Source organism: Haemaphysalis longicornis, unplaced genomic scaffold (assembly GCF_048455015.1).
Source record: "Haemaphysalis longicornis isolate Haplotype H1 unplaced genomic scaffold, Haemaphysalis longicornis Haplotype H1 scaffold_10, whole genome shotgun sequence".
In the NCBI taxonomy this organism is placed as follows: Eukaryota; Metazoa; Arthropoda; class Arachnida; order Ixodida; family Ixodidae; genus Haemaphysalis; species Haemaphysalis longicornis.
The window spans coordinates 57217275-57338818 of NW_027526204.1; the positions used below are offsets into that span (position 1 = coordinate 57217275).

The 121544-nt window shown below is 46.2% G+C and overlaps 2 protein-coding genes and 2 long non-coding RNA genes across 10 annotated transcripts; 2 read left to right on the forward strand and 2 right to left on the reverse strand.

Annotated features, from left to right (window-relative positions):
* Nucleotides 1-10654: 10654 nt before the first annotated feature.
* Nucleotides 10655-29152, forward strand: LOC144158593 (uncharacterized). Its single transcript, XM_077689596.1, has 3 exons — nt 10655-10730; nt 19827-19959; nt 26711-29152. Exon 3 carries the CDS (start codon nt 26772-26774, stop codon nt 28221-28223), a length of 1452 nt encoding a protein of 483 aa, XP_077545722.1. The 5' UTR covers nt 10655-10730; nt 19827-19959; nt 26711-26771; the 3' UTR covers nt 28224-29152.
* Nucleotides 29153-47365: 18213 nt separating this feature from the next.
* On the reverse strand, nt 47366-48357 carry LOC144158599 (uncharacterized). The gene is made up of 2 exons (XR_013320144.1): nt 48218-48357; nt 47366-48153 (listed from the first exon to the last, which is right to left on the reverse strand). It is a non-coding gene; the product is annotated as an uncharacterized LOC144158599 (long non-coding RNA).
* Nucleotides 48358-48759: 402 nt separating this feature from the next.
* Nucleotides 48760-72601, reverse strand: LOC144158597 (uncharacterized). Of its 2 annotated transcripts, XR_013320139.1 has the most exons (7): nt 72335-72601; nt 64565-64719; nt 64471-64504; nt 62584-62724; nt 62456-62518; nt 57850-57988; nt 48760-49241 (listed from the first exon to the last, which is right to left on the reverse strand). It is a non-coding gene; the product is annotated as an uncharacterized LOC144158597 (long non-coding RNA). The 2 variants fall into 2 exon arrangements; XR_013320138.1 differs by lacking the exon at nt 64471-64504.
* An 81-nt stretch (nt 72602-72682) lies between these two features.
* LOC144158588 (uncharacterized) lies at nt 72683-115889 on the forward strand. Of its 6 annotated transcripts, none has more exons than XM_077689586.1 (14): nt 72683-72740; nt 79001-79141; nt 79199-79261; nt 85146-85231; nt 88533-88785; nt 89318-89401; nt 92423-92518; nt 92848-92946; nt 107586-107672; nt 110378-110428; nt 111208-111266; nt 114883-115105; nt 115371-115487; nt 115783-115889. In XM_077689586.1, exons 2-13 carry the CDS (start codon nt 79012-79014, stop codon nt 115481-115483), a joined length of 1344 nt encoding a protein of 447 aa, XP_077545712.1. In that variant the 5' UTR covers nt 72683-72740; nt 79001-79011; the 3' UTR covers nt 115484-115487; nt 115783-115889. The 6 variants fall into 6 exon arrangements, with proteins under 6 accessions (XP_077545712.1, XP_077545710.1, XP_077545711.1 ...); XM_077689584.1 differs by lacking the exon at nt 72683-72740 and adding an exon at nt 72747-73012; XM_077689585.1 differs by lacking the exons at nt 72683-72740; nt 110378-110428 and adding an exon at nt 72747-73012.
* Nucleotides 115890-121544: the final 5655 nt, after the last annotated feature.

Sequence of the window (121544 nt, forward strand, 5' to 3'; positions counted from 1 at the left end):
CGGACTAACTCTAGCTCAATCCGAACGAATCTCCAAGCCGCCACCCGCCGCCCACTTCACAATATTTCAATGAGAGCAGTCTTTTTTGATCTTTACCCAACCGGCCAAACCGCTTACCCAACCGGCCAAACCGCTTCCGCTCACTGACTAGCCTGACTCACTGGTAATCTGTGGTAATAATTACAGGAGATTGGGCGGAACTAGCGATGGCTACGTCGGCCTTGGCTCTGTTGAGTACAAAATTTAGACCGACCGCTCTCACCGCGTCAATTGTAAAGTGGCCGCGAAGTTAACGCTGGCACAACCACGCAAAAAAAAAAAATAGCACCAATCCACCCCATGAATGTGGTTGGAAAGCAAAGCTGCAAACGGCACCCATAACGATTACCCATGCGATGCGACTTAAATTCACTCACATCGCTCTAGAAATAGTAAAACCTGAGAGAAGTAAAATGCACTTACCCACACCATAAATACTTCGAAGAGATATTCTTGGTAAGGTTAAATCAATGCATGATGCATGAACGGTGTTTGGTTGAGTTGTATTGGTGTAGCACAAGAGTGAAAACTTTTTTTATAAAATTAAAGTAAGCTCCAATCCGGTGTTAGACGATCTGACTTCTCCGTCTCTGCGCCGCGGACGGAGGCGACGAGATTTGCGGCAGAGAAGGAGGAGGAGGAGGAAGAAATACTTCTGTTCAGATTTCTGAACGGCCCAGAGTGCAGCACTGGGGAGTGATTCCTTCTTCTGTGGGGCCCATATGCAGTCCACGCGGCCTGTATTCTGTCCACCCGCTAAAGCTGGGTAGGTAGAGAGGGCCTGAACAGCAGCACCTCCTATTGCCCTTGTTGGGTACTTGACGGAAAGAGAGGAGGGTGATAAGGGCTAAAGTCGCACACCCCGATTACGGGGCGGAGTGTTCCTACTTCTGAGCAAAATTTACATTCAGCGTCGTAGTGATTCGGATGCATTAAGTGAAGACGCGTAGGCTGTGGGAAGGAGCCCGGATTTTATGAGCCGTGGTGTAGTTTGTTGTTCTCTGGAAAGGTCAGGGTAAGGCGAAGGTACGGTCTGTTTCAGAAGGCGATAATGCTGGGTTATCTCCCTGAACGTGACAAGCGGGTGACTGTCCTCGTGCAGCTCCATAGCCCGGGAGGTAAAAGCGCAGGCTTGTTGGGTGGGCGTATTTGTTGCCCTCCATTGAAGCGTGAGGGGGTGTCCAGATGAGCTGAATGAACCCGTTTGGGGAGTGGTTTTTAGCACGCGCAATGCAGGTCAGGACACCCAACCCGACTGGTAATTTCAGTAGGCTTGCTGGGAATCGGTGACTACCCTCTGAACCCCTGGCTGAGTGAGAGCCATGCTGATGGCTGTCTCTTCTGCTGCCGTCATTTCTTGGGTCCTAAGCGAGGTACACGCAAGGAGGTTGGTTCTGGAGGTAGCCACGATGATGGCGTATTGCTGCCCTCGATGTTTGGAGGCCTCTGTGTAGATAACTGCATGATCCCCACCGAGGGTGGTGTTTTAGCGGCCGAGACCGTGCTTTTCGGTCACCCTCCTCGTCTGAGGGGCTCATATTTCTAAACAAAGGGAGCATCTTTAATTTTAGTCGCCAAGAGTCTGGGAGTATGTCAAGTGGAGTGACATTCTGGGTTGCCCAGCCAATCTGGTGAAGCATGCGGTTACCCACCGCAGTTCCGAGTCGGACCTTCTGGTTAGAAAGATCGCCTTCTATCAGCTCTTCCACGGTGTTGTGGAGCCCCGTGCTAAGCAGCATCTGTCTGGACGCACTCATGAGAAGACCAATTGCCTGCTCGACCACCTTTCTAATCATTATATAAAGCATCTCTATGTCTTCCTTGTCGAGAAGAAGACAGGGGGTTGACGTAAGAGACTTTCGAGAGGTCAAAAGCTTCAATTAATCGAAAGGTACCGGATTCCTTTAGGCCTCGCTTCTTGGTGGCAACTCGCCTGATCGAGGCGCTGCAAGGAGACGTCACTCGTCGTGTTAGCCTCGAGATGTAGACCCAGGATTTTGATGCTGGGGCTTGGAGTGATGGCCTGGCCATCAAGGAGTATCTGAATGTATTCCCTATTTGACTAGAGTGCGGACGACAAGGAGCTGTGATTTTTTAAAAAACGTGAACACTGGAGGCCACAGGCTTTATTTAGCTCATTGGCGTACTAGAAGTGAGATGCGATGCATTGGTGCAAGCAAGCTTCGATGCAAGCTTCCTTTAATTATTGTAACTCTTAGCACATGAGCAAGGTTCGCACAGGGCTGCTAGGCGGGCGTGAGTGGTCGCGTGACGCTTTCACGTGGCATTCAGCGAGAACGCAGGGGGTAAACCCGTAGATGTGCTTGGTGAGTACACCACCTGTGTTCCCAGTCTTCGCGTGGGCTCGTAGCTAAATCGGTAAGACAACGGGTTGTCGCTTTGTTGGTCTATTAGTTCCAGGTTCGATTCCCGGCGGTGCCAGTAAATTCTTTTATTTGTTCGCTGGAGTTTTCTGGTGACACCAACGGTCGCGAAAGAACCCTTGGGGGGTAGAGGTAAAAAGCTTTGCTTTAAAAAGCATGCCTGGAGGGAATCGAACCCGGTACGATAGTGCCATTATCCAAGGCACAACCCCTACACCAAATATGAATACTCAAGATGGCGTCTAATCAGCCGGTTTTACTTTCGTCTGGACAGTACTGTACAAATTTCACGCCGGCTCCGTCTGGACGGAACGCTAAGCTCTCAGTTGTATTCCGTCTGGACGGAAGGATAACCCGCAGCGCTCCGTTCCGTCTGGACGGAACTTTAGCATTTGTATATCGTTCCGCCTGGACGGAACGCTAGCCACAGCCTTTCCCGAAACCATTCGTCAAATAAATCAGATCGCTGCCTGACGTTCCCTCAAGGCAGCTTCCACATTTTTAGCGATTTTAGTCTGGTCATTGAAATAGCTTAAGTGAAATAATCTGATGACGGTCAGCTGTAAAATCTAAAGTTAGACCAGTTGGACTGCGCACGGTTACCAGCAAATTGCACACAATGGATGGAGAACAACCTCCCTACTTGAGGCATTTCTTACCTTTTTCACCGAACGGAATGGGAACGATGCATGCGTGAGAATAATAAAAGCCGAACACTGAGCCCGAGTTTTTTATTACATAAAAAAAACTGACGAGGGCGACTCACCTCCGAGTGCACCACTTCGAGTATTCGATAGCCCTGTTTTCAATCTCACCAGAGTCGCGTTTATCGGCAGCGGCCTTGTTCTTGACGGTAGAGTGGACTGCCTGCTTAGACAGGCCAGTACCTCTGCCGATGTCGGCCTGTTTTTCCCCATGTCCAGCAGCATTAATTACACTTAATTTATCCGACAGTGAAATCAGCTACTCTGCCGCTCATGCCACTGGTCGCTAGAGGTGTGCGCCGTGTCGATTCTGACCGGCGGTGGCTTGGTGGTCATTTTTAGTCGGCGGCGGTGGCGTGGTCGGCGCAGCGCCGAGTAATCATCGGTGGCGGCGCGCGGCCGATTTTTTGTTGGCAGCGGCGGCACCGGCGGTGTAGAAACTGGAACCGCAAATTAAAAAAAGGCCAGCCAATAAAAAACTGTTTCGCTACATCCTTCTTTGCTAAAGAGGACACAATACAGAGGTGCTGAAAGTGAGAGAAGTAAAAAAAATGTTTTTGTAAATACCTTGTTTTGCAGCCGACCTATTTGAAAAAAAATATTGGGCACATATCTGAAGGCGCTTATGTTAATTGTGGTTGTGTGTTTCTTCGCACACGAATATGCATAGCTTTACTTATTTCTTGCGTCACATAGTCTCAATTGTTTTCTTTGTGCTATGTCTCGGTTTACACGAGATATTTTTGCATTGAGCCAACCCAACACCGACGCATGTGACACTCTAGATATGTTAACCTTGCTTCAACTTGTTCCGAATGCTTTACGTAAACAAAAAACAAAACATTGCTCGTATATGAGTATATATTTTGCTTCGTTCAGCTGTTAAGCTGTCAACCAATCACCAGATGTTACAGGTAACGCAAATTCCAGACTGGACAATAAGTGAAATCAATTTGTGTATTATAGACTGTAATTCTATATATTAGTCATCCTTTTCTCATGACGGCGTTTTTCCAGGAAGAAAAGTACTCAAAATACTTGTTTTGTCTTTGCAGCAGGTGAACATTTTATTCAACTGAAACATGATATGATGCGGTAGAAAACAGACTTGCTCAATTAACCCACCATCACCAAAATGAATGAGCCAAGAGTGGATTAGTATTAACGGAGGCATTGCGCGGATGCACAATTATTGCAGGAAAAGAAGTTATTTTTAACCTGCACTGTCTTATATACTTCAGTGTCATTGCATTCGGTTCTTCAAATGAATGTGTTCCAAAGCAGCAGCACGTGCATTTAGGAAACAAACAAACTGGGAACAACACAACGATTGGATGGAACAATACCATTCAGAGGCAAGATTTGCAAAGTCTATAGTTGTCACGAATGAACAAGAGTTTATTTACCCTGAGCGGGTGCAAATACGCTCTTCGAGATCGAAGGACAAGACCAGCCACTGAGAACACTCGCTCGCTCGGGGTGCTCGTGGCCGGGATACATAGAATTTTTTTAGCCAGTCATGAGGGCCACGGTAGATCTTTCTGAGCGCCTTCCAAAATTTTATTGCGTTGTTCACTTGCTTGTTGCGTGCAAGGTTTACTTAAAAGTGCGTGACACTCCGCATTGATTTCGTTAGTCCAGTGCTGTGGCGCACTAGAATGGCGTCGTGCTAAGGACGTCAAAGCGTCGTTAGGGCGTGTGTCACTTTCAATCGGATTTGTAACGTCGCAGTTGAAATTCAAGTTTAGATGTACCGCTTTGTGTCACATTGTCTTCAATAGCTTTGAGATTCTGAAATCTGAACCTGGATGATTTGGAACAAAGCTGGATTAAGTTTGAAAAGTCATCTTTAATCTATATACTTAAATGGCGCACCGATCACGCCGGGAAAATACGGCGGTGGTGGCGGTGGCAGCGCGCCGATGTCTCGGTGCACACCTCTACTGGTCACACAAAAAAAAGCCACTGGCCCGGGCTTGGCTTGGCTGCGCCAACGACCCGGCTGCCAGCAATGTTGCCAGACATAACAGTTTTCTTGCAAAAATAAAGAAAAAGCACATCGGGTGCCGGCATTGCAGAAGTCCACTATAAACATTCAGTCGATACAATTTTTGCCTAAAATTTAGTCTGTTGTAGCCGAAAGTCTGCTCTAGCCGGGTCCGTTATGAGCGGAGTGAACTGCATTTGAAATGCATGGGGACCAGATAAACCAACTGAAATGGTCTGTTGTAACCGAAAGTTCGTTGTTGCCGGATCCGCTGTAACAAGCGTAGACTGTAGTATCTCGAACGTGATTACCCAGCAGCCGCAACATTTGTGTTGATGCAAGTGCATTGGAGTGTTTCCCAGAAACCAGTGCAGGCCCGGCGATGCTGAAGCTTGGTTCAGGCTTTGAAGCAGCGATGGCACAAAAGACATCTTTCCTGCTTTTCCAAATGTCAGCAGCATGGTCATTGTTTGAAGCATAACTGCATTCCTAGCTATGTAACATGTGCCCATGTAGCAGTGCTCCGTGATTCCACAGAAACACGCTCTCAGTGCATCGTATTCTGATGTGGTGTGCACAAGCTGTCAGCATTGTGGCGGCGAGTGTTAGCTCTTGTTTCTTTAATTGGAATGAGCGCTTGCATTTTAAATTCCCACAGGATACAAAATCTGGTACGGGAATATTTGCATCACATAGCTAAATGTCATCACAAGAGACACTCAGGGACCCGTAAACGTGTTTCGTGTAACTGAGTTCCCTTGTACGTGATGTTGCTCACATGGCAAACAAACTAGCCATCAGTCTTCATTCAAATGTCTCTTATAACCAAGTCTCTTGTAACAGTGTGTCTTGTAATGAAGTTTTAGTGTGTTTTCTTTGCAGTAACCTAATTGAGTGTACCGGTCCACATTTTTAAACACGTCATATAGCCTGTTATCCAATCTCATTTTGTGATTACATACCTGTGCAACTGCAGTAGCCAACAATCGTATGTAACTGTCAAAAACAGGATTAGTTCCACTGACCGGCTCCGCTATATTTTTTGATGTTGTAATAGCTGATGCCAACTCTTACATTGTTCTTAGTGTTCTACAAGATCACCTTTTTGGGATGAGTGCACGAAGGCTCTCATACAGGCCATGAGGTTCAGTTAGTAAATAACTTTGACAGAGACAGAACCCAACAGGTGCATTTTCATGCTGTCCTTTGCTGCACATTTCCAATACACTTGTCTACAGTTAATTATGCGGATTCCAGCATTAGTAGATTTTATTTGCAATTAGCACAGTCTTTAAACCTGGTTCAGAGACTGTAAAAACAGGTGCCTGTACATAATGTCTGCATGTTGCCCGTATACCTGAGCACATAAGGGATTCATACAGCGGGTTGGAAGTTTACTTTTAATCACTCACATATGCAGGTCAGACCCACCTTCTGGCCAAAAAAATTTCAAGAAATTAATTCACAAACTGCTTCTCACCCTCTCGCATTCTTTTTGTAGCCTAGGTTTCTGCTTATTTGGTTTTAATGGTTAAATGTTTTAATGGTTATATGGCTTTAATAAAAATACTGTGCAGGTGTGGAGTTCAAAATTAGGCCACAAAAGACTTTAGTCATGTATACCTAGCAAATTGAAGCACAATTTGGGGCAGTTAAATTTTCATTGCAATTGGATTTAAAATTTTTCGCCAGAAAGTTGCCCTAGATACAAGTCCAAGGCATACCTCAAGATACTATTCATCATGAACATTTCCATTTTTTTAACCTCTTCTACCAACCTGTTTAATTTTTTTTGCCCATGCTATTATCAACTGGAACAAAACACCTATCTTTCCTCTATTGAATGAATAGAAGCAAACGTTTAGTTGATTTTTACCAATCCTGTTTTAATTGCTGCCACATGTGTCCTGAACTGTCTGTATCTTTGATGTTCACAGCTTTATGCCCCTCCATCTTGGGCCTCCAGTTTGCAGTATGTACTTCAATAAAATTACAAATTGAGTACAAGCACAGCTCAACGTGGTGAAGAAAAATTGGCCTCACACTTATTGCAGAAGACTCACTGCAGAACACCACGTGTATACCTCAGATGAAGTGTAACACAGCTCGCCTTTTGTCTCCAAACAAGACAGCTATGTAGAAACAAGACAGCCATGTACCTATCTATAGGTACATGAATGCCATCACTGCTTTCATTTCTGATCCACTGCCACATCAGCAACAGCGAGTGCCACAGGTGACGTGGTGGAGTGGAAGAAAACTATCACTCTCACAGGCAGATATGACTATTTGGCAAGCCGCACCAAGGGGTATAGATCTAAGAGCCATCAGTATGGCATCATTCATTCATTCATTTTAAGTATACATCAGAAAATGCAAACCTTTCTTGCGGTAGTGCTAAAATCGACTTTTGCAGATCACACATCCCTCTTGCACGATTTACCGCTTGGCAGAAGACGGTTACTGATTGCAGCAAGAAACCGAAGCCTAAACGTGATAGTTATCTCAAGACAAAAGCATCACGAATATTTGAAGGGAATTGGATCGCATGGACGCACGAAATGCATGGTTGTTTTCTAAACAACTCCGGAAGCTTAAACTTCATAGCTGCGCAGGTTCCCTGGGAGGGAGGCTCGCGACATCTTCTTCCTTTACCGACACACCCGCTCGAAGGTCATAATAAACCGGTGCTCCTTTAACCGCGTCTGCTTCCTAGTCTTCAACAAAGTATTCATTCACAGCTTTTCGATCCTTGGAGGCAGCGGCTGTTTTGAGTGCCACAAATGCCAGTGTTCAACCACCATAGCTAGCCAATGATTTTGAAATAATACATTATGCCTTTGTGGCCATAGCGACTTCTGCAGTCATTTAAAATTATGCAGATGATTTGATTGCAATAGCGTTGTTAGGCTCAGTTTTCAATTTTTCTGCATGTTTTAACCGCCCACTACCAGCCGTGGTCATCAAATGTCTTTCCAAATATGTCACTGCCGCATTTAGAATTTACGGTTACTGCAGGCAGATGCAAGGGCCCGTGTGAATCTGGTACATGGGGTGGCAGCTACTGGAGTGCAGAAAGGAGAAGTTACATGGCTTGATACAATTACAGGATATGTGATTCCAGACGGAGCTGTGCCTGCGCGTTGAAGTTTGTTTTGCTTCCTATTGCCGGTCACATGAACAGCAGACAGTTGCCAGCCATGCCCGCAACTCGTGTCGGTACTAATGCTGGCACCATGTCACCTGACTAAATACGAGACAAGGAATAATGCCAGGCCCTCAAAAACTGAAGGAGACCCTTTAGGATACATTTATTTTGTTTCTCATCACGTAGATGAGAAACAAAAATGTATCCTAAAGGGACAGAAAAGCGAGTGGGTCATTTCTAATTACACCAATGATTTGTTTACTTTTTAAATTTCCCGCGGCCCTGCCACTGGCAGAAGCTCTGTCTGGCACACGATAGATGGCGCCACACAGCCAAGTTACATGCCGTTTTCGCAACCTGGAAGTTCCTTGTCAAACTCTCACTTGCAATCCAAATTTGCCAAACCTTTCTTTCAACGCTATTTTTCTTGTTCTGTCAACCACTTCAGCTGTTTTTCATTTACTGTGGTGCCTGGGCGAGAAATACTGGATTTTCAACCTATAAAGCTATTTAGTGCTCTCGCATAGCCAGTATGAGTATAGTTATTCGGATATAAAGTACTGGTTGGCCACTATGTAAAACCTGTATGAGTGTGTTATTTTTCCTCTCAATAAAAAGGGGAGGGCATTCTTTGCCAATCATTGCTCCCTAGACATGCCATGTACGAAGTACTCTACACTCAAATGACTTAAGTTGTGTCATTTAATATGAGTAATCAAGTGTGTAAACAAATCCATTGTAAGGAACTATATTCCTTATTCGATGAAGAACTCTAAGCAGCTAAGTAGCATTCCTGGCACATCTTCCACATTACCTTTTAAACAGTAGGGCTGATGGATAGGAACAATACATGGGTAGTCTGCAAGTTTTTTGCATTGCAATAAAGCTTGTCTTTTTTGCTGTTTATCTGGCTTAAAAGGCATATCTTGTGTGGATAAATTTTGTGCGTGATGTTTTATTTAGTGATGGGAAACTAGCGATTGAACTGTGGCAGTTTCTCTTGCTGTGTAGTTGGATTATACAGTAACTTTTTTGTGTGGTTGTGTTTTTCATTTCCAGGAGACCCTCCCAGAACATAATCAAGCATGCCACGTACAACATTATTCATGCCCAGAAGTTGTGTTGTGGCAATGTCTCCGGATGCAGCCTGGAACCAGGGAGTCTCCTGCAGCCAATACGCACAAACGGCCATTACTGCTAATTCAATAGGTGCTGAGCCTATTCTTCGTAACTGATAGGTGTTATGCGTTACTGACTGAATTATTTTTTTTTTCAGGTACACAGTGTGCGCTAGCAGAAGTCATCAGTACTGGCTCCCAAACAAAAGCGGAATTGTCAGGTTTGATTTCTGCATTGTTCATTTTATTACAAGTATCTCGCAGAGCAGGCAAAACAGTTCAACAAAAATTTTTATTCTGAAAACTGTTATGAATAACTTTTTCACAATTTCTTTATGCTTTGTGGAATATGGCAAATTTAAGCCTTGGGAATGCTTGCTTTGCAATTTGAAGTGCATGAAGAGCGCCACCTCTAGTTTGTGGCATGGGAAAGGAGGTCTGTCAGTTACACGTGTTCTGTAGTAGCTAGGTGATTTGCTGGTAGTGCAAAGCCTGAATTTCAAAGAATACCCTGCCACATGTCAGTTGCTCATGGGCTTATAGCAAATTCAGAATGTGTGAAAAACAGAACCGAAACTGGAAACAAAAAACATGAATATTACTTGTGTCTTCATGTTTTTATTTTTTGTCAAATAATTGCATTACTTGAGTTGAAAATCGACCATGTTTTTTTAGCAGACTGTGTTAGAATAGTTGTGTTGCAAATTTTGTTGTGGACATATCCAGTACTGTCTAATAGCACGTGGTGGTAGCCTTAGAGTGTTTAACTTGAGTTTTAATTCTTTTCCCTGGTTGGAAAAGATATAAGCTTGCTACTGCCAGTGTAGGAATTATCGAATACCTGCTGGACATTACCTTCAGCAGGAATGAGAGAGCTGTGCATGTTGTGCTGTCTTTATGAAAATCTGTTTTACTGTTCCAAGCTGCTCTAAAAGCATGAAAATTCCAAAAATTGCGCCAAACTTGCCCAAAGCAGCCTTTCAAGCAAGGATTTTGACACTCATATTAGTTTCAATTGACAAAACTGCCAACGTGACAACACAAATTTTCATGCAGCCTCATGATTATGCGGTTTTTAGCTGTTTTATTCATTGATCAGTCAATCACAAAACATGGGAAACAGAGCAAAAACCCCGCACGGGGCACCTTGAGCAATCTTAATGACGGTATTGGCGCCACCGCGGACCCCAAGTCCCCCAACATAAACTCTGACCTACCGTGGTGATGTGTTTTTAAGGTGGAGGGTAGAAACCTAAAACGTTGGCCGTCGTAACCCAGGTCAAGCTCCGGCGGATGGGCTCCCTGTCTGTTTACCAGGCAGGGAGCTCCGGGACCTCTTCGGCTATCAGGGTAAGGCTGGAGAAGTTCCACATCTCCCTGCTTTTATACTATGCCATATGGTACTTTCAAACCCCCTCCCCCAAAACGTGATCGGTCCCTGAAAAAGGGCCGCACCGAAATATCATTTCTGTTCTTACCAACAATCTCAATCACAAAGCCTGCCAACTATCCCCGCTTCCTCATCATTAATCTGTTGAAAAAGAAAAGGCTGTTGCCTCTCTGTCCGTCTTTTTTGTCGCAAAGTTCATAGAAGGTGTAATAGGAAAATCCTACAAAGCAAAGAAACAGAGACCCGGAGAACTGTTGGTCGAAGTCATTACCCAGCAGCAGGCAACATATCTCCTGAGCCAGACGCATTGCAGATCTTGGCATCACGGTCACGCCCCACCGAAGCCTTAACAGCTCACAGGACGTCATCTAAGATCCTGACCTCATGAATGAAACCGAAACTGATCTGCTGGAGGGCCTGAAAAGTCAGGGCGTAACAGCAGTGAGGCGCATAAAGATACGCAGAGAAGACAAAAAAATTCCTACCAAACACCTGATCTTAACCTTTGATCGGTCAACACTTCCAGAATTCATTAACGCAGGATACATTCGATGCTCAGTTCGGCCATACATCCCTAACCCGCGGCACTGTTTTAAGTGTCAAAGGTTTGGGATGGAACCAACTCCTGCCATGACCGTCTGACCTGTGCAAAGTGCGCCCAGCATGACCACCCATCTGACAATTGTCATCAACCCTCACCTGCGCCAACTGCCAGGGACCCCACGCCGCCTACTCTCGAAAATGTGAGAAGTTCAAACAGGAGGAGATTATCAACGTTAAAGTCACTGAGAACCTTACCTTCCCAAGAAGTTCGCCACTTTCCCCCTGGGGAGGTACGCCGACGCAGCTTGCCGGGGGGCGGAGTGGCGTCTAGTTTCCACGGGGACCCAGGTCAGCAAGTCTGACCTGGTCCCGCCCCCGCCCCCCACTGGGTTGCATCAGGCAGCCCAAGCCATCACCACGCCACTTGCTGAGGCAGCAGCAGTTGTGGTGGCAACCACGTCAGTTGGGGACGCTGTTACATCCACTGCTTCCTCTCCACCGGCCCAAAGCACACGCAAGGGAACGGAGGAGATGGAGACGGAGGCAGCCGCAGCGGCCCCCTCTCCAGCCTCACTGCCTGTGCCATCTGTGGTGCTCCCCACAGCCTCAGCACTGGCAGCGCAGGCAAACACCCGAAAGGGTACCAAGTCAAGAAGGCCCGGTCCGCTGGGCACCCCCTTGCCTTCAGATGACAACATGGACGTTGAGCCCTTCGGCTTTCATCGCAGTGAAAGGAACAGGCTGCATCAACCAGGTCAGTGGAGAAGGTCAAAAAACCCCTTCCAAGAGTCCAAGCCACGAAAGACCTTACATAAACAGTCACACTCCAGTAGCTCTGAACACTTAATAATGGGAAGAGAAAACATAGTCCAACGGAACTGCAGAAGCCTTCTGAATAATCTTGATGACGTGTACGAGATTCTGCAGGCTAATCAGCCAAGTGTAATTTGTGTACAAGAAACACATCTAAATTCCAAACATACAAATTTCTTAAATAGTTACATGGTCTTCAGAAAGGACAGGGATGGCTGCACGCACTCTTGGGGTGTGGCCATAATCGCCCGGAAATCCTTAGCATGCCAGCCTGCCACTTTGAACACTGCCCTTGAGGCTGTAGCCTTTTGTACAATGATATTCAGTAGATTGATAACGGTATGCTCCATATACATTCCTCCTGATCATGCACTTTCGAGCGCTGACTTCGAGGTGCTGGTCGACCAGCTGCCCGAACCATACATCCTAACAGGCGACCTTATTGCTCACAACTCTCTTTGGGGCTCCTTCAGAACAGATGCCCGAGGTCGCCTAATAGAGAAATTTTTTACATCTTGAGGAGCATGCCTTTTCAACAAGAAACAGCCTACATACCATAACATAGGACACAACACATACTCATATCTTGATTTGGCTATTGGCTCCGCAGTTCTCTTTCCTTGTCTTGAGTGGGGCGTGGGCATGGACCCATATGGTAGTGACCACTTCCCCACCTCACTAACATATATAGGTAAAGGCCCATGCAGTCCATCTTCCCAAAACACGTTCAATGAAGCAAGAGCTAACTGGAATACATTTACAGAGACATCCAAACTACACCACAGATCTAGGACACTTACACGTTGAAGAAGCTACCGAACTCCTCACGGCACACATCCTCGATGCTGCCGATAAGTCTATTCCCCACGCCTGTGGTGCCCTGCGCAACCAGCGGAGGCCGTGGTGGAATGAGGACTGTAGGCAGGCGCGGGAGGCCACGAACAAGGCATGGGGTATCCTTCGTCAGTGCCCCACATCGGGAAACCTCCTGTTGTTCAAAAGGGCAAAGGTGATGGGAAAACGTGTGCGCCGTGAGGCAAAATGAGAGATTTGGCGTACATTCATAACATCAACTAACTCCTACACAGATACACGAAAAGTATGGACACAAATACGCAAACTCAAGGGACAAAAACACACAGCCTGCCTCTGGTCAGCACAACAGGGGACACACTTGAAGACCAGGCTGACACACTCACACAACACTTCCAACGGGTGTCTAGTTCAGCACGCTACACTTACTCTTTCATAAAACACAAACAATCGGCCGAAAAGAAGTCTTTACTTGATAACGACAAGTCCGCATCCTCTTATAACTCCGAGTTTTCACTTCATGAGCCGAGGGCCGCTCTGAGCACTTGTAAACCCTCAGCTCCAGGCCCAGACAACATCACATGTACAATGATACAGCACCTACACTCAGACACTCTTCTAACACTCCTCCACCTATATAACAAGATATGGCTTTCGGGGCACATTCCGAACTCTTGCAAGGAGGCTATAGTTGTAGCTTTCCTGAAAGAGGGGAAGGACCCGTCGTCCCCCTCAAGTTCTCGTCCTATAGCCCTGACGAGCTGCCTGTACAAGCTTCTCGGGAAGATTATAAATCGCAGGCTCGTGTACTTCCTTGCGTACAACGGTCTTCTCGAGAGCTGCCAGGCAGGCTTCAGGGCGGGGCGATCCACAAATGATCAACTCGTTGCTCTTGAAACATATATAAAGGATGCCTTCATGCATAAACAGTATTGTTTAACTGTGTTTTTCGGCCTCGAGAAGGCCTACGACACCGCTTGGCGTTATGGGATCCTTAGTGACCTCAAGTCATTCGGTGTTTCTGGTAACATGTTAAACACCCTTGTTAGTTACTTGTCGGAGAGAACGTTTCGAGTGAGAGTTGGTTGTGCACTCTCAAAGGTCCACGTGCAAGAAAATGGCGTGCCGCAAGGTGGAGTGTTGAGCTGTACTCTCTTCATAGTAAAGATGACCTCTCTTGGAAAGGCATTGCCACCTACAATCTCTTATTCCATGTATGTAGACGATGGGCAGATATTCTTTAAATCGTGTAACATGTCCATCTGCGAACGTCAAGTCCAGCTTAGTGTCAACAAACTTTCCAGGTGGGCTGACAATGATGGTTTTGAAATTAATTTCGGAAAGAGCTCTTGTGTTGTGTTCTCCAGGAAGCGTGGGGTCCACCCGGACCCAGACATCACTCTTGAGAACGTGCCGATTCCTGTGAACAAGGAGCAGAAGTTTTTAGGTATTTTATTCGATGGAAAGCTTACATTCATTCCTTATATCAAACAGCTCAAATGCAAATGCTTAAAAACAATGAACATTCTTAAGGTCCTCTCACATCACTCTTATGGGGCCAACAAACAACTCCTGCTGCGCCTTTACACAGCCTTGGTGGGGTCTCGGCTCGACTATGGCAGTGTCGTGTATGGGTCAGCAACAAAGACAGCACTGAAAATGCTCGACCCAGTGTTGCATCTTGGCCTTCGCCTCTCGTGCAGCGCTTTCCGCAGTAGCCCTGTCGAAAGTCTTTACGTCGAGTGCGACAAATGGTGCCTAGGGCATCAGCGGGAGTATGTTGACCTGCTGTATGCATCTAAGATCGTGTCTCTCACCAACCATCCTTTTAATCTCATCATGAACAATACATCAAACTTGCAACTCTTTTTAAACAGGCCATCTATTTTCTTACCTTTTTCTCTCGGAGTGAGCGAGGAGGCTTCTGCACTCAATGTTCCCTTTCAGACGCGCACAAGACGCCCATCCATAATTTCATTCCACCGTGGTATCTTCGTCTTATATCGTGTGACCTGTCATTCACGCAACTAGGAAAAAATAGGGTACCCAGGAGTGCAATTCTGCAGCACTTCCTGCTCCTGCAGGATAAATACAGGTGCGCAGAATTCTTCAGCGACACGTCGAAAACTTCTGCTGTCTCTTGTGTAGCACACGGTCCAAACTTTAGCGTTACTAAAACAATGAATTTTCATAGCAGTATTTACTCGGCAGAAGCGTATTGCATCTTACTCGTTTCAAATCACATAATGGAACATAAAATTCCAAAGTCCATCGTGTACACAGATTCTCTAGGCGTTGTCATCTAAGGGTTGTCAGCACTGTCATCAGGAAGGTCGTCTAAAAACTATGTAACCAATGTTCTTTTAAAGGTACTAATGACTGCATAAGCCTCAAATCTTCAAATAACTATATGCTGGGTACCAGGGCACTGTGGGATCCCTGGAAATGAGACCGCTGATCAAATAGCTGGTGCTGCGGCTCTCATGACCACAGTTGACATAACAACAGTACCTTACACTGACCTAAAGACACATCAGACAACACCTTCGTAACGCATGTCAACTATACTGGAGTCAACAAACAGACAACAAACTACATGTAATAAAACCACAATTGGGACGCTACACAACTGATTCACACAACAGATACACTGAAGTCGCCCTGGCTAGGCTGCGGATAGGCCACACACATGTAACGCACTCCCACTCGCTCACTGGAACTTCGGGACCCATGTGTAGCAGGTGTGGAAAGGACCTATCCGTAGTCTACATACTAATCACATGCAAGGCACTTGACACAACACGACACAGACATTTCCTTGAATTATACAGACGACACATTCCACTGCACCCATCATACCTTGTAGCTGACGAACCAATGTTTTCTAGTCAACGTGTTTTTAAGTTTTTAGTTGAGTTAAAATTCCTTCAGCTCTTGTCATATCACGTGTAATCATCCTGGCCCTATACAGTAGCCATCTCCAATGTCTTTTGTTTTGCGTCACTTTTACTTTTACTCACATGTTTTAGTATTTAAGGTCTTGTCAAAAATTGAGTAACTTTTCTGGTGCTCTCTGCCCTTGTTGGCCTTGTGCCATTAAGCACCAACCATCGTCATCATCAGATAGCAAATAATGCACCAAAGGTCATTTTGTTTTTTTAAATCATGTTTTCAAATTGCACACTTTATATTCTGTGTGTTTCCAAAATTTATATTATAGGCTCTGAATATTACTAATGTCTCTGCGCTTTCATTTTGAGTGAAATCAACATATACCTTACCATGTAAACTCCATTATGTCGTTTTTTTTAGTTTATCATGCTCTAAAGACAGCAGTCGGCAGCATTTTTCAGCCAATCCTAATTTTAAACAATGTATGTTTTATTGAGATAATTTAGTAGAAGCACTCTCAGAAAACTTGGAAAACTCAAGGAACTTGAATATGTGAATTTGGTAGACACTCTGGACCTGCCATCATGAAGTCCGGCTTGAGGAAACTGTGCTGTGCATTCAAGTATATTGTCATCTAGCCAAGGACAATGCAGGTTTCTTCATTGAACAAAACTTGATTCGAACAAACTTGTGCTACACTAAGAACTTAAAAGATTACACAGCGGCGACAAAGAACAATCACCTTGTGCTTTCACCTTGTACGCCATCATCTTGTACTCATACAGTTCATCTGGCATTATGAACGTTGTCTTCTTACAGTCCCTCTCGTCCACTTTGATTTGCCAGTACCCAGTTTTCAGGCCCATCGAAGAGGAGTAATTCGCATGGCAGAGGTCATGGTGGCAGTGGTGTCATTGATTCATGGGAGGGGGTATGTGTCTTTTTTCAAGATTTTGTTCAATTGGAAGCAGTCAACGCAGAACCTCAGAGTACCATTTTTTTTTCTTCACGAGCACAACTGCGCCTGCCCAGGGGCTTATCGAGGGTTGTGTGATGTCATTGTCAAGCTTGTCTTCAACTTGGGTCCAGACAGCTTTGAAGACACCTGGCACTGTGTGACTGTCGCGTATGTCGTGCTTTACCTTCGGCGACAATTCGGTGCTCTTTGGTGATAATTCGGTCTTTTGCCAGGGGCGTAGGTCGCAGCTTCGAGGTCAGCGAAAAACAGGCACTGTAGCGGCATAACAAAGCCCTCAACTTTTCCTTTTTTCCTTGTGGTAGCGCCGGAATCATGTTCGGAAAAGAAAAGGTAAAAGTCAGTGGCGTTGGGCTGGCGTTCAAATTCGGCGACGACGATGAAGCCACTTGCATCATGCATTTTGTTCAAGATACGCAATTGCACCACCTTTGTTGAAATGCTGATACTCCTCTGTGAAATTGGAGGCCGGAACATATATGTTCTTTGCTGCAAGCGCACAATGCCTCTTTTGATGGAGACACCACGCTCAAAAGCAAGCTCTGGTCGCTTTTCACAATTGCATCGATGTGAGGATCGGCATCTTGGCAGTAGACGCTGATCATCAAATTTGCACAAGAAGGCAAGGTGATATGTTTATAGGCAAACCTTGAAAAAAAAACATTGTTGAGGGCTTGGGTCTGGCAGCTTGGTATGATCAGCGGAGAAACTTACTGACTTGGCCTGATCAATAACAGCCCTGTTTTTTGTCAGAAAGGTAATTCCGGAAATTATTTTGTCGGCACAGATTGGGATATGACGAAAACAGCAGGGTACATAGTGCCATTTATGGTAAAGCACGATGTGCACGTTCCACTTGGCATTTGAAGGTGACCTGCTATGTGGATATGCAAGCCAATCCAGCTAGTTTCAACTTTTTTCAGCTTGGTCGCGAGTTATCCACTCGTCACTGAGTGGTCGGCTCCTGTGTCTATCAGCCACCACGTCAAGGCCGTCGATGGATAGCCGTACGTCTGACATCGTTGTCTTTGAGTTGCAGATGCGTCAGTGTTGTGTATCGGCTTGCGCGTGTTGACGGACGGTCACTGCACGTCATCGCCATCTTGATATCGGCAGGCTGTGTCATGTGGGGTGTCACGCCAGAGTGATGTCGGGCTGAGGGCATGTCATGCATCTTGGTCTTGGGTGTGTCGTTGCATCATTGGAGTGTTTCGTTTTTCTGCTGTAGTGCAAATTCACCTCCAGACGTTGCTGCTTTTAGTTTCCCCTTCCTGGGCTGGGGGATCTTCTATGTGCGATGTCAACATTGCTGCAGCAGCTTGGCGATACGTACGGGTAGGGCGACGGTGAACGGTTGTAGCGTGCTGGACCAAGGCTGCTGCAGTTGAGATAATCGTCGATCTCATTGGGGTGCTGTCCGGGCAACGTATGAGGTGCGCCCATGGAGAAACCTCGCAGTTTGAGTCACTTGAACGAGCAGTGTCTGCAGATGTCTCTCTTCGCTGCAGTGGTAGTACAGTGGACAATGGTCTTCCTCAGCTGGGAGGTTGCACATTAGGTGGGCGGGCAGGCGACGATGGATGGCAGTGCGAAGCTTCCGTGCAACTAAGTGCAGTGGGGGGGAAAAGAACAACGTACAACAACTGTGTAGACCATGGCTTGCGGCTCGTGGGGTGGTTCCGGTATTCTAGAACTACCTTGTGCTTGCTGCACTTTCCGGATCATTTCGCTCAGGGAGGCGACTCGGGGTTGTGGCATTTCTGGGGAAAGTTTCCGCAGCTCCTCTCTAACAACTGCGCCAATGGTCTCGCACATTGTTTGGAAGCTGATAGCCGCAGCACTGATGGTCTCTGAAACCAGTGGGTTGATTGGGTGGTCGCGCTGCCTCGTGCGAATTTTCAGCGTCTTCTCCATCGGGGCGGCCTCAGACATGAATTCGGACATCTTAGCGAGGTTAGGAACAAAGCAAGCGAAGAGCTCCTGCTTATCCCTTGGATTACAAACGTTAGTTTTTTTTCCTCCATTATTTCTGGGTCCGCACAGTGAAAAAGTCGCACCATCTTCTTGAGAAAGATAACGACTTTCGTTTTGGTGTTGCATACGAGTTTGGAGCAAAAGTGCAGCTTATTGTTTTCTCGCCACAGTAAATTTGTAAAGGAACTCGCTTTTTAATTGTGTAGAGTTGCTCAAACAGCTGCCGTCGTTCTTGAACCAAGTTCGAGCTGCATTTTCTAAGTAAAAGAAAACATGCCTGAAATCATCATCGTCTCACCTGTTGAATATCTGGACAGGTTCCTGCATCTTCAACCATTCTTTGGGGTCTTCGGCGGGGGCTCTGTGAAACGATGGGTTCTTGGGGCTGCTGCAGGACGATTGGCAAAGTCGCTTATTGCACCATGATGGTGGTTTCAGCGGTCGTTCTCTTGGGTCCTTCTGGCAGGAGACCAAACTCGGGCAGCAAACCTTGCAGTCGGCGGCTGGATCTAGTTGTACTGGCTTGGCGGCGTCCAGAGATCGTTGGGAGCATAAAGAGTGAATTCCGAACATCTCTACCAGATGTCACATAGCCAAGGACGATGCTTGTTTCTTCAGGGAATAACTTTATTGGAGTGAATTTGTGCTCCTATTAGAAGAAAAGATTACACAGCGGCGACAAAGCAGTCAACAACATGACGTGCACAGGCGAGGTGATTTAAATGCTGCGGCATTTGCTCAATGGGCATTTATTTTTCGATGTGATTGCTTCTGGAATTATCGAATTACATCAAGAACGCTGGAGATCCAAGAAGATTATTCTACTCTAGGAACTACAGGGCAAAACACTCTTTATAAAATGAAATAAGTAGTGCAGCATTAAAAAAGAAAGAATGGAACAGGTGTTTCCCTTGGCACACATAAGACAACCGGACACGTCCAGGCCGTAGAAACAACCTAATGCATGGTTCGCGGCAAAAGAGACTGCTTGAGGATTGTTACAACACTCATTGCCTTCAGCCACCGAGACCTTTGACTTTTGCAGTTCTGGAGGGGAACAACACCCAAGTTGGTGATTCGGGAGCATCAAAGAAATTCGCTACACAAGATGGTGCAGGCAATTTGGCAGAACCCAGACCTCACACCTGCACGTGCGACCAACACTCTGGGAAGACAAGGTGGGTGCTGATTGCTGGGCTATTTGCCTGAAGGACATGTATAGTGTGGTAAGTGCTAGCCTAAAGCAGTGGTTTATTTTGCTCAGTATCTGGTGCAGCAAATATAATGGAGGTTGCACTGTTGTGAATAGCAATGAAAACTGCACCAGTAGCTCACGGACCACTACTTGATGTAATGTACAAACCTATATGTAGTATGAACACGATTGTAATCTGAACTGAGTCTTCTAAAGGGTAAAATTTTTAGGAACTCATTAAGGTTGTGAGAATCTCAAGAAGTTTTGTTTCTTTAGTTATGCTATACTTTGTTTCATACATATCGTGCAACCCAGTAGAAGGTACAAGAGTGCTCAGCAGCTAGAAACAAATTGTATTGCTCCACCTCAGATTGTGCTCAGAGCTATACAATTTGTGCTCTGGCGAATAGAATACGCTTGGAAGTCCCAGGTACGAAAACAGCTTGGGGGCATTTTGCGCAATAACTTTTTAAAGAAACAACAATAAAAAAATGTACATGAAGACAAATTATTCGTGCCTACATGGTTTACGGGAATAGTAAAAGTGCCTAAACTGCATGTGGGAGCTTCTCAAAGTTTTGGTCTGTTTGCCTCTGCACTCCATTTAGACACATGGGGCACTTTGTGTACTCAGTGTCAGTTTTGGCGGCACCACATAGTGGCAGTCGTAGCCTTGGTCAAGCTCCAGCCAATGGGCTCCCTGTCAGTTTACCCGGCAGGGAGCCCTGAAACCTCCCTCATCCTCAAGGTAAACCGAGCGAAGAAAGTACGCCCGTTCCCTGCTTCTTTTACATGCCCAATTGTGCATCATCAAACCCCGCCAAACATAATTAGTCCATAAATGGGGGCTGCACTGAAGGTTCATTTCTGCCACTCCCAGCCCTCAGTTTTCTAAAGCCAGATGACTACCCCCGTTTATTCGTAATGGAATCCACTGAAAAAGAGAAACCTCTTTCCTCAAAGTCTTTGTTCCTGATATCGAAATTTTCTGGGGGGAATTATTGGGGAGTCGTATCAGGCCAAAAAACAAAGAACCAGAGAAATCCTTCTTGTAGTGCACAACCAACAGCAATCCACAGCCCTCCTTGCTAAGACTCGCATAGCCAATCTGGAGACAGCGTCACACCCCACCAGAGCCTGAACAGCTCTCAAGGTGTCATCTCTGAACCAGAGCTTATGAATGAGACATGCTGACTTGCTGGAAGTCCTGAGCAATCAGCATGACAGCTGCCAGGTGCATCACTATGCGGAGATACGACAAAGAAGTTTCGACCAAGCCCATTATCCTTACTCTCGACGAGTCCACACTCCCAGAGTATGTAAATGCAGGTTTTATTCATTGCAATGTCCAGCCCTGCCTTCCAAATTTGCTGCGTTGCTTTAATTGCAAGCAGTTCAAGCACTGAGCCAACTCCTGCCGTGGCTAACTTACCTGCACAAAGTGTTCCCAGCACAACCAGCCATCTGAAAACCATAACTCGCAAAACTTCATCTGCATCACTTGCCAGGGCCCTCACACAGCATACTCCAGGGTCTGTGAAAGGTTTGAGTTAGAAAAAAAAACAAGGTAACTGAAAACACCTTTTTCCCAGAGGTGTGGCATAGGTTCGCCTCTTTCCCCCCCTGGGAAAATACGCTGACTCAACTTGCCGGGGAACGGAGCGATGCCTGGTTTAGGTGGCGACCAGGCCAGTAAGACTGGTGTTGTCCCGTACCCCTCAGGGTTGCCTACGGCAGCCCATCCTATTGTGAGCTGCTGTGGCGGTTGTGGTGGGTACTGTCTCTGCCGGGAGTGAGGCTGCTCCAGCCGCTTCCACTCCACCGGCCCCCAATACCCGTGGGGGCGCAAAGGAGATGGACACGGGGAAGCCCGCAGCAGCTCCCAACCTCGGTGTGCTTCCTGTGCCACGCATGGTACTCCTGATAACCTTGGCGGTGGCGGTTGCAGCAACAAATACCCACAAGGTTGTGCGTTACAAGGAGCCCAATCCATTGAGTACTCTGAGGACACCCGACAAGGACATGGGCGTCGGACCTTTCCTGTCTGCATATCAGCGGAAGGAATGGGTTCCATTGTCTAAACCTTAAGATAAGCCAGGAAAGACAAGAGTCACTGCCTTGAAAGACCATGCATAAACACACACACATTTCCAGTCGCTCCTAACTAAATAATGGCAAGAGAAAACATAGTACCAGAAAATTTAGAAGGCATATAAAAATTCATGACAATATATGAGATACTGCATGCCAATCAACTGAGTGTAATGTGTGTGCAAGAAATGCATCTACGCAGCACGCACTCACAGTTCCTGAATAATTATATGGTATTTAGAAAGGACAGAGACTGCTGTACACCCTCTTCGGGCGGTGTGGGCACCGTTGCGTGGAAATCCATAGCATGTAATACTCTCAATTTAAACACTGTCCTCGGGGGTGTTGCAGCTTGAACAAAAAACAAGTTAATGATTTGCTCGCTCTACATTAATCCAGATATCCAGCTCTGATTTTGAGGGGCCGATAGATCAGTTGCCTGAACCATACATGCTTACAGGTAACCTAAATGCGCTTAATCTTCTTTGGGGCTATTTCTGCACGGATGCCCAAGGTCGCCTCATTGAAAAATTCTTAACATCCTCTGGAGCATGTCTTTGACATACCACAATATAGGACAAAATATTTATTCACACCTCGATATAGCGATTGGCTCTGCAGTTCTCTTCCCATATCTTCGAGTAAGATGTGGGCACCAACCCGTATGGTAGTGACCACTTTCCTTTCTCACTAACATATATAGTTCTACATTCCCAAAGAGGTTCAATGAAGCATGAGTGACCTTTCTTGGAGGTAGGAAAAATTTCCAGAACGTGCTCAATCATTTTTTATTCGATGTCGTGCTGGAGAGCCAGTGCATTCCTTCTGACCAGTGAAGTAACAGTGGCAGTCTATGAAGGATCTGTAGCTTGCGAGTGTGGCTTTTCCCCGTTTCCTGTAAGGCCAAGATGTCGGGGGGCGTCTGTTGTGTACTTAGGTATAGCTGCATGGTGCTTCATTTTTTTTCGGAAAGCTCTGCAGTTCCACTGCCAGACAGTACCGGGAATCCCTATTTGTAGTCTGCATCATTGTAGTCATTGGGATCAGTGCTTCTATTTTTGTCGATGCAGGTGTACCTGTCATAGGGCTGGCAGTATTTTTTTGCTATAGCTCCCTCAATGTGGCTCATTCTGCTGTTCATCGTTTCTATTCGGCTCATTCTGTCAGGTCTCCTACTGCACATTGTATTATGTCTTGCATCGCTCTTATAGCTTCTCCTATGGCCGCATTCATTTCCACTCTGAATTCGGTCTTCAGGCTGTTGTCAGATTTGTCGAGCTTATTCTCCTGCATCTCGGGTTCAGAAGTTTCTTTTGCGGTGGATTGAGGTTTTCGGTGTGGCAGTGGTTTTTGTCAAGTTCAGGTGTTTCGTTTCCGGGTACTTGCTCTCCGTTTGCCTTGAGAGCTTGCGCTATTGCAGAAGGGTTTGCACCCGTGGTGTTCATGGGTTGGGGTTCTTTTTGGCCCTCAAATGTGGCAATTTACTGTTTCAGCTCTACGTTTTCTTGTATGATTAACTCAAGAAGTTATCGGATGCGCGCAAGTTCGGTTTGCTCGCCCTGCTATGTATTAGGCATGTGTTTCCTCACTTCTATAGCTTTACTACTATTATTGTTATTGGTGACCATGCTTACCCAGCTCACCTGTTCTGATGTTTTGCTTGAGGCGGGGATTTCACTGCCTCCCTGGTTGTCCTTATGGGGTGGGGTGGCCCTGTTTTGTACACCCTGTTCACTCGCTTCATTTAGGCACCCTTGGGTCTGGTGTCTTGGTGTTCCTTTCCCTTGGCTGTTAGGTCATGGCCTGTGGTTCTCACTGCTGTCTCTTGCTCCAGGTAAGGGGCAGAAAGAAACATATCTCTCCCTCCTCGTTGTTGATGGACTTCTTCCTTTCCTTCTGAAGGAGTTGCGTGATGGGCGCTCGTTGGACGTGCTTTCTTGCTGGCGGAGTTTCTTCTCCTGTTGGCGTCTCTTCAGAAGGTAGTGGGTTTGGAATCGTTTGTGGCATTTCTTGTAGCCGGTGAGGTGCCCTTTTCCACAAAGGGCGCTGGTGAGGTTACAAGGATGATTTTTGGGTGGTTGTTCTAGCCCACATCCCTTGCAGCATACATCCTGAGGATTTGGGCATACGTCCATATGATGGCCCACTTTGCCACAAACGTTGCATACCTAGTACTTTTTTTATGCAGAAAACAGCGGTATTCAGCCCCGCGGTAGTAGATGTAGTGTGGGACCTTTCCTCCTTCGAAGACTATGGTGAGCGAGTTTGCCCGACCCGTCCTTCGTGCTTGAAGATAGTAGGAGGGATAAAAATGTTGAGACAGCAAATGCTGTGGCCAGAGCCAGTTGGTGGAGGGAATTTTCAAAATGACCCGCCGCGGTGGCTCAATGGCTAAGGCATTGCGCTGCTGAGCACGAGAACGTGGGTTCGATTCCCGGCCGTTGCCGCCGCTTTTCTGATGGAGGCAAAAAGCAAAAACAGCTGTGTACAATATTTTGGCACACGTTAAAGCTCCCCTGGTGTTCAGAATTAATCCGGAGCCCTCCACTACGGCGCACGTCATCGTCTGCGTTGCATCAGCCTGGAAAACCCAGTAATCAATCAATCAGTTTTCAAAATGGCTCAGCGGCAGCAGTGCTCAAGTGCTCTGCATGGCAGCAATTGTGTAAACTACAAGACCATGCTGCAGTTTTATCATTACTTATTAAAGTGAAGCTTTTTACCTGTACCCCCCCGAGGGTTTTGTCGCAACCGTTGGTGTCAACAGAAAACTCCCGCGAACAAATAAAAGAAGGTACTGGCACTGCCAGGAATCGAACCTGCAATGAATAGAGAAATGGATCGAGAGCTCGTTGTCTGACTGGTTGAGCTGCGAGTCCACACTGAGACGGGCGAGACATACGCCACACCCACCGAGCACATCTGCGGGTTTATCCCTTGCATTCTCGCTGAATGCCACGTGATGGCTTCACGCGACCTTTCACGCCGCTTTGTGTTCCGTCCATGGCACGTGTAGCGGCCGTGTGCCTGCCTTGCGCATGCGCTGGAGTTATAAAAATTACAGGAAACTCACCCCAACGCGTGGCATCGCACTTCTTTATCTCTTCCACTGATCTCATCACCTCTCTTGGTGGCAACAGAGACGGAGGAGGAGTGACATTGTCTAACACCTTGTTTGAGCTACCTTTAATTTTATAAAAAAGAGTTTCACTTATGTGCTTCACCTTTGCAACTCAACTAACCACCACTTATGTGTCATGCATTGATTTAACTGTAGCAAAGAATATCTTTGAAGTAATAAACGGTGTGGTTAAGTGCATTTCACTTGCCTCTGGTTTCACTCTAGAGCCACGTGTGTGAATTCAAGTGACGTCGCATGGGCAATCATTGTGGCTGTTGTTTGCAACTTTGCTTTCCAACCACCTTCAGGGGGTGGATTGGCGCGCATTTTTTGATGTATGGTTGCTGTGTGGGGCTGAAAACTTGATTTTTACAAAGGTTGAGATGTGTATGTAGCTGTGCCACTTTTGTTATTCAAAATGAATGCTTTACTGCCCACATTTGTGCCTTTATAGTCGCGGTTTCAATTTTCCCTAGCTAGAGTGCACATGACCCGATTTTTTAATTCCCGCTTAGCAGTGTCAACTGGATTTTTTTCATTTGGGGTTGTGTTCTCAAATTCGCGTTTGGGGTGAGGTTTATTTTGCCAAATTTTAATAATGGTGTAATTATGGTCGTTTATCTAAATTTCATGATTGGGCAGCCCAGTGCAGTTGTAAATCTTCTGCTCTGCTTAGCACTGGTGTGTACCTTATAAATCGAGAGTGTATATCTGTAAACATTGGAGCCTTATTCTCAGCACTGACTCAGCAGTACTATGCTAGGCACCATTTTTTTGTTTGAGCTCTAGGCTGGCCTTTTTTGCATAATATAATGGCAGGAAATGTGCTGCAGTATATTTTTCCAGCTTACCAAAGTTGTCTGGTGCGGAGACCTGCATACATCCGCTCCTTTGGCAAAGACTGGCAAAGAGGGGCAGGTGCTAGTGTTACTGCAGTCATCATTTTATTCTGGAGACCAGGTTGCTTCTGCTCACTTTTCTGCATAAATAAACCATTCAGTTTTGTTCAGTTTTGTTGGCTTAAATAACCTTTGTATTGCACCAGAAAATGACCTTATGAATGTTTGAATTCACCGTATATCAAGCCTTTATTGGTTATGTATTTGGGTACATACAATGAATGAATTAGTAATAATCCTTTAATGACGCACCTAAATGCTGCTACCAGACGTGGATTAGTATGGCCCAATAAAGTTTACTTTTGCGTGGAAAAATTTAATCACTAGCCTTGCGACGGGATCTATGGGTATGTAACCTGCTGCAACACTATTCTGTCGAAGAATGTTTGACTGAAGGGCTAGGAAACTGCAAAAAATATTTTCAGACACCTTGAATTTTCTCTGGTGCGCGCATTGTAAAGAGTTTGTGTAAACACACTTGTTGGGTCGAGACCTAGTTTGGTAGGTCACAAATATTGCGTTTTGCTTGCTCTTTGTAATATTGTCATTCCATATTTCCTATCCTTGTGTCTTATTTTGCCAATCTAAAAGTTTTTCATTGACTGTGAAAAACTTTATTTCAGACGAAAGCTTCATTCCTGCCTGTCCTGCCAGCAATGCAACCATCCCCCTCATCGGGTGAAAATGCATGCCAGTAAAATGTGCTACACCTGCACTGTTTGCAAAAAAAGATTTCGTGAAAAATGCAGCCTGGACAGCCACATGTCAGTGCACTCTGGCAAGAAACCCTTTGTGTGCAGCACCTGTCATAAGAACTTTACTCGAAAAATCCACCTGGTTGATCATGAGAGGTTGCACTCTGGCGAGAAGCCATATGTGTGCAGCAGCTGTCAGAAAAGCTTTACTCAAAGAAGCCAGCTTGTTGATCATGAAAGATCACACTCTGGTCAGAGGCCGTATCTGTGCAGCACTTGCCCGAAGAGCTTTAGTCGAAGAGCTAGACTGGTTGTTCATGAAAGATTGCACTCTGGTGAGAGGCCATATGTGTGCCGCACCTGTCAGAAGAGCTTTACTCAAAGAACCCACCTGGTTTATCATGAGAGACTACACTCTGGCGAGAAACCGTATGTGTGCAGCAGCTGTCAGAAAAGCTTTGCTCAAAGAAGCCAGCTTGTTGATCATGAGAGATCACACTCTGTTCAGAGGCCGTATCTGTGCAGCACTTGTCCGAAGAGTTTTAGTCAAAGAGCTAGACTTGTTGTTCATGAAAGATTGCACTCTGGTGAAAGGCCATATGTGTGCAGCACCTGTCAGAAGAGCTTTACAGAAAGAGCTACCCTGGTTGTTCATGAAAGAATGCACTCCGGCAAGAAGCCCTATGTGTGTAGCACTTGCCAGAAAAGCTTTGCGCACAGATCCAGCTTGATTTATCATAATAGATTGCACTCTGGCAAGAAGCCCTATAGTTGTAGCAACTGTGAGAAGAGCTTTGCACAGAGATCCAGGTTGATTTACCATGAAAGATTGCATACTGGAGAGAGGCCCTATAGGTGTAGCAACTGTGAGAAGAGCTTTGCACACAGATCCATGTTGCTTTATCATGAAAGATTGCATTCTGGAGAGAGGCCTTATATTTGTAGCACCTGTCAGAAGAGCTTTGCAGACAGATCCGCGTTGGTTAATCATGAAAGACTGCACTCTGGAGAGAGGCCCTATGTGTGTAGAACCTGTCAGAAGAGCTTCGCATACAGATCCTCATTAAATACTCATGAAAGGCTGCACTCTGGAGAGAGGCCTTTTGTGTGTAGCACCTGTCAGAAGAGCTTCGTATACAGATCCTCATTGATTACTCATGAAAGGCTGCACTCTGGAGAGAGGCCTTTTGTGTGTGGCACATGTCACAAGAGCTTTGCTCGAAAACACGACTTGGGTAAACATGAAAAATTGCACTCTGGAGAGAGTAGTTATGTGTGCAGCACCTGCCAGAAGAGCTTTACTAAAAAAGCTAGCCTGGTTGATCACGAAAGATTGCACTCTGGCAAGGGTCCCTATGTGTGTAATACCTGTCAGAAGATTTTTATTCATAAATCTAGCCTGGTGTCTCATAAAAAAGTGCACTCTGTGAAAAGGCCGTAATTGTGCACTTCCTGTCAAACTTACACATAAAAAGGGGACTTTATTGCTCATTAGCAGTTACACTTCTGTGGGAACCAATACATTTGCAGTATCTGAATGAGCTTACTAACAGAGACTGCCTTGTTTTTCATAAATGATTGCAATAATGTGAGGCAGTATGTGTGTACTGTCTATTGGAATAGTTTCACTAGTGGAAGTCACCTGGATGATCGTTTGAATGACATTATACTTTGCAGGATGTGTTTATTACATCAGGAGAGCTTTTTCTCAGTTTTTTGCTACTCGAAATGATGGCACTTTGGAGACAACTTGAACATTTGGTAAAAACTGTTATGTACAAGCAGTTCTACTCTCGTGAAAAGCCATGTTTGCTATGCACGACCAAAACGATTTTGCTCAAAAGTACATTTGATATATTGTAAACAATTCCATCCTGGAGAAAAATCTCATGCCTGTAGCATTTGTCATAATGTGTTTTTTAAAGTTGCTGTTAAATAAGGACAAAATATTGTAAACACGCTATAAAGCCAGCATGTTTGCAATGTGGGTCAGAAATGTTTTTTCCAAAAACGCTCACTTATTAAAGGAGTTCTGAAGCACCCGCCGGCAATACATAGATGTATGTATGGTCAAATAAAGCATGGTAATCACCTCCTCTTTGAACTTTGTTAAAATGATATTACTGGAGCTATTGTAAATAAAACCCACGTTTTTACTGTGGTGCATTCCTTCTCGGATCGTTTTTCTGCACAGCATGAGCATTCTCCTCAGTAGTGCTCATGATGCCCAGGTGCTCGTTGACCTCTCCTACAGTATTCAGTCATGCTTCCGTAATGTGTCTGCTACTGTAGCGTCTACATCACATTTTGCCAGAATCCTCTGGCTGTTTGTGTTCTGCTTGCATTATTTATTATTCATCGTTCAACTGTTAAATTTTGCTTTTCTCAACCCTTAATAAAACAAAAAAAGGGGTGGTATTTTTGCTCTTCCACACTCAGGCGGAAGGTTGCGTTAAAAGATGACAACTGTCCATTCCATCATGAGTAACTGTGTTGAAGTGGCAACAACATGAAGTGGTACATGTAGGAGCCTCAAATATGTAAGCGAATTGGCAAAGAATTAGGTCAGGGTATCTTAAAGCAAGCATGTACAGCCGCGATCAAAAGTTTACGGACCAGGGAAATGGCAATGTTAGGTTATTTTTCTTCCTATAGCAGCCTGACAAACTGTCATATGCATGCGAGATGTATAAGTACTCAACTAATGAAAACTACCGCACATAGTACTCCGGGCTGCTGTACGGCAAAGAAATAACTGAAAATTGCTGCTTTTGTGGTGCATAAACTTCTGCTCTTGGGTGTAAATGCGTTCCTGAACTGGTGTCAGTGTATTGCTTGCTTGGACGCTTGTTTGTACCAATGTCAAGAATCTTAGTGTTGTGGTAGTTGCTCTGCTATGCACGCATTTGCACGGTCAGTATTTCATTCTGCCTTTGATGCATCATTTTGATGAAATATATGAATTTATAACCATAACAAGAAATGGCTCTTAACAAGTAAAAGCAGATTGCACACATGTAATGTGTCGTGAAAGTTTGCATTGCTTGAAAATTTGCAGTCTGCGATGTAGCTGTATCTACTGATGATTCATCTTTTAGCCTGCGCTGAATGGCAGTCACAGACAGGCCAGCTGACATGCTATTAATGGCAAGACAAGAACCAAGGGCCGGAAAAGCAGCATTTTTATGAGCGTGCATTGCGCATTTCATAAATCTTTGTTTCTGTCAAATCAGTCAGTGCAGTGTTTTCATTTATCTGTTTCAAACCTGGCCTAGTCAACTTGTTCACTTGTGCTGAACCACTTACAGAGACAGCACAGCTGCTGCTGTGCAATAAGGCACCAACGAAGCAGTGGTATCACCTTTGTAAAGTCATATGGTAATAAAAAGGAACAGCTTGTGGGTCCACAGCCAAAAGCCATTCAAACACCTGGAATGACCGTGAATGATCTAGTGTAGTAGAGCTCTAAAACCAGCCAAAAGCGCAGGGCCTTTGCTTACCTGCATTGTGCACGCAATGTTGCTCTTGTACTGTTTTCTCCACAACCCTACTCCATAATGTCGCGGAACTTTTTTAAAAGCAGAGCATTTCTTTAACTCACTATGTCACCCGGCGTTGTCGGCGTGCCTCGGCGTCCGCAACAGCCGTTCCAGGTGCGCCCTCTCCCCCACTCCTCCTCTCCCGCATCACGCTACCCTCCCCCCTCCTCGCTACCAGGCCTGGGCGGGAGCGGGCCGACTTCGCATCGGCTGCGGCATCCTAGGTGCACCACGAACCTGTGTCTTCGTGGCCCCAGCAACGGTGGTCGCGCACCTGTAGCCAACGTCCACGCTCCGTCGACTTTCTCTTCGACGGCTCCAAAGTTACGTTCAAAGCTACGTTCATGCTGAGACTACCTGCGACCTCCATGCAGCAGCGGCTACCAGGGGGTAGCCACCAAAGGAACCAGTCGGGACGCGCAAAGCCCACGCCGACCAAAGAGTGACTGCGGGCATCGAACGCCGGCACCGAAGCGAGATGAGGACGGCTACCACCGAGACGCGGCCACGCAACGGGTGCGACACGTTAGCGCAGACTACAGAGGGGTAGGCCAGTCCTTTAGGGACATAGTCGTAGTACACAAATAGGTAGTTGTGGCGAGAAAGAAGTAGGACTTGAAGTGATGAGAGTACTATTTGGACTAAATGTGTAGACATTTATTGCAGAGACATGAGTTTTGGTGTGGATTGTAATATGGATTATTTAGTTAGGGGTTGAATATGGTTGCCTTTTTTATTGCAGAGACATGAGTTTTGGTGTGGATTGTAATATGGATTATTTAGTTAGGGGTTGAATATGGTTGCCTTTTTTGTACGATTTATTTCTTGATTGCTTTGCTTTAGGGTTTTTCTGTGTATGCAATAAATGTGCGTTGTGCAGGGGTGAGACAGCTGAATCAGATCTGGGAGAAGTTTTTGTAGCAGCGAAATCTCGATTTTCGAGCAGAAGAACGACATTTGTTGTCACCTTACGAGCCTACAAAATCAAATTTTTGGCAACTCGCAGGGGAAAAGTGCACTTTTTAATCGATTTTGAACGTACATAACATTGAAACAGCCTTTCAATAAAGTTTTTTTCTACCAGAGAATCACAAGGTACGAACTGCACTACCTTTTTACAAACCATTTTTAAATTCTTAGGCTCTATGCATAGATAACGCAGAGTACCGTTGAAAATATCAAGTTGAGAAACCAAGCAATAGTAAGGCATTTTTATTGTCATGTGAATGCCAAAATTGTTATTTTTGTAATCCCAGACTCAGCTTACGCACAAGTGTAGAGCTACGGCAAAAGTTGTATGTTCACTATGATTGTAATTTGAGTAACGTTGGTATGTTTAGCCGCCTCCCTCTTGGCATTAAATTTCACTTCAGATAAATGAACCATTACAGTCGAACACGGATATATCGAACTCCAAGGGGATCGCGAAATAGTTCGATATATGAAAAATTCGATATAAAAAATATGGGCTCTGAGACCTCACCTATGGCAGACGATCACTTACCGATCGTCGCATTCAAGAATGACGACTAATTCCGCACTCACGACGCAACAGGACGCTTTATTTCCGTAAAAAAAAATCGCTGATCTTGGCCTGCTTCTTAGTCCTCGAAATGAAATTAAAGACGCTGTTCTTGATCTTCTCGAGGCTGCACAACTAGAAAATTCCAGCAGTATGCTGCACCTTCACACACCATGCACAACACCCACGCAATAGAACAGCGCGCACGTACCACAAGAACTTTGAAGGTAACAATTCCAAGGCTCTCTGAACGGACTCCAACAAAGCGCTCTCGATGGTCATCTCCGAGAGAAACAGTGATCTCCGAAAGGTGCGGGACAACTCGCCAAACAGCAGCAAAATGCAAAAGGAGGAGGAGGCCGCCAGCGCCTTCGTTCCCTCTTCCCTTTCCCGAGACGACATCGGGGGAAGACAGACCCAGAGAGAGAGAAAAAAAACTCTTTTTCGGCAAGCCGGGGAACGTACGCAGCCGCAAAAAAAAAGAAAAAAGAACAACAAATGGACGTGCCCAGTCGGGTCATCCCTACCTCGCACTGTCACATTTTCTTAGCGTTCAAGCTTGTGTGCTTAGAGAGATTTAGCATACCGGGCTCCGTCCGCTAACGCTACGGCGGCCGGTAGCGGGGCCTGACTGGGCAAGCGCAAATTCCTTCCGGTAGGGGGGATTAGTTCCGCGAGCCAGTCTTCGCCCTGCCCGCGCATTTCTCGACATCCTTCTCAACCTCAATCGGGGGTGCAGCGACCGCCGAAGAGCACCTTCAGCTCGCGCGGCGTTCGATATACCCAATGTCGGGAAAAATACGGTTCGATATAAATGTACGAATTCCTATACTTTTACACAGAATTTTCAAGGGGATAATTCATGAGTTCGATATAGACAATAATTCGATATACCCGTGTTCGATATATCCGTGTTCGACTGTATTACTAGCATGAAAGAATACCCCGTCCCGCTATCGGACACTGTATGAACAAAATATTTTGCGTCGATGTAACCTGCGCCGCTACTTCTGCAGCGTCGATCGTCCCATTCTCGCCGCTCGCAAGCTTGCTGTGAAAGGCAGCAATAACTCAGCGTTTTATAACACCGCAATGAGTCCGAAATTTCACTTCAAGGAGGAATAACTTTATTGTTAAGCACGCACCGAGCTCACACTCAAGATTGAAACACGGCAAATTCACTGGCGCCATGTTGTTTTTGATGAACTCCCGTCTTTCGAGTCCCGCAACTTCGCGCAGCAGATCAAACTAAATGTAAACCCAGCCAGCCCTTCATTTAGAACCAAGGTAGAAATTGGCGAAGAGCACTGTGCCTGAACCACAAGCAACTGCTTCGCCCGGTGGCCACGATTTCACATCTTCACCACACCAAAATGGCGGCGCCCAGTAATGTCGTTCCGGAGATACCGCGCTCCAAAAATTGCCGTTTTTTCATCAACTTGCACAAATAGTTTCACGCTTCAGTACACATAAGTATTTTTTCTACAGGATTTTGCAATGGTTTTCGTTGAGAAAACTTTAGGAACTTACAGAATATATTATGTGCAACCCGACATTGTTACTTTCGAAAAAGCCATGTTGGGGACAATTTTATGCAGGTTTTTATTGAATGATCAAGCAATTAAACCTTTACAAACAGCTACATCACCTTGTAGGTGCTGGAAAATGATGCTGTCAATAACCATTTTTCCCCACTCAAAATCCTTTATAAGCACATTTACTGCATCAGCACATTTATAAGCACATTATGGATTATTTAGTTAGGGGTTGAATGGTTGCCTTTTTTGTACGATTTATTTCTTGACTGCTTTGCTTTACGGTTTTTCTAAGTGTGCATTAAATGCGCGATGTGTTAAACCTGTCAACGGCTTTCCTGCGTCCATCTCTGAGCTGGTCTAGACAACCCCACCACCCATTCGCGTGACACCGGCAATGCTAGTCTAATGCAAAACACAAGCAAACTACACTAAGCGCATTGGCCAGGAAGTGCGAAAAAATATATCTGACGTTGCCTTGTAAAGATAGGAAAACAGTGTGAAGAAAAACAAAAGACCAGCAGTGTGCGTTAGTGGCATGGTTGCAAGCTAACACATGAAATACGTTATTTGAACAGAAGGGTCAGCTCAGACAGAAGGGGAACAAGACTAGCACTTCAATCATACACAATTTTGAATAGCCATTGAAAACACATTTTGATTAGTTATGTTAGTAACGTCGCTTGGCAAAGTGTTCCATTCTGCTATCGTTCTCGGGAAAAAAGAAAGACGGTGGGCATTTGTTCTCGTGAAAGGCATTAGGATTGTTTGTTGTGCTTGTTCCGGGTGGGGCGTGACATGCTGAATTCCAGGTAGGTATTTAAGTCAAGCTTTGAATAACCATTGACTATGCTATGTAATAATTTAAGTTGATGTAATTTGTGGTGGGACTCTAGTGTTGGTAGTTCAGAACGCCTGCACAGTTCTGTCACGGATACTCGCCTGCTGTATGCGTTGTGTAGTACTTGCAACGCTTTCTTTTGTACCAGTTCGAGTATCACTCGATCCGTCATTGTGTGTGGGTCCCACACAATGTCTGCAATTTTCAAGCAAGGGGCTGATCAGCATAGTATACGCAACGGCCTTCGTTCTGCTTGTACAGTGCTGAAGTCGGTGCCTTAGTAGCCAAAGTCTGCGCAGTGCTGATGATGTAATGTTTTGTATGTGTTTGTTCCAGTTGAAGTTTGATGTCATTGTTACACCCAAATATTGGAACTCGTTAATAACCTCTAGTTCAACATTGTCCATTTTATAAGCATATTGAAACGGACACTTTTTGCGCGTTATTGTCGTTTGGCGGCACTTTCTTGTATTGAGGCTCATGTTCCAATTGGCACTCCAATTACGAACTGCTGTTAAGTATTTATTGAGAACTTTCTGGTCGTTTGCCGATTCAATGGGGAGATATACAACGCAGTCATCGGCAAAGAAACGGAAACGCACCGGAGAGTCAAACTGTAAATCGTTTAAATAGAAAATGAAAAGCAGTGGACCTAAGACGGAGCCTTGTGGGACTCGAGAAACAACTGATGACAAGTGAGAGGTAGACTCACCTATTTGAACGTACTGATACCGACTTGATAAGTAGGAGTCCAACCACTGAGTTATTTTCTCATTTTTGACCAAGTTTCGAATTTTCCAAATTAAGTTGCTGTGGAGTACTTGATCAAAAGCTTTTTCGAAATACAAGAATATAGCGTCAATTCGCCCCCCTTTATCTAAAACTGTTAAGATGTCGTTAGTCGTGTGTATTGCGTTACCGTAGAAAATCCGTGCCGAAAACTGCTGATTGCTCGTAAAAAACATGTTGCTCTCCAGATACGTTACTAGGTGTTTAAATATAAAGTGGTCGAAAACTTTACCAGCTGCACACAAAAGGGATATAGGGCAGTAGTTTTTCACAGAGAGTTTATCATCAGATTTATGCACATGAGTAACTATTGCAGTTTTCCAATCGTCTGGAACCACACACCTTAGACTTTCGTTAAATATAATGTAAAGGTATTTCGACCACCACACAGCATACCTGCAAAGGAATGCGCTCAGTATTTTGTCAGGACCTGTGGACTTTTTAGGGTCAAGGTTAAGTAAAGCCGAAACGTTTTATTGACTTCCGTCGATAAAATGAACAGAACATACCTTCAGAAAACAGAAACTTGCGATAAGGATTGTACAGCAGTCTACTGGTGGACAGGCAGTTCGAGAGAACACAACGCGGAAGTGAGTGCCTATCTACGAAAGGACATCCAGAGCCTGCGAGAGGGGCTCGAGATCCTCGTTGTGGGTGACTTCAATGCATACATAAAGGATCTTGGTGACCGCCCTGATGTCAGTGGCAACTTGCTGTTGGGGTTGCCGGAAGACGAGGGCCTAGTGATAGGCAACTTCACGGGCAAATGCACGGGCAGGGTGACATGGGCTGTGCGTGACCTACAGTCATGCATTGACTACTGTTTGATGTCTGAGGACCTTTATGCAGTGCTGGATTCAATGATCATTCAAGAGGATGGGAAGGGGAATCTGAGCAGTGACCACAACCGTATCGTGCTGACATTCCGGGGGCACAACAGTCACTCAAGACGTCAGGGTCACATGCAGACACGACTAAATGAACGGCAGCTCCAGGAGGTGGCGGATCGGCTGGAAACGAGGGCGGAAGGGGTGATGCGGGATGAGATGAGCAGGCCTTTGAGAGCATGGTCACACTGCTCGAAGGCGTGGTGGAATGCTGAGGTAGCTGCTGCAATACAGCAATGAAGGAAGGCCAGCTGCCTCTATCGACGCCTAAACGAGGCTGGGAATCCTGAGGCTACTCGGAGAGCATGGGAGACTTTCCTAGACTGCAAACGCTCAGCAGCAGCCCTAGTGCAGACCAGCATCAGAAGAGCCAACAAGCAGTTCATGGAGGAGCTCAAGGCTGTGGGCCGTCAGGCACCTAAGCGTTTCTGGCAGAAAATCAAGAGGGACACACGGACGGCAACGGGTACATCTCTGCGGGCACCAGAGGGCAACACTGTAGAGGGGAAGGACTGTTTGCCGGTGTGGAACAATTGGCTGCAGTCACTGCAAGCACCCAGGGGCCCCCCGGAGCAGCAGAGTGGGTGCACGGATCTGTGGATTCACTGCAGCAGCGAGGAGTCGTCCCAGTGTGAAGCGGAACTTCGTCTTCCTCCCACAGAGAGGGAGCTGGAACGGGCAGTCAAGAAGGTGAGCTCTGGAACGGTACCTGGCTGTGACGGCGTCCCAATGTGCTTGGTGAAGGTGTTAGACCCACTAATGTGTGTGGCGTCTTCCTGACTGAGACTCTAGAGAAGGCTGCCATTCCTGGGGAATGGTCGAGGAGTCTGTTGAGGCGACTGTACAAGGGGGCTGGAGACATGACGGACCCAATGAATTACAGGCCCATTGCAGTGACCCCAGTGCTATACAGGATGGCGATGCAGGTGGTGCCTGAGCGACTGCAGAGGTGGGCAGAGAGGAAGGGCCTGCTGGGAGAGCTGCAGATGGGTTTCCGAGCGGGCAGGCGCATTGATGACTGCCTATATGTGCTCACCCAGTGCGTGGAGATCGCGAGGCGCACCCACCTTCCCCTGTATGTCGCTCTCCTCGACATCGGCAAGGCATATGACAGTGTGGACCAGGAGCTCCTGTGGAACATCCTGGATAGGTACGGCCTGGAGGAGAGGGACGTGGACCTGCTGCGAGCCATCTACGCAAATGTAGCAGCGCAGGTGGTCTGGGAGGGTCACAGCATCGCCAGTCGAGGTCACGCAGGGACTGAGACAGGGCTGTCCTCTGTTGCCCCTCCTCTTCATGCTGTATGTTGGGGGAGTGATAGGACGGCTCGAGGGATCCGGCCAGGGCTTCAGGCTGATACATAAAGAGGGTGGCCCGACAGTGGTGGTCAACTATTCCGGCGCTGGTGTACGCAGATTATTTTGCGGTCCTTGCTGGTTCCCCGCAGCAACTGCAACAACTGCTGGACACCTGTGCCATGGGCATGACCCAGTGCCACCTTGTTTTTAGATGCAGATCATCTGATTCACTCGCCTTGTCCCTCCGGCGTCGTCGTCGGCGTTGTGCGCCCCTCCCCCATTCTCCTCACCACGCCAGCAGCGCTCTCCGCCGCTCACCCCCTCTCCCCTCCGATAGCGAACACTCTCTCGCGAGGGGCATTGGATTGGATTCGATTGAATTGGCTTGAATTGGATTAAAATGAATTGTGTTGCGTCATAGTCGCGGCAGACGCGCTGGGGCCGGCGCATGTGCCGTACTCTCTCTTCCGCGGTTTCCTCTCCTTCGGGCGCGCTGCGCATATAACCGGTGTGCCGTTCTCCGGCGAAGCAACAGCCACGCTTGGCTCAAACACCTAGAGTCCACGCCGCTTTACAAGTACGCCAACGGCGTCATCGACTGGGACCGGCTTACGCAGTCCCCTCAACGTTATGCGCGCTATAAAACGCGGTCCCTTCGCCGCTCCGCCTATGCGTCGCATCTACACAGGGGTTCCCGCGAGGGGAGGTGTTTTTCGTTCTTTTAACCCAGCCAAGTGTGTCGTGATGGCGCGAGGTGTGGAGGCACAGCAGAGAACCCCCACCTGGCGCCTGCAGGGAGCCACAATCCATTTGGTCCTAACGGCGAAATACGTGGGCGTGAGGCTGACCACTGGGACCAACTGCTACCTCGCCGAGCATGAGACTGAGCTCAAGGCGAGGACATCCCGCAGTAAGGGCATGCTGGTCCGCCAGTCGATGTGGTCTTTCAAGAGGTACGAGGTGACCAGGGCACTATGGAAGTTGGTCGTCGTGCTGGGCATCACATACGGGAACGCCGTGCTCTGTCTGTCCTCGGACACCCGCGAGTTCCTGGAACGGTGCCAGCGATGGGTGGGGCAACTCGCACTGGGCACCCATGGGCAGTGTACGACGGAGGCGGTGCAGGGGGATATGGGGTGGTCCACTTTCGCAGTGGGAGAAGCGGTGGCGAAGGCGAGCTACGAGAACAGGTTGCTTCGCTTGCCTGTCACAAACGTGGCTCGTCAGACACTCCTGCACACCATCTATGCCAGCCAGCCGACGAGGTGGACGAAGAGGACCAGAGCACTTCGGGACCACTTCGGACTGCCAGCGGCGACACTCGTGACAGTGAACCCGTCAAGGGAGGTGGTCCGGGCCCAGGTGCAGCGGTTTGAGAAGGCAGAGTGGCTGGGTCTGGCGACAGTGAAGCCGTCTCTAGAGGTGTACTGCACCTACAAGGAGGACATTCGCCAGGAGACACTGTATGACAACTCCAGGGGCAACGGCCTGCTTGCGGAGGCGAGGGGCGGGGTGTTGCGCACTCGGTGGCGGGCGCGCTTCACTGCGGGCCTGTCGACGACTTGCGCCTTCTGTGGAGGCACCGAAGAGACTATTGCGCACGTGGTTGTCAACTGCCCAGACGTCCTCCCCGCCGCCCGCACCACAGCCGTGCATGTCGTCGCGCATGACTTCGCCAAAGAGGCAACTGAGACAGAGCGTGGGGAGGTAGTTGAAGTGACAAAGAGGCGCCTGGAACACTGGTGGTCTCACGGTGCTCTGCACCAGACATAATGTGAAACCTGCGTTTTCTTTCTCTTTTTTTGCTCCAACGTGTGAGACGCTGCGACCCGCTGCAAAGAGTACAGCCACAATTGACATCGCCATCGCCGCCCAATTTTTTTGTAATATCACGGAAGCGTTGACCGGCCCGTGGGTCAGCTCCTTATGGCGGTAGGAAGCTGCAAATGAGCGAGTACATTGCGTGCTCAGAACGATCCCACCAGTGCAACCGTCACTTGTAGGCTGTTCCCGCGAGCACGGCACAACCCCTTCCTTTGATAATCAGCCGGCTATCTTGATTGCTGGAGCGGTAACAGTAATTTTGTGTGGTCCTTGTTCGCAGCACGGCAGATGATAACCAGCCAAAGGGGCTGTGTCGTGCTTGCGGGAACAGCCAAGCAGGCGACGGTTGCACTGGCAGGATCGTTCTGCGCATGCTATGTACTCTCACTCGTTTGCAGCTTCCTACCGTTATAAGGCGCGACACACGCATTGGTCGACGCTCCCGTGATATTACTAAAAAAGTGGCCGGATGTAGATTAGGATGAATTAGCAGCGCTTCCAAAAGCAGCGCACGACCGTACTTACTCTCCCTAGATTCGAAGTCTTTCAGATTTAGCACAACCCATTCGTGGGGCACTCAAGGGACGCAAGAAGTTTCTGATGTGAATAGACTCTGCACATGCACACACGTTTTTTGCGTGAGCACTTTCCGATTACGCTGATTGCTGCTGTAGCCAACAACGGTGTAATGACGCCCGGACAATCTGTACATCGCCAAGTAAAGGCATGCAAGGACGGTAACCTGTCCAGAATTAAGAAAATAAACATTAACTGGTGATGAAAAGTCGGGCGTCTTGTTGACACGGCGAAACGTAGCTTCACAGGCAACCTCCATCAGGACAAAGCGCGTGTGGAATGGCACGCCACTTTAGCGGGTTGGCAACGGAATTTATGGGCAAACCTACAGCTCTCAGGCACTGTGAACGTCTTAAACGCTTTTAAACTTGTCACTGCCGACACACCGAATAAATGACACTGATTTCCAATGCCGCTTAGACGTCCGATAACCACGCAGGGCACGGAACTACACTATGGGACTGCGGCGTCATCTTCTCTCCCCGCAGTCCCTAAGAAACACCCGCATGGTGGCGCATCGATCGTTGAAAAATGGCGGCGGCCAGTGCATGATGAAAATTCTTGTGCATAGCCATACAGCGAGACAGCTTGAGCTCATAGGTAGCTGAATCTGCGTTCTTGGAGTTTAAAATATATGCATGTTTTTAAACTGCACTTGAGGGTAGCTTAGAATAAGTTAGCGTAATAAATGCCAGCTGTCACAGTTTTATGTTATAGCGTAAACCCGTAAAATTCCGAGCAAGCGCCCCCACCCGTGCAAGCGCCCCCCCTCCCTCCGCGCAGTTATCACGCACCACGTGCAGGCAACACTGGCTTGCTGGAGCCAGTCTAAGAATCCAATCCAATCTGCTTCAACCGAACGCTATACCGCTATACGACATTTGTTTCTTTGTTTTGGCGGTTGTAGGTCATGCATTCCTACACAGTTGCAAAGAAAATCGAGGTGATCCGATGGCACCAGACCTCTCGACAGTTCAAGCTCGACCGAAAGCGCATACGTGAATCAGTAAAGAATTTCGACAATCTCCTGCAGCAAAACTTCGACGGAAGCTAAGCAACGGTGCCCCAGTGTTCAGCCAGTACGTGGACGATGCGCTGTTGGAGTTCTTAGAGCGCGAAAGAAGCGCGGGACGCGCCGTTAACAACCGGCTGCTGTCTGAAGAGGCTGTGGAAATAGCAAACAGCATGCAGTTAGGTAGCTTTGTAGCTTCCACCCACTACATTAACAGGTTTGGAAGCAGCGGTTTGGCGTTGCAATGCGCCGCGCCATGAACGAGAGCCAGAGGACGCCCGAGGAATCTGCGGAGGCATTAAGTGCCTTCCGGACTTCCGCGAACTTCCTGCGATGGCGAAATGACGTAAAAAGGCAACTTTAAGAAGCCGTCGCGGCAGCAGGTCCTTGTGGCGCGCTGCTTCAAGGGGTGCGGCATTGCAAACGCAATCGATGGCTCCGAGGACGGCGACCTGCACGGCGGGTTGGCAGATGTCGGAGCCGTGGTGCCAGAAGACCGGGGCGGACTGGAAGACGAGTGCGCCGAACTGTTTTTTGCTACAGACTCTGAGGAGCCTTTCGATGGTTTCGAAAGTGACGAACAGCAGTAAGATCAAGCCGTGGCACCCGAAGAAGTAACTAACAGTAACATGTTTTGCGTAATAAAGTTCATCTTCCTAATGAAAGTTTAAAACCACGCGCACTGCGTTTTTTTTTCGTAAAAACAATTGTCGCCGCCATCTTGAATTTCGGTGCCGTTCCGGGATAGTGCCCCCCCTTCACTTTGCTGGTAATTCCGCCTTGCTGAGGGGGGGCGCTTGCTCGGAATTTTACGGTAATGGAATTTTTTTACCGAATTCGCATTGCAACAGGCTTTACAGCCGTTTTCCAAAACACCGAGTGGCTGCTGAACGACTGCTTGCGCCCGCCTTAAACCGTGATTACCAATTCTTGACTGCATTCCATAATATGAAATTTTTAGAGATTGCAAAGTCATCTTTCCGGTCACTTGCAGTACCATTAGTTTCCATATACGTGAGATAGGACGCTGCTTTAATGGGCGATGATCGCCGCTACCCCGAAGGCGCTCCGCAATGGGAGCCGGGGCAGCCATCACCGATGTGTGGTGCCCCCGCTAAAAGTGGCGGTCTCAACTTGGAAACTCCGCTGTCACGCGCCCGCCCATTGTGGGCGCGTTCTTCCGCAGGCTGGACCGTTCTATCAATCAGCCATGGCTTGCCAGTCTACAAAATATTCCCGACAACATCCCCGGGCCGTGCGAGAAAGAGACTAAGAGAGTCATTCCTTTTTCAGTATTCTGAATGAACGAAACATTTATTTCGTTGGTTAGAGTGCAATTAAACTTTAAAAAGAGTATCTCTAACGACACATTTAGAGCTCTAATAACGAAAAGTAATGTTTAGTTCACTTAATTTGTTGCTATGACAATTGTTTACTCAATATAGATTAACTCGTCTTTTTCCCTGGCATGTACAACTGACATTTCTGTTGTTTCATTGTGTTTCTAATACGAATTAATAACTAATGTGATGTTGTTTGTGTGCCTTTATTTTCAATGTAACCCGGCATATTGCGACACTCGTTTGGTGTGTGCCTACATGTAAATCAATCTCCGTCAATAAATTTTCTTGTCATGTTCTGCTTTTGTAAATTATTGTCCTTGTCACGTGCTGAGTGTGTACCTGCTTATGTACCTGTGTTCCAACTGTGCTCAGAGAGGACGCCTCTGTGTGGCTTGCTGCCTTTTGCCTTCCCCCCATGTTTTTGTATTGGACTTGTCTGTATTCACAAAAGAACAAATAAATCAGATTCAAAAACCCTTGTATGGGTATGATGTGAAATTTAGGCTGAGGAATTATGTGCACGTATCATTAAATCTTATGTGGCAATGAGCATCCATTTTTGTTCCCGAGAACGTGTCAGCATGCAAGCGTGCTTACCAACTGTAGTTACTGTGGCATGCAAATGTGCTTTGACAGTCTGTAGTCCTATGCACCTTAAAGGCCAACTGCACTCAAATTTTACGTGGACCAAATTTATGTTTAATGCGTAGTAAGTACCCTCAAATCAGCTGGTACACAAGTGGTAGCCCCGTAACACGCCTCGTTAATCAGTCAGAAGCGTTTAAAAAACCTCCGCCGCAGACCACGCTGCACCTACCGGCGGATCGCGTAAACAGCCATGACGCGCCTGTGACATTCCAGCCGACGGGGGCTTCTTCCTCTGGCCAGCCACGCAGCTCGAGAACCGGTCGAGCTCTGCTGCGCGCGCTTCACCCATGTGCTGCCCGTGCGCGCGTAGAGCTTGCGCGCAGACATTCCCCCGAGCTGGTGACCGTCCGGCCGCTCGCTGGACGGCTGCAACATCACTACAATGGCCGCGCTTTAGTCGGTTTCGGTTTCAAAATCGCTGATTTTTGCAGGCCGCTTGCGGCGTCCACGCGCGTATTTCAGCTGTTGTATTTTGCGTGTTGCCTTCTTTTCAAGCAGACTATACGAAAATAGGGTTTTCAAGAGGGCGAAATTTTGAGTGCAGTTGGCCTTTAAGCAAAAAAGATGTGCAGTTCCTTAACTGTAAATAAAAGAAGTCTTGCATGCATCTATTCATTGCTTCCTTTTTTTCTGTCAAAAAGCCTACCACTAAGAGCAGTAAATCCATTACGAAACTGTATGCTCATTTCACATTAACTTGCCAAAACCAGCTCATGCTTAATACACCCCCAGTAAAATTACTAAAACAACAAGAACGCCACGACTACGACCTCAAGGCCTCATCCAGGAGAAAAGATAAAAGTGCACTGGAGCTGCACATTAAAAATGAAAATCACAGTGAAGAAGGAAAATAACACCAAAAGATGAAGAAACCAGAAAACACTTGTCAGCTAGCGGCGCTGTTCTAGACAGATCATCTGTGACTTTAACTTTCTCAGGTGGGTGTGTTTGTGATGTCGCTTCAAAGGGGAAGTAAAAAAATTTCATCATCCAAGGGATGAAGCAAAACATCATGGTTTTTTGACAAATCTCCAGCTTTCGTTGCACAGGAGTGACCAATCACTTAGTGATGTGAGCCAGGGAAGTAAATGCGGCAGAAAGCATGTCAAGGGTCAACATATTTACATTGTAAATGTAAAAAAATGCTGTGCGGGTTTTTTAATCTCCGCTCATCTATGGTTGTCTAGACACTATCTTAATACATTTTAAATGTAAAAAAATACAGGTTTTTGCATCTCTGCTTATCCATGGTTATGTCAAGACACTATCTGAATAGTACATGTAAAAATGCCTATTTACATAGCACACTATGAAATCTTGGAGGACACAAAAGGAAAACTCAAATGTGGTGCGGGGAAGAGATTTCTCCTGGACATTTTCAACCAATTCTCGATGACTGGTCGTCTTCAGCCCACCTGGAAGACTGCTCGCATTGTGCCAATATTAAAAGCAGGCAAAGATCCCACAGACATTCAGTCGTACCGACCTATATTGCACTTTTAACCTGTGTAGGTAAGCTCATGGAAAAAATGGTGCTGCTTCGATTAGATTGTGACCTCACCACCAGAAATCTTTACCCACCACAGATGTCCGGGTTCCGAAAGGGCGAGAGCAGTATTGACAATGTTATCGCCCTTGCAAATTGTGTCAAGCGTGAAAAAGCACAGCGTAACACCGTAATAGCGGTGTTTTTGGACATCAAGGCTTTGTATGACTCTGTCACGCATGATGCTATCCGCTTTCAAATAAATTTGTTAGATATTGGAGGCGGTATGTATGACTGGATGTTGAATTATCTCAGCGACAGAACCATCTTTATGACCACCTCTGACGGCGACACAAACAAGCACAGCGTAACTCGTGGCGTTCCACGAGGTGGAGTATTGAGTCCAGTACTTTTTAATATTTCCGTCATCGGAATCGAAAAGTGTTTGCCACCACTTGTCATGACTTCCCTATACGCAAATGATATTCGCATATGGTGCTCCGGGTGCAATCGGTGTGTGCTCTGTGCGAGGCTTCAGTGGGGAATAGATTCGAACTCAGCATTTCTTGTGGCGTGCGGACTCGAAATCTCCGCTACAAAATCAGCGGCGATCGCTTTCACGAAGTGAGACGTTAGACGGTATGAGCTCATTGCAATGGGAATTCCAATACTGTAGGTCACAAATCACAAATTTCTCGGCGTTACATTTGACAGATTATTGGCATGGACACCACACATCTGAAGTTTAAAGAAAAGTGATCATTTTTCAACATCTTCCGAATGCTTTCTAGCAACTCTGGTGACTGCACAGTATAGTCGCTTCGTCTCTACGATGCTCTCTGCGGTCTACTACGCTACAGCCTTCCTGCCTTGTTTCCCCTTTTAGCACGAAATCTACAGGCTTTAGAAAGCATGCAGGCGCACATACTGCGTGTGTATTGGCGTCCCAAAAATGACATCCACTGTGGGGGCTATCACTGAATGTCGACATTTGATGCCGATAGCGCTGCATAAACAGGAACTGCTTCGTGCACGTTTAGGTTTTGTGACGAGACAACCAAACCACTCATTGGCTGAGACCTGTGCTCCAGATCTGGAAGACCTCTTGTCGCAACAATACCAGGCCCCATCTGTGCCTTCGTACCCAGTATGGTTGCTCCCACCCACGAGTATTCGCACAACCGTGCCAGGAATCAGGCGATGAGCAGATTTTCCCACTCCAGCTCTTAAGTTTTTTAATCTGCAACTGTTACACAGCAAATATGCCTCCCATGCCCATATATATACTGATGGCTCAGTTACTAAAGGTTCCTCCACGATGGCTGTTTATATTCCACCTTGACAACCCGCGATCACCAAAAAACTCATCCACAGGACATCATCTATCGCAACTGAGCTCGCCGCGATGCGTGCGGCTCTTCAATACATCACAACTCAGCCAGCCAGTCAATGGGCAATTTTTAGACTCTCGCGCGGCCCTTCAATGCCTTCAGTCTTTTCCTAATAAACAGCTACACTGGGACATTCGGTTTTTACACTACCAAGCTGTCAGTGCTCACCACCTCATGGAACTCCAGTGGATTCCGGCACAATGCGGTGTATCGGGCAATTCTACAGCAGACGCTACAGCTTCCTAGGCTCACAATTACGAGGTTCCTTTTGCAGCCGCACTGGCGTCTCGTGTTGCACGGCAGGAACAGCTTTCCCATGGGCTGCTCCATTACGCCGATATGCACCGCTCTACTCCCTCGACCCACAATGTACTTTCAAGTTACCGCCTGGTGTGAACAAACATGACAGAGCTGCAATACACCGCATACGTCTAAACGTCGCCTAGACAAGCCTTTTCCGTTTTAAGCTTCAGCAGACCAGCTCACCCTTGTGCGAAGACTGCCACTGTCCAGAAGATATCCACCATGTCATCTGTGTGTGTGAACGATATGATACACCCAGACTCTCCTTGACAGTGACTTTGGTCAAACTACCCACATCACGTCTTACGTTGCATGATGTGCTTGGCCCCTGGTCATGTGCTAAAATGGCCTCACGTGTGACGAAAACCTTTCTCAGCTTCCTCCGTAGTTCAGGTCTAGACAACACTCTTTAACAGTGCTGAACATCGATGATATGTGCGATATAGGACCGTGTTCCTCATCTTTCAACTCAACCTCTGTGGAATGTCACAGTGAACATTTCGCGTATGTGTGTTCAGCATGGCTGCCATAGTAATGCTGAATGTGCCGCATTCCTGTGAGGCTACTCCACGGTCTCAGAGCTCTGTTCAACTTGATGCGAACATTTCCTTGAGTATACTTCGTTTCTTTTACACTGAACTTGGTTGCGACTCCAATTCTCACCATACCTTTTTTTTTCTTATTTTTCCTTCCTTCTTCCTTTTTTTTCTTTCTCACTCGTTTCCTTTTTCACCTGACGTAGCATGTCAGGCTCTCTGCTGGACAAACCTCGTATCATTAAACCGTTCTCTCTCTCAAATCTGGTAGTGTGATGCATGTCAATTATTGCAATGCCCATCTGCATGCATACTGAACAAAAATTGCTTTGATTTGTAGTTCACCCATTTTTAATAACAGCTGCCTCTTTGACCTTTTTAAAGTGCAGTTCTGGCAAAGCTGGGGCAAAATGTGTGCCCAAAAAGGGTCATTTGGTGCCGCATAAAGTAGCATTTCAATCTTGGAGCCCACTAATGCGATTAGAGCAGTGCTTTGATCACTATGAAGGCCCTGATGACGCTGTGCATTGGAACCCATTGTAGTGCACATGCTGCAAAGTCTTGCCATCAGTTACTGCTCACTGCACTTATTTAAAAAATTCTTGTTACCTCAGCTTGAATTCAATAAATTGCTTTAAATGTGTCAATTAACTCCAACTGTTGTGCATGATGAAAAAGAAGAGGTTGCCACGTAAGTTATCGCAGTGTTCATGGCTGTAGTTGGCCACTCATTTTTTCAAGTAGTCAAATGATTCACATTAAAGGCTACAATCACTATAACCTCACACACAGCTGTGACCTCTAAAGATTCATTTAAGAGACAAAAAATGCAATGAATGATTCCTTTCAGCCCTTTATGCATACGAACAGGGTAATTTTTGGTAATGGCTTTCTGTTTCAAAAATATAACTTACCACCAGTGTGGAATTTTCACCCCTAATCAGTTGTACTACAATGGTAACATGCAGGTGCTACAGGAAGCTTTTTGCCAGTTTGTATCTTTCAATGACAAGGTAAGATTTTTGGTGAATTGTTCTTGCAGCTTCATGAAGCTTCTGAGACAAATAAAACACCAGCTTTATTGTTTGTCATGGCATATTGTGCTCCAAACTTCACTATTTCTCATATATCTAGCACATTGTGATTTACCGAAGCTGCTTTCCGGGCAATGCTCTGGACAGAAGGCAGGCGTAAATAGGTCGGGCAAGAAAACAAGAATGACTGGAGGCCCCATCGTTCTGGTAAGGTGCTACTCCCTCATTTTCTTCTGTAGCATGTCGTGTTCGAGAGGCGACCATTTTTAGAGCAATACTTTTGTAACAATGCAAGCAAATGGCTTTTTTATTGCGGCAGTTTTTTTGCTTAATTCCAGTCCATTTAGAACAAAGCCTTTTCAAATATTTCAGTCATACAATATTGCACACTATACTATTAAAACGTTTGCTGACATGTATGACAAGCAGTTTTACCTACAAAAGAGAAAAAGTGTGTTGCCAATGCAATCTTTCATAAACAGGAAGCATTGTATAATAACCCCTTATGGCAGATGCTAGAAATTAAAGGTTTTGCCAGAGTGCAATCTTTAAGGAATAACCAGATGGGTTTACAAATGTTACACACATTCCTTGGTGGAGTGCAGTTTTTTTTAGGTTAACCAGGTCATGTCTTTAGTAAAGCTCTTGACAAATGCTATACACATAGGGCTTCGCATTTGAGTAAACCGGATGTATTTTTGAGTGAAGTCTGTGACAGATGCTACACAATTAAGCCGCTCACCAGAGTGGAAAGTAAAACTGTTTTGACAAACGCTACTAACATCGGGTCTGTCATCAGAGTGCAACCTTTCGCGCTTAAGCAACAGGACTTCTTCCGTAAAGCTCTATGGAGAGATGATACACACAAGGCCTTTCGCCAGAGTGCAACCTTTGACGAGTAACCAGGTGAGCCTTTTTAGAAAAGCTCTTGTGGCAGATACTACAAACACAGCGCAATATTTCATGGCTAACAAGATCACTTTTTTTAGTAAAACTCTTTTGACAGGTTCTACACATATACAGGTTTGGCGCCAGAGTGCAATCTTTCATGAAGAACCAGGCCACATTTTTTAGTAAAGCTCTTTTGACAAGTGCTACACACATAGTGCCTCTCACTAGAGTGCAATTTTTCATGCCTAACCAGGTCGCTACTTCGAGTAAAGCTCCGCTGACAACTGCCACACACATAGGGCCTCTCGCCAGAATGCAATCTTTCGTGAGTAACCAGGTGGGATTTACGCATAAAGCTCTTCTGACAAGTGCTACAAACATACGGCCTCACACCAGAGTGCAATCTTTCATGATAAACCAGGTCGCATTTTATAGTAAAGCTCTTCTCACATGTTCTACACATATAGGGCTTGTTGCCAGAGTGCAATTTTTCATGCTGAACCAGATTATATTTCCTATTAAAGCTCTTTCGACAGGTGCTACACACATAGGGCTTCTCGCCAGAGTGCACTCTTTCATGGCTAGACAGGTGGCTTCTTGAAGTAAAGCGCTGTCGACAACTGCTGCACACATAGGGCCTTTCACCAGAATGCAATCTTTCGTGAGTAATCATGTGGGATTTAAGGAAAAATCTCTTCTGACAAGTGTTGCAAACATAGGGCCTCTCAGAGTGCACCAATCGTTCATGCCTATTCAAGTTGGATCTGGTAGTGAAGCTCTTCTCACAGATATTACAGATGTAGGACTCTTTGCTGGTATGAACGTTTGCGTGGTGGTAGAGGCTGTATTTATCCCCGAAGACTTCTTTGCAAACTGTACACATGTAGGGTGTTTGTCTTGAAGGTACTTGCACACAAGTGGTCTGGTGGTTGCACTGTTGACAAGACAGGGAGAAATAAGGCTTCCCTCCAAACTGGATTTCTTCTGTGCCTTTGGGAGAATTCCTAGGGAACCAAAATGACACCAAATTAGAAACTCTGTCAAGGAATGGAAAAACTCCAAGGACACCTGCACACAAGTGGGCTAGCTAGCTGGCCTATCAACACTGTGCGAAAAAATTGTGCGCACACAGTGTATAAACTGTGTTTTCGGGTCATGAAAGGATGAACATTTTAAAATTTAAAGTGGTTGTCTCTAGAGGAGAATCAGAGTAATGCTTGCACAGTTCGCAACCTAATACTTCTTCTACACACGACATGACAAGTCGCCGTCTCACCGTGGATACACTAGCACTGTCTGCTTGACTGCCCACCCCGTACTTTGGAAAAATCCCACGAGACAGTGCAGCAGTCCTGTTGCATGGACCCTATGGGACCTGTATTGACAAGCCACTATGCTATATGAATGATTGGGGCGTGCTGCACCCAACTGAAACAGTGCTGCGGGTTTGCGGTGCATGAAAAGATGCAACACTGGCTAAAGCCTGCATTTATGTGTTGTGGGAGTGTGGAGCGGTTGAAGGCCGGGATAATGTGTTTGGTGGGGATTACCATGTTATCTCTTCAGACAATGATACACCACGCACTGCCGTAATGCTCTGATGATTCTGGCATTCGAGCAGATCGACACCCAATTGTCGGATCCGACTCAGAGATTCCAACAACAGTTGTTAAGAGCGTGGTGGGGTGCGACCTTGTCAACACGTAAATGTGGGCTAGTTGGTTCGAACTGTGAAACATGGTTAAGTAGCGCGGTAAGGACGGGACAAAAGTAGGAACCACACAGGACTAGCGCTAGTCCTAGTCCTGCACTAGTCCTGTGTGGTCTCTACTTTTGTCCCGTCCTTACCGCGCTACTTAACCATGTTTCACAGTGCGACCTTGATTCCCAGATGTAACATGCTATTATTGGCAAGAAATTTCGAGGCCTGCTGTTGGTTATTTACTTCCACCAGGAGTTTGGCTGTTCTCGTTTTCTTAGCTTAATTTACACTTACTGATAATGCCTTCCAGAAATTTCGCTATTAGGAGCACAGACTGGGAGGCAACAGGGCTTTTTCGACAGACTGAAAAAAAACCGGAGGCGATTTTTTTCAAGCCACCTCCGGTTATAGCTCACGGTGGCTAAGGTAATGGTTATATGGTTTGTTTGATACATTTTGTTTATTTGGAATGCATGAGATCATATCTTACTGCAACTAAGCAGGAAGCTCAGCCGCCTCTTTTTAGAACTCATTTATTTCCGCCAGAATGCTTCGTCCGATGCTGCTGGCTAGATTCAGTTCATATATAGCCTATGCTCCCTAGCCACTCCCGAGAGATCCCGATCTTATCCTAAAATTTCTGCATATGCAAGTGGGCCTACACAGCATGCACGCAGAAACAGTGAGCAGCGCATGAAGTGCATCCAGAAGAGTGAGTGCGCCAGCTTGAAAGATCCACTAGGGGTGCTTTTTTACAACTTGTGAACATGCTGGGTACTTTGCTCACACTTAATTTCAACAAACCATGCTCAGCGCAACGTTTTTAAGTGATTTCTCTGTGTAATGGTCATTCCTCACCCTACACTGCAGTCATACGCTTCTTACAAACCACTTGAGTATGCCACCACAACACTTACCAAGGTCATATTTGGTGCCTTGTAGCTTGAAAGCAACAAAAACAGTGCAAGATGTTTTTGATGTAGGTGATTGAGAACAACCATGGCTTTAATTTGTGAAGGTTTGAAAAAAATTAAAGTTGGCCTTTTTTTTGGTTTCGAAATATACCAAAATATACAAGTATATACTAAAATATACCAAAATACACAAGTACTAAGTTTGTTAGATCCGTTTTTGAAGGTGCACGCTACTTGGCTGATTAAAATTCAGGAACTCATATACATCATCTAGATTTTTAGGAGGGCCCCCACACTTTCATTGCGTTGTCTTTCCCCTTCCTGTTATATAAAGTTAACAGCAGCTGGAATGAGTGCACTTATGAAGTGCTGTAAGCGAAGCTTTTTTGAGTCTCAGTGGCGGCCTTGTCACCAGAACACACTGTAGGATGGCCAACTTGACACAATGGGAACACATGATGATGAGGAAACAAGGAAAAATGCTTCCCGTGCTGGGAATCGAACCTGGGTCCCTCATGTTATGATGTCAACATCAATCTGAATCTGCTATTCCAACACCGTCGAAGCAGTCTGGACTTTGACTTTTGTCCTCTACTCAAATTTCTGAATAAATTGAATTCAAGCAAATAAATTGCAAATGCCGATTTACTTATTTCACGCAAACAGTGGTGCCACTGATGAACAGTGATTTGGAGCAATTTTGTATAAGCAAACTATAACTATTAATTTTTTAGCAATTTGAAGCAGCTAAATGCCAGTTTTGGAGCACCTTGGAGCAACTAATCAACTGCTGGATGTGTCCAAAAGATCTCTCACACTAAAAATTGACCAGTACCATCCAGTAACTGACGTGGAGGTGTTCTAACAGTGTCATATCGGATGAAAAACGTTTCAAGGTGCTTTTCACACATGTGGTCACAATGAACGGCACTGCTGAAGAATAATGATCTTCTTGTCCTTAGTAAGAAACTTTTCCGAAGAGTCACTGAAAATGCTTCCCAGTTGGCAGGCTCGAGCATGCAATAAAAACAGCTTTCACAAACAGCTCTCTCAATAACCCAAAAATAGCCAAATAGACAATCAAAAAATTTGCAACGAACCACAAGAAAGAGTAGCCCGATTTCGCTATTATAGCCCAACCTGGCATCCCTAGAATCAAGCAATGGGATTTTTTTTGCATGTACTTTGAAACAGGCGCTAGATGCCGCCACAAGTTCGATGCAAATAAATTCTCCCAATATACTCCACCCAATACCGAAAACGCAGCAAAACATAATTTGCAAGGTATTTAGTTTCTTTCTGGTGCAGATAAAAGGCAACATGCAACACGATAATGATTAATGAAAGGCTTCGACAAACCTGTGTAGCAAAAAAACAACGCACCTCTCGCGCCACTTTTCCTGATTATGAATTGTTGAGGCAAGCCATCATGCTTTACATTTTCATTTTATGAGATGCAGGCGTTCGCTATCAGTTTTCGTGCGCGTTTCCACCCTAGATTTTTTATTAGAGAGACTGGCCATTTTTCCTGGGCCGCTCTGTTTGCGACGGTCCACTCAGCGAGCCCCGCAAGCGAAGCGGTAGAGCTTGCAGCAGAGTGCCTCACGCATGCCCCGACATGGCGCTCCTGCTGGCTCTCAGAGCAAAGAGGGCTGGCAATAAACTCTGTAAAATATGCTGTTGGGCTAGTTGGTGCACATTGCTTCAAGAAAACGAGCGCTACAAACCAGGACAGAAAAAATGAAGAATGACGAGACAGATGCGCTACTAACAACTGATTTATTCCAAGGAAAGACGGGTATCTGGAGCTTGTAGGGTATAAGAGAAGCGCATCTGTCTTCGTCGTTCTTCGGTTTTCTGTCCTGGTTTGTAGCGCTCGTTTTCCTGAGGCAATAAACTCTACCTAAAACTATCTATTGTTTATAGCAGGAACCACTTGAAACTATGGCAGGCAGGAAATATTTCAACTGCGGTGCACCAGTGCTGCAATGACTTGCAAGACGAAAACTGCAGCGGTACAGCGATGGCGCAAACCAAACTCGCTTCTCTGATACACAAACTGCAGCAGTAGTCTGCAGCAAACGCGATTATGGGTGCTAGGGAGTTCGAATTATCAAGACGAATTAGTTATAAATGTCTAGAGACCACTGTGAAATAGTGCTTCTAACAAGCCGCACGCGATTTGAGCGACAAACATTTTGTCGCACTTTTGGTGCACTTGCTTGAGAAAATGTGTTTTTTTGTCAAGATGGCGCAGGACACCTCATTTTGCGCAAACTGGCGCATTTGGCACAGGAGTGGGAGCACTGCACAAAGAAAGCTTAACACTTTAAATATCATCTCATTAGATTACATGGGCTTTGATTTTTGAGGGGCTGTAATTGTGGAGGTTTTCTGCTTTCCCTGTAAGCTTCAATGTCACACACTACTCGCGCTGCATGACGTCCATGTTTTCATCACATGTACCAGGAGTTCCTGAGCAACCAAGCTTCTTGGATTGTGCGCCCTTTGGGAAATGCGCTTTGCCCCAGTATGCTTGGATCTCGCACGCTATTCCTTGGCTGTGATGTATTCAGGTACTGCATGACGTCCAAATTTCAATAGATGTTCATGTTCCTGACCAATCGGGGTCTTTGCATTATGCACCCACCTTTTGGAGTGCTCTTTGCCTCAGTACACTTGGACATCGCATACAATTCTTTGAACTGTGACGTAGTCAGGTACTGCATGACGTCCATGTTTTCGTCACATGTTCAAGGAGTTCCTGGCTAATTGGACTCGTGCATCGTGCACCCCCTGGAGTGGTGTTTGCCCCAGCTACTAATGACGTAGGCACCACAAGTGGTGCCGGCCATGCGCTAAGAATTGGAGATGTTGTGGGTCCATGCCCACCTGATATGCACTTAGCGCATTTGGACAAGTCTGTAAGAAGTTGAACTCTACCCATGTCCTTGTGTAATGGAGTGTAATTGCACCCTGCCTTCAGAACCATCTGCGATAATTCACATTTCACACCTCTTTGTATATCGCCATTACCTGCTATTTGCTGACATCAAAATGAATAGCAGCCCCTGTAAGATCCCTGCTTTTCCTGCTTGCAAGGGCAGCAAGCCAGTAACCAAAAGCTTCTTACACTTAGCGCATTTGGACAAGTCTGTAAGAAGTTGAACTCTACCCATGTTCTTGTGTAATGGAGTGTAATTGCACCCTGCCTTCAGAACCATCTGCGATAATTCACATTTCACACCACTTTGTATATCGCCATTACCTGCTATTTGCTGACATCAAAATGAATAGCAGCCCCTGTAAGATCCCTGCTTTTCCTGCTTGCAAGGGCAGCAAGCCAGTAACCAAAAGCTTCTTACTAGAATGCAAGGCACAGCATGACAAGGATTTCTTGATGTAGGAGCACCCTTGGATGCTGATTCCCAGTTTCAGTAAATCGTGTAGTTCCGAGAGAATGCCCTCCCCCGAAACATCACCCACCCCCCTTCAGGGGCTAGATATTCAATTCAATAAAAAGACCCCAAAGATCGCCTACCACCAAATATGCACTAGCTTCGACGCCTTCGAAATCCCTGGGAGCTCCCTTCACGAAACCATCCTGCGGCCGCGAACACCGCCGATGTCTCGATTATCAAAAAAAAGACTCTATGTCTCCAACTTTTTTACTTGATATCTAAACAGTTTTGGTTTGTGGCACGTCCACATTACTGAACTTTGTCACACTTGACCTGAAAGTTCATCCATTCTGTATTTTTCATTTTACATCTCTGTAGTTCTGGGTGGGTGTTTTTTCGAAGCTTTCTGGTAATCAAACTGCCTTGCTCCCAGCGCTTTAACGCACACATTGCGTTTCTGGCAGTGGCATGAGTCAGCCAGGTCATAACGATCACCTTTGTCACTACTGCAAAACTTCAAGTGAGCACCATGTGGCATCTATGTTAGCTGGGTGCAATGTCAGCACTATGGAAGTAATTATTTGCAAAGTGAAAGTGTTTTAGTTGGACCAATGGCATCCAGTCAAAAATCTAAGCATTTCCTTACAGAGTGGGTGGTGGACCAAAAAACTCTAAGATACACACATGGTGCAAGCGTGAAAACGGGCTTCCACTGTGTCAAAACGGTTACTTGAAAATAGAGAAAAAGAAACAATTCTAGATAACACAATGCATGCATTGATCATGAAGAAGTACAATAGTACACCTTTATCATAAAGCATGTATCGGTACAGTTAAACCTCGATGTAACGAACTTCAATGTAACGAAACCCTTGATGTAACGAAGCACGGAATTTTTCGGAACTTCAAGTGTATGCACACCATGTATTTTCACCCTCTGTGTAACGAAGTCCCGTTTGCCGGAATTTCATTGTAACAATGTTTTATGGAGAACTAGGCACGAAATTTAAGTTGTAGAAATATATTTTGGGAGACGCAAGCGCCGAAATGGGGTCTCAATAAAACGCGAACGGCAACACGGGGCCGCCCAATGCCGTGGATGCAGCGAGCCACGGGTCTGTGAGCGAGCCCCATGCCTACAAACTGCGTGGCGTGCATACACGGCTGGCGCACTGTTTCTGTCGGAGCTTAATCTTGTACGCGGGCATCAGCGTGAACCGCATGGAGCGTTTTCTCCCCGCAAAAACTCAAAACGCGCCCCGCAAGCCACAGGCGCGCTGACGCAGCCGCGGAGACTACCCACGCTATGTGGCTAGCTCCAGCGACCGCTTCCAACCGCTCGCTGAAAGGCAACTTAAGGGGCAAATGAGATGGGCACGCGAGAGAAAAAAAGCGGATAATGTTGGCGAAATTTTCACAGTAAAACGTCATGCGCGCCGCTTCCATTAAACATCCTCTGCGGTGGTAAGCCTAATCGCCTCTTGTGGGGCCGCCGCTGCCGCCGTTTTACCCTTCGTTCGAGTTCGCTCATGCTTGTTGGGTTTCATCGTTCCAGCAAGCATTTGTGAATCTTTATGAGCCTTGTGCGCGTGTTTTTTTCACACCCGCGTCCGCGATTGCGCACTGGCTGCAGCTTCTGCGTCAGGACGTGACTCGCACTGCACGCGGCAGTGGGAGGAGCCTGACCAGTTTCGCCAATGGGGAGACGCGCACCCTATGGCGGGACCTTCGAAGCGCTCGGGCATGCCGAGGATATGTGATGGGCGCTTTCATAAGCGGCGCGTATGACGCTTTACAGTGAAAATTTCGCCCATGTTATCCGCTTTTTCTTGCATGCCCCTCTCGTTTGCCCCTCGAGTTGCGTTTCATCGAGCGGAAGCGGTCGCTGGAGCTACTCACATCGCGCGAGTTGTCTCCGCGGCTGCGTCAGCGCACCTGTGGCTTGCGGGGCGCGCTTTTGCGGGGAGAAAACGATCCATGCGGTTCACTCTGAGCCCGCGTAGACGATTAAGCTCCGATAGAAACAGAAAGAGTGCGCCAGCCGTGTATGCGCGCCACGTTTTCTTTTGCAGGAAACGCTTCATGGGATGAACACCCCATTAAAAGCGCGAATTTCAATGTAGCGAAATTTCAATGTAACGAAGTAAATTACGAATTTTATCGACTTCGTTTAAACTGTATATGTTTAAATTGTTCGTAGATACGTTTACTCAGTGCAAGAAACATTATCGCATGGGTTCGTTCTTCGTTACCGATTTCAGTCTTTGAAGGTTTGAAAATCGATTGGACACACTTTTAGTGAAGGCTGGATGCACTTTTGATGCAGTTCTGATGTCAGCTTTCATGCTTCCCCCAACTTTCTTCAGGTAGAGGTGGTAAAGTTTTTAGGGGTAAACAACCGAGTTTTGTTGGATGCATTTTCTTTATTCCGAACGAAACAATGTCACTTAATCCAAAGCGACTATGAAATCACAATTTCTAGATCTACCAGCCCTACGTGTCCCGCCAAAGAAAAATGCTGGCAACCGTGACAGTGAGCCGTGCTGCAACATACTTTTAGCTGTACATAAGATGAAGAGGTATTAAAAAACTTGTCCCCGTCTAAAACAACAATATGTGCAACCTCTGCTATTTCTTCATGCGGTTTTTGAATCAGGCGTTGAAATCGGAGGAATTGTCTGGACATGTAGTGTCATGGTTAGACACCATAGACACATGTCGCCAACTTTCAGACTTCAAAAATTTTAGTGTGAAACAAATTATTTCTGCCTGTTTATTTAGAAATCCCTCGCGGCTACCCTTGAATATAAAACGCTAGCTTTCGTATCGGCTGAAGCACACGCACTCCACAAAGATCGGTTTTCTGTCCTTTTAAAAGCCATGCTAGCTGAATTTAGCATCAACAACTTTTTAGGAAGGCCAAAGTTTAAATTAAATGGAACTGGTCTCAATCGCTGGTAAAAGCAGAAGCAAGGTCTTTATGTTTGCAATGGCAAAAATAATTTTTAGAACTAAAAAGCTGATATGTTAACTAAATAAAAAACCCTAATGAGTTTGTAAGTGATCAATCTCTAATCGTTACATGAATATCGACACGCTGCATGCGACAACAAGGGAGATGAGAAACAAAAACAGATTTTTTTGGACTGGCGGTCATGCAAGCAAGCACTAGGTTTTGCACATCAAGTGCTTGTGAGCTTCTTTTTAGTTGGAGTTGCAAAAAATACCCAAAATATGCCAAAAGATGCTTGTGTCATTAAAAGAGGTATTAAAAAACTTGTCCCCGTCTAAAACAACAATATGTGCAACCTCTCCTATTTCTTCATGCGGTTTTTGAATCAGGCGTTCAAATCGGAGGAATTGTTTGGACATGTAGTGTCATGGTTAGACACCATAGACACATGTCGCCAACTTTCAGACTTCAAAAATTTTAGTTATTATTCCCACGTTCATTTTCACTGGTACAGGACCTCCCTCATATAGATTTGCCACACCACAATGGCACTGTGCAAAATGAATAGGTGTTCTCCAGTCAAGCTCTTCAGTGTTTATGTTCTGCAAGTAACACCCTTGCCAAAACTGCTAATGAACCTACCTCCCACCAATGTTCCGTGTGCAGCCAAAATGTGAGTAGCAAGAGCATGTGCGAAGACCACCCTCTGCTTCAATGTCTGTTGCATATTGTGAAAGGCATTTCTTTGAGGCACCAGCTTCCACATTGCTTGCACTTAGACCTGCAAACAATAATGAAGGGTCAGAGGATCTAAATACAATGAACATGACACCAGTTATATATTTTGTGATATGTGGGGTATCATCAAGTTTAATACGAAGGGTTGTGCAAATTATCCACACGAACAGATATGATCAGATGTTGAAGCAGCTGCTTTTAGCACTAACACTAGCAAATCAGCTTTGTGGAAATGCTGCTGAGGTGTTTACAGACAGCCCTCACTTCCAAATCCACATAATACCAGCTGAATCATTGGTGCAATTAAAAAATAACGAATAAGACTGTTCAAGTTGTAGTTGTGCTGCATCACATTGTTTTAAACACGTAATTCACAATAAGGCTGTTTAGCCAAAGTGTGGAGGCTAGTTTCTCCGTAACTGGCAGGAAAAGAGAAAACAGCATGCTCCGTTTGCAGTTGCAGCAATATTGTAGTGATTCAAACATTTGATTCCCCCCCCCCATGACTGTTAGCAACCATTTCTTTTGTTTACCCACAAATTTCAAAGGTTAAAACTGTTTTCAAGTTGCAAGGTATAGCCTTGTGGACTTGCTACTGTTGCTGTAGCTGACGAAAGCAAGTCAGCAAGACGACATAGAAAGCAGCACTTTCAATCACCCTTTAGCAGAAAATGTCACAATAGGGCCTACGCATTCTTAAATTTAGTGTGCTTTAATAAACTAATTACACATTATTAAATTTTCAACTTTTGTAAACATTACTCGTAAGTGCTATTCACATGAGGGTCCCCTTGAATCCACGCAAGAAAAATTGGCGTGTATCTGCTTGCTTTGCTACAAATATCATCAAAATACAAGAGTCATCTGCCATACCGGCCAGATAACTTTTTCTCCTTTCCCCCTTCCCACCTCTCCTGCTGTTCCCCTCTTGTTTTGGTCCTCCCATTGGAGGTTTGCTGAATTCAACTGAGTTTTCCAAAGTTCACAATTGATTACAAGCAAATCTATGGGGCCAGTTTTGTTAGGGATGGGGTTAGAATGAGGTTTGGGCGCATGCCATTTTTCAACTGTGTGGTTACAATATTGTTTTCGATACGTTTCTTCTGGCTTTCAGAAAATTTACACTGATATTTATTCTAAACTAAAGGAACAGTGCTGCTAGTATTAGTTGCATGTTTAGGTTGTGCCTTTTCTATGCCTAATGTTTTCTTTTTGCTGAACAAAGTTGACAAGTATGAGGTGTGCTACCAGATTTATTAGGAAATGATTTTTAAACAATTCTTTTAGCTTTCACCATGGCGGCTGAATCAAGTCAGACAGGGCAGTAAACGGACTTGCAGCCTGAAATGTCTGTTTAAGCTCGTGAAATACTACCTTCTTAAAAATTTCCATATTTTTATTGCCTATGAGTTTCTTGCAGTGCATCAGCAATGGCAGCTGTAAAATTTAGGACATTTACTACCTCAATACGTTCACTGTATATGAGTCATAGTTGCACAATTGATAAGGAACCATTGAAACGAAAATATTGATCACACAGGTGGCCATGAGAGCCCACCACTCATTAAAAGGGACATGCTCCTCGAAACTTTTTTTTAATAATGAAGTAAGAGGCTGACATTTTACAGCTGGTAAAGATTGAGCTCCTCTGGTCATATATGCAGATTTCAAATAGCTGCTCAGGATGAAATGTTATGGAGCATGACTTGCAGAAAAATGGTTTTTTCGTGCACACTTTTTTTATAGTAAACATTTTTCCTGAAACTTTTAAAATAGCCTAGGTGGTTTCTTATAAACTTCAGAGTCCCGAAATCTACCTGAAAAAGCCTTATATCCATTTTCCTCACAATGAAAAAAAATGACTGGTAGTGTGTTTTTTTTTGTTCTGTATATTAATGCTTTATGACCGTCAGAAATATCTAAGGGCACAAATTGCATAATTACCAAGATTTATAATGAACATCTGTGCAAAATTTCATCATGATACGACAACTCTAGTGGGGAAAAATAGTGTGCACAAACTCAGAAAATGGACAAAAAAGACAAACGGAAAAAACGCAATTGAAAGTTTATTTCTTTGACATATTCAAAAATTCTTGCTCAAACAACATGAAATTTGGTGGGGATATAGTGTGAAATGTCCACATTGAGGTATTAAACTAGAACTCTCCTGCTGCGTAAGTTGCACTCTCACGGTTCTTGTGGGTGTAGTCCTCGGTACGGGACCGTTTCACCAGGCTGCGGCGATGGGACCTAGCCTCAGCAGTCAGCTTGGCAGACATCTGCCTGATCCACTGCTTAGTTTGACCAGTTCTTCTGAAGGGAAGATTCCCAGTTCTTGGAGAACTTGCTCAAAGCTAGTGTGGCCCTTGTTGAACCACAACACTGGCCGTTAGTGTGGCCCTTGTTGAACCACAGCGGTGGCCGTTTCCACTACAGTGAACTGCAGGTTGTACGATACCGTCCTGTGCCAGATGCGCAATGCTGCTTTCACCTTCATGGCATGGGATGAACAGTCGACATTTTTTTCACACAGGGGCACAAAAGGCTTGCCACACTTCTTCCTCTTGCTCAACAAGCTTTTGGTGGCGGCTGCAACTTTGACAGTATTTGACAGCACCTCAAAATCCAAGCAGAATCGAGTGTCGAGAGAATTGGCAGTGCCAACACCGTTGTGGCTCTTGTGTCTGCTTCAGCCAAGTACCGTCAAATATCACACTGACGTCAGTCTGACCAGTTCGCAATGCAGTTACTTGCCTAAGGTTGTCAGAGACGACTTTTGTGGCCGCAACATGAACTTTCCTGGCAATGTTGTGGAACGTCTTTTGGTGCAGTTGTTTTGGTAGACCAAGAATGGCACAAAACCTGCACAGCTGATCGTGTCCGATGCCAACTGCACGTGCAGCGAGGACCGCTTTCACATTGATGGCGAAACTATCATGGGGACTTCCCCTGCAGAGTTCCGGGTCGCGGCCTCTGCGACCGATGGCGGCAGCGTGCTGCGACGAGCAAACAGAAGAAATCACTCCCGCAGAGCACTTCTCGTTGTTGCACTTGAGTTCCAGTACCGATGCGAGGTCCTTCCGCTTGTTCGCGACCTCAACTACGACGAGTTCGCACTTCCCCCACGTCATGCACACGGTGCCGCTCACAAGGTCAGTCAGAGTGCCGACTTCACAGATAACTGCACTTGCACCGCTCCTGTTGCTGGCTGTCTTCTCACCGTGGAAGGCTGCCAACTTCTTCTCCGATGTGCTTACAAAGCTGATAGCGTCGCTGATAAAATCAGCCCAAGTGGTTGAGCCATGCTTGCGACGCTTGTAGGCCAGGCGCCGTTAGGCCTCACTGCGCCGGTCCTGCCGGCGTTGGCCGTGGTCATCGCAATGCTGCGCCGCTTGCACTTTCCTTTGTACTGGCATGAAGTACGCTACTTTCGGCGACAAAAGTCACGCTTCTCCTCACTGTTCATGATTAAAAACATACGATCAGGAAATAGAAAAGATAGCGCGACGTAGCGGACAGAATGATGCAGGTGATGGCGGCTCACAAGCGGCAAGAGCCAATGGCGGTCCCGATTTCGTGTCATGTGATTTAATACCCAGTAGGAGCTCGCAAAACAAGCGGGAAGAAATATCTTTTAAAATTTTTTTACGCGGGATACGAAGCTGGCATATGGCTCAATCGAGAGAAGAAGGCTTGATCGACCTCTCTCAAGTGACCGAAATGGCAGCGAGCCACGCTGCCGTGCGGGATAAATTCTCAAACATGGCCGAAATTCGGCTTAATTGCGCGATTTCTTGGGTCACTGCGAGTCATTCAGAGACATTTTTCACTAAGTTCTTGTTCATATTTTGTTTTCAGTTTGAACCCATAAAAGAAGTATAGCCGAAGATGATAATGCAAGCGAAAAAAAGAAATCGGGATATTTCGAAAAAATCATGTTTTTTTTACCCGTGTGTCCCTTTAATAGTGTACTAATGTTACGTTCTTATGAGATTGATTCCTTTCAAACGTTTGGAAGGTTTATGACATGTGATGCATATATGATAGGTCGGCCAGTAAATGGTCGCAAAGTGGAGATGCAACCTCATTTTTTTTCGTTGACCAGTCTGTTGAGTTGACACAGACGCATTGGTGCACCATGTGGTGCTGAATGGCTGCATAAGAATACGAATAGTGGTGCTAAAGAGATCGGTGGCATCCCTAGTTGCATCAACAAGAAAAAAAGAACACAGCTGTCTCGGGAAGTGGATGTCTTGGAGAAAAGCAGTAGCAATCAAACAGTGCTGTGGCTTATCTGATACGACTGCTCCGAAAGCATAAAATGCAGCAAGACGAGTTCTTTCATGCAACTAAGGAGGCCTCAGATTGCAAAAATGGAAAAGCGCCATAAAAATGCTACCACCTGAGCAGACAATGCTCCAGATTTACATCAAATTCTTTTGTGTGTGTGTGTTGATTGCTTGATTCTGGAATGCTCCCACGACAAAAGAAAGCCCACAACTCTTACCTGGAAATTCCTGTTCTGTTTGGGAGCTAGCACAGGTCAGTAATCTGAAATTACACTGCGTACCTAAAAAGAAAATTCACTGTCAGAAAAGCATACACATTATCAGTTAGGTAACGTAGAGGCAGTACCTATTGCACAGGTATTAATGGATGCCTGTGTCGTTTTGCTGCACCATTCATCCCGATTGTGGGCTGCATCCATAGATGTACCGACACAACCCTCTAGCATCCACAAATTTGCACGTGGCATGCTTGCTGTTGTGTTGCTTTCTGCAAGCAAAAGACAATTACCACTTACAGTTAAAATGATCATGGCAAATACTCAGATGACCATCAGTAAACTTATTGCTGGTTTTAATTTAGAAGCAGAAACAGCATGCACAATACAGCCCATCAGACAAGCCTGCCGTAAAACAAAAAAAAGGTTACAAAAGGCACCACCCTTGGTATGTAAAATAAGTCATGCTTACCGCAGGCATTGTTCAGCCCCTATACAAAATTGCAGAAGCTATCACAGTATTGCTTGGCGGGTGTGTTGCATGTTTTCCCATACTCAGTTGCCTTCGCAGGAATAAAAACTATAAAAACGTCATTATACAACTAGTTTCTGTCGCCGGCAGCAGGACATCCTGATAAATGTGGACCAGTGTAACGCCACAGCGCTGTGGCACAAAGAAGCCGGTGGTGATGTGAAACATTCGTTACATCATGCACATTTGCACTTGGCTTATGCTGTTACAATGAAGCAGTGGCCAGCATTTGCCTTCCATTTAGTGAACAGATCTTGCAGCACCAACCAATTCAGAAAAAATTCAAAACTATGCAAATTCGTGTACCAAATGCTATATCCTGGTTATAAATGCATTTTATGACAGATTTCACTTTCTTTCTGATCAGAATCTTGGTTCTCTACAACTTTGAAAGCCCGAAGTTATTTTTTTTTTACCCTTTGCACACCATGTTGAAAGCATGCCCAACTGGCAAAATGAGACCACCAACTGCAGTGCAGGAGAGCATTTCTGATTCCAGAAAGTTCCATACGTCACCAAAAACATATGGCTTGACGGTTGCGGTATAGTCTGTCACTAGCTGATAGCGATTTGGGTACTGCTGGTGACCTGAGGTAAGTCACAGGCAGGGCAAATAATATTTATTTCTGATAAGTTTCTGGCCATGGTTGGCTGCCGAACTTGCTAAAAGGCATCTCCACAAACAAAAAAAGGCCGCATATATCTTTTTAGTTTCGGCATTTGGTATGGGTGCTTTAAATATTCATTTAGGTTAAAAATTCTGTTATCATGGGCAATAGTAATCACAAATGGCTTAGATCATGCCTAAAACTAGTGTGAAGCCCTATGTACGAAATTGATTTTCTAGCAAGTCCTGAATGGCAGCATGTTTCATCCTTTTTTCAAAGTTAAAAGTTCATGGCTTCAAAGAAGCTGTAAGGTAATACAAATAGTTCATGAAAAAAGGTATTACACATATTGCTAAAACAGCCATAATTTTTAGGCTTAAACTGAAGCTGGGAAAGTGCTACATCTGCGACATTATGCATGGAATGCACCAATCACGAGTCTGCAGGTTTAGCACAAGGACTACTTATTTTTAGATGTCCCCTATAATGGTCCAACAGTCAGTAATTTGAAACCCACCCTTTTGTTCACCAATTCACAAGCTCGCCATTCTTAGAGATGCTCATATTTTAGCCTTTCTGTCCTTGCAAGCCACATAACAAGCATCAGCTTTATGCACTCCTCAGAACACGTTGGCTTACATATTTTCAACTCTTTCTAGAGATATGCAGATGTCTTAAAGCCCTTATTGTCGCAGTGAGTGATGCTTCAACCATTGTCCTCCATGATGCATGTGATGTCCCGGCAGAGATTGCTGGTTCTGCCCTGCTGAATTGGACATGCCTGAACAAGTTTATAGCGCATGCCCGTGCATTCCACATAGTAAATATCATCAAGAAGGACATGAACAAACCTATGCCCATTTCAGCCTCACACTTACAAAGTCAAGAGGACACAAAACACACATGTTGAAACTGAAAAAAAGCAAGAAATATTAAAAAACATTAAAATTTAAATTCCTGCTACACATCTACCTTTTTGGGAGTCAGGCTTTAGTCTCACTCGCATATGATGTGGCCCAAATGTTTCACTTTGGGACCGCAGAAAACATCTCCAGCTTCAACCTAAGTCAACTTCCTGTAGGTCTTCAACAATAGTCGTGTTCCCGGAATCGTCTTGTCGTCAAATCCTGTAACAACAGTGTTGTTAAAGTCCACAGCTGTTTTTGGTGCACTCCTAAAGAGATTTTTCATTTCTTACTGAAACTAGCTGTACGAGAAAGTCCTAAGGGTAAGTGTGTTAACTGGAATCGACCCATGTGTTTTGACGGTCATGTACAAACGGCTTTCTGCATCTAGAAATATCTGCTGGTAGGCATCTTGCAGATCCAGATTTGTAAACTTCCTACACCCGACAAAATGCCCATGGGGGCCAGGCGGACATTGTATGGCACCACCGTCACTTCAGTGGACAGGCGAACCGCTCATCTGGTGATGGTCAGCGCACATGCTTGTAAATGGCTTTCTACCTTTCTATTGGGGTCCAGCTTGCAAAGCGTAGATAACCACACTTTTTACATGGGCAAATCTTGAAAGTGGAGGCAACCTTTATGACGCATGCCATAAGTATGAGTGATCACAGGATCAGGCGGCTTGGAAAAAAACCACCCTATCTACCAACAGTTTCTGCCTGATCATTACCTGTGGAGGTTCACGCACATCGACGAGCCAGAGGAGGCACGATGGCACAAGAGTAGTGAGGAGGGCGTGCTTTGTGCTGATGATTAAAGACGATAGTCTTTCTTGGGCTACTTAAACCCAGAAATTTTGGTCTGTCTGTGTTGTCTGTCCGTCTGACTCGATTCAGGCACCCGGTCAATGTAAAACAAGGCCTGCGTATAGTCTTATATATTCACAGGGTCTTATATAGTCTTATATATAGTCATATATATACCTTGTTATATATAACAAGGTCTTATATAGTCACAGCTAAATATAGTCACAGTCCGGTGTAATGTTCATACTTGGTCAATATTGGTGAAGAACAACAAGACATTATGCAAATATAGGACAACAAAGCAATACAGAAGTGATATTTGCAGCGTTCCTTTATAAAAAATCGTACATGTTTGATTTGTGCGAGGTTAAATACTTCATTAATTGCAGAAAAAAAAATCGCTCCGCCGTCGCCTGCACCATATAGCTTCTGGCGGCATTTTAAGAAATCAAGTGGCAACAGTTACGAAAGGTTCTACTGGTTCCACGTTCTTCTTGGAACGCACGTGGGCTAGGGAAACGCGGTACTATAAACATTGAAATAGGGCGTTTCAATTCACGCGCGTCTGCGCCGTACGGCAGTGCTGGCATCGAGGCACCCGGCCTGGAGCAGTGGAATGCGGTAAATTTAAATAGGCTTGAACAAGCCTTTAGCGTGTTTCCCTTGGGAGGAGCGCGACGCAAGAGGAACAACATGAGAGGTGAGCGGAAAAGCGAAGGGAGGCATTTACTTGGAAAATGTCAACAAAGACTATCGTCTTTTGTCGACATTTGCAATGAAAAGAGCAGATACGCAGCCAATTTTTTAAGTGAGAATAGGAAAAAAATTGTCTCAAAAAGGAACTTCCATCAGCGTGAAAGATCTGGACACTGGAATAAAAAGATCCCGTTCAGCGGCCGACTAACCAGCATATAAATCCGGGCCTGTATTGAAGGTCGCTAGACACCTGCCGCTCTGGGACTGTTAGCATCTAAAATGCTTTGGTTGCCGCTAACCTGCTATTGACCACTTGGGTCAGCCTCACGGCCCTCCTGCTTCATGCTCAACTGAACGACAGTAAAGACGTACAGCCTCGTCGGCGCTAAGTGATCTGCAGTCGCACGTAGTGCCACATAGACCCTCGGGAACCAGTTCGTGTGTAGTTAAATTTTCAGGGGACAGAGAATTGCACAAAGGGGCTACTCCTGAAGTTTGAAGCACAACGTGAAGTACCAAATCAAAGAACTGAAATGCATATAGATCGTACATAACGGTAATTTGGAGTCACTTTTCTGTAACTCCATGTCTCTGCTGTCTTTCATTCAAACTATTACGGCAATCATTTAAAGCCCAGTACTTAAGGTCAGGTCTCAAGTTGCGCAGTTGAGACCGCACCAGTTGATAATTATACACACGATCAAACATGGGCTGGGAAGCCATAGCTTCGACATGGACCTTTTTTCAGTGGCAGTCCTTTTAATGGCCACCAGGGTGAACTAAAAATGGCAGTAAAGCACGCCCCCAAGAAAGTCGTGCTTTCGGAGAACTCATGCACAAAATATCCTGGTCCTGCAGTCCCTCCTGCACCCACCCGTACCTTTCACAAGAATGTCACGGGAGCAGGCCCACGTTCCCGTGACTAATCTGCAGTGGTCGAAGCACCCCTTTTTCTTTACTTTTTTTCATCACTCCCTTGCTGGTAGGCATGTGCTTGCAGAGGGGTCAGCCTGAACCGCCTTTGCCCCTTTTCCTAGAAAGCCTTTTTTTGTGTGCACCTACGAACCCACCACGAGCTGTCAAAAGAGTAAAAATAAAAACGCGCAGCGCTAGACAGCATGGCCGTTCCCCAAGCAGAAAGCTGCGAGGCGCCCTTCTGTTTATTTTGCCGCAGGCACCTGCCAAGAATGGCCGACTGGCAGCCCACGCATGCAGATCGCTACTGGAAAAAAGTCCATTTTAACAAAGCATGCCCGCCGCAATGTTTATTTGATGATTTTGTCCTTGAGCTACGATTTCTCTCGCTACATTGCAGTCATAAGCTTCTAATATAATAACCTAGTTACACGGGCACGCTTAGAAACCACTTGGGTATGTCACTGCAATACTGCTAACAAGGCCATATTTGGCACTTTGTAGTGGCAAAACAAAAATAGTGCAACATGTTTTCGATGTAGATGATAGACAGCAACCGTGGCTTTCATTTGTGAATTTCTGAAATAAAAATCGATGGCCTTTTTTTTAATTCACTTTCAAAATATACTAAAATGCATTACCTTGATGCAGTACAGGGCTTTTTTTCATATACAAGTGTCCTGACCACATTAACTAAAATTGACTTGAAGATTGCGCAAAGATCCCGAAGAAACAAAAATAGTGCAACATGTTTTCGATGTAGATGATAGAGAGCAACCCTGGCTTTCATTTGTGAATTTCTGAAATAAAAATCGATTGCCTTTTTTTAATTCACTTTCAAAATATACTAAAATGCATTACCTTGATGCAGTACAGGGCTTTTTTTCATATACAAGTGTCCTGACCACATTAACTAAAATTGAATTGAAGATCCCAAAAAAACAAGACCTGCATTTGACAATTTTTAAAAAATTTTACAATTGGAGAATTTTTATTTAACGGAATTCACTTTGCAATCCAAACAAATGCAAACATGAACACATTAAATAGTTGAGAGTATCCAAAGTCTTCACAGAAAAAGAACTAGAGAGATAGCTGCAGTAGTTTTTGTTTTACAGCGGTAAAAGTTTCCAATTTTCCACGAGCCGTTCAATGTGCCTGTGACTTCAGCCGGCTGTGAGAATTTTTTCGAGAAAGGGAGGAGGAACAAACGTTTATTTTACATATTTAGAGCAGATGGGCGGCCGCCTTAGTCCAGGTAGCCGCGTGCCGTCGCTGCTTGGGTGGCCCGCTGGATCAGGCTTTGCTGGTCCTGCAGGTCCGAGCTGGTCAGCGCACACTCCCACTGCTCGAGAGTAGGTGTGGGGAGTGGGGAGGGGTGGTATGGGCAGAAGAATACGAGGTGGCGGGTTGTGTCTGGGGTGTGGCAGTCACGGCAGTTATAGGTGAAACGGCTGGGGGAGATATGGGAGAGGATGGTGCCGTTGTAGAATGTATTTGTTTGGAGACGTCGCCAGATGCGGGATTCTTCATTGGTGAGTGCAGGGTGTGGGGGAGGGTATTCTCGGCGGGTGTGGCGATAGTGCGCTAAGATGTCGGAGTAGGTGGCCGGTAGTGGGTGTAGCGTGTCAGTCAGGGTGTCCAGGTCGCCTGGCCTCGTAGGGAGTGCCCGGAAGTGAAGTTCACGGGCCGCAGCATGGGCTGCTTCGTTCCCGGGGAGGGAGACATGTCCTGGGGTTCAAACGATAGTCACGTTAGGAGGTGATACTACGGCTTGTAGAAGCTTGAGGGCAGGTAGAGAAATTCTTCCAAGGAGGTATCTTCGACAGGCTTGCTGCGAGTCCGTGATAATTGTGAGGTAGTCGCACGTTGCTGTATGCATTGCTAGGGCTATTGCAGTAGCTTCCGCTGCAGATGGGGAGAGGTGGTGGTATGTGGCCACAGTGTATAAGGTGCCGTTGGTGTCGGTGACTGCTAGGGTTGAGTGGGAAGTTGAGTGAGCGATGTCGGTGTAGCGGGTGTCGTTGTCCGATGAGTACTTCTTATGTAGGTAGTGAACACGAGCGTTGCGACGTCCTTTGTTGTACTCGGGATGCATATGTCGTGGAATGGGGGTGACTTTGATGGTGGCCCGAATATGAGGTGGTTGGGGTTCTGGTGTAGGACAGCCTAAATTCTGGAGGACTGTGCGGCCTGTGGGGGGTGAGCGTAAGATGAGAGTTGGCTGGTTCTTTGGGCTTCTATAAGTTCGGAGAGCGAATTATGCATGCCAAGTTGAAGGAGCTTGTTGGTGGAAGTGAAGGCCGGTAGTCCCAGGGCTATCTTGTAGGCTCAACGGATGAGAGCATCCAATTTGGAGTGTTCTTGGGGTCGGAGTTGGACATAGAGAGTGCCATTTGTAAGCCTGCTGAGCGGTAATGCTTTCACAAGTTGACACGTGTTTTGTTTTTTAAGACCGTGTTTGTGTATGCATATACGACGGATGAGGTGGGCGAGTTGCGATATTGTGGAGTGTAGTTGGGGTAGTAGTGCTCTTCCAGATCCATCGGCGTGGAAGCTTACACCCAGGATTCGTAGTGTCTTCACTTGCGAGACAGGTTCCTGGTGAATCATGACCTGAGGGTCCGGTGCCGGTTCGGGGGGTCTTCCACGGGTGCGTGCACGAAGGATGAGAAGGACTGATTTTGAGTGGTGACAGGTGAGCCCTCGTGGTGCTAGGTATTTGAGGACGGTGTCCACCCCTTGTTGTAAAGCGGATTGTTGGGTGCTGGGTGATCCTTTGGTGATCCAGAGGGTAAGATCATCCGCGTAGAGAGCATGGTGAAGGTTAGGGATCCCGGAAAGCTGCTTAGGCAGGTCTAGAAGGGCGATATTAAACAATAAGGGGGAGATAACAGAACCTTGTGGGTTGCCCTTGGGGGGTGTGGAGAACGTTGGGGAGATCAATGATCCGAGTCGGATTGTGGCAGTTCGGTCGGATAAAAATGCCCGTACATAGTCGAAGGTGCGTTGACCGCAGCGTGTGGTGTTTAGCCCATTGAGGATGGCTTCATGGGTGACGTTGTCAAAGGCTCCACGTACATCTGAAGCTAAGATTGCGCTGGGATGAATTTTGCTGAGGTTGTCTATGACCTGTTCTTTTAGCTGAAGAAGAACGTTTTGTGTGGAAAGGTGGTTTCTCAACAAAATACCTTAACATAAGTTTTCCCCTGTGCAGAAGGAGCTATATATAAAATTTTCACCAAAATTAAAGATGCCGACCAGACACGCCTCTCACCTCTTTCATGAAAACATCCTAAGCAGTTCATTTGTGCGGTGCGTGCAACCAGGTTTATGAAAACTACGGCAGCGATTGTGAGCTGACTTCCGAAGCTGAAACATCATTCTGTGAACATGAAGGTAACCGCAATTAGCACTGGAGGGGATACACTATAACCGTGCCTGTATCCGAAATAATACGGGGAAAATGCGCACCGAATCGAAAACAATGAATAACCAGTGGAATTTTCATGCTGTAGAATGTTGCGCAAAGCAGCATTGCTTTACCGTTTTCCTGCTTGTGAGAGTTGTTCAACACACATGCTCGTTGAAGCTTACAAGCATAAAACTCGCATTCTTCCCTTCAGAGTTTGCTTCGTAAGCCTCTTGTGCAAAGGATTTTCGGTTGCTTGGGGTGCAGTTACCAAAGGGGCATCATCGTACTGTTGCAGCTTAACTCTGACAGCAGCTGAGAACGAAGGGTGGATTCGGGTGAGTCCTTCCACATAGAACATGGGAAGACACACCGTAAACTTGCTTAGGCATACCTGATTTCACACACTACTACCTGCAGTCTTGGCCGTGACAAGGGCAGACATCCCCGAGGGTGATGAAGTTTTGCTTACTGCGACCGAAAGTCCTGTGTGGACATCACTAGGAAAAATGGGAAATGTGCTGGGCAGTGTCTAGTTTAATGAGCGCATACAAGTGACACTTGCACTGTGCAAGCGGGGACAGAAGCAATGAGCAAATATGCAACCTTCTTCGTAACAACTATGGGGTTAGAAATTTGTGATTAAAAAGGCTGGTATCACAGCACTGACTTCTGCAACAGCGTGGCTTGCGTCGTAGAGACGCCAAACTCTTATGTATTCTTTCTAATATTCTGATGGGTGCTTCTTTCCTAGGAATCACAAAACAGCATTACATACGCCGGAGGGCATGATAAATAACTGGAGGGAATGAAACGAAAATGATCGGTTTTTGTCTTCCATTGTTTCGAGCATGGAGGGCACGTACATGAGAAGCACGGCATGCTGTCACCATTTTGCTCAGACGTCAGCACTGCGGAGCCCACAAAAGGTGTTGCTTTGAACTCCTGCCAAAACCGAGTTGTCTGAACCGGTTTACACCTACCATCACAGTGGATATTTGATTGCAACTTTCACCAGAGGCCCAGGTGGTGACTTACTGCAATTATCGCCCTCATTTCTAGCACACAACTTTCTTTCACTAAGAGTGCCATTGTGGTGGGTCATGACAGTTGTCAGTGTGATATGTTGCGAGCACTAGCACCACCCACTGCTGAAAGCGCGACTGGGGTAAGCGGGGCAAGGCCTGTGGGGTTAAACAGTTACGTTGTCACTTATAGAGCTGGGTCCTCACCTCTACATTTTTTTGTGTTACATACGTGATAGAATGAGCGGTTGGCATGCGTGGAACTACCTGTACAACCATGCCTATTTTCAGCAGGATCCAAGCATTCAGGAGGAAAGCCGATACCTAGCCTCCATACATGGAGCATGTCCACGAGTTCTTTGAAGCCAACGATATTTCAGCAAAGAATATGGCAATGTTTTTTAACTTCTGCGGGCAGCATACCCATGGACTGCTTTGCAACCTTGTAAAGCCAGAAACTCCCCTAAAAAAAAAAAACGCTCGACGATGTGCTCATTGTACTGGGAAGGCACTAAATCCCCACGCCATCCGTTAATTGTAGTGCAACGGTTTCCTTTTAATTCAAGGGGGCATTGCAAAGGAGAAGCAGTCCGTACACACAGGACAGCGCTGATCATTTGTATGCTGTGTGCTTAGACTCCCCCTTTTGTGCTGTTAAATTGATTCACGAAAGCCCACCCAGCTCCGCAGGCACCACCGCTCGGCGCTTCCCTCATTACTGGAATGGGCTGCCACATAAGACTTTGCTGCTGCGACCCCAGCTACGACCGAGACCGCCGGAGCCTGCGGGAGGTAGTTGACATTGCGTGTCACTCGCGACTGGCGGTCAGGAGTTATCAGGTTTTAACGCATCCGTGCGGTTAATCAACACAGGCGGATGGTCGAAGCAGCGCGCGCACGCTACCCCGTGCGCGAACGAATGTCCGCGACCGACCGCAAGGCAGGAGACGCGACAGGCACGAGGACCGAGGCATACAAACCTTTTCGGAAGCAGCTGAGGAGCAAGCACGGACCAGCAGTTCACGAGATGCCCGTGTGTTTTGACAGGCACCCACAACGTTCGTGGAGCGCGCGGTCGGGCACAAGCACGAGCTACTACTCTTCAGAGGTGCGCTCTCCTGCGTAACCGACTTTTACGCACTCCTGATAGTCAACATTGAAGCAGTGAACATAACAGCGCGAGGCACAGGAGAAATACCCAACGCGGGTGTGGAACCTCCTTGCTGAAAAAATGCAACATGCACTTAAGTTTATGAAACGTCTAGTGAGGTACTGCGGCCTAATTGCTGAGCGTTGAAAGGATGCGTAGGACAGAGAGCGCTGCGAGCGTATGTTCAAAACACGTTCGACGTTTTTTTACCCGCGCGGGAAGATTCACGTCCGCTGGTAAGAAGTGCGCGCTTGCGTTTGTGTGGTATCTGCAGGGTAGACAACACCGCCGTTTGTCAAAGAAAAGTTTCGGCGCTTGTGCTTGGTCGTTTTCCGCTGCGTCGTGTTGTGTGTTCTGTGAGGTTCTATGCGTGGAAGTCGTCTTCGCGGGAAGGCGCGGTTCTGTACCGCGCCCGGACAGCACATTGTGTGTGCCTGTGAGCGTGCCCAGGAATCTGGTGAGCTTGTGCGAAAACATCACAGTTGGCGTCAAAGCTTCCCCCAAAAAGGTGCGTCTGCCTTCGCTCGTGGCAGTTGTCGTGTGGCCTGCCTTGCGGCGGTCTGCCCTGAAACATCGCTGGCGTACGCTGTGGCGTGTGTGCACTGCTTCTGCCAATGCCACATTATTTCCCAGCCGGACGGCAATCTGTTCCGCCCTGTCGGCCACTCTTTTGGACGGAGCTGTTCTTCGTTGGGGTTACGGTCGAGCGAAGTGACGCGCACCAGCAGCATGTACTGTCGGTCTCAAAATAAATCGAACCAAGGGAGCGGTGCCCGATAACTATCGACGCCTTTCGGCTGAGCTCCTGCTGTCGAAATAGGTGATGGCGCATGCCTGTTCTAGTCTTGTCAATGCATGTCAGTTTTCTCGATCGCGGCCGCACCGATTCGTTTCTCTTGAATGTAACACCCGGCGGCGTCTTGCGCGGTGCTCCGAACGAGCGGCACGATTTGTGGCAGTGGCCGAAAGCGTAGAACATGGACGTCTCTCGCACGACGGCGTTGTTCATCCTTATATCTTGTCTGACGCTCTCTTTATTTTTGTCTTATTGCCTGTAAAGAAAGTTGGCATCTAGGCAAGTCTGCGATAAAGAATCAGTGCTGACTTATGTGACAAACGTGCAGTTGATATGAAGCACTGAAAACTACCGTGGTTGTTTATGAGCTTCCTAAGAGAATATAGGAGATGCAGCGAGTGATTTACTACAAGCCTGTGTGTGCTAAGTTGCCGAGTACGGATTCCTGGGCAAGTACTTGTGGCGATTTTGACGAATTCATAGCGCAAAGAACGAGGACGAGAAAGAGGACACACAACACAGCGTTAACTTCCAACTAGTTTTATTTCACATACACGCACACATAAGTATTCACAGCCTACCCGCACTCACTTCCCACTCTCACCGCCAATGCTGACATGTTGCAGCCATGCGCAGAAAAGTTTCTAAGATAACGAGGCAACTTTTCTGAACACGTCAGCATAGGCAGTGAGAGTGGGAAGTGAGTGCGGGTAGGCTGTGGATACTTATGTGTGCGTGTATGTGAAATAAAACTAGTTGGAAGTTAGTGCTGTGTTGTGGGTCCTCTTTCTTGTCCTCGTTCTTTGCGCTATGAATTCGTCAAAAAGTGCAAAGTTGCCGTAATTTTCTATTACCTCATGATTGGGTCGAAAAAGCGACTCGTAAATAGACTACGATTTCTGGACGGGAGTGAAGGCGTTCTTAATCCTCTAGAAATACATTCCACATCTGGTCAGCGATGCTGCCATAGTCACATCTTTTGGCGAGGTGCATTTTCATTATTCCCCATTTTCATTATTGGTGGGGTTCCGGTCTGCCCTGCACGGAGGCCAACGCAGCTTGCTCACCGCGTGGTCCTCAAGGAGCGTGCTCACTGCTTGTGCTGTGTGGACAGGGCTTGAAAGGACTGAAACACCTCATGGCTTTCCAGTAGCACTTTACTTCATTTCAGCATAACTGTGTATTTTGTTGTTTTTTTCCAAGTGAAATAACCGCCATTTTTTTGGTGCTTGGTATCAACAGCACGCTTGTCACATAACCACCACCGGCTCAGTCGTGTGTGAATATTTATCGCAGTCTTGCTTGAATTCCGGTTTTCTTTACAGTGATTAAGATGACAATTAAAGGAGCGGCCGGACAACATATCGCAAAGATGCATGAACGGCACCATTGCGCATGTAAAGCGCATTCCACGTGCTTGGGCCTGTGCCTAAAATCGTGCCGCTCGCTCGGAGCACCGCGCAAGGCGCTGCTGGGTGCCACATTCGAAAGGAACGAGGCGGTGCGGCCGAAATCGGCAAAACTGACATGCATTGACAAGACTAGAGCGCGCATGCGCCCTCAGCTATCTCGACAGCAAGCGCTCGGCCAGAAAGCGTCGCACCAATAGTTATCGTCACCGCTCCCTTGGTTATTTTGTGACGTACAGTACCTGTACATGCCAGCGTAGGCAGTGGTTGAGAAGCGATGAATGCATGTTGCATTAAAAATGTTTTTCGCAGAGTGGACATTTCAGGTAACCGTGTTGGACTTCTGATCTCGCAACCTGCTGCAGTACTATTCGGCGCATACGTACCATTGAAATACTGATTAAATCAAAAAGTGTCAGCCCTTTGCCCTGTTTGCGGGATGCTTTTGACTGTAGTGTGGAGCAGTCACAGTGGGCCTCTTTGATTATCAGTCCCAGGTCACCCGCGGACTGCCCGAGACGCGATCCGCCAATTGATTTTCCCATGTATTACTATAGGTGGTATTCACTGAAATGATTAGCGGGCGATTTCTCCACTTGGCAACACTGAAAACCGCCATGACCGTGGCGACTGTCCCTGTGCATGCACTTTGCACCCACATCTCTCAGAGAAAAAAAAAACACCTTGCATCGTCTGCCGCACTTCAACCCGCTTCTGTGCTGTGACATCAATAGATATATTATTAACTGCACTCACATTATCTGGTGGTGCTCTGCTTGCCCTCGAGCACTTCGCATCCGTCATCTCGGCCGTGGCATCAACAGATATGAATAATAGCAGCAACATTTTGAAAGGATACTAGGATACAATAGAGAAAAGTAAAGATTAGAAAGGCAAAGGAAGAGTCAAGAAAAGTAATTCCACTTTGGTTGATCCCGTCGCACACAACATGCCTCTAACACTGCTGGCTGGTATCATGCTGCATCTGGGAGCCAGAAAGCCTCGAAAATGGCGAAGCACTGAGGCGAGTGAGCTAGCTGTGACGAGATGCGAAGTCTGCAGCGGTTACAGTCACTTCCGAATTCACTGGAATAGAGTGTGGCTGACAAACGGGTACTGGGGGGTTGGGAGCTGGCACTCGACGCCCCACACCAGCAAGGCGAAAGCCAAACGAGTCTATATCCAGGGTGGCAGCCTGCGTAGACAACGGACCGCCGAAACGAAGTCCCTCTGGCTACCCGAGAGCGCCCAATTGTGAAAAGAACGCTACGCGATGCCTGCTGGCTCTCTAATCTAATACGTGCGGCGGAACCACGTGAGAGCTGAGGGCACAGTCTGCCGCGGAGAGTAACTGTGGTATGTCGCTTAGAGTGAAAGGCATGAACCCATGTTTCTCCACGAGGTAATGCTTTTGATCTCGGTGAGGCGGCCCGGTGCGTGTGCCGCCCTGATGCTGGCCACGCATCCGCGTTGCTAAGACAACACACATGGTTGTCGGCATGCATGCCATGCCAGTGAATGCAACCTATAGGGACCGTCCAACAGAACATTGGTGCTGCCCTCATGGGCACTTGCCATACTACGTGGTGGGCAGCCGAGCAAAAGAGCCCTTAGGTTGTCACAGAGAGGCAGTGACTTCGTGATGTCGCATACGAACTGTTGGGTCGTGAACTGTGCACATTCTTACGGTAATTGCCTGCCAGGAATGAAGTTTTTTTTTTTTGTTTTTAACACAGCTGTGTGTTCAGGGCCAGCGACTGTAATGGATACACCATGTGGACTGCGGGAACTTTTTCTTTAAATCATCGCGGTTTTTTATCACCCGCTGCAAGCCACCGTATTTATTGATTAGATGCATAAATGGTCGTTTACTAGTGACAGTGCAGACCAAACCAGTCACCGGTGCCAATAATTTGGGTAAAAAAATAAGCGCCCGAGTCGAGTACTTGTCAGCTGTTTCATGTTTGGTGGCCATGATTGTGCGCTGAATGATGCGTAAGCACAGTCCTACTGCATACAAACAACGAACCAACACTGCTTCTCTTTTGTTTTTATATTTTAATATATCTATGCAGTGTGCAAAAAACATTGGAGAAACAAAAGGGCCGAAAGAGGGAGGCAGAGATAAAGCGGTCAGAGGATTTCGCAGGGGGTTCTGACACCAAACACCACCCTTGGCTATGCCCCTGGTACACTTGCTCCACCCAATGCTCACCAGTGTTAGGCGTTTATGCAGAGTTTTGGCATGATGCAAAAAGCCAACCCAAAAGAGCATGCCTTACAGTGAACCTTCGGTTGGCATGTATGTGCTTCAGAGCTATTTTTATTCCGCAAACTTCAAATATTTCAAACAGTAAATCGGTGCTGCGAATTGAATAGTGAACACTATTCGCGAAGTATTCAATGTTTGGAGTGTTTGGGCACCTCTACTTTTTCCCCCTCTGGGTGGTTGGCTGGCAAGCATTCGTTTTGCATACAGGTTTCTACCTACAGTCTATACTAATGTGCAAGATTGAGCAAGGTGGTTAAGAATGACGAAAAAATAGGCAGCTCAAAAGGTTAGTATGAGAGCTGTTAGAAGAGGCTGTCTCAGCATTTTATTATTGACTGAGAAAGTCCAGTGCTTACACCTGTAAGCAGCAACGAGAAACCTAAACCGGGTGGTGTATAGTAAAATATAATGCCCAAAGAAACTGGTTGTCGGGCCTTTCAAGGTGACGTCTGCATGAAGCAAGAAGTAAACATCTTTCTCGTTCAGCATATCGTTCATCTGAACGCTCAATCTATTAAGCTGACTAAAAAAAACAAAAGCACACTCTTTCTTTAGGAAGAGAGCGCGCTGGTTACCACGTGCAAAGGTGCAGATAGGAACCATTTGTATTCGCTAGCCGAAGATGGATGGGCTACTTTGTGTGGGTTGTGTTTCAAAAGCAGGTCTTCCAGCTTACAGATTTCATTTACAAGAGTGCAAGAATTTCTATTCAGGACACGCAGCTTCCTTGAGTCGCACTGTTGTACCATTCAATGTTTTTCATGACCTGGGAACATTAATAATGACATGGACATTCTTGGAATCATCCCAGGCATAAAGGTCAGGTTCTCCAAGTTTCAGCTTATCATGAATAAAGTATGCCTCCTTGCCATTAGCTTTGTCTTCATTTACAATTTTCCACGATATCTTACCCTTGCACAGAGTAGCTTTTCTAAAATCCTTTGGTGCAAATATGTCCGTACCCTTCAAGTTCTTCGCTCTGCACAAAATTGTTTTCTTCTCGAGAAAATCTTGAAAGTAAACAATAACTGGTCTTTTAGGGGCACCAAGCTTTCCAATACGATTGATTCTAGCTACCGAATGGCATTTATGTTTAAGCTTGTGTGCGAAAATGCCATCTACAACCTTTTTTCTTAAGCTTTCATCATGTTCGCCCCTGTCTTTTTTGACACCAAAAACGACAAAGTTGAAACAGCGGCTAGCTTAACATAAGATCTAACCATAATCTAGCTAAACATAAGATATAGATTGCACTGTGCACATGAGTAGTTTAATTCGCAATTTCACTTAGCCCTAAACAACTGACCCGACACCATTACTGATTACACCTGCTTTCATAATCACTAAAATTTGACTTAAAGCTGTGTTTAAAAGACATCCATTTTGATGTTTCTATTTAATGTCTGTGCTGCTTAAAACACAAATGCTATGTTCCTTTCCGAATAAAAACAATACATCGTCAGCTCTTATAAAGAATTTAGGAGCAGTGAAGTTCTTTTGCTGTTTCAGGGCATTCTACAAATGCAATTTAGTATCATGTTAGTAGTGAAAGTGAGTGAAGCTGCTGTCATAAGTTGAATACCCAGGACCGGGCTTCTTGGTTTGTCCCTATTTTTGTTTTTATTCAGTGTTCGAAGTCATTCTCACAAAAGGTAATCAAAGCATAGAAGCCCATTGTAATTATTTCATCCATTCAGTGATTCAGGATAGGTTGCTGCTTTTTTGTTGCATCTACCCCACAATCTATCAATCAACATCCAGACCGATACAGTGTGATAGTTCTTGCAGTCCTGTTGAATGCAGGGGGGACTTGACAAGGTCTGCAGTGACTGAGATTGGTTTTGCACAGCACGGAAGCCACTGTTGACCGTGCAGCTGTTTGTAGAAGGCCTGTCTTGAAGGCTATAATGTCTGGATGCGATTTTCTGCTCATAAATAGCAGTAATAATTGGCTTTGTGGTTTTCGTATTTAGTGTGATTGTCTAAATTTTCACTGGTGGTCATATCTCTCTTTTGCAGAAGGCACTGCTATGCCGGCAGCAAGAATTCTACATGTACCATCGTCGATGCCTAAAAGCTGCACAATGGCATTGTCTGTGGATGAAGCCCACAGCGGGGTTGAGTCCTGCAGTCAGGCAACGATTGCCACCAGCGCCATAGGTATCTTGCCTATTTTAACTGCTTGCCCATATGCATTAACTATTGGATTTTTTCCAGGTTCTCAGTGTGCTTTGAAGTCAGTTGTCAGCACAAGCTGTCAAACAGAAGTTGAACTTCCAGGTTAGAATTTAAATTTTTTTATTTTCGTACGGGCATTCAAGTAAGGTGTAGTCAATACAGAAAACAAAACGTTTGTATCATCAGATGCATTGTGAATCATTTTGGGGCAATTTTGTAAAACTTCCTGCATGGTAATATTCTCAAGGTTTAAAGTTTCTTGATATGTGGAATATAAATTACAAGTGTACTGCTTACTAACAGACGAATATGGTCTGTTACTAAACTACTAAGTGGTGGAAAGGCTTAGCTGGTGTGACGATGTTGTAAAGGCTGCAGTTGTCATCGAAGTCCAAAAACGACGCTGTACATGTTTTTATTATTCATCCAGGGCGTTCAGGAATTTAAGGTGTCCTGAGATGCCAATTATAACTTTTTTATGTGCAGCGGAAAGCTCACACTTTTGTTGCAAAGTTTGTCACCCCTATCGCGTTCTTTTCTTTTAAATGCTGCCATTTAAACACAAATTTGTCATCGATTTTCCCGTGTGTGTCGTGAAGCAGAGGTCCTGCTATTGGACGGCTTTTTTTGCACTTCCGGCAAAGAGGAGCGTCATTTTCTCAGAGTCGGCAGATTGTGGCGGCATCTTTGGTTAATTAGCCCTTTTTACAGCATGCTTACACACCATCGTGTTTGTCTCTATTTTCCTTTTTTTATTTTATGACTAGCTCCTCGTTAAGGTGCAGTCATGCTAGGCTGGCACAGTGACATGGCGGTGACACCGTATCATGGGCCAACTTCTGAGTTAGCAGACCACGTTGTCGCACTACACCTGCGATGAAACATACTTGTCGGCCAGCTGGAAGTCCGCAAAAAGTGACTGGTGACCGAAGAGACTGACTAGATTTATCGGCCAACTGGTCATTGAGAGTCGATCAAAAAGCGCAAACTGCACCCTGAGCACATTCGTGCCCTGTGAATATGACCCTATATTGGTAGTTTCTAGAGTGTAAAAAACTTTTAAAGCCCATACCACTCATCACCAGCACTATTGTAATCTGTATTCTGACTACCTACGCTTGAGCTATGCACCTTGGTTACTTCGCTTCCCCAGAGCTGCAAACTGCGTATGTGTGTGCGACTGGCACATACGTAAAAAATATAGTCAGTTAAATACAAAAGCGAGGCTATGCAAGGTAATGGAGGTTATCAGGTGTCAATATCAGCCAAAAATTTTAGTGTGAGGCATAAAACCAAAGTACGGCAAGCATCATTCCCACAGTGCAAAAACATAGTCATGGCTGGCACACATTTACGACAGCTTTTTCTGCTTGAAGCAGCACAGTTGCCGGTGATCAGCTACGGGAGGTCCCCGGGAGGAGGGGGGGCTTCATAGAAACCTTACTGCGTAAGTGATATTCAGGAAGTGTTCAATTTACCAGCCAGGAATTTTGTAAACCAGCTAGCATCGATGAAATACTTGAAGGCGGGCCTCCATCTTGTTTACAGATTGTTTTCCCCAAAACTGCCCTTTCCGTTGTTACACACTGGTCTCAAGTGTCACGCACACTCCATTAACGTGGTGACTTCAAATCCTGGACATGACTTTGCGTGATTTCGACAGGCCACCACCTTTGCTAGGGAAACTTTTTTTAAACGAACAGCTTTTTTCTCCACTACGATGACAGGAGCCAACTTGGCTTTTTTCGAAAAATGTTTCTCAAACACGTGATGATGTGGCAGCACTGTAAGGCCTTCTTCATTATAGGAGGCTGACTTTCCACTGACATACACACTGATTTATATGCATATTCTACATGGTACAGAGGCTTTCTCACCCAGGGCTCAGCCGGAACATTCAGTAATATCCAAAAACATCCATTAATATGAATGCCGTGATGTAAGTGAATGCAGCTTTTTCTCCTATTTTTGTGATCTATTGTAAAGCTGCAGAGTACGCAGAGCACCCATGCAAGCGCACATGAACGGCTTCATGCACAGCCACAATGACATGTTACCCCAGGTTGAGTAGAGAAAGTAAGATGCTCAGCAGAGAGGCAAAGCAGCAGGGTGTGGGGTCGTGCAGTTGTCGGCGTGGTGTGACAAGTGATTCGGTCGACAACACACAGACCCCGATGCCCTGCCAATTTCTTGACAATGCACACGTTTGGCCAACAGTTTGTGTCAGGGTGGTGTGACATAGCTGCCGAAAGCTTGCTGGCACGGTGTCGGCCAATCAAATCGGCCGATAGTCGATCTAGTGTGACAGCACCTTCACAAGATGTGGGTACAGCTTTTCGAAACGGGTGCACCGCTGGTTTGCTCTGTGCCTCCCTAGGAAGGCCATTCATTGTGACTGATAAAGAAGTACGAACCAGTGCGTTTCGTCCACCGGTTCCCTGGCACTTGAAAATCCGTTTTTGACGTGCTGCTGGCAGGAAATACTGCAACACCACAAAGCAAGGCCCCACAGTGGCGGGGCAACATGTGCCACTTTGCTTTTCGGATAACTAGTGCTCACACTGTGTGAAAAGAACAGAATCGAAAACATGCTGCTTTCTTGCAAGTCAAATGTTGGACGCTTTTTCTTACCGAGTTACCAAGTGACTGTTATGATGCGAATAGGATATTCGATCTAATTCAAATGTGCATTCGCAAGAACGAACCAAAGGATACCATTTCTCTGCTTTATACTGAAAAAACTAATAACAATATCCGGAATGTGGATTTATTTGACGGAGAAGGAGGTAGCATTTAAAGCTGGATATTCAAAGAGTTTGTTGAGGAGGCCTCTAGGTACTGTATTTGGTACACGCAAATTCAATGTTTTAACGAGCATCCTTGTTTGTATTACATATGATACAGCGTATAGATGTTTTCAATAGAGCAATTGCGGGGTGCAGTAAAAAGGCTAATCACAGGGATGCTCGAAACTCAGTCTACAAACTGCCTAGATGATAGTGCTGTTGAATTACAAATGACTACTCATATTTCTGTATTAGGGAAGAAAAATCCTGGGCCATCTCCACTAGCGTGAAACCTGGGGAGGGGCAAAGCATGCCTTGTATAAGTGTATTTTTGGCGCCTTGGCATGTCTGCTGCCCATGGAGATCAAACTGTGTAGGGCTAGAGGTATACAACTTTGCTTGAAGCACGAAGCGTTGTAGAATGAGGCGTTTGAAAACGAGTGTCCTGGCGTGTTTTTTAGTATGCATTACGTTCTAGCGCGAGTCATAAATGATTGTCCTGATGTTTTAGTAACGTGACTACATCGACGACGACATGAAACGCCGACAGCCCGAGCCCCTAAGGGGCTTCGCCCCAAAAAGAACAAGGCACGTAGGATCCTCCCCGTGTAGCTGATAAAGCAATCCTAACCGGTGCATTCATGGTCATGAGTTCTCCACCGCTTTACTCTCTTTTTGATGTGCCACCAATAGAAACCATCTCAACTTGTAGTCAGCGGAGCGCGAAACCAGAAGTGGTTGCAGACGTCACCTCTGAGGAACGAAGTATCATGGGAGGGAAGGCCCGCGCACCATCAATGAGGGGAATGTGTAAATGAGAAGAAAACGTGCTGTGGCGACAAAAAGCGGTTTTTTTATTTACAATTTCTCAGCTGATACTTCTCGCTTTAACAAAATTCTTGAAGGTGGTTATTACTAATACATTGCTTTCTTTGGTTATATGTGCATCTATATGTTGGTTGAAGTTATTTCAGGAGCTTGTTAGTTTGGTTCTAGGCACCTACAAGGCTGTCTGGTGGCCAGGGGTAGTCTTGGTGGGTTAAATTCGACGTGTCATTTTTCTGCTTGGTCTGCACACAAAAGCTAGTGGTGATAAAAAAGGGCAGTTTCAGTGCTTAAACATTACATGTTTATCACCCTTCTCTGTATTGTGTAAATTATATACAAAAGCAGTGTTTGATTGTTTAAATGACTCATGAGTTCTGCTCCAATTACTGAACAGTTGAAGATAAGCTTCCCAAATTGCAAAAAATTCCTTACCGTAAAATACCGATCAAGCGCCACCCCTCGACGCGGGGAAAATCGGGTAACGTTCGGGAGGGGGCTCTTGCTCGGAACTGTCCCGAAATTCAAGATGGCGGCCGACCCCCCCCCCCCTCTCGCAGGAAGGAAAGGCTCCGCATTAAAAACAAAAAGCTTTATTCTGAGGCATTTGTTCTAATTTAATCACTTTCAAAACCGTCAAATGAATCTTCAGAGTCAGAGCCGAAAACTAAGTCCAGGCACTCGTTTTGCAAGTCCTCGGAGCCGTCGGAGTGTTAGAAATCCCACACCCCTTGAATGAGCGCACGACTGTCTCTTCGGTGACAGTGGCCCAAGCCTCAGACACGAAGTTGAGGGCGTCCTGCCGCGACAGCTTTCGCAGGTTGCCTTTCGGCGTTCTTTCTTCTTTTCTCATAAACATCTCCCAAGAACGCCGAAGGTTGGCCTTAAATGGCCTGATCCAAAAGACGTCGGCTGGCTGCAGTAGGCCTGTGCAGCCCGCACGCACATACACGTCTGTGTCACGTTCCTCTATGGCGTCTTTTGCTGCCTCATTCTAGTGGATCGGTGCCTGATCTAGCACAAGTAGCTGCCGCACATCATCGTTGTTCGGCCCCCACATCCTTGTCAGCCACTCCTGCAGTTTATCCGACATCATCCAACCCTTTTTCGATGCGGTGACACGAACATTTGCTACAAAAAAAAAACAAGTTCAGTCAACTGAGGTCACTGTAATCGAGCACATTCCTAATTGTTACTCTCCGCCGGTAAAGCGAATAAAAAGAAGAGAACCCGATGCACAAACTTTGTCACTCACCTGGTATACGAAGGCTCATGAATGCCTTGGCTGGTATCCTTCCACTTGGTTCCTTCAGAACGACAAAAGCTGGCAGTTTGTGACCACTTGCGCATGCTGCCAATGCAACCGTGAAGCCCCTGCGGGCGCAGCCAGTGTTGGCAATGCGCACAGTGCTCTCCCCAACCACGTTGTTCGTCCTGCTCGCCGGGGAGTCCATTCGGACCATCGTCTGGTCCATATTACACATGTTGTATGGCGTGTAGTCGTGGCGTGCTCGCAGGGTATTCACAGCAGAGCGAAATGCCTTTGCAGCCTCCAAGAAATCGTCAGGTGTCTTCTGACTCGCTTGTGGCTTGGCGCGTTGTCACGCCAAACAGCTGCTTCCACCTCTTGATATATTGTCTCGACGCAGCAAAATTTCCCAGCTGCAAGTTGCAAGCTATTTTGATAGCTTCTTCAGAGAGAAGTCTGTTACTAACGGCACGTCCAGCGCTCCTTTCCCGCTTGAGGAACTCAAAAAGAGCGTCGTCCACTTCCTCGCTGAACACCGGCGCTCCGTTACTCAATTTACGCCGAAGCTTGGCCGTGCCAAAGTTTTGTTGCAGTAAGCTCTCGAACTTCTTGTCCCACTCGCGGACCCTCTTTCTATCAATACTGAAGTGGCGAGCTGTCGTGTGCACATTCCTCCCGGCCTGGTGATGCCATTCTACGACCTCGATTTTTTTTTTTCACTGTATAGGAATGCATGTCGCGAAGTCGCCGCTGTCACGTTTCGAACCAACAAACGACAATAACAAAATGGCAGGCGTCGTGCCAATGCATGTGCCAATGCCGGTCACATGACCAATTTTTGGATTGGATTTTGGATTAGACAAGAGCATAGCCAGAGGTTTGGCACGGTTTCGGTTTCGGCAGCTTCGGTATGAGTCGGCAGAGAGGCGGGTTGAGGTGGTAGGGGGAGGGGGGACGCTTGCTCGGTAGAAACCGAAAACGGGAAATCTTCACATTATATGAGGGGGGCGCTTACACAGGTGGGGGCGTTTGATCGGTATTTTGCGGTATATTATGCCATCAATGTTTTTGTTTATGATGTGTCTGAGTTCGAGTTGTCTGTTATTAATGACACCTATGATCTCAGATAATGATCATGAAGTTGAAGAGTGGAGGGCAAACCACTGCCATAGCCGCAAGAATGCTGAAGCAGTTCATCTGCCAGCAAAAAAGGTGAGACCTATATAGTCATAGTCACATAGAGGTGGCCCTTCATTCTGGCAGCATTTTAATGTTTTCCGTGGGGACGTATGCATAGTTAGTGTGATGTAGCTGCTGCCACTATTGCACTTTCACCCTTAATGTGTACCCAGGTCCCTAAACAAGCCCTTCATGCTGTTCACTTGCTGCAGCACAGTTTGTTGACGGCTAGTCTTTTTTTATTGTGGTGCACTACGTTAAAAACTATGGGGGGTGGTTGTTGCCGTCACACTTTGATGACTTTGTCGGACAAAGAGCTAGTTCAATAATGAATCTTAGATCGGTGTGTGCGATGACGTCGACCCATTATTGACTTTTCATTGGAAAAGGTAGTACCATGAACACCGAAGTGTTGCCTGCCATGACTTACGCTGATATATTTTTACCACAAATCAAGTGATCTGAGACGAGAACAAACGAAGGCCTCTTGGTTTCTCAGGGCCTACACCATTTTCACTAGCGGATGAGTCAAGGGCCTTTGAGTAAAGCAGGCCCTATCAAAAGAGTAATGTGCTGAATAAGGTAAATTTAACCAAGGTGCTGAAATAGGTCATGCAGCACATATGTGCACTGGTTCTTGTTTTTTGAGTTTAAACACTGATGAAGCTGACACTCTCTGCTCTAACTTGTGGAAACAGCCAGTAAAGAAAACAGTGGGAATGCAGTGTAATAACTAGGCATGGTCCTTCTACGTACTCATACAAAAGAATGCCTGTGTTGCTTTTTGTACTGTCTTTTATTTTCCCCCACTGTATTTTTATTGTGTGCAGTGCCGTACCTTCAGATGATAAAAAGGGTCATTTGATTTTGAAAACCGACTAGCACTAAAAAACTGTCTCCAAGAGACTATCTCACCACACTGAGCACTCAAGCAATCAGGTTAACACAGGTGACCAATTTGTGCTGTGCCTAAGACTTTCTATGAATAAAACTTATTTCACAGCTTCATTACAATGCAAAATGGTCTACCCCTCCACCCCTTATGATTCTTGTCACAATTTCAACAGCCCCTTTTGTTTTGCTTGAATAACGCTTACCCATAATGGTGATGTCCTTTGACGCAAGTATTGTCAAGGTTCTTCAAGTCATTTCTGTACATGTGCCCCAGTGAAACATGAGTGGTTTTTGGGAAAACTGCAGCATGTGTTCACAAAGCTGCGTAATAAGTTTTGGTAAACACATCCCCCAGCTTTGCTCCCTGTTTGTGGAATCTCAAGACAATTTGATCCTACTCCTGCAGGCAAAAGTTGCACAAACTCAGCATCATGGCGTTAGCATGAGCAGATGCACACAGAATGTAACACTGACGTTGATGGGGAAACTATTACTTTTACACCCAGGTTTCTCCAACGCAGGTATGCACAACATTCAGTTCATATATCTAATCATAGCTTGCCAGACTTGACAGAAAAGAGAAGTTATCACATGATGTGTGCTGTCCTGTTGGTAATTTATTTCATTTCATTGAAACCATTCTACTAAAATAAAAGGCGGATGCTAATTGGACATCTTAAGAATTTCCAAAATTAGTATGCATGTATCAACGACGGCCTAAAAGGTGCTGTTTCACTGGGGCCTCTAAAAATGTGCAAAAATACAGTAAAAGCTGGTTAATTCAAACCAGAAGGGGAAGCTTCAAGATAATGAAAGTTTGAACTAACGAAAGGGAAGAACAACAGCACACTGCCATTGCAAAGCAGATGGGCATGCCAGCAAGGTAACAGTTGATGAAGTTTGTGGTAGTCTGCATTTTGTCCTTGAAAGTGACAGCACTTTTTGCTCTCACCAGCGAATTTGGTGGCAGGCCTGCTCCTTGTCGGTGTCACTGGTGGCTATGAGTTCTGCACTTCTAAGAAATGTCAACACCATGGCATTCGTGTCCACATTGATGGAGTCTAAAAATAAAGTTGTGGTTTCTATCAATTTTATCTGAGATTTTACCCAGAAAATTAATGGTTGCTTGATTTTATCTTCTCTTATTTTTCTCCTTTCCGGAGGCGACACAGCCTCGAGTGTAGAGAACAAGTGCATGTTTCTGTCTGTATTCCAGGCACTAAGCTGCTGGTTCAGTGGCCCACAGTTCGAATTGTCCATGGCAGAATCTACCTGTCCAAATCTTTGGACTGCATTCACATAGACATCTATGGTTCTTGGGGGGACTAAATCGTAGAGTTCAAATTATTCATAAATTCGAATTATTGAAGTTTTAATTACCAAGCTGTCACTGTACAGAAGCCATCATAAGTAATTGGAACAAGGATTTGTGAATATCACAAAACGTTGGGCTTACTGGCTTTATTACAGCCATTACCAGTTTACAGGAAGCTTTTTCCATTAGGGAAGACTTTTTTAAACATACACAAATGCAGCCAGGCAGTTTCTGGGAGATGAGATTCTTGTAAATTTACGAGACCCTGTTCCAGTACTCTTGACGGGATGTGTACAAATGCTTAACAGTGATATGCCTCAAAGAAGCTAATTCCCATAGAGTAGGTTCGTGCTTTAAGTGCCCTGTACAAAAACAGTTTAAAACCTTCCACTTCACCCCAGCCTTTAAGAAGTAATGTGCAGAAGTATATGTTGAATGATTGCCCCCCAAAAAGTCTGCCCAGGGACTCCAGGGACTCAAAACTAGAGTGATATTTGGGTACTGCTCTTTTATGATTCTTAGTTTACTTGGTTTAAGATCATGGTTGTACAAATATGGGTGTGGATATACAAATTAGCAAAGACATTCTCACAGCTCACAATTTGTTAAAGGTTAAGATATGCAGTTATAAGCTTAGGTATGCAACAGCATGCAGACTTAGTTCGACAAGGTGGTGCAGTGCAGCACCTATCTGGCAAGGAAGACATGCCGTCTTTATATAGATCAACATTCTTTCGCTCAGCAGGCTAGTTGCTCTGCACATGCCCGGTCATAGCCTTGCAACAAATGTGTGGTTTTCGTTTTTGCTGTTCAGCATTCTTTGGCTCTGTAAGCTGCACAGACGAGAGAATTTCTCTCTTTTCCTGAGAGTCTATCTATCACTCTTGCTGCAAAATGGGCACTGCACTTCGAATTTAAAGTTTCTGAGGGCAATTTGGAAGCCTCATCTTGACACCATGTAACAGCACAGTAGGGGGTGCCTAACAGATACTTTATAAGATCCATACAGCCTTTCCTGCAGGGCTTCACTGTGTCGTACGTATAGCATTACCCAAAATAAAGCTAATAAAATGGCCTTATCCTTAATGACCATATCCTTAACTCTCTGCATTATTAACTTATCAGTTGCGCCAAGACCAGCCGGAGGACGGGACGTTCGAACATATGAGAGCAGAGGCGATGCAGGCTGCTGAAGAAGATGTGACATGCAACGAGGAAGGAGCAATTTGTCGAGATGATGATGAACCAGACCAGCCCCTGAAACAAAGTAAAGAAGACCCCACTCAAGAGATCAAGAGACTCCGGAGAGAGGTGGAGGTGCTGACAAAACTGAATATGGACCTACAGCGAGCGCTTTGTGCGAAAATTTTTCGCCTTGGTATGGAATTAATATCCTGCCTCAGTTTATATGCATGCTCTGATTTTGTTCATCGTTCTACTGGTCTGGCTAGTGCTGGTTTCTGAGTAGCTTTTGCTATTGTCTACAAGAGCACTGCATTCTGTACCTTACCTACTGTGCTTTTAGTTCTGAACAGTATGTATACATCAGAATGCTTTCCTGTCAATTAGCTGTCGGGAACTTAAGTGGGAGCTTCAAAATAAGTTAGTGTTGTTGCATGCAAAATTTATTTCGCTCTTGTCTGGGCGACTGATGTGCTTTAAATTTAGAGGAAAAGACGCAAGGGTATATTTTATATTGTATGTTTGTGCGAGGGCTAAATGGCCTGTAAAGGAACTTGAGACGGCAGGCCACATTTGTGTGGTGTGAAGCATCATTGTATGTGAAGGAAGGAGTTGCAGGGTAAAAGTCTAAATTATAATAAATACAGCTTGCACCTAGAGCGTTTCTGATCTCAGTGGTGCCATTCTCCTGCGTCGGCATTAAGTAAGGCTTCATTTTTTTCTTTCAGAAGCGGCCTTTACGTGTGGGTGTCAACAGAACAGTGCACCTTCCTCTGCTACATCGAATGTGGCATCAACACCTACAGGGCCATGTAAGATAATCAAGCTGGCTTAGTTCTTTGTCAGAAAACTTGTGCTTCTTTGTTCAAAAGTACACATTGGGTCTTTATGCATTGAGGCTATCCTGGGCTTTAAGGGTCGTGTAAAATAGTGCAGGTCTGTAGAATAATTTGTACCACATTTCTCAGGCTCTTTAACCTCTGCTGAAATCCACACACTACTGTCCTGGTTCTTGCCTCCATCAGAAAAAAAAAAGTCCCTTTAGCCGGTATTGAACCACCAGTAAATTTTCAACTCTGCTTTTTACTGATCCACCTCATAATCTGGGAGAGAATGAAGAAATATTTGTAAAACGGACATTCAAGGACCAAAAGTCTGCAAAAGTTCTCTATGGTCTGGTTGGACGTTGTAGCTGTGCACTTCACAGAGACTGTTGAGAGTACAATCTGCACAAGCTGTAGCTTACCCTGACACTGTGCCCATGCTCCTGCTATGCTGGGGTGTGTGCGATTACCACCTCAATATCATCAGCTTCTGTCACTGAGGTGCAAGGACCTCTAGGTGCATACCATCTCAGCCAGCATAGTTTAAAAGCACTCTAAGTTTGCAAAGACAATTTTTTGTTTTCTGTCAGAATGAACTTCTCTTGCCGTGTGTTCGGTATAAGGAAAACACGAATTTTTAAAGCGACCATGAAAACAAAAAAACAAGTTTGGTTTATTAAAAAAACTGCTTTGTTTCAATAAGTGATACCAGTCTTATCACTAACTTGAAACAAGCAATCGTGATAATAAACAAAACACACACTAAAATGGCGGCTCCCCAGCCTATTTCCGGCGATTTTTCTGACTTCACAGAATCTTGTTTGGGTGACTGGCAGCCACCGACCTGAGCCACTGTCAAGAAATATCACTGGGTGATGTATCACTTCAGTGCTAGTGTGCAGCTAGCATACTGGTAACTGCATTGTTATTGCTAGCTCATATTAGTTTACTCCTGCCGATACTACGTCATTCTAACACAAAAATTGAATGCTTTTCAATTTTGCATTTTTTGGTTAAAAATGTCTTCTGTGGCTCAGCTGAAGAAGAGTGAGGTGCCTAAGGGAAGTTCTTTCATATTGAACAAAGTAACAGTTTTGTCTTGATGGCCCCTTGATTCTCCACTAAGTGCTCAGGATGCTGCTATGGTTCCACATCTTCATGCTGCATAAAGTACTAGCTATGCCCCTTAAAGCTGGGTGTTTTGGCTCAGTTATCAGGCCTGATTGACAATGCAGTTCGTAAACTGACCAGCAACTAGAGGAGCATCATGGACAGAATTGCTGTACAGTGGAAGATCGTTAATTTGAACTTCACTGATTCTACTTTGTGAATCATTTGAATGGGAGGATTAGGCCAGCCAAACTTCTTAAAGGGACCCTGCAACACTCTTTGAGCAGTGCAAGTAAACCTGTGCGACGCTTAGCTTACACTACCAGAAATAACTGAGCCAAATATTACACGTGCACGTGAAGTGGTGAGTGCACAAATCGCTGTGAAAGATGCGGAAAAACCAACCGCACTCTCTTCAGTTCTCATTATGCACCCCTGGCATGGCCTAAACGACATTATTGAGGCCATGGCTGTCCGATCGGCTGTCACTGGTCAACTTCGCGGCTAATTTTTCGCATTTTCTATGATGATCCGACGTCGTCGGTTCTGTGTACGAACCTATTCTATGCCTTGACCTGTAGGCACAGTTTTGCCATTTCTTTTGCGTTTTGAGAGCGTGCGGAGTTTGAGTGATGAGCTTAATACTTCCCTTTCAACCACGCGACTCGACAACAAACGTTTTTTGCTTCAAAAACACCCTACCAGCCCGAGCGCTCGCTTGCGAGCAGACATCCATGCCTGATTTTTTGTCGCACCAGACCGGGAATAGACCCCTCCACGTTGTGAAGAAAAAGAGAAAACGTCTTGGCCTGTGATATATTGAAGGGCGCAGAGGAAAACGGAACGAGCCACCCCCCTCTTCGGGAGAGAGCGCGCAGCTTTCGTCGCGTTGTCTGCGGTCGAGTTGAGAGGGAACGATTATGTGCGACTTCTCATCGCGCGTAGTTTCGGTGATAGTGAACAGATTTTGATAATTCTTGTGGGAGGATATTGCTGGGACAGTAGAATTTACCCCAAACTACGTTCCTAGTAGTCGATGGTAAGTGCTGCAGGGCCTCTTTAAAGGTCTCTGTATAATAAAGCTTGTTTATCTGAATACAGGCAGCTTCTGTCACAAGTAGTTTAAGCTACAAATCATTGTGCCAGTGTCTTGGTGCCTAGCATATGGCCAGAGGAATGCACCTGCTCCCTGCACACTGGGCTGTTCTCCTTTGGAATGAAGAAAAAGAGGGTAGACAGAAGGTAAAATGTGGCAAAGCCACATTTTTCGCAAAAATTCCCGGCAAAATTTGATAAAAGTCTAGTCTGCGGATTATGTCAATATGCATGTGGGTGCACTGGCATGTGATGCTCTGACAGATGAGGACAATTATTTCCAAGTCAGATGTGCAGAACTTGTTGCTGCCAGTGATGATGGTAAGAAGGCAACAGTGCAGACTTCGGCCGCACAGGTCTTGTCATATTGCATGACGTCTGTTCCTTCTTTTTGGTTTGGAAAAGGCTTAGAGGAGGCCTTCTGCTGCCTTCACTCGTTACTGCAAAAGGGGCTTGCTGTCGCCTTCGAGGGTCAAAGGTGGGCAGCGACTACAGACTTTACCAAGAATTGACTCCTTGGCGTATTTTCCTGCTTCATAATTACAATGTGTACTGTTGCTCTTCACTTGCGTTAGTTCGAGCTTTTAATAACTTGAAGTAACACGTCTTCCCCTTGTGGGTTGAATAACCAGCTTACACTGTATAAGTGGCAGTGTGTTTGCACCTAACAGTGGAAATGAGAGCTAACTAAATGAATGTGAAAGAGTGGGAGGGGCTACAAATTGACAACAGCACCTGACACCTTTCATACTTTGGCATGTGAGCATTGCCAATGTGCTTCTGCTAACGTGTGAAATTTTTTAGGCATGTCTGCCTCGACTGCCGAGCATGGAAAAGGTGCAAGCGGAAGTGCAGCACTGGGGGCAACATCAAGCGGAGAAGCAGTGCTGTCACAGTTTGGTAAGAATATAAATCTAACATTTTTTACACGTCAAAAAATGAATTACCATTCATTTCGTGTGCCTGCATAATAAACCTCATAGGGTAGGGTCCATCCGGCTTCTCACAAAAGTATGCCCATTCTGCAAAAAATTCAATACAAGTTGACAATTTCTGGTTGCAGTTTGATTTTTTTTTAGTGATTGATGAGCAGGCAGGAAGAAACTGGACCGGCTGAGGCTACAGATCCTGACATTTGCAGCTTGCACATGTAGTTGCTGGTGGGAAGGTGGGAGGGAGAGGCACATTAGGAATGCCACTGTTGAAGTAATCATTTGCAATTTACCCAGCGTTTTCTGCAAGTGCCAGTGCGGGAAGGACCGGATTTAGCCTGGACACGCCACCAGCAATTTCACCACACACTGCAGTGACAGAGCCTACTGGATCCGGTAAGATCATTGCCTTATCTTCGTGCACTCGTGCTGCTTTTCTGAAGGCTAGTGTCTCGAATGCTCAGAGGTGATTAGTATTTGTTTTGTACGGTCACAACAAAAGATAATAGCAAAATGTGAGAGATAAATAGTTAATGGTGCCATTTGCAACTTGTGCTCGCGGTTTATGGCTTCAGTGATGGGTGATGTGGAAGTTTGTGGCTGCCTAGCTGTTCCGTGTGCTATGCAACTTATGCAGTAATTTGAAGTTATAGCGCAGTATTTTTCACCGTACAAAGTTAACAACTTTGCCATGCGGTCATGAATAAGATCAGCACAGAGCACTACGGCCCACGACACTACGTGCTGGAAATTCCTCTGCAGATATTGTCTTGGGTGGTCCAATGAACTCCCCAGCTTTGATGTTACCTCAAACAAAAATCACCTTTGTCGCCTCAAGCTCCACCTCACCATTAACGTTGAGGCTCAGGTAGGCAACTCCTCTTCAGCCTGCGTAACGCACCGTTGACCTCACCTCAACTTCAGTTCACTACTGTTTCGTCTAGTGTGGTGTGCGTGCTGACGCAGAGCAGCCACACCCATTGCGTGCAAATGAGAAACTGTTTATTAACCGCTGCCGCGCGCACGCCCTTGCCCGTGGTTGCCAGGAGGGGCAGACCGCCGTGCTGTATCTAGTGGATCCCTGGGTGGTACAGCCTTTCTGTTTAGGTCATGTAGTCTGCGAAGTGTGCCGGTGCTTTGTGTGTTTTCATGATTCTAAACGAAGTGGGTCAGCTTCCTGTGGCACATGGTGTTGCGATACCTGCAGCTGGTCAGTCACCACACACGGGTCCTTTACTGGGCGATGCACCATAGGTGACACTTGCAGCTGAACTGCCTAGTGCCGCGTCAGGTGCAGGGTGCAGACTTGCCGATGCTTGTTCTATAGGTAACAGGACTGTTGGTGGGGCATCATGGCCCTCATTCGTTGTGAAGGCACATGGCTCGTAGGGTTGGTCCTGGCGGTTCCTTTGGTAGGTCTGACCTTCTTTGGTGCAGACAATGTATGACCGAGGACCGATGCAGCTCTCAACATTGGCCTTAGAATCCCATAATTTGTCGTTTCGTATTCTAACATTGTCTCCTTGGGGGAGTGGTGTGAGGGAATGACCCTTGCCGAGGCTTTGTGTGTGCTTCTTGACCAAGTGCATTGCATTTGCTGAGAAGTCTGGGAGTCTGCTCCTCAGCGACCATCCCATGAGGAGTTGGCTGGAGGAGCATCCATCCACCAGGGGCGACATTCGGTAATTGAGCAGAGCCACCCAAATGTCCTCCCGAGAGTGGTCTGTTTTTTTCAGCAGACGTTTCTTGACTTGAACACCTTTTCTGCTAGCTTGTTTGCCTTGGGGAATTTTGCACTAGAGATGGTATGAGCGAAGTCACATTTTGCGGCAAACTGTTTAAATTTGCAAGAACTGGGACCGTCCGTCTGCAGACCTGCAAGGGTATTCTGTCGCGGGCAAACGTCATCACTAGCTTGTCCGTTCCCGCTTGACTGGTCGTCTGAAGCAAACATTCCACTTCTGGGTAGTTGCAGTATGCACACTAGGAGACCAAGTAACACTTGCCCCATACTCAGATAGGTCGATGCCAATTCCCTCCCACAGCTGAGCTGCACCTGCCTCGGCAACAAAGGTTCTGGAGGTTGTCGATAGGCGAACTGACGGCACGTAGCACATTGGCCAACAAATGATATATCACAGCTCATTCTAGGCCAATACTTTATAGAAGGCATGCTCTAGCTTTACATTTGGCCAGTACATGGCCTTCATGTATGCACCAAAGCATGTCTTTTCGAAGACTCTTTGGGATGACCACCCTGCTGCCTCATAGAGGCACACCATCCACGAATGACAGCTCCGATGTGAATAGTGCAAGTTCTCCCGATAAATTTCAACCTTCCTGGAGGGACTCCACTACTTGTCTGAGGTATGGATCACCTCGGGTGGTGGAAGCCAGTTCAGTCTTCGTGTTCTCACTTGCTATGCTGGCCAGAACGCTGGTCGCATGGATGGACATGGCTTGTTCACACTCGGGGCTGTGACAAGTGTGTGGCACCCCCCTCGGCACGCCCGAGCAATGTGCCCAGTTCTTCCGCACACAAAGCACTCCGCTTGCGCGAACTGGCACTGGGAGGGGGGGTGGTCACCACCGCAGCGACTGCACCTGCCATGCCGTGCAGTTATCTTGCGGGTTTAAATCATGACAGGGGCTGCACAAGTGAGTCAGTCCCCTGAATCCTTGACAGTGTGTCTGCCAAGAGCAGCTGCTCTCAGGAACATGCTGTAACGAAATATCAAAGGGCATTGGTCTCAAAAAACATTGTTGCAAGCGTGGGGGCATTTCACTCAAGTTGTTCTGTGAGATGGCAAGCAAGGTTGCCTGTCCATTTCAACATGGAACCTGACGACAAACTCCCTGAAGTGCTCACATACAAAAGTCACAGCAAGAACCTCCTTTTCAATTCATGCATATCTTGTTTCAGCACTTGAGAGCACCCTTGATGCATAAGCCACTGGACACTGTGGTATTTAAAGTGGTAAAATGGGTAGATACTTCCCTTGTAGCACCACAACCGGCGACAAGAGACCTAGTCAGCGTTTGTCTTCTCGTTTTGCCCAGCTAACAAGCTATCTCTCACCCTGTGGCTTAATGGAACAAAGGAAGCAACAAGTGCGTTCACTCATTGACATTTATTGCTGAATTATAAACGCCGAAAGAGCATACAGGCCAGCTGGTTGACAGCGAAGATCTAGTTCCTCGCCCAGGCAATTTAAGGGAATCGAGGAGTTGAGAAGGGAATCGAGACGCCAATGGCAGCCATTGTCATACTCTGGCCCGATCCTCAGGGGGAGGTAGCCAGGGTTGTCCTTTCACCTCGCTTATTTAACACCAACCGCTGTCATTTGCATCCTGCCCACTCTTGCCAGTCACAAGACACTCCTTTGGCCAGGAGGCAGGTCTCCCTCCAACATCTCTTCAAGCAAGTTCCCACAAAGAGCAAGCCAGTTTGGCGAAGCAGAACGTGAGGGCATGTATAAAGGATGCATTCCCACAACGCCAATCTTGGTTGTGAAGCTGAAACAGTGCAGCACCTACAGCAAAGCTCGACACATCAGCTGAGAGTTTCGTTTGCCTCGATGGGTCGAAAATTCGAAGCAATGGAGTCGACGTCAAAGCCCGAATAAGCTCCTTCCATTCCCGGACATAATGAGCCTTCCATAAAAACAGAACATCATTCTTTATCAGCGGCCTTAGAGCCTCACTTCTGGAGAAATGGGGTATGAATTTGTTTGAATAGTTCGCGACACCCAAGAACTTTTGCACTTCCTGCTCGCACTATGGGCGTGTTAGCTAAGCCTTTGATTAGACTTTCATCAGGCTTTATCCCATTTTTACTAATTCAGTCCCCCAAGAATCTTACCTCGGTTGGGGCAAAAATGCATTTCTGTTTGGTTAGTGTCAGTCCTGCATTTCTCCCTGCCATCAACACTGCACGTAGGCATTTAATGTGCTGTCTTTTGGTTAGCCCTAGACTACAATGTCATCCACCTAGACATGTGTGCCTGGCAGGCCTTCAAAGCCCTCACTCACCGCCTTCTGAAAGACTACTGGTGCTGACGTGATACCCACTGGAAGGTGCTAAATTAGGTACCTCCCAAATGGTGTGCTGAAGGTGCGCAATCTTGGATGATTTCTTATCTAGCTGGATCTGGTAAAAACCACAATTTGCAACAAGCTCGGGGAATACCGCAGCCCCTGCCAGTTCTGCTTCTATTTCTTTATGACACAGCAGCTGGTATTGCTCTTGTTTGAGGCTCCGGTTAATGTATCGAGGGTCCATGCATTTCCGCAGATGACTCTTTTTTCCATATGGTTACAAGAGGGCTCACCCAATCTGGAGCCTCTTCCATTCTGCATATTTAATAATAATATTTATTAGTCAAACAGAAGTCATGTACATAATCAGGCCTACCTAAGCTGCAACGGGCTTGTCAGGCAGAGCCTGGCAGGCGACAAGCGTTAAAAAAAAAATTATATATGTTACAGTACGCAGTACCAACCAAGAACAGATAACCATTCGGTATTCCCGAAATCTCGGCAAAGCACTAGCGCATGCGCCTTAAAGCCTTTTTCAGTTTATATTTCGAGGCATGCGCAAAAAAGTCAGATGGCAAAGTGTTAAATATAGCTGGCACATAACGGCGTGTTCTTTTTCCGTACCTTGTGGAACAACGAGGAATTGCGTAACGTTGCTTCGGTCTCAGGGACCGAGCAGGAGTGTAACACGTTTTGAATGTATTAATCCAAAAATGTTTTAAGATAACGGTTTCATTTAGGAGCGAGGTAAAATCGGGCAACATCAAGGTTTTGAATACATTGTCATCTTTCTTCATACACAAGTCATATGCAATGGTATGCAGCAAAAAACGCAAAATGGAATTGACTCGCTCTATCCAACGTAAAGAGCAGTGACCATATACTGTAATACCGTACCTAAGCACACTATAACAAAGGGAATGTACAATGACTTTTCGCAGCGAAAATGGAATAAATGTTCTTAATTTGTACAACAAAGATGATACAGCACGAATTTTTTTACATACATAAGCAAAGTGGGAATTCCAAGAAAGGTCGCTATCGAAATACAAACCTAAATACTTCACAGTGGACACATACTTTACTGGAATACAACTACAAGAAGAGCAGGCCGCTGAGTGTAAAAATAAAGATTGCGTTAAGTCAACTTTTTTCAATGGATTGTGAAAGCAAATCAGCTGTGTTTTTTTGGTATTAACATCAATGGAATTGGCCGTAAACCAATTCATTCGTAAACCATTGCTGAAACTTGAAGCGACTTTATGGCGTCAGAATGACGAGAAGCATAAGAAACAAGAACCGTGTCATCGGCGTACTGAAATATTGAAGACGATACAGAATAGGCGAGGTCGTTAACATACAAGTTAAACAGCAGAGGACTCAGTATAGACCCTTGTGGTACACCTGACCTAATAAAAGAAGCATTACTTGAAACTTTACCAATCCGAACAACCTGAGTTCTGTCAAGTAAGAAGTTTTCAAGTAGACGCAGAAAGTTGTCCCGAAAACCTAGTCTTTGTAGTTTGGTGAGCAGGAGGGTATGACACACGCTATCGAAAGCTTTACTGACATCAAGAAATAATGCACATGCAATCTGGTTACGATCGAAAGTATAGTTTAATAAATCAGAAAAGTCCTCGAGCAAAGTTAGAGTACCTCGGCCTCCAATAAACCCATACTGAGATGGAGAGAAAACATCATGAGTCGATAAAAAACTAGTCATAACATTTAAAATGTGTTTCCCTAATATCTGAACTATACAAGAGAGAACAGAGATAGGTCTATAGTTTTCAATTTTATTTCGAGAACCTGACTTAAACAAAGGAAAAACTATTGCCTTCTTCAACTGTATGGGAATGATGCCACTCTCAATGATATGGTTTAAAATGGAAAGAAGAACCGCTTTAATGTGGTCAAAATTTCTGCGCAGCACATTTATCGAAATACCATCATGCCCAGGTGACTTATTGGCTTTCAGCGCAAATAAAATTGACTTGAGGTCACCTTCATTGAGTGGGGGCAGATAAGCCGATTTAGCTATGCTATTCTGAAACGTACAAATGCCAGGGGTAGATCGGGCAACACCTGTGACCCGCGAAAAAAAGTCGTTGAAAGTATTGGCAATATTCAGTCCGTCACCAGAAAAATGGGAAAAAAAGTATTCGTCCTTGCTAGATTGCACATTAGAACCTCTCATACCGGTAATTAAGGACCAAGTTTTCCTAGAATCGAAGTGCGCATCTTCAAACTTATTCCGCATGTGGTTGCGTTTAGCTAGACGTATCATCGCATTTACCTTATTTCGACTTTGTTTAAAGCTTGCCCTGAGAATTGCATTTTGTGGGGCACGTTTTGCTCGAGCCCAAAGCATATCTTTTTCTTTAATGGCGACAAGGATTTCTTTTGTCATCCATTTTTCATTAAAGTTTGTTTGCCTGACCTTAACTATTCGTGTCGAAGTTTTCTTGAATTCATCGAGCAAGGTTATGAACTTTTCGTACATGTTACTGGGAGATGTAATACATATAACGTGCCAGTCGTACTGTGCGATTTCCCTATCAAGTGCCCTCGGATCAATGACTGAAATAGTTGTTTTGCTCGCGACTCTGCGCACATGTGAAGACTTCGGTGACAAAGAGCATGCAACAAAATAATGGTCCGCAAGTTTAGTTTCAATTACAGCTGAGAGGGTTTGAAAATCGTGAACGCGTACGTTGATGTGGTCTAAACAAGAAGTCACGAGCTTACTGGACAAAAATTCTTCATGGGTAGCTTTCAAAATTGCACAGTCTAGACCCCATTTGGACAATACATCTAAATAGTCCGCAGTTAGTGGCAAGTTGGGGCGCAATGTGTCAATGTTTATATCACCTGTCATACATATGTTGTCACCAGACAACAGGGAAGAAATGGCCACATTAAGTTCTTGAAGAAATATGCGCCCATTACAGCAAGGTGGGCGGTACACCGCTATCAAGACGAGATAATAATGGGGAACATAACCGCAATGCGACTACTTCAGCTTGAGTGAAAGAAAAAGTTATTTCTGAAACCAACCACGTGTTTTTGATAAAGACAGCTATGCCGCCCCCTTTTCCAATGGGGCGTAAGTAAGAATAAACTTGATAGAGGATGGCTACTGTTGTCAAAGAAAACAAGGAGCTAAAAAAGGAAAACGAGCGACTGCGGCAGCAATGCCACGAACATGAAAAACGCCTCAAAGAGCTAGAAAAAAAGATGTTGCATAACGAGCAGTATTCTCGCCGTTGCAATCTGGAACTGAAAGGGGTCATAGAGACTGATTCTGAGAATGTCACGGAGTTGGTTGCGAAGGTTGGCACCGCTATCGAGGAGACAGTGTTGCCTGAGGACATTGAAGCATGCCACCGCGTGCCTACGCGTAATGCGGAACATCGTCACATCATCGTGCAGTTTAAGAGCCGCCAGAAACGAGACCAGGTTCTGGAAAAGGCTAAAAAGAAGCGCATCACTAACGGCTCCTTGGGGCTATGTTGGCAACCAGGCGTGAATGCGGATGGCTCTTCCCCCTTAGACAACAGTGCTCCTGTCTTCGTTAATGAACACCTATGCCAAAGCCAGAAACGCCTACTATCCTTGGCCATTGCAAAGAAGCGAGAAACCAACTTGCGGTACGTATGGACCCGAAATGGCAAAATATTGGCACGGAAATCTGATGGCCAAGATTACATTCACATCGACTCGGTAGATGACCTATCTAAAATTTCGTAGGCCATAGTACGTATCACTCACATGCATAGCTTGTCTCGTCGGCGTGATGTCGGCGCTTCATGACATCCTCTATCAGGAATTCATGCAACCACGATGTATTAAGTTGTGTGCTCGTGCGAAAAAGACCACATCTCTTATTCATCTCAACACCCGTTCATTAGTAAAAAAATACGACCAATTTGTTTTCTTCCTTGAACAGTTTTCATTTAGATTTAACGTCATTATGATCACGGAGACTTGGTTTAATTCCTTTAACAGAGCACCTACATTACCAGGTTACAACTGTTTCTCTGCCAACCGCACCAATTCGCGCGGTGGTGGCATCGCCATCTATATTTCTTGCGACACAGGCTTTTTCGAGGAAGTGCCCCATTTCTCTTCGGTAACCGAAGATTATGAAGCTCTTTGTGTGCAGCAACATGACGTGCTTTTTTGTGTGTTGTATCGGCCTCCTTCAGGTAACACTGAACTGTTTAAAAGCTTTGTAGATGGCCTACTTGAGTATGCGTCCTACAAAAAGCTCCGGTTGTTCCTTGGCGGAGCTTTTAACATCAATCTTCTTGGCGACAGCTCATGCTCAAACGACATGATTCAACGCATTGTTGCTTCTGGGTTTAAAAACGTTATTCAAACACCAACTGTAACTGTTACTTAGTTCCACTATTCTCGACCTTCTTATTACTAATTATGACACGCCTGTTATGGCAGCGGGCACGATTAACTCTGATTTAAGCGACCATTGCCCGGTGTTCCTGGCCTACTCGGAATGCGCATCACGACGTAAACCGATAGCTCCTAAGATTAGCTATCAATGCATCACTGATTGCGGCCTGGAAAAGTTCCGAAATGGTATACTCTTCAGTAACTGGACACCAGTTATGAACAGCACCAATGCAGACGATGCGTACAATTCCTTCCTGACCATATTCACAAAGCACTACAATACTTGCTTTCCAATGAAAACTTTCAAGCCCCCAAGGCGTGTAAGAAAACCCTGGATCAGTGTTGAACTGATAAAAATGATTGAAGAAAAAAACAAACTGTATGGCTCATTCTTAAAAACACGGAACATTTCTACCCTCGTTTCCTTTAATAAGAAAATTCGCAACCGGGTGACCGCTGAGCTGCGCAAGGCGAAAACCATTTATTACCAGAAGCTATTTTATGAGGCCCAAACTTCGCGTCCAGACCATGTCTGGAAAATTATCAATGATGCCCTGAATGCGCGTACAGTGCCAAATGATAAATTTGAAATGATTGTTAACGGCCAAGCGCTGAATAATACTGCTCTCTCAGAACACTTTAATGCTCATTACATCAACGCCATTCCTAGTACCGTACCTCGCAGTGTTTCATCGTACCGTGTTCAGTGCAACATTCCTGATACCGCGTTCTTGCAGCCAACAGACTTTTCAGAAGTGCAACGCACTTTTGAGTCCCTCAAAAATAGCAAAAGTGTCGATGTTGACAATGTACAAATACGCCCCGTCAAACATGTCCTCGACGTCATCTGCTATTACCTAGTTCATATTTATAACCTTGCCCTGCAAACCAGATGCTTCCCAGCTAAAATGAAACGAGCGAAAGTGTCGGTTATATTCAAAGGAGGGGACAAGAATGATGCCGCCCACTACAGGCCTATATCGGTCCTTCCAATTTTTTCAAAGGCTCTAGAAAAAATTATTCTGTCCCGCCTGAATGCTTTCTTTCAAAAACACCAAATTTTGTCTGAATGCCAGCATGGCTTCCGGAAAGGCTGTTCGACCGAGTCCGCCCTCTTAGTACAAAAGGAATTAGTAATAAAAAACATTGAAGCTAGTAGACTAACTCTGGGAATATTTATTGACTACAGCAAAGCTTTTGATGCACTAAATCATAATATATTACTTCAGAAATTAAATCAGTATGGAATTCGTGGGGTGCCGCATTCACTTATGCAATCTTATATTAACGGACGTGAACAATGCGTGGCGATAAATGGGTATCAGTCGTCATTTCAACAAATACGGTTCGGTGTACCACAAGGAAGTGTTTTAGGCCCCTTTTTATTTAACGTATACGTGAATGATCTCATTTGTATCGATAACAGCTCACAGTTTGTCTTATATGCTGACGACACGAGCCTGTTTCTGTCCTCAGATAACGTTACCGACTTGTTCTCTGCTGCAAATGCTGTTCTAGATAAACTGCGCGAGTGGTCCGAGGCAAACTGCTTAAAAATCAACACAAAAAAGTCAAAAGCTATCTTGTTCACACCAAAAAATAAACGTGTATTCGTTACGGAAGATCTTTATCTAGCTAATTCTAAGATCGATCTAGTAGAGCAACACAAAGTTTTGGGTGTGGTCCTTTCACGTCACATGAGCTGGGATGCACACATTCAAATGTTGACCAAACAACTATCTTCTGCTGTGGGTGTACTTTATCGGTGCCGGGACTTCTTCCCACTCAGTATCAAACTTCAAATTCACCACTGTATTTTTAGATCACGTTTAAACTATTGCACATTGGTTTGGGGCACTACAACAAAAAATAATATTACCACCCTAATGTTGTTAGAGAAGAAGGCGGTTCGCTGCATTAACAACGTACACTACCTTCATCCCACTCGAGCACTTTTTGCACAGCATAAATTAATAAAGATCGATAATCTATACGATTACCGCCTGCTTTTCCAATTCTACTTTTCTGATGCTCTCAATCAGCAGTTCCTGAAACGATTATCTTGCCTAACAATCCGGACCCAGAATTACTCAACTCGCAAACCTGATATGTGGCTAGTACCATTTCCCCGAACTAATTACTTTTTCCAAGCATTGGCACATAACATTCCGTCCATTTTAAACAGAAACAGCGTCGAATTTTCAGGGCAGAGCTTTACGCGACATGCCCTTCGTGATGCTTATGTCAATAAGTAAATGTTGTGTACAGAGTTTTATTCGCATATTTTGTCGGTCTGTTTGCTGAATGCTTTTAGTAAGTGTAAAGTACGGGAAACGTTTTGCCTGCGATTGCCTGCTCCCCTTCTGTTGTAAATTCAATGATGCTTTTACACACGTTTTTTTTTAAATAGACTTGGTATATCACATGATTGTACGAATCTTGTTTTTAATTATCACTGTACGAATGCATGTCATTGAAGTGTATATTGGGCCCCCTGGCCCCGTCAAGCTGCGTCTAGCAGCTTTTATGCCAGGGTGACCTTCAACATTCTATTGTTGAAAATAAAATTTGATTTGATTTGATTTGATAGCCAGGAAGTGTGTAGTTGCAAAGGGTGTCTAAAGGAACATTTATCTCGGTTAACACAAAAACTTCACAGCAAGTCCTAAACGAGGAGGTTAAAGCCAAGAACTGGTCCCAGTATTTTCTAATGCTTCGAATATTTACGTGGCAAATTTGAACCGAACTACTATCACACCTAAAAAACTCTTTGACTGCAGAAAAGGATTGAGAAACTAGGAAGTGGTCTTTATCCATTTTTATACGATGAAGTCAAGGTCCGCTTTCGAATCGATATGAACGATGGGGCGACCTTCCTCTTTCCTAGCAAGCACCCTGCCATTCCTAGTCCACACAAACTTGAAACCTTTTTCTTTACCTTTAAGCCTCGCCAAGCGGAAGAGCTCTTTATTAGCGCGAGTCAGGTTCTCGTTGATGTAAAGGCGAGGGAACGTTTCCTCTTCCGCCAGCTCAGGAAGCTTTGTGCGCGCGCTGATCCACTGTTCTTTTGGGCTAACTTTGTGAACTTGCACAAGGACGGGCGGTATTTTATTAGGACCACTAGGCAGACGGTGAACAGCTGCGATATCAGTTGTACTGAAGTTAGTCAGGTCAAGTTTCAGAGCTAGGTCGCACACAAAAGAAGACAAGTTTTCTTTTGGCTGGACAGCGAGACCATGAATTTCGAAGTTGCATCGACGGGTGTACTGTTCTACCTGATTAAGTTCGGTGGTCAACTGATACAAAGATTCTGCGTGGTCGTCCACTGCAGTAGTTACTGACTGTGCATGTGCATTGAGTACGGCAATGTCTGCCTTGTTAGCATTCATCGTAGCAACTACTGTGTCGTACTTCGCAGACAGATGCTCGATCGATTCCTGTATTTCCACGACTGCAGTCTTGAGTGACAACAAATCCTCCAGTTTTGTTGCGAGCCGCTCTACAGTGGACACGAGGCTATCAAGCCTCTCATTCACAGCCGAGAACTGCTTTGCAAAAGAGTTGTCACCGGAAAGGGCGTCTGTGTCTGCACTGGCCCCCGAATCCGATCTACATGGCTGGCAGCACCACGTTTCTCGTTTAACGGTGCTCATTTTCGAGAACGACGACTCGGAAACAGACGAGCACGCCTTTCCAAGGTGGAAGCTTTCGCCACATTTACAACATGTCAAACATTTCACTTGTGCGGGTATCAATTTGGAACATTTTGCACACGACGACATGGCAGTGCAGTCAGTGGCGAACGTACAAGCAATGAAAGCAAACTGGTGGCGTAACTACCTTACCTGCCAACAGCAAAATCAATGGTCAGCACTGAATACTGGCTTGCCGCTGACTGCAGAGGTGCATGGTGGCTTCTCCGTATAAGCAGGCGAGGCCAGGCGCCAGGGGACGTGGTTGAAGGTTCCAGGCACAACGGGCATCAGGCGATGACCAACCGGTTCCAGGACAGGCTCTGGCTGGCTGGTCAGTCGAGAGAGTGCCCGCACGTGCGGAAACTGTGCGCTTCCAAGAAGGGCCGATATGGCTGCGTGGATGCAGCCAAACTTGACAACGTTGACGCACGTCTGCCGCCTGGGGAGCCTGCCAACAGCAAAATCAATGGTCAGCACTGAATACTGGCTTGCCGCTGACTGCCTTCTTCCTTCAGTGTTTCCTTCAGTGTTCATTCGGGCCAGCTCTTCCCGAAGTGGGCCCCGAAGTGCATGCGGCACTTTTCTTGGTGCCATAACGGTGGGCAGAGCGTCATCCTTTATTGCAAGACTGTAGGTTTCCCGATGCAAATAGGCCCCTTGAACAGTTCCGGGGACTCTGCCACAGATTCAGGGCCACCAGTTGAGGCCACCGGCACGGCCAGGTCATGCACTCGTGCAATCAACCCAAAACACTCGGACTCCTACCCAAGCAAGGCTTGTTTGCCTTTCTTCATAACAAGAAACTGTACGTCCTTTAGCTTGTCTCCTATTCGCAGTGGCAAGGTGTGGGTGTGAACGTGGAGTGTCCTACTTCCTTCGTAGCTCATAAGTACTGCACTCGAGGGGTGTAAGCGGCTCTGGATATGCATCCTGCGAAAATACGAGGATAGCAGCACATTCGCCTGTGCCCCTCTCTCGACTTGCATTTCTGTTGCGTGTCTATCTAGGTCGCAGTTTACAGTCCAGTCCTGGCCTCCTGAAATGTTGGACGATTTGCATGGCAAGGATCCTCATCCGAAGCGTCTGAGGTATGGTTAGATGCCTCTGTCATTGTAGCGGCGTCTACCTAATGTAGGCACCACTACACTTTTTGTCTTGCTGCAGGTGCAGCAAGACGCAAAGTGTTTTTTTTATTGCAGAGCATGCGTGTCTTCCCCCAAGCTGGGTACTGTCTCAGTTCCTGACTCCGGTCGCAGTAGCCGCAGCTTTGACGGCTCCCAACCATGTGACACTGTCTAGCAGCTATTGTCATTGTTATGGCAACTCTCTGCACCTTTGCTTCGATTTCAAGAGAGCGGTTTTGTGTGGCCGCCTATTCCGCGTCTTTGCACTCGACTTCCAATTCCAAAGTTTGGTCCTTCTCGTGCAGTACACTTGCGTGTAACTTTTTCCGGCAATTCCACATACTATTAATTTGATCTCTGAGCATGGAGTCCGTTAGTTTGCCAAAATTACATGGCCGTGCTTTCAATTGTATGTCGCGCGAAAACTTCAAATTGTTTACCATCTCGTTGTTGCCTAGAGCGCAGTACGTACCGCTCGAAGGTCTTGTTGAACCGTTGCATGCAGTACTCTTTGAAAGCCTTGACGATGGCGTCGTAGTCCTCTCGTTGCTGTGCCGACAATCAGAATCTGTTATAAACGTCACTCGCTTCTTTCCCAGCGACGTGAAGAAAAATGGCAGCCTTCTGTGCTGACGTTCGTTCTTTGTTCGGCGTGGTAGTTCTGAAGTAGAGTTCGATACGCTGGTGGAACTTCTTCCAGCTCTCCACTGCTCCTTCTGACCATACAAACCACTCGGGGGGTGGCAGAAGGTCCATCTGGAACGTTTAGTCCGAAAGGCTACACTTCTGACACCATGTTTTGTCAAGCTTGGCGTGCATGCTTAAGTAGAGCTACCACACCCATGGCGTGCAAGTGAGGAACTGCTTATAAACCGCTACTGCGTGCACGCGTCTCCGCACGCAGGGTTGCCAGGAGGGGCAGACCGCTGCAGTTTGTCTAGTGGCTCCCCAGGTCGTTCAAATACTAACCTTACCCCAACTCGACCTCACCTGAATCACCTCTAACACTTCATTGGTTTGTTTATTAATTTATACAGTTGCAGGCATTTTTAGGCCCAAATGGGAGTACGTATGTATGAACATATATTCATGGAGACATTTTTAAACAGAACATCTCAAACAGACCGGTTTAAAGAAAATTCGGAGGACAGCACTAACAACATCAGCAGTAGCTTTTTCTGAGTAGATTATTATTAGAAATGCAAAAATAAAGAATTAAAAAAATAGCATTTTACCTGACATACTTTGAAGGTTTGTTCAATGAGAAGCTGACAGTGCCCCGTATGTAGGTGGAATGAGGGCTTGTCCAACCACCCCCCCCCCCGCATTCTTTTAAGAATGTTTGGTAAAGCGAATGGGGAGGAGATGAGGTAAGTGACTCATAAAAAACTGTGGGCCATGGCACATGCAAAGCACGCCCTAATTTGCATTACAAAACAAGCTGCCTGCCCTTTTTTCCCTCTCTTTGTCTTGCTGAACCAAGTTGAGGTCGTGGCGTTTACGTATGAAGCCCTTAGTTGAATGTATGGCAGAATATATATAGCATGTCAAACAGGAAAAAATAGTCAAAGAATTTTGGTTTTTTGGTGAGTGCAGTGTTGTGTCAACCTAGCTGCGCTAGCGCCAGTGTAGGCACCCTAAACCTTAAAAATGCCCTAGCCAATGGCATGATGGAAAAATGTTCTTATTGTTGTGCATGCCCCTTTGCTGCTGTTTGCACAGAGATGTCTGTGCTTATCACAGCATTTGTTTTTGTTTTTCTCAGATTCATCACTGGCTGTCCAACCCAGCTGTTTACTAGGCTCTGCTTCCACAGCAGGAAACGTGTCACCAATGGCTTTTGCTCCACATGGTAGAATTTGAAAGCCTGCTTGCATGAAAAGTGCTTGGGATCTTCTATGTTGAAGCCTGCCTCTTACGATAGTACTGAAAACAAATACGATGTGAGCATGCTTTCAAGTATAGTAATCCCTTGTTAACTCAAACTCGGATATCTCCAAATATCGGTTAAGGCAAAAATTTTTCTTGCCGTGCACTTACCGCCCTTATGTGCTATGAATTTTCTCCCCTTTATGTATTCGCTCCCCTTTATCTTAAAATGTATTTTGTGGGGACCACGGATATCTTTGTCAGAGAGTACACAAGGCAATGTCCACTACAGGCGCTCCATTCGAAATCCTACCTCCCACTTTTTACCAAACACAGCTGTGAACGGCAAATTTGTGCGGACTGCGCGCTGTACGAGGCCGATGTACCCGTTACTGTAATGCTGTGTGACGCCTACATCTTTGAGATTGCTGTAGATGACACAGCTAATCACGCGAACGAGGAGCTTCGAAAAATGGGTGCAATGGCAGGAACAAGAAACGTGCTGCACCTGCATCGCAGCAATCGCAGGAATGGTGACCGACAATTGGTGTGATGCATTGAACAGCTGGAGAACACTTTTGTGGCACCGCATGCGAATGCAAAACAGGCAGGCATCAGCAGTTCTTCCTTCGCAATAACAATTTGTTTGTTTTTCCTGCAAATTATTTTTGCTTTATCACAAAAGCCCCCCTTGTGCAGTTGAGCTTTTGTTACCATCACTAGCTCTTCTTGCACTGATCTGGCCACGGATTGTCAGCATTTTGCTTAACTTGAAAATTTTCTTATCTTGAAATTTTCGGCGGATTTTACGACTTCGGGTTAACGAAGGATTACTGTAAAGTAATCATAGCACAGGTTTTTGTTTGAGATGTCCAGTTTTCCCATGAGCTTGAAGCACTCAGAAACCCCCTTCACCAAACAGAAAAATAAATCACTAAAAATTAAGAAACGCAAAACAACACATGCCATGCACAGTGACCACATAGAAGGCATTAGAAGCAACCACGTGCACGATGTCCTCAGTGCAGCAACAACTTTTGAAATCGGGCTTGGGTCGACAACTTGCAACGTCTGCCCCCTGACCACTTTACATTCGTCTTGCCGGCAGAGCCTGAACATCCCATGACTGACTCAGCGTGTCTAGAGATGGATGCCACGCCCTCTCTTCCTCAGTAATTTACCTCTGCCAACACCATGGCGGTTGTGATGGCACTCTAGAGGTTTTTTTTCTTCAGTTATTTCATTTTAAGGCACCCCTAAGGAGCATCTATTTCCGTTTGAAACATTCAAGTGGTGTGGTTGCACTTGAAGTTGGATGTCTTTTCTTTATTTAGGGACCCTGCAACACTCTTCGTGCAGTGCAAGTAAACCTGCGTCACGTTTAGATTACACTGCCAGGAATACCTGAACCAAATATTGCATGTGCACGTGAAGCGGTAAGCGCACAAATTGCCGTGAAAGACGCAGAAAAACCAACCGCGCTCTCTTCAATTCTCCTCATTATGCATCCCTGACATGGCGTAGACGTCATTTTGGCCATGGCTGTCCTGTTGGCTGTCGCTGGTCAACTTCGCGGCTCATTTCTCGCATTTTCTGTGATGATCAGCCGTCGTCGGCGCTGTGTACCAACCTCTTCTATGTCTGAACCTGTGCGCATACTTTTGGTGTTTCTTTTGTTTTGAGTGCGCACGGTGGTTGAGTGACGGACTCAATACTTTCCTTTCAACGAGACCACTCGACGACAAATGTTTATTGCTTAAAAAACGCCCTACCAGCCTGAGCACGCGCTTAAGAGCAGGCAGCCATGCCTGCTTTTTTGTGGCACCAGACGGGAAATAGACCCCTGCACGTTGCGGAAAAAAGGAGAAAACTCTCCGCCCTGTGATATATCGAAGGTCGCCGAAGGGAACGCAGCGAGCCGCCCCCCTCTCCGGGAGAGAGCGTGCAGCTTTCGTCGCGTTGTCCGCGGTCGAGTTTAGACAGGAAAATTATGCGTGACTTCTCATCGCTCGTAGTTTCGGTGATAGTGAATGCATTTTCATAATTCTTACGGGAGTTCATTGCTGGAAAAATGAACTTTACACCAAAATACATTCCGAATAGTCAATGGTAAGTGTTGCAGGGTCCCTTTAATACATACTGCCAGCCTCCTCTTGGTGGCCAAGTCAGGAGTGATACAAACTTGCATGCTTGCAGCCATGTAACACAGTACAGCTCACGGTACAGAATCACCACAAAAGAGGCTTGCGTGGGACATGTATGTACTCGGGTTACAGGGGCAGCACAAGAGCGGTATCGAAATGTGATCCAGGTTTTGTTCACAGCACGAAGTGGAAAAGCATGATAAGGGGGATTAAAACCTGCACATGTGACCAGACAACTTTTAGTACAAACAGGCAGTGGCAGCTGATAAGAATGCGACAGGCACTGCAATGCTGGTGACGTCATGGGGTAGTTTGTTCCAATGGGAAATCATTGACATTTCCAATCGAAAATCGTGTTTACATTGCTTTTTCTTTCCTTTATGCACTCCAATGAAAAATGTGCATTTGTACTAAATTTACCACTGATTTTTATATATGGTGTCTGAATTCCTCTAGGTCATTGTTTTATGTCGACGGCCACTTGTTATTCAGTATGTAAAATGTAATTTGTTCTGCTCCAACCCCCCTCCCCTTTTTCTTGAAGAACTTGATGCTGGACCAAAGGCTACATTGCGGACAAAGAAAAAACAAAACGGTATGCCTAAGCACATAATTTTTTTTTGAAAACCCCCCTTTTGCACTGAGCTTTATCCACATACACATGGGTAAATTGAAGGTTAGTGAACTGCCCAAAAGCTGAGCTTAGTACAGATGTGCCTAGCAGCAGCATTATATGTATTCTCAAAGAACCCATTTGCCATTTGAGACTCCACATCCTTGTTTTACAATATCCTGGGAAATGTAGCTTTGTTGTAACAGTACGTGGTGGTTGTTTAAACTAATGAAGAAAATTTCTGCGCTTAAGTGAGTGTTTTTTTTTATTTTTGGAATAATTACAAGGTTTGTTCATTAAGCTAAAGCTCGTTGAAGTCTGTAAATGAAAAATTTGATCTCTACCTGAAATGCACCTATACAGCTACAAACAAAAGTTGCGAAGTTGCGTTTCCTTAATTACACTAAAACGTTGAGGTAGGTTACGTTGCAGACAGCAGTCATTGTTGCGTATTTTGTCCAAATTTTGTATTTGTCATAAGAAATGGCCACTGAAATATTAAATGTTATGCATGCCATCGCTTTCACTCCCAGCATTTTTATGACATTGTTTAGTTACTAAAGCATGCTTTACTGATTCAGTTTACCCTTTTTGTATATAACGTGTCATATATGCTTTGTGTTCTGTGCATTTCTTACAAGAAACTTCGAAATTCTTATTTTCTACTTTTGCTTCTGGCAGTCTCCTGTGGTCAGCTACGTGCATTTTGTTCGAAAAGTCTGCGTGTATCATGCTAAAAGTTACTGTCTCTCACCTTGCAGCTTTAGTAATCCAAGAGGACATCGACCCTACTTGTGGGGAAACCAACAAAGCTGGTGATGTAAGTGCTGTGCCGTTTGTTCCAATATGTTTTGATTGTTTGAAATGTTTTGTAGTAGTCATAAAAATTTTCACAGACGCTATGTTTACCTGAATTTTTATGAGCATCTAGTGGATTGTTCCGACATGGACAAGGCAATTTCATCATCTCCAAAGTGAACGGGTTCTTGACAGAATTATTGTAATTTTCTTAATATTTAATAATATATTCAGGGGTGGTGTCATATGCCTTTTCTCTGGGCAGGAAAGAGCAGACACATAGGCATTGGTGCAGTGAACTAGACAAATTTTTCACATAGTAGAGGGCCTGGAGCATTAAAGGGACATCGAAGTGATTTGTAAACATTGCGGGATTACAAGAGCAAATTGTAGTCTGGAGTCTGTAGGCCATGTTTCGACCGCTCTCGCTGCATTTATGCAACCAGTAAAATCAATTCGAAAATGCTGTCCTTCTCTCTGCATCCTCGTCTATTTGCAGGGGTGTTTTGTATGACGTCAGAAAAAAATGGCCTGACTGGACTGCGCTACTGCATGGCTCGCCAACCTTCCGGCAGAGTCGGTCGGCCCAGCATTTAGTCCGCCGGCCGCCGTTGGGCCGTCACAATTCGTTCGCTCAGTTGAAATTAATCCACATGTTTGTAAATGGCAGAATGTGCCTTTGTTAATTTGTACACTGCATCAAGCTCCAAGTCCAGGTCGCTCCACACAAGCGTTGCACAAGCGCACATGCAATGCTTCACTGACTGGTATGCTAGTAGGAAAATCTAACGCCAGTTGAAGGTGGGAGAAGAGTCGGCGAAGTTAATATAGGTACTGAGGAAACAAAATCAACCGACACCGTTGCCGTACCTCGTAAAACTAGGGTGCAGGAAGCACTTTTTGGCACTTCGTGAACAAGCACAGCAATCAGCAGTGCGATCACACATCTGTGAACGCTTTTCCGCCTAAGAAATGCAATTGCTTGACGAGGTATTCTGGAAATATGGGGAACGCTTACTGCACGAGAGCTATACAACGAATAGTCATCTAAGTTAATTGAAATGCTAAAACTAAATAAAAATGTAAACTGGTCGTACATTATATACTTTATATTTCTGACCCTGGCAGCGCTGGCTCGTGGCCGAGTGGTCTGGAGCGCTAGGTATGCTGTTTTGCAAGTCGCAAGTTTGAATCTTGGAGTGTACATCCTTTTTTTTTGTAACCTGATTTCTTCGCTTTTGGACGATGTTTTCTATACTGAATTCACCATTTTTATGCTGTAACGTTCAATGCTCCACGAGCAAGTTCCCAGAACGCGTGCAGACTTACATCAACGAGCTGAGTTCTCGTTGGCATGTTGTTGCCATAAGCACCGCCTGCTTGTGGGCAGTGGGCACAGTCCAGAATCAGCAGACCCTTGGCCTGGTGCGAACAGACCTTTTACGATAGAGGCATGAGTGAGGCAAGGTCTGAAGATGGGGGAAAAGCGCATGACATTTGAGCGTCTGCGGTGACGCGGAGGGCGTTCATCCACTGCATAGGCCTCGGATAGTGATTGCTACGATTCCAAGCCGCCCTGGTGGGTTTATCTGATGCATTTTACGGCCAAAAACATGGCAGAAATTGAGATATCAAGAATGCCCATCCAGTGATAATGTTGGATGCCAAGCATGTTGTTTCACAGAATCGAAACCGAAACTTGTTTAAATGCTAATCTTGGACATGGTCCATTCACGTAGCACTTTTACGTGACATCACGGCGGTTAGTTGGTGCTGCCGCCGCAAACCGCGCATGGTAGTTTTTATTCTCTCGCTTTCTAAAATAAATACCGGTCTACGCAGTTCAAGCAAAAGCGGGAGTTTGACAAATTCACTTCAGTGACCCTTTAACACTCAAAACAGTAAAACCCAACTAATAAAAAAACTTACAAGTAGTAGAAAAACCAGACTGACAACAGCTCCAACTGATATTGGCACTTCAAACTCTAAAACCCCTCTAATGAAGTCGTCACACTAAGGCCCTTGGCGACTAGGCCTACCCAGTCCGGTGTCACCGTGGCGTTTATCTGGTGGGGCCGTCCGGATGTGGCTTTAGTGAGGGCGCGCATGTAGACATGCGGTGTCGGTGAACTGTCGAAGCTGTACCTTCGTGAGTTCGGAGTTTGGCGACTACGCTCATAGCCATGTGCCTGGTTCTGGAAGCGCCACCATTTTTGAAACCATCGAACTATGTGGCAATGGTACGCTGCTGCTGCGCATAGGTTGGTGGCTGTTGAGGAGGCTGGAACCGCTGTCCCATCAGTGTGCTCCCGCCCAGGCTTGAGTTGCAATGTCGATGAGCAAGCAGCATTGTCCTGGCTGGTTTGTCGGGACCTTGCCACCTGTACCTGGCGCTCCTTGTTTTCTGCTCGGCGACCTTCCGTCCTGAGCTCTTGACTTCTCTCATGTCATTGCAGCACTCCCTGAATTAGCTTTTCTTTCCTGCAGGTTGTGTCCACCTCCTGCTACAAAATGCTTCCACTTTTACAGTGGGGCGCACCATTAATGGTCTGTTATTAGGCACTAGGTTCAAATTCCAGCTCCTCATCTTATTTTCAAAGGATCTCGGCCCCTCCCCTCTAAGGGGATCGCCCCAGACTCGTGACAAGTGAGCTTTGGGAGTAATGTTATCTTATTCCAGCACGTTCACTGAACAGCAGTCACGCTTATAGGTCTCTGAAAGCTCATGTATTGTTAGCTGCGTGTATTGGAGGGCTAAGGAAGGTTTATTTGCCTAACTCACCGGTATGATATGTCGTTGCTGAATGACTGCTTGTGCAAGTTTTTACAGGCGTTCTGACCAATATAACTGCTGAAACTGGTACAGCTGCTTTCTACGACAGTGTAGCAACTGCACTCTTTTCTAGCAATAAATATAAGCTCTAGCTGTTTGTAGCCACTGCCAGTAAAACCTGCCTTAATTTCTATCAATGCTACGAAATGGCCCCAAATGGCAGAATTTGACAATTGCATTTCATATAAGAGCCACCGTCTATCACTATACATGGGTTGCTGGCTATTGGCCCTGATCGTTGTTTTAATTTCAGTCATCAACTGGTTTAGTGTTGATGTGTCGCTATTGTTTGTACTTGCGTCTCGCAAACAGTGCATATTCTTCTGCAGGCTAGAAATTGTGTCTTCCGCCCCTCGCCCTGTCTTCACATGCATGCAAAGGCTTTGAATTTCATTGCATAAGAGGGCTAACACACAGTATTATCTTTAAAATAATGTGTGCAGAAGTGGGAAACACTATAGTAGAGCCCTGTTAATTATTACTTGTCGGTAGTAAAATTTCTGTGTGAAGATAATAGTAATAGTATGGCTTATATGGTGGCTTGTAAGACATCGTGGAGCCTTTATGTGTCAATCGCGAACGATGTCTTAGCGCACTTCGAACAGACAGGGCATTGTGTACTTCAGTAGTTTCCTCACAGCAAGGTTTCACAGTGGTTCCAAATGCTTTTTCACTGCATGTCTTCCATTCTAGTAACAATCATCTGCACCACAGTTACGGACTACCTTTGTGCAATGTTCCATTGACAGTTGCCTGCAGGGCTGGAATTCTTGTGCAGATTTTGTGCGTCACTCCTTGTTTGCAGGTACACCTCGGACACGGTGTGTATATCGACCAGCGAACCTGGGTGAGCGTCATGGCTGCTCCAGCAGACAGTACTTTCTGCAAGCGGCTTGCGGTGGCTGTGTGGAAGCCAGAGGTTCTGGCAAAGCGAAGTCCAACGGGCACTGCTTCGAACAAAGCGGTGTCGAAAGGGAACAACACCGTTTATCCTGCCCTCTCACCACAGAAGGTAGCAGGAATATCTTGTAGGTGTACATGATTTTTTGCTATAAATTTGAACATTTTAGCAGTGTATATGTGCACACATAGCGTGCACCAAGCAAGAAGGCTAGAACTTATGAAAAACAACTTGTTTTGAGGGTAGCGGTAAGTTAAACTATCTCTTTTTTTTTTCTTACCGGAACTTAAACATCAGTGGAATGTGCGCATGCAAATTGGGAATTTTAGTAATTGCCTTCCTGTTGACATTTAAACACTTGGTGCTCTAATTATTTTGCTTGCCTTTTTCAGCTGCTTTCTGGGCCTACCTGGAGAGCCAGAACTGCCCCATTGGGGAGCGGTATAAGCGGCACAAACTGCTGGGTCGATACCTCACTCAGAAGTGCTCGGACCTTCGCCGTTAAGAGAGTAAGGAGTGCTAATGCCTTAAATGTTGCTGCTACCAAATGTGTTTTACATATACACCTATGCTATAAAAAAAATTTACGCATTTCAGTGTTGCGTTTTGGTTTCGTTTCATACTGATTTTAAGGGGCAGGTAATTTTGTTGTTTTTATTTAAATTGTGTGCTATAGGGCAGTAATTGCTCCTGAATCAACTGCTTTTTGCACAAAATTAGTAGTTGGTCTACACTATCCCTGAAAGCCAGTTCGCACACCTATATGTGAAAGGGCTCATGGTCAATTTAATTCTTGTAATGCAGGTGTCATCGTGCAGCACTAATAAGCATGGCAGTCGAAGCCATGGCACTGGCCAAAAAAGGAACATTGGTGTGGAAAGTTGAAAATAAAATGGATTAAGTACTCTAAATTGCTTATTTTATTTCGGTCTGCATATAATCATATCTTTGTAATGCATGCGCACCTCTACCACACCATTGCATTGTTTATATTCACTTTTTTGTACAGCTGGCAGAAATCTATTATTCATTAAAAACACAATTAACCTATTTGTTTTGTACACAAGCAAAAATGTCTCCCAAAACCTATGTTTTTTCACTGGGTGCTCACTTTCCTTAAAATGCTTATTCGCCCTGTGTCACTCTGAGGTGGTGGTAGAGTACATGCAAATTTATGACGTGACAGGAGGAAATTTATTACAGAAGACAAGAGAGGTCATGATAGACAACAGCACAGCACAGAACAGATGGCATGAATAACGACAAGACAGGATTTGTGGGATCGGAGTACTCGGATCGGAGCCCTGCCTGCGATGCTGCTGTGCCCGTCGCCGGCATTGGGCGTCTGCCCGCCGGCACTCCATCCAGTCCTCTGGGCGCTTGCTTCGCATGGCCTTCCTCTGCAGTTGGTTGCGGCGGGCTCGAAGCCGATAGAGCTCCCTGTCCGGGAGTGGCGTGCAAAGAGCTACCTCTCCTTGTACCGTTGCTTTGTCGGTGCTGCACATGACTGCTGCGAGGAAGTTGACTTCTGGGTCTTCAGTGGAAGTCGACCCAGCCAGTGACTGCATAAACCCAGGATTGGCTCGCTTGCTGTGGTTCCCAGGGGCGAGTACTATGGGGTAGCGGTCAGACCCCCAAGTGCTGGTGGCGGTCTCCCAGGAATAGGTGCACCACTGCATCACCAGGGTTACATTGATGCATGACTGCTGGACCGTACCATGATGACAAGGGAGGATGAAAGTGGGGTTGCCAGTGTTGGCCACGTGCAGTCCATAGGAAATGGTGGCATCCAACAGCTCTCGCCACCTGCGGGTGGCTTGGTGACTCCCCAAGGCCAGCATATGTGCGTTGAAGTCACTGCGCACTATGGCGTCCGAGCCTAGTTTTGCGCGCAACCGACATAGAGCCACGGTGTCCCAGAATTTCTGAGGCCAGATGTAGATGCTGGCCCCGGTGGTGTCCGTTGTCCCCATGCAAACGGTCACGGCGGCTCACTCCATGGGGCCGTCGGCAACTGCGGCAATGTCTAACAGCGCTGCTGGGGGTGGCCCGCACATAGACGGCTGCCCGCAACTTTCCCGGTGGGTGGCTAGTGTCGCGGCACGGTGTGTTGCTGTAGGACCTCAGGCGGCAGCTGGTGGCACTGAGATGACACACGTAGCCCGGAAAGTGTGGGGTGGTGCAGTAGACGTACACCTCCTGCAGCGCCAGCCTGTCGAAGGGCTCCTGCAGAGGTGCTCAATCAGCTCCGTGCTGCGGTGACCGAGGCAGTTGCAGTTCCACTAGAGAATGTGTGCCTTTCCCACAGGGTCTGCTAGCCATGGTGGAGGTGGACGGGGGGGGCTCAGGAGGGCCAGGTCATCCGCGGCTGCCATCCGCGCAAGGTCATCGATGGGCAATTGGCCAACCAAGCTGTGCTCCAGGGCTAGGAGGACGCGCATCAGCTGCTCCGGGTCGGCAGCTGCAATCAGGACAACTGGGGCTGCGGGCGGGGCGGGCTGCTGGGCAGTGGGGTGCCTAGCTGCATTCCCCTTGGCTACAGACCGGGGCTGCTGTCGTCCCTGGGGGGCAGGCTGCTGCGCAACCTGACCATCTCGGCACAGCTGGGCTGAGCTAGTCGAACCGACACCTTGACCTCAGCACATGGCACTGGCTGCAGCGCTGGCCACACAGTGCTTGTGCTGAAGCATGGGCAACGGGGGTCCGTTACACTGTGGTGGCCACTACGGCTAGAGCAGTGGGCAACAGCTGTGGTGCACTGTTGTGAGTTGTGTCATCCCCCCACAGCGCGCACACCTCGCAGTGCCCTTGCAGCCGGCCGTCCCATGGTCGAGACTCCCACATCGGTCGCACTGTGTAGGCCTGGGGTGGGAGGCTCTCACAGGGAGCAGCAGCTTGCAGACGGCGATGAAGAGGGGCGGGACCAGTCCCGCAAAGTGCACCACCACGCTGCTGGGACACTTCACTTACAGGCCCATCGGAGTTAATGTTAGCCATTATCTCATCCGACAGGAGTTGCGGGTCCACACCAAAGTAAGGCCACGACGTGTGCCACGTTTGCCAGGTCGGTAGGCTCCTACGGGTATACCGCATATTTTCTCTGTTTCAAGCAGAGAACAAAAGGCACTCGGTAGTTTCGGCATCGGGGGCAACGTTTAAAGGGGCACTGACACAAAATTTTGAAGGCGAGATAGCTTCGGAGATAGATTGGAAGGCGAGATAGCTTCGGAGATAGATTGGTGGGAACACATTTACATCATCTGCAAAATATCAGCGGCGAATACAGCCTAGAACATATTTAAAAACAATTTTAAAGTGTGCGAAACGCAACCGAGCAGCCAGCCGAGGACCACGCGCAATCGACATCCTGAGGATATTGGGTAAATAAACAACGTCCAAACACGTCACGAGTTTGTGTTTGCCGCTTCCGCACTGCCGGCGTTTTTCGTCGGCTCGCCGCTCCAATCGGAGGGCCGGAGGGCGGAGCTTCTGCTCTCGAGAACGAACGACCCGATCGTTGGCGGCGGAGGCGCCGAGATTTCGTCAGCTCATCGGGCAGCTGGCCGCGACCAAAGTTCTACAGCGATTCCAGGCACTCTGTTTCTATTACTGTTTATTGCCATTGGATGCGAAAACGCGCTGGAGGCACGAAAAGCCCACTGAAATAGCCGCACGGTCGCTGTGCAGGCGGCGGCCACGGCCGCGAAGTGGCCCAGGCCGGCGCAGGTAGCTCGAGTGATAGCTTGTTACCGCTGCACGAAATTGTCCCCAAGTCCCGACCATGGTGGCTTACATGAGAAAGGAGTTAATGATGCCATGGCGGGTTGCATTAAAAATTGTCATCTGAACCGCTTGCGAGAGCGGCACTCGAATATCTGCCGCAGTGGTAAGCCGAACACATCTGTAGGCGGACCTGTAGGCAGACCGGCCGGCTGCTCCCACCGCGCGTCTTGCACCACCATCTCGAGCGTCGCGCGTCGTTCTTTAGCGCGGTAGCATTTTTACTCGCATCGCCTGCGTCACATCCACGGTCGCTTTTTAATTAAGCGCCTCACGAGATCAGTCGTGGGGGCATTGGCAGAAACTGCCGTCGATGCGGATTCGACAGTGCTACGGCGGCTCTGCTCTGTGATATCCCTCCGACGGTCACGTGGTCAGCTTTGTTAACATAAAATCCACAAAATCCATCGTTTCGCGGCACTCGCTGAAACCGAAACTGCGACTGGCCGCATTGAAAATGCCTCTAATTAAACAACCGTCGCACACTGAAGCAAATGAGGTTTCTACAGGTTATAAGTAGGTCACTAGCTACTTATCGCAACAAAAAAAACAAGATGCAAAATTTTTGTGTCAGTGCCCCTTTAAGCAAGTGCTCATCCTCACTTGGGAGACACCGGCGACAGCGGTCAACCCACAGGCAACTGCCTCCCTCAATACCGAAAGGAAGGAGGCAGAGCACTTGGTAGGGCAGAACAGGCAAGTGCTGACAGCAGGCTGGTGTATCGGTCGCCTGGCAACAACCTTCTGTGTTTTGTGGTGGTGTGCCTTCGAGATCTTTTGCGTCCACCGGCCCTCCACGTTGTTCAAAGAAGGCCAAAAGGTTGGATCGCCTTTCTGTGGGGACCCCAGTGGCCGCAAGGTCTATTGGTATGACCATGCACTGCGCTGTATCACCATCTTTGTTGGCCAGAAGAGCGGACGCGGCCGCCGATGTCGTGCAGCTCAGCGGCACACTGCGCAAAGCGCACGAGCTTGTTGGCGAGCGTGGCGCCCTTCAGCAAGGTAGCGGTGGCACCATCCGACGAGGCAGCGGGGCATTGAGGAAACTCCCGCACAGCAGCTGCCATCGCAAATTGTCCAGTGGAGGAAGCAAGAGGCCGGAAATATGCAGGGGAGCGCACGTGGGAGCTCCCACTTGGACTTTTGGGTTTTGCCGATCTGCGCAGTCACGGACGTTGCCACCCCTTGCGCAGCATTGCTGGTGTGGTAGCAGCGCATGGGAGTGGGGGCACGCGCATTGGCCACCATCTTTGGGTCCACTGTCGAAATGTCACCGGCTCTATCCTCGGCATACTCTCACTCGTCTCCCAAACTTGGCGGGGTTTCGGCCATGTTTTTAAGTGCCAATGCACTTTATAAGCGACCCCGAACCTTCCGCCGTCCGCATAGCAACAGCTGCGCGCGCTTTTCGTCTTCCTTAGCAATGGGGGGAGATGGGCGCGCGCTGCCTGGCCGCTGACATGGCACATACCCACGTGGGAGATTGGCCAGGAATAAGTGCGAATGCACTTCTTAAGCGAGCCTGAATTGTCCGCCGGGGAGGTGGGGGCAAGTGCGAATGCACTTTATAAGCGACCCCGAACCTTCCGCCGTCCGCATTGCTCCTCCTCCTCTCCCCTAGCAACGGCGCGACGAGCGGAGAGGAGCGTCCGTAGCAACGGCGCAGCGACGTCACACCCCACGTGACTGCGCGCGCTCCGCCACCTCACTGCGGTTTGCGCGGGCGCGCGCCACTCCCCGCACCGCTCTCCGAATGCGCGCAACCGAATGGAAGCAACAACGCAACCGAATGCGAGCACTGCACGCGTCGTTGAAGATACCGCAGCGGTTGAAGACAAGGCAGTGCGGCGAAGGGCCCGTGAAGCCGAGCGCAAGCGGGCGAAGCGGGCTGCGGATCCCGAACTCCGCGCTCGGGAGGCCGAAGGGAGACATAAGCGGCGCATCGCCTGCGGTGATGAAGGCCGGCAGCGAGACGCCGAACGAAAGCGTGCGAAGCGAGCCGAGGACCCCGAAGGCGTTCTGGCCCGGGAGCGCGCGGCGCGTGAGCGTGTGCGGGCCCTCGAATTCGATCGGCCGGACGCGCGCTTCAAACGAGACTTCCTGGACCGCAGCTTCGGCAACAGCTGCGCCGTGTGCGACCCCGTGCATTCGCACTTAACCATGTTCACCCTCGGGGAAATGCCTGGGAGTTTTTTTGGTGGTGCAGAGTCCATGCTGACCACCTGGTCATCAGCGTCAAAAGGGCTGTGCTGTATTTCGATAGGGCATGGGAGTCGACGATACAGCACCAAGAGGGAGAGGTCTCCTGCCCCGAACTTGAAGCAGCTGAGTGGCGTGTGCCTGGCTGGCCAGGATATTGCTGCATCCGGCTACGAGGAGTTTTAGGCTGCATGTGCAGTCGATACTACTGGTTCGGCGCTGTTGCGTCACTTGACGGCGTACCTCAGCTGGCACGAATATTGTTATTGGCAGGCTGTGGCTGGGCGAGCTTCCTCCTTGCGTTGGCATGCTGGTGAACTGAAGATAACCTTCTTCGGTGGCACAAGGGGTTTCTTCGGCGGCGAGAGCACTTGCTTCAGCTGGAGATGCATTGGCGGCACATTAAGACGGCGGCGATCGCACCATTGGCATGGCACTGAATTCGAACTCTTTGGTTACGCTTGGCGAGTCCTAAGCATGACTGCACCTTCAGAGGCATGTTTCTTAACGTGTATGCAGTCAAATGCAACAAATGATGGATCAGAATGATCCTGGAGACTTGCTGAATAGAGTAGACTGGGTGGTTG

Bases quoted from the DNA above. Each gene is read 5' to 3' on its own strand.
- LOC144158588 (XM_077689584.1), top strand. From the start codon at position 72,871: ATGCGTGGAAGTCGTCTTCGCGGGAAGGCGCGGTTCTGTACCGCGCCC. The intron at 92,519-92,847 runs GTAAGAATATAA...CAATTTACCCAG, and splicing joins AGCAGTGCTGTCACAGTTTG to CGTTTTCTGCAAGTGCCAGT. The intron at 92,947-107,585 runs GTAAGATCATTG...TGTTTTTCTCAG, and splicing joins GACAGAGCCTACTGGATCCG to ATTCATCACTGGCTGTCCAA.
- LOC144158593 (XM_077689596.1), top strand. From the start codon at position 26,772: ATGCATGCCAGTAAAATGTGCTACACCTGCACTGTTTGCAAAAAAAGA.